Source organism: Cyprinodon tularosa, unplaced genomic scaffold (assembly GCF_016077235.1).
Source record: "Cyprinodon tularosa strain WSP-4 unplaced genomic scaffold, ASM1607723v1 ctg124, whole genome shotgun sequence".
Classification (NCBI taxonomy): domain Eukaryota; kingdom Metazoa; phylum Chordata; class Actinopteri; order Cyprinodontiformes; family Cyprinodontidae; genus Cyprinodon; species Cyprinodon tularosa.
The window spans coordinates 1,560,461-1,704,639 of NW_024038048.1; the positions used below are offsets into that span (position 1 = coordinate 1,560,461).

General features: G+C 37.7%; 6 protein-coding genes across 7 annotated transcripts; 5 read left to right on the forward strand and 1 right to left on the reverse strand.

The window, feature by feature from the left end:
- Positions 1 to 1,808: 1,808 nt before the first annotated feature.
- Positions 1,809 to 10,598, forward strand: cnr2 (cannabinoid receptor 2). The gene is made up of 4 exons (XM_038276423.1): positions 1,809 to 1,915; positions 8,411 to 8,450; positions 8,550 to 8,606; positions 9,364 to 10,598. The coding sequence occupies exons 3-4, from the start codon at positions 8,570 to 8,572 to the stop codon at positions 10,431 to 10,433; spliced, it is 1,107 nt and encodes a 368-aa protein (XP_038132351.1). The 5' UTR covers positions 1,809 to 1,915; positions 8,411 to 8,450; positions 8,550 to 8,569; the 3' UTR covers positions 10,434 to 10,598.
- A 3,913-nt stretch (positions 10,599 to 14,511) lies between these two features.
- akirin1 (akirin 1) lies at positions 14,512 to 25,261 on the forward strand. The gene is made up of 5 exons (XM_038276351.1): positions 14,512 to 14,896; positions 21,920 to 22,066; positions 22,624 to 22,752; positions 24,566 to 24,637; positions 24,724 to 25,261. The coding sequence occupies exons 1-5, from the start codon at positions 14,692 to 14,694 to the stop codon at positions 24,732 to 24,734; spliced, it is 564 nt and encodes a 187-aa protein (XP_038132279.1). The 5' UTR covers positions 14,512 to 14,691; the 3' UTR covers positions 24,735 to 25,261.
- Positions 25,262 to 29,281: 4,020 nt separating this feature from the next.
- On the forward strand, positions 29,282 to 41,757 carry rhbdl2 (rhomboid, veinlet-like 2 (Drosophila)). Of its 2 annotated transcripts, XM_038276352.1 has the most exons (9): positions 29,282 to 29,423; positions 29,572 to 29,622; positions 32,918 to 33,163; positions 35,187 to 35,335; positions 36,720 to 36,832; positions 37,013 to 37,113; positions 39,529 to 39,589; positions 39,675 to 39,736; positions 41,006 to 41,757. In XM_038276352.1, exons 3-9 carry the CDS (start codon positions 32,945 to 32,947, stop codon positions 41,183 to 41,185), a joined length of 885 nt encoding a protein of 294 aa, XP_038132280.1. In that variant the 5' UTR covers positions 29,282 to 29,423; positions 29,572 to 29,622; positions 32,918 to 32,944; the 3' UTR covers positions 41,186 to 41,757. The 2 variants fall into 2 exon arrangements, with proteins under 2 accessions (XP_038132280.1, XP_038132281.1); XM_038276353.1 differs by lacking the exon at positions 29,572 to 29,622.
- Positions 41,758 to 48,692: 6,935 nt separating this feature from the next.
- gja9a (gap junction protein alpha 9a) lies at positions 48,693 to 50,386 on the forward strand. The gene is made up of 2 exons (XM_038276428.1): positions 48,693 to 48,868; positions 49,005 to 50,386. Exons 1-2 carry the CDS (start codon positions 48,816 to 48,818, stop codon positions 50,029 to 50,031), a joined length of 1,080 nt encoding a protein of 359 aa, XP_038132356.1. The 5' UTR covers positions 48,693 to 48,815; the 3' UTR covers positions 50,032 to 50,386.
- A 1,828-nt stretch (positions 50,387 to 52,214) lies between these two features.
- LOC119777519 (c-Myc-binding protein-like) lies at positions 52,215 to 56,380 on the reverse strand. The gene is made up of 5 exons (XM_038276424.1): positions 56,225 to 56,380; positions 55,879 to 55,951; positions 53,318 to 53,366; positions 53,069 to 53,198; positions 52,215 to 52,578 (listed from the first exon to the last, which is right to left on the reverse strand). The coding sequence occupies exons 1-5, from the start codon at positions 56,237 to 56,239 to the stop codon at positions 52,531 to 52,533; spliced, it is 315 nt and encodes a 104-aa protein (XP_038132352.1). The 5' UTR covers positions 56,240 to 56,380; the 3' UTR covers positions 52,215 to 52,530.
- A 706-nt stretch (positions 56,381 to 57,086) lies between these two features.
- rragca (Ras-related GTP binding Ca) lies at positions 57,087 to 73,500 on the forward strand. The gene is made up of 7 exons (XM_038276354.1): positions 57,087 to 57,468; positions 61,274 to 61,477; positions 62,086 to 62,285; positions 66,801 to 66,915; positions 68,855 to 68,997; positions 69,112 to 69,260; positions 72,136 to 73,500. Exons 1-7 carry the CDS (start codon positions 57,286 to 57,288, stop codon positions 72,288 to 72,290), a joined length of 1,149 nt encoding a protein of 382 aa, XP_038132282.1. The 5' UTR covers positions 57,087 to 57,285; the 3' UTR covers positions 72,291 to 73,500.
- The last annotated feature ends 70,679 nt before the right edge of the window (positions 73,501 to 144,179 follow it).

Genomic DNA, 144,179 nt, shown 5'->3' on the forward strand with positions numbered 1-144,179 from the left:
TTACGTCATGGATGTGCAGCCTTATGGCATAGTGCTACCATGCCAGATGTATCTCTAGTAAAACTAATAAGCGTCTTTTGGACTGTGGTGGGAAACTCAGCAACTATAGAAATAACCCCACTGGAAAGTACAAAATAGAGACTTTGAGTATGCAAATAACAAATAAAAGCTCCTTTAAGTCTTAATTGGATCAAGTTTTAAAAGAAAACATTGGATTTTATGATACTTTATTTGTTGGATGCATAAACCTAAAAAAATTATTGTTTTTCATGCTCTGTATCCACAAAATATAAAAACAACACAAAACGGAGAATAATCCAGCACAGTTGCAGTCTTTACCAGTTCATAATCACATTTTGTCTCTGATGTGTCATTTGATTTCCTCTGTTTTCACATCATTGATCTGATAGTGTCGCTCTAAGGTCTGGCTATCTGGAAATGAGGAGAGGAAATCTGATTAATGGATTCAAGCTGAATCAATCTGAAGTTGTAAGGCTGGTCCCCGATGCCAGTGTCCAGAGATTTCTAAAAGTGGGGTTATGTAACATCATGATGTAATCTAACAAATAATTGAACATTACTGGCTTTAGTCTGCCCTGTTGTCTGTTGTGTTTACGCTCCACCTGGATGGACAGCGACAAAGAGGAAATCTTATTGCAGCTCCTAATTGCATTTTCTGTCTTCTGGTCTGCTTCATCTCTTGAGTCACTGAAGAAGGCCAAGCTTTGAGCTCCACGTTATTAGTCTAATATTTTGTTGTTTTTTTTAAAAAAGCAACCCCCCCCCCCCCCCCCCCCCCCGATGTATATATATATTTCTTTTTGATAAATCTATCATCAGATTTATACTTTTGACCCATTTTTTTTGCTGTATTTGCTGGTTTAATGAGAACTGAGCTATTTAACATTCTTCCCACTAACCTGACAGGCAAAAATTAGGTTTGTAATTTATCTGGATTGCCTCAGGTTTGTGATTAATTTGTTATAGAAATAATGATCTTTCCTTATTATTTATTTATTTTTTTTTTACCCAAGAGACCAAATCTAGATTAAAAGACCTAAATTCTAAGCAAAACAGCTTACATCTAAAGATGGACAAAGCAAACGTCCAATTTCTTTATTAAGGCAGCATTTAAATAAATTAGGGGTTGTGTATTGTTTCCCCCTATTGAAATTTTCTTTGTATTATACCGTTTCTTAATTTAAAATATCACATTTACTTTTGGAATGCAATATATTGTATTTCATTACATATCAATCTACTTTCGATTTAAGAATCTGTGCCGATTTAAAAAAAGAAAAAAAAGTCCAATTCCCGTTCTTAAGAATAAAAATGTTTCCAAATACTTTCTACGGTAGAACATACAACTTTGCAAATATTGGTGCTTTGAAGTTACAAGTTAAAATACCCAAAAGATGATGTTACCTGAAATGCATTTTTGCTGCCTATAGTAGATGCAAAGTATTGCATGATTCAAATATGCATGACTAACTTTAGTTAGTTTACACTACCTTAAGTCCATCTTGCTTAATTGTTAATTTGCAAACCAACAAACAAGCTTTTGTTTGCCTTCCTGGCTGTATTTCTAAAAATTCTATAAATATGATAATCATTAGAGAAATGTGATGATTTTAGTAAGCATAGTATAGTAATTCAATAGTGAATTATGTTGATATCCTTTATTTTAGTTTAATAACCAGAATCCAACTGCAGACTCTTTACATCTGAATGTCTTGTCTTTCATCTCTCTCTCTCTCTTCGTACCTCCCTTCTTTCACTTCTGTCACCACAGCCACCCCCCTTATCATCTCCACTCTCACACGCCACTGTCATGTTTGTTTAGTCCTGTTGCTAGTGTCACCGGGAACATCAAATAGAACCATTTTCAGGTTTTCAAAAGGGAAAAAATATTAAGGTAAGCATCTTAAAGGCTCTGTTTTACAGTGTTTAGGTTTTGCCTGACACCGATTGAAAAGTAATATTGTCTGATTTTTATTGTTCTTTCTAAATACTTTAATGCTGCCTTAATGTTTCTTTATTATTATAGTCCTGTTTACTGTTGATAACAGTTATTCGTAGTTCTATCCCCCTTAAGTAACAATAAAATGTGAATTCTTCTATGTGTTCTTGATTACATTAGAATAGCTAAAACTGTCTATGTAAATGTCCTTCTAGAAATAGTCGTAAATGCTAAAGTATCTTTTGAAAGAATTAGTGCTTCTTACAAGAACCTCATATTAGTCAATAATGTCCTTTAAAGGAACATAGCTTGTGTAACATGAGCATTTTGAGGTTTAAGAAAGTAATTTCTGCTTTTTATAATGTATTACTCTACAAGAGCATCTGTAAAGTCCTTTGAGATGGTGTGTGTGATGAATTGGCGCAGCATAAATAAAATTGAACTGAAATGTATAAAGCATGAACTTCACGGATAATGTTTTATCTACTGATAGTATTCCTGCAAACCACCTATAAACTTTATCTATATATTTGGTAGCAGGATGCATGAAAGATGTTTCATTTATTTACTTTACGGTAACTTGACGTTTTGAACCTAATACATTTCGTAGCACTTTGCACCCATAGGTCCTTTTGGTCAAATCTAAGACATAAAGGAAGAAAAAAAAATTCTTTAATGCATGCAAAAACCATCCGGAACAGTATGGCGATAGCTATACACTATGGGTCAAAGGTTTTATAGAACATGTTAACATTTTTCTTGCAAATAATTCAGTGAAGTAGGCCATTGCATAAAAGCATAGTTAAAGAAATGTAAGTTAAAACAGAAATAATGGAATAATTATATATACCTTAGAGTTTTCGTAAATCTGTTGCAAAAGTTTTTTTTTTTTATGGGAGTTAAATGTCAGTGTGTCATGGCCCAGGCAAGCCTCTTAGTCATGTTTTGACATTTTAGCAAAGATTTGAACCCGCAACTCTTCCTGTCAAACCTGCAGCTCAAAATCTTTCTTCACATTAGAACTTGAGACTTTCTTACCCTAACTAATATTAAAGCTTTGATTGGAGCTGTCAGCTCAGAGTTGTGGCATTTGGTCTGCCAGCCTCTTCCTGTCACTCTTTCCCCTAGTTTCTGCGTGCCATTTGTTCTGAAGAAAACTGTAGTTTCAACGCCTTGCTTCTCTTTGTAATTTTAAAAAGGATAAAACAAAATCTCTTCCATATTTAATTATCTTTGCAGATAGTTTACAGCACACCGTTTTCTTCCTTATGATACTATTTAAATGATGCACAAGAGAGAATGGTACCACGTGTTTTTACACTGCATTTATGCAGAAAGAGGGAGTTGTACGCAATAAAGAAATTCAATTCAATTCAATTCAGTTTATTTATATAGCGCCAAATTCACAACACATGTCATCTCAAGGCACTTTACAATGTTGGAACACCTGTAGGAATTAATAGCACCAGCTTTTATGAGTTAATCTGGCTTTATTAATGCAGCACGGCTTGGAATTGAAAACAAATTTTTATGTACAATTAAAAAGTAATCTTTGTGCAAATCTTTCAGTTTGTGGTAACTTTACCAGATACATTTCTTCCATTTCAAGATTTTTATTGGATTTGAAAAACTACAGAACCTGAAACTTGGTGGGTTGATGTCTCAAAACGTTTGACAGTTAGCTTAAACCTAATTAGAAACAAAACTCTACTTAGCTATACTTACTTTTTTATTGCAAAATTTGACCAGGACTTAAAAAACTCCTGGCCAAAAAAAGTGTGCTGTGACAAATCACACGTGAATGTATGAGACTGATAATTGTTACCACAGAACCACATATTCGATTATATCTCGTCCAGTCAGCTCCTATGCATTGAAAACATCCTGCACATTTTCTGCCTAAGTCACCAAGCACACCGGATGTGGCCCAAATTACATGGTCTGGTATACAGTTGGCCTCTCTAAAGCAGACGCCTGGAATCCCTGCTCTACAGATGGTCCTTCATGATAGTTTATTGAGCAAGCAGAGGTTTTTTTTTTTTTTTTGTGGTCTAATATTTAACAATGAGTCCGGCTTTGATAGGTATAATTAATAATTCGTCTTTATCATTCTCAGTAGATTTAGAATGACTAAACTAGAAGTTAATAGTTTGGTCTGATGATGGTGCTAGAGGTCAGGCCAAGATTCATTATTACTGTTTTATTTAAAGAAAAAATAGACAAAGAGCCTGTCTAAACAAATAGATCAACCTTTGTAAATATTTTTTTCAAACCAAATATCCCTACGGTAAGAGACTAACAAGAAGGGTAAAATGTGCAAGTAAAAACTAAAAATAAATGGAAGGGAATTTTAGGGGTGTCCCAATCCAGTATTACTTTCGCTCAGATACCAGCCCTGCATCTAAGATTTCCATTATAAGTATGCTGATAGATGCATTTTAATCCAATTCTGCTTTAAATTTATAACCCATAGGTTAATAACTAATGTTCACTATTGTTCTTTGTTTAAGTAACATAATTTGATCAAGCTTTTTCTAACACACCACAAATACATTAAAAGCTGTATGTATAATCTGTGATGATATTGTATCATATTGTACTCAAAGCTGGAATATCTGTATCATACCAGAAATGAATAAGTTGTATAAGGACGAACAAGAAGTAATCGAGTCACCAGATGAAAGACTTAAGTTACTCATCATTCATGAAAGTCTTTCTTAGCTGTATGAACAACTATAGAGCATATCCACACCTTCAACAGTTATTTTAAACCGTACATCAAAAATATCAACTTCATTAAAGTGTTTCCCCTTCTTCTCCTTTCTAGCTCACATCTGAACAGTTTGGACATGTTTAACCTTCACCACCCTGACCACAACCTCTGTTTGATTTGAGGAAATTTTTCTTCAGTGTGGTGTTTTAGTGATGTGAAATATGTCATTACGCCAGATGTAACTGTAACACAATCTCCTTAGAGGTTACAGAAAATGTCTTTAGTAGAGCCATCATGAGAATACAGTGAGTTTTCCACCACAAGTCCTTGCTTTGAAATTTGTATATTTTGGGGACTTTCAGTGGTTTTATCAACACTGCAGGCTTGTCTTAAAAATGAGCAATTGATTAATTTCCAAATTTCCTCATGTTACTTTCCAATAAGACATTAAGGTACTGGCTGAACGTCCTTACAATTGGAAAGGGGCTTTTATAATCACATGTATAACACTACCAGTACTTGGAAATGTCTGGAGCTCTTTCAGTGTTGGTTTTTAACCCGAGTCAGTTTTTCTAAATAGTTTACATCTTATCAAATTTAGAGAAATAACCTGTTTTTATAATGGGCATTTTTCCCTTAAATTAGGGAGCACAGTTGCCTTGCAGAGAGGAAGTTCGATTCCCGGCCTGGGGTATTTCTGCATGGAGTCTCCATGTTCGCCCCATGCATGCATGGGTTCTCTCTGGGTACTCTGGCTTCCTCCCAGAGTCCAAAAACACGACTATTACAATACTATTATACAATTGGCTTTTCTAAATTGTTCTTAGGTGTCAGTGTGTGCATAGTTGTGTGTCTTTGTGTGCCTCTGTGTTGTCCTGCGACAGACTGGTGAATTGTCCAGGGTGTATCCTGCCTCTTGCTCATAAACTGCCAGCAATAGGCACCATCGTGCCCCTGGTCCCTCCATCCATCGCGGAGACGATGGATGGAGGGACCAGGATGGAGGGATTTTTTTTAACCTCATCTAACAGATGTCTCCCACTGAACCTTTGCAATCTGAAAATGGATCAAATAGTGCTAGAAAAGGTATTTGTTGAAAGGGTTTAACACTTTCTCAACCATCTCATTGTAGACATTTAGGTGTATTTAGGTGTTTTTGCTTGTTTTCTGTTTTGTCAGAAAAGTGATAATAGTTTGAAGTTTCTATCACTAAAGGATGGGAGATTTAAGAGGGCTTTATTTGAACTTAGTTATTATCAAACTTTTCTCATAGAAGACAGAAAAAAAGCTGTGTTTTTTGTAGACATGCATCGATCAGTGTAGACATGCATCGATCAGTGTCTAACATAATCAGACAAGGAATGGTGGTCATGATACACATGTGTGTTTAGGTCCAATTCAGCGGTTGAATTTTAAACTGCTGATGAAGTTAAGCTGAGAGAAAAAGAATAAGTGCATCTCATTTGGAGAGTACTTAGCAGCTGACCAGTCATAGTGGCAATCCAGTTTTGGATCAGATAAATGGTCAAGTGTATCTAACAGATGAGGCAGTGGGATGTTCTGTTGGGAAACCGTGAGTCCTGTTTTTTAGAATTTCCTGTGACACATTTTGGAAGCCTAAGCACTGACCATGTACACCCTTTCATGGATGCATCCTACCAGGAAGTGCAATTCATTCAAGAAATGCTTGTAGGGCACAACAGTGAAATAATTTAAAGTCTGAAGTCTCATCCTGTGTAAGAAAGTCAAAGTCATACATCCCTCACCTTGAAACTTGTAGGATCTAAAGTATCTACTGCTAACATTAAGCCTTTCACTCCATGGCACCGCTGTGAACAGTCTACACCAGCTGCTATGCTTAGTTGACTGTGTGGACTCTTTTAAGAAGCATTTCAAAGCTTTCTTTTTTAAACAGGCCGTTTATATATCCCAAATTTGAACTATATATTGTTATAATTGTGTGTCTTTTTTTCAACATGTTTTTTGCAGGACTGCTCAGTTGCGCAGTGGCTAGCACTGCTGCCTTGCAGGTTCAATTCCCGGCCCGGGATCTTTCTGCATGGAGAGAACCCACGCATGTTCTCCCTGAGCATGCGTGGGTTCTCTCCGGGTACTCTGGCTTCCTCCCACAGTCCAAAAACATGGCTTTTAGGTTAATTGGCTTCTCTAAATTCTCCTAAGGTGTGAGTGTGAATGGTTGTTATTCCTGTTTGTCTCTGTGTTGCCCTGCGAAGGACTGGCGACCTGTCCAGGGTGTCTCTCGCCTGTAGACAGCTGGAAGTAGGCACCTGCACCCCACTCGGTATAAAGAGTGTCAGAAAATGGATGGATGTTTTTTCCAGATGATCCTTTAGACAAGGATCTCCTGTGGCAGAAGTTCTGGAGAAGCCTCTGACTGAATACATTCTGTTGTATAACAGTCTGATGAAGAGGTTGGTCAGGGTTTGTCCATCATTTTATGAATAATTATTTTTCTTAAGATCGTCTACAGAGATTCTAGAGGAAATGTAGAATAATCCATACCTCATTGGGTCAGGGCTATTTTGGCAACACAATATATGGCACATGGTCATAATGGCAAATTGGTTGAATTGAGATTCCTGGAGGGTGTTACTTAGTTTCAATTTGAATTTTTAAAAGAACTAAAGCCGCTCCTAAAGGTTTGACCAGCTTGTTCTAACATATAATTTTGAAACAGACAAAATTACAACAGTGTAAGCTAAAACAATTAGACATGATAATAATAAAAAAGTTACAGTTTTGAATATAAAATCTGCAAAGCTGAAATTGTGCCATCAATCCAGAAAACAAAGCTCTGCTCTTCAGCAGATATAAATTTGTATTTTAACTATTTAGGCAACCAACTACTGTATCTTATGAGAGATATTTAAATGGGACAAACTGTAATATTTATTATTATCTGATTCAAAGCTTTGCAGCAATATTCTGTTAAAATGGAGGACATGACAGTCACAGTATTTTCTGAAATACTTGTATATTCCAAGATAAAAACAGAGAAGACAGAAGTTGAAAACCTTTATTTGGAGTCTTGTTCTTATCTCAGTCATTTACAATATGAAAGCAGTGTTCCTATTATTTTACAGTGGCTGAGCTATTTCATTGTAAATAAAGAAAATTCAAGGACAGAAAAAAACTAAGGGACTCATATTATGTTTAAATTTGATAGATCCATATGAATTCATTGATAACATAGTGGAAATTTTGGCTATCAGGACACAAAGAGATGTAAACTATAATCAAGATTATCCCACTATTCTGTGGGATACTCCAGCTCATTATTATTTTTGTCACTAAACTGTCACAAGTAAAGAGCAACAAAATTCACTCTCTGCATTTAACCCATCCTCTTGGGGTGCATAGGGCTGACATTGACACTGTGGAATTAAGAGTCTTGCTCAGGGACCTAGGGTGGCAGTCTGTGAGAGTGGGGCTCAAACTCAGAACCTCAGGATTCAAAGCTCTCCCTAACCACTGGGCCACCACTCCCAAGAGCCACATTGAGAGGGCATTTAAGTTATTCGGAAAAACAAAAGCAAGGTATGAAGCCTGGACATCTGACAATGTGATGAGCCGTGTCTGTATGCCATTGCCTCTAAATGAATCTTCACTCCACTCTCATATTATGCCTCATACTGTATAAGCTCCTGAATCTAGAATAAATATTGAACATGAAGGAATGAGCAACCACATTCTCATTTTTATTTATTTTCCCACAGGATGTTCCTGTTGTGGTCAGCCTGATGTAAAATTCTTAAGGTAAATATTTTTAATCTGCTCAAAATGCTATTTAGAAATATAAAGATATGTAAGGACTTCTTGCTTTAGATAATCATCAGTGTCTTGAATATGTTATAGATCAGAGCCTGACATATAAAATGGGGAACACAGAAGGATTGACCACATCACCAAAAGGTATGTTAATTTAAGTGAACTTAAAGTTAATGGAATGGCTCCACATTTACTATGAATCAGGGATTATTCAACTACTAATAAGTTCTTCTCAGTGACAAAGCCATTTTCATTTAAATAATTCAGTATGAAAAGTGGTTCTTTAATATATTACATATATTTATCCCATACTGTTACATATTTAAGTGTATTCTGTTTGTGTTTACTGTTTTGGCTTACACTTTCATAAACTTCAAAATTTGGTATTGGAATAACTGGAATATTAACTAAGATCAGTTCAAATAGAGTAGAAATATCTGATTCAAAGGGATGTTTTTTGTCATCTAGGGTGTATGTACTCAATACTTGGTTGGGTCTCTTACTACATCATAGTATGAAGGTAATCCGCCTGTGGCATTGCTGTGTAATGGAAGTCAGGGGTTGCTTTGGTATCAAGTTATCTCTGATGCTGAGATTGCGTGTCTCTAATCTTCCCAGACTCAGGGACCATTAGTGGCTAAGGAAACCTTTGCAGTTGTTTTTGGTTAATTAGCTACAGTGACACCATATTCAACAGTTTAACAAGATTCAATTTTATCGGGATGATGAAATTCGTGTTTCATTTTTTGTAAGCCATAATTATCCAAACTGCAAGAAATAAATCCTTAAAAGAATAAATCCAGTCGGTCAAGTACTTCCTGTTTTGAAGGTATTTCATTTTTCTTAAGATTTACATTTTCCAATTTTATGAGAAGCTGTTGTGTTATTTTTTCTCTTCCAGACAACACGTCTTGTAAAATTCTGGAGGACTACATGGTGCTGACAGAGCCGGAGAAGAAAGCCATTGGCACCATTTGTTTGCTGGCTGGCCCAGCAACACTGATGGAGAACGTTCTTGTGCTTGGGCTTATTGCCACCTCAGTGACGCTGAGAAAGAGGCCCTCCTACCTGTTCATTGGCAGCCTTGCTCTGGCAGATGTTTTCGCCAGCTGCTTCTTCACCATCAGTTTCCTGGACTTTCATCTGTTCCAACGCTGTGACGGTCCGACTGCATATCTGTTTAAGTTGGGAGGCGTTACCATGGCTTTCACTTGCTCAGTTGGGAGCTTACTGCTGACTGCTCTGGACCGATACCTCTGCATCCACCAAGCATCTAGCTACAAGGTCCTGCTGACCCGACGAAGGGCCCTGCTGAGTCTCCTGGTTCTCTGGAGCATCACTATCTTCATCTCTTTCTTACCACTCATGGGCTGGAGGTGCCCAGAAGTAAGAACACCCTGCTCAAGCTTGTTCCCCTACATCAGCAAGGGCTACCTGACCTGTTGGACTAGCTTTATTCTGGTGCTGCTTGCACTAATTTTGGTGGCCTACGCTCTGATCCTCTGGAAAGCCCATCGTCACGCATCCTCCATGAACAACCTCCAGGGGGCAGCAGGTAAAGGTCAGGCCCGGATGAGGATGGATATCAGGCTGGCTCGTACTTTTGGGTTAATTCTCCTCATACTGGTGGGAAGCTGGCTCCCTGTACTCTCCTTCATGCTGGTTGATGTCTCTATGATCCTGAATCATACCCAAAAGAGGGCTTTTGCCTTTTGCGGCACCCTCTGCTTGGTCAACTCTGCAGTCAACCCGTTGCTTTATGCCCTGCGGTGCAGAGAGTTAAGACTGGCTCTGCTGCAGTCTCTACAAAGGCTGTGTGGCTTTGGCAAGTGTCTGAAATCTACCAAAGCCTTAAATCCCACACTGCAGACGACAGAAGACAACTGTCCTGCAGAATCTGACGACGATGCGCTGGCAATGACAACTCGACTTGACTCCATCTCTGAGATAGTGAACAATCAGCAGGGTTAAAAAACAAAAGGGACCACTAAAATGAAAAAAAGAAACTCAGATGGATTAAAAGTTTAATGGCAATGGGCTGTTGGTGGAGAATGTCTGTAAAACCTTTATAATGACATCATGATTTCTGTGTCTTTGATATATAAATGACAAGTATAATAAAAAAAGAAACTTTTACCTTTTTTCTTATAAAATACTTAAAGTCATTCTGGTTTAAGCATGTATATAAATGTATTCTTTATCAGACCATACTGTCCCAAAAGTTAGAAGATTTATATTTAAAAAAATCCTGTTTTAAAATCTGTATTTTTTTTGTTTTGTTATTTTATGCAGGCCAGTTAGTTATATGTCAGCTTGAACACCTAAATTCAGCGAATCATATATTAACAGTCATCTGTCAATCATATTTTTTTTGGTCATAGCATCTTGATTCATATGTCGCAGCTAATATACGCAACGGTTGAAATAATAAATAAGAATAATTTACTTTGCCATCGAGTTCCGTCCCAGTGTTCACAGGGATGGACATCTGTATCTTCAGCAGGTGTAGAGCTAACAGAACTGGTGGGGTTGTGAGGCAAGGGGTCAAACATACGGCTGTAAGCCTTCGACACCAAATGAAGCTTCTGCTGCCCTGGCATCCTCTTCCACAACATCTTTGTCCGCACTTTCCTCTTCTAAATAAAAAATGTATGACGGAGGAGACTCATCCACGACCTCCGACCTCAAACTGTCCTCTTGCATGTTTCCGCTGTCCATAGCATTCCTTAGTATTAGCATTACTAAGTGCTACTTGGTCCCAATTTAATTTTCCATCACTAGCACTAAGTTGCTAACTGGTTAGCAAGATGCTTCCGAGACATCGGCCACAACCAAACGTGCTTGCGAACCTTCTGCCACAACAATCCCGCCCCCTTGATAATCGACCAATCACATTCACTTTATTCACTCGTGTAAAGTAAGGCACCACTCGGGAGAATTTGGAACTGCAACCATTGGAACGGCGGCTTCCCTACGACTTTAAGAACTGTATGGGACATTTAATTGTTCTTGTTTTATTAATATTGGATATATGGGAATGCGAACCATGCTTATGAGGGAATAAACATTATTTTGCCTTGATTACCTAAGAAAAAGTCCAGTACAAACAACTGCCTTTAACCATCACAAAATCTAGTAAATGAAGATGATGGGTGCATAGTTCAATCTTAGTGTATAGTCAGCAGTTGTGTGGATGGTTCTGAGGCAAGCATCATGAAGGTCTACAAACACACCAAACAAGTCTGGTACGAAGTTATACTAAAGTTTAAAGTTGTAACAGGTTGTCTTTATTAGATTTCCACACTGAAAAGAATATGGAACAACTGTAAACAGCTACCAACATCTGGTATACTGTCCACTAAAACTGATGTGTGTAAATAAGTGAATTCGAGATATCCATTGTAACTTTGGATGAGCTGCAGAGTTCTTCACTTCAAAGATAAAGATATTTTGTGCAATCAAATCTAACCACAATGGAAACAAAGCAGAAGCATACTGTTATTGACGAGAGTTAATATTAATTTTTGTATAAGCCAGAGATGTTCAAAGCTGATTGAAATAAACGCTTTTCTTCTTTCTATTTTTTGTAAGGGTAATATTAGACATAGAACAATTATTCTTAATGTGGTGGCTTTTTGTTAGAAAATAAATATCTTCTAGCTATGTAATTTCACTGAGAGTACATCTACAAACCTCCAGTGACAGAAATGTAATTCTTGCTGATGAAAATTGAGCAAAACCTTCTTGCAGAATCAAAACAATAAACCTATGTCATAGAAAAATGTTTTAGTAGGCATTTTTTTTAAAGAGGGAACAGTTTTAGATCAATTTTTGGTTTTCTTTTTTGGACATTAGTAAATCAAAATCTGTTTACTTGAAAATCTGATTGCATTGTTTCATTTTAATACATATTCTGTATCTCACTAAATTATTTTTTGACATTTTAAGTTGGATTCCCATACAGGGAAGAGACAAATATGTTGTTCTCTCCATCTCTCAAACTGAATGTATTTAGTTACTTTACGCGGAAAGTAGGACTTTCTGGATTGCCTGTTATATCTGCACATGAGTGCAACTTCCTCACAAAAGGTTAAGGCACATAACAGTTTTTTTAATAAAATGCTCACCAAATTTATCTCACCAAAGTGCTACATCAAATGGGGCACATGTATGCAAGCACAGACATGAGAACCTTTACAGAAAAACTGTTTTTTAAGAGTTACAATATCCACAAAGCATGTTGTATCTGAATAATAATAAAGTTTGTTTATTTTGGATTATTGGCTACAGTTAAAATACAGCCGGTTCAAAACATCTGTTTAACATCCCTTAGTTTCAAATCCACATGGCTTGTGAACAGAACTGTTTTAGCCTTTCTGCTTTCAGAAATTATCTAACATATCGATACAAATTTGTGCAATATTGTGTTTGCATTATTACATATTCTATATACTCTCAAAGAGTTGTTTTCACAAAGTAATTAAGTGAACCATTCAAAAACAGTTCTGATATTTAGTATTTTTAAGCTCCAGCTATCGACAGGCGAGAGGCTGGGTACACCATTGCAGGGCTACACAGAGATAAACAACCATTCATGCACACACTCACATTTAGAGAAGCCAGTTAACCTAACAGCCATGCTTTTGGACTGTGGGAGTAAGCTGGAGTTTGCATGCTCAGGGAGAACATGCAAACACCATAAAGAAAGACCCCCGGCCGGAAATCGAACCCCAAACCTTCTTGCTACCCATTTTGCTTTCCTTTTTACTAAAGTATAGCATAATAATATGTTCGGAATCAGAAACATAAAATACACCATTTATTTCTTCACAGATGGTCAAGAGGTAGTAAAATCAGCGTTTTCCTTAAAGGGAGTGAAGTATTATATTGGAAATACTTGGATAATCAAAAACAGTGCAGATATAACAATGTGGCAAGAATCTTCCTATTATGGAAAAAGGCACCTACACCGCACTTATCATTTTTGCCAATTTTCACAACTGAAAGTCTTGTTTTTAATAAAATCTAATCTCTTTATGGTAATTCTTCTTAACCTTTTTGATTCTTTTGTCTAATTTTAGCCTGTGTGATCTTGTTAATTTGCATTTTTTGAGGGGTTTTTTTTATCTGTAGGCTCAATGTCCCTTAAGCTGGGGAGATAGAATGTCTAATTTTAAAACCTAATTTCAGCTCATTCCAGTTTTTAGGCCAAAACATAAAACGTGTTATGGTGTCAAGTTAACTTCCTGATATAATGATACCCATTTTAGATAGAGAAAACACCTAAACAATATAGCGGATTGGATTTTGCCAAAGTAAGTTATATGGCGTCCACCCAAGAAGCCGAAGATCAGGCTTATTTTACGTAGACTTCTCAATTATCCTGTGCAAAATCCTAAATAGTAAAACGGAATGACAGAGATACATTTATTTAATCAAAAAATAGTTCACATTCTATTTTCTAACTGAATCCTTAATCAAGATTCACACGATAATTTGTACTCGTTTTTAAAAAGTGGTTAGAATGATATTTCCTATTTTGTAAATTTTTTTCTAATGCTTCTAATAAATCAGTGACATCAAGTAATTTAAAAATCATACATTTAAGCTTTTCCCAGTTTCCTTATTCAGCCCAACTCAGTCTAACTCTGTTGTAATGCTTGCGCATTATATATTTTCCACCAACAAATTCGGCTCTTTCCGATTATGATCCTTTAATTTCCAATATAATACGTAGGTATTTAATTGATCTTTTTCTTTTTTTCCCTACTTCATCGCATCCACCAGACGTCTCATGAACCCTGCATTTAAGTTCAACTGGAAGAGTAAACAACATTACCGGGGACCAAAGGACCGGAAGTGAAATTATAAAATGCGATATAAAAAAGGAGAGGCGGTTTTATTGATGGGGGGCTATTTTACAATATCTTTTAGGCGTGTATATACAATTTTTATAAGTAAGAATGCTATGTAATATACATTAAAATTATAACAATTTCAAATACACCCTCTTTTCGTGCAGTGGTACGACCCACCATTGTGACGATTTAAAAATTCAGTAGGCAGGCAGCGTCGGCTGTTACTACTCCGAGCCGAAAGTGCGTGTTGTGGAGGAGAAGAAACGCAAACGAGTAATTCAAGGAAACATTTTTAAAGGCAGCGATAAACCCCATAACTGCGGGTGTTTTTTCTCTCTCTACTGCTACCTTCTCGGTTTGTTTTAGCCAACATGGCTTGCGGCGCGACGTTAAAGCGGTCGATGGAGTTTGAGGCCCTCCTCAGTCCCCAGTCTCCCAAGCGGAGAAGGTGCAACCCACTACCGGGGACTCCGACCACTCCGTCCCCGCAAAGATGCAACCTCCGTACTCCAGTGGATAGCCCGGGTCACTCGGTTTCTCCTCAGCCCATCGGAGGCGAACACAGGCTTACTCCAGGTATGCAGCTGTATCAAACGTATTTTCTCCGGTTCAGGGTGGGTGTCATGGGGGGAGGGGGTTTGGGTGGAGAGGAAGAATCAGAATGGGGGTTGGAGGCTAAACGTTAGCCGGCCTCGGCTAATGTCAAGAATGGGAATCTCGTTAAGGGATGTTCGCTCGCATGTGGTCGCATTTATTGTTAACACCTTGCATTTTAGAATAAAAGTAAAAGTAAGTTCATAGCGTTTGGTTAGTGGCGTTTTGCCAGCTTCTAATACTCTGCTGTGTTAGCTTACCCTGGCTAATGTTGATTTGTTAGGGTAATTATTGCCTTTGCTTGATATTTAAAATCCTGTGTTATGACTGTTTTATAAACACAACTTTTATCAGCTTTGCTGCATCCTTTCCAGTGGTACCAGACAACTGAATGTTTCGTCTTTACAATTTAAAGTTTTTTTGTTGTTTTTTTTAAACGGCCTATGCTTTATCACCAACTGTTTGGGCACGAAACAAGCCTTGAAACCTTTTCAACAGGGCTTGAATGTGAGGAAATCTGCCCCCAAAAAGTAATCACAACAGTCCTTGATTTTATTTTAAATTGTTTGACCTTTTGTTTTATGTTTTGTTTTTTAACCTAAAAAGGTTTATTGTTGGATTGAAAAAAAAAAAAAAAATACTGTTCCACGTGCCAGCTTCATAAACAGATCATGCATAGCAGGTTTTTAAATTCATATGTATCATGTCAAAGATCAATTTATTGATTTATTTATTTTTTGGTAATTAGCATAAGCCCAATATAATGAAAGATATTATACTCCGATAAACTTGCAGCAACAAATAATTTAAAAATAATATAAAATTGTAGTTATTCTATTTATAGTGGTCATAATCTAGAGCAGAGTTCCTCAACCTTTTCCAGGCCAAGGACCCCCAAACTGATGGCGAGATGAGCGGGGACCCCCTAATTAAATATTGTATGAAATTGTGTTATATCAAACTGCCCCTATAGTAACTATTTTACAGATGGAATCATGTAACAAAAGTAATTTTGCCCTGGGATTATTAATGTATTTCTGATTCCGATTCCTCGTTGATGGGACAGGTGTTGTGAATGAGCTTGAAAGAGCTTCTGTGTCTCATTGAATGTGTACATTGATGACAGAAAAATATCTTCTGCCTCCACTTATGTTTACCACAGTGTGTTGAATTCATGTTAATGTGTATTTAAAGACATCTCAATTAGTGGAAAAAAATTGCAGTTCCTCTCTTGACCCCCTGTTGAAGATCTCCGATCTAGAGTTAACATTGAAATTCGGAAATGTTTATTTCTCTCGAGAATACGTCAAAGCTTTTTATAAAGAGTTCAGTGAAAGCGTTATACCGTAGAAGTTTGCAAAGCTGCAACATCATCAAATAAAACACACAGTTGAATAACCTAACTGTGTATGTATCGGGTCAGAAAAAAATAAAAAGAAATGTTACCCAGCATGTCATTAAACTTTAATTTGAATCCGCATGAATAATGTTCCTTGGCTCCAGCATTATGCTACTGTTATGAACCACAGTCATTTCTTTCTTTCCATAGAGCTGGAATGCATTATTTGGTCCCTTTGTTTGTCACTCATTGTGTAAGTCTTGGATGGGTGCATAGTGCACAAGTGAACACCAGCCAATTAGTGGGAGCTCTCTATTGCAGTTCAGCTGGATCATTTGTGCCCTTTTTTTTTAATTTCCAATAGGTTATTACTGGGTGACCTTGGGACCCTCTTCATCTAGCAATTTATAGCAATTTAATGCTACTTCGTCTTTTATAAAAAAAACAATCAACCCTTGTTCCATAAAGTAAGGGGGAGCATGTGTATATCTGATAGAATTTCACATTAGTCATCATTTTGCATTTGCTGGTTTAAGTAGTGATGGGGTGATCTATACCAATACATTATAATTTTTTGTCCCTCTAAGCATATCATTTGTACTAGTCAGGCTTATTATTTTATATTCAACTTACTCATATTATGGTAATGATAAAAAAAAAACCATTAGCAAACCTCTTTAGCTGATGAAAGCAGAATCTTTGTTTAAAGGTACTTTCCTTAAAAGCAATTTGAGAGGAAAAAAAGGCTGCTCGTGTTAGCCACAGTTTTACGCAACTCTTAAAGTTAACTTTTCGTTTTTTCAAATTGTTGTTTGTAAAGATAATGTTGACTAACAATTTGGTCAACATAAAGTTCTTTATTTGAAGCACAATCGTTATTATTATTATTATTATTATTATTGTTGCCTAACATTTAAGTATCCACTTGTTTTTCCAAATTAATTGTTGTTGCCCTAATGCTCAAATACAGAGAGACAAAAACAAGCAAAGAAAGTAAGCACTATTCTTTCAGGGAGTGATGAAGAAATCCTCCAGGCTTCCTACATTTAATCTTTGGGTCTTTAACTGCAGCTTTCTCAAAAAACGCCCCATGTTGAGAACCTCTGTTATTCTCCAGTTGCATACGTTTCCTTGTTTCCATTACTGCTTCAAATGTTTATATTTTTTCATCCTTAGTAGTTGGTCTATTTTGTCACCAGTAGTTTCACCACCTTGAGCTCACCCTTATGAGTTTTAGATTTCATTGCACCTGTTGGAATTAAAATAAAGTACAAAATCTGCCTGGATGAAGTCATGTTTGTAGATGCCTGGTACTATGCTTCAGTTTAGTGCATTGCAGCATAGAAGTTCTGGTGTAAACCTACCTTTGTGATGTGAATTTTGTCTAATGAGGGCAGTTTCACATTTGGGAAAAGGTCAGCAGTCTTTCTTTCCAGCCTAGTGTGCTCACAAAAACTTTGAAGATAGGTTTACTCGTTAAAGAAATGTTTATGTGGGGGAGGCTTGTAGAGGATCTTGAAACTCAAAAGAGGGATGTTTCAACATATAAACGAATCTTCTCCATTCTACTTTTTAAACTACAACTCTTTACTTTTATAGATGGAGTTGGATCCCCATAAGAGGTTAACTTTTCTGGGAAAAATGTTTCCTGCTCTTCTGTTTAAGAAAGGAAAAAAAATTTGAAGTTTTTATTTAGTTATCTCTGTACTGATTTTTTTACAGAGCTGGTTTAACTACAGTTTAACAAAACACTGTTAGAAGGCTACTAAACCTGAAACCTTTCATCAAAATGCACAAACCCTTAGGAGTGAGATGATAGTAAAATGACCAAGCTTTGTTTTCTCACTGTCCTGCCCATAAGGCCCTGCTTTGGTTAGCTTAACAATTTTGCTGAGGCCCACTTTGTTGCTTCTCCTGTTACAACATGCCTCAGAGAGCTTCATCTGGTTGTATTATTGTTATTTCTGTCAACCGGTGCTAGTTGTAAAGCAGTTGGTAGTCAGCATTGAATTCAACATGATATGCAATTGAAGAAACAGTGATTTTTTTTTTTCCTCTCAGATGGACCAGCAGTAAGGAAAAGGACTGAAAATGTATCACAAATATGGCTTTTCACAGTGTCTATCTGTGCAATGAATCATACCCTGCTTTAAGTGCATTCTAGTTGAATTATGTATTCCAGATTCTCACACCCAGACACCGGTTGGTTATGGCATTCAAGGTATACCCATTGTAAAATAGCTGTGGTTTAAAAATTACTGAAGTGATTTTTTTGATCATGCCGGTTTGGGAGTATAAACATTTTAATTTTAAGTCTCACCAGAGTTTTCAGGTTGTGAGCAGCTGCAGCAGCACTACCCCTCCCCCGTGCTCACCTGTTGCTCTACAGGTTCAGGTTGTAAGATGGAGGAATGAGGGGAGCATCTCAAACAGCATATTTTCTGTCTCTGGTCAGTCAAGCGTTTTCTGTATGTAAAGCAGTCCTAAAAGAAAATGGGGAAGATAATTAAGACCAAGGAACCTTTCTGAACAGGTTTTTATTTAAAAGAAAGACGTTTTGCTAGCACGTGCTAAAAACATTGACAGGCGCTTGAAATCTGTGGTTTTCATTATGACCAGCTGGCCTCGACTGATTTCCGAGCATTGCTGATTGTCTAAAAAAATAGATCAATTTAATATCTCAGTGATGAAATTGATAACAAATTTCCAAAACAAATCTGGAATTTGTTATAAACTATACCATTCAGTTTTTAGTACATCGGCTGAGAAATTTAGCAGGCATTCCTTTCTCTTTTTCAAGGCATTTCAGAAACTGAGCTGTAATCACGATACTGTGATATTTTTGATTTCAGTAATCGTACCATCAGGATTTTATACTGTCAGATGTCTACTTACACATGGTAACATTTACCTACCTAACTTTTTATTGGTTATGTAGTGTAGGTAGCACAGATTAGAAATGGAAAAAGAAGCAAATAGACATATGTCATGTAGGTCTGGGTGAACATTCATATTTTAATCTTGATTATGATTTGGGTTTTTAACAGTTATAAAAATGAAATTATCTGATTATCTTTTGCTCCTTCAGTTTACTCACACTGCTTTCTTTTGCAGATCAAACAGCCCTTGCATCACAGTGCTCTGTTGTAGAGGTTATTTTCCTCTTTATTACCATCTGAGAGGCTAACCCTGGCAGAAATGTTGCACAGATATCAGATGTAATGTGACTGAGCTTTGCCAGTAGCAGCAGCAGCTGAAGATGTCCCGATACCGTTTTTTCAGTTCTGATAATATGCTGATACTTGTGTTGTATCAGCCAATATGGAGTACCAATACTAGTGTATTACAGAAAAATATGAAGAATCTTACTGCCCCAGCATGACTGGGACATTGGCTGGCTGAGGTTAAACCCTTGAATGTAAATATGAATGAATACAGCAAATTTAAGCATTTTTTTTTATAGAACAGTATAAAAATAACTAGCATTATTAGCAAAAGATATTTCCATTTTTAAATAAGATTTAAAGATATATTTTTAAAATCCACTATCTAATAATAGATTATTAAATCAAATAGGGATGCATGATATTGGGATTTTGGCTGATATCGATACTGATGTTAAAGCTGGACAAAAATCAGTAGTCATTGAAAATAGCAGTTTTGTTATCCATTTCTGACACTTTGAAAAATAATATACTCAAATATATTTTCATATGCTGATATCAAATAGATTTTTAAAAACGCAGTATCGATCTATTTTACTTTCAAAATCTCATGAAATTTCATCGTTCTGTTACAAACTCTCGTGATATTTTGCAAATTCTTGTGAGATTTTGTTAGTAAAATAGATCAATACCGCGTCAATATATCAACATAAAAAATTTGGCAACATTTCGTGAATTTTTGGGGGATTTTGTAGCATAACGATGACATATAGCAATATTTTATTAGCAAAAGAGATTGATATGGTGTTTTTAAATGGCAATATATCAGCATATGAAGATATTGTGATATTTTAATGTATCAATATTTTTTCCCTCATCTTTAGAAGTTTTTAAGTCTGTAAAAAAGAAGTTTTTGAGGAAAAAGAAGAAATAGTATTTTTTTTTTTTTTTTTTAGACTTTAGAAACTCAGAAGCTGATCATATATCGGGTTAAATATCGGTGGGGTGGCCGATGTCCGATATTCAGTTTTAAGGTCGATACAGGCCGATGCCGATAAGGGGCCGATTATATCATGCATCCCTAAAATCAAATGTACATTATATCATGCATCCCTAAAATCAAATGTACAAACATAATTCAATTAGTCATAAATTTTCAAATTGGATTTCAAATTGCCTGATTTTAAATCTTACATTTGAAATGGCTGGTTTTCTTTTTTCAGTGACCTAGGTCCTCCAGACCCATGGAGGCATCATGGCCACTGCAGCAGTTAAGAAAATAATTTCCCATTCCCCTTGTATTTATAATTAAACATTACCTCCTCCCACCACCCTTATAAAAAATTCTAGGGGATATGTTGTGAAGACAAAAAGTGAGTTAATTTGTCTCCCACTGGAGAAACTAGTTTGTTTTCTAAAATGTTTGTCATCCAAAAGATAACACTGTTTAAAAAAACGTGTTAGTGTTCAGTAATTTCATGTTACGTTTATGAATAATTGTTAAATACCTGAGATCTTAATTTCTGTGTAAAATATTAATGATCATCATTTTTTGCATAATCTAGCATCCCTATTGTGGCGTATCTTCATCCCATGATTCTCTAAAACTGTTCAGCCCTAAAGGGTGGAAGATAAAACATGTCTTTCCATCTAGGTGTGTACTCCCTCAGTAATTTTGGAGCTAAAGACTTTTCTTATCCTAGAAAAGTCACTTTAATTGATCAGGTTGCATCTCCCCATGTAACAGCTTTACCCAAATGAGAAAAGTATTTGTTAATGAAGCCTCTACTGAAAAAAAGATGGTGATTTAATACCCTGTTACTATTAATGCAGCTTTTGAACAGGTTGCAGCAATGACATGATGGCTCCCTCTGTTTGTCTCTCCACCCAAGATAAATGAGGCACAGTCCTCAAGATAGAGTTGCACCATGTACACAAACTACTGAGAAAGATAAAGTTCGCCTTCTGCATTTGGGTTATCGGCTGTGTTTTTCCCACACTGCTGTGTTAGCTGAACCAGTCACTGCTTGTTTAAAGAATAATAATTGCATTCAAACAGCTACCAAAGAACTAAAATAGGAGTTGATGAAAGCCTTCCAGCCAACTTTAAGTCTGAATGTCAAGTTGAATAAAGAAGTGAAAATGAAACATTCACCAGTTCATAAAATGTGTTTCAGGTCAGCTGTTTGTTTTGGTTACAGCTGTCAAACCATCAGTGTTTATTCTACAGCTCTGCTTCCTGTCTGTAAATGTTTTGTTTTTTGAGAGAATGCAGGAAGTTGGCAGTGTTGTAGTTTGTCATAAGTAGGTCTGAGGATTGGGCTTTCCTGTAACAGTCTCGTTTAATCTGGAAGACCTTCGGCGTTGTTTAAACATGCCTCATGTTACGATAAAAAGAATATGCGTCAAAGATTGTAACTAATGGTTAAATTCCTAGTTTCCATGTATGTTTTTCTTCCTTTTTTTTTTCTTCTTTTGACTGTCTCTGTTCTCCTTTTCCAGAGCAAATCTTCCAGAACCTCCGCCAGGGGTACAACCGAATTCAGAGGCGACGGCAGCTGGAGGGGGCCTTTAACCAGTCTGAGGCCTGCAGCTCCACCGACACCCCCAGCCCCAGTACCCCCCTCAACGCTCCTAGCTCCCCACCTGGTACGACTTTCTGCTAATACCTGACCTAACTGATCAACAGGAAGTAGTCGTAGTTATTACTTGTACACAAGTATTAATGTTGGTATTATTGAAGGAATCGTCAACCTTAAAGGAGAGCGGTAGTTTAGAGGATATATCGTAGGACTGTGTGCTACATTTGGGCAATTAAAAAAGTTAAAATGTTGGCCAGATAATTGTAGATGTAATTTAAGCCTCTTTGCTTGGCAGCCTTGTTTTCTATCATGACAGAGCTGTTTTTACCCCATCCGAGATGCTGCCACCCACCATGTTGATTTTACCTACAATTTATTGTACCCGACTTGCTGCACACCTCAGAGATCGCAAAGTGATAAATCACTAAGGGAAACCTAGCTCCATTTCAGATTTACAGAGTTACTGGAGGTGCTGAGATGGTTCCAGCATCTGCACCACATGTCTCTGTTCATCAGAAAGGAAAGCTATAAACTTGCACCTGGCTTGACACTAATCCTGTCCTTGACTTGGCAGCTTTTAAAGGCTCTATCCCTGTTTTGGCTGATATCTTTTTTCCTTCACAGGTGCCTCAAGAAAGGACCAACCCTCGTTCACACTGAGGCAGGTCAGCTACCTGTGTGAGCGCCTGCTTAAAGACCATGAGGAGAAGATCCGGGAGGAGTACGAACAGATCCTTAACACAAAACTCGCAGGTAAACCATGAATCATGTCTGAAAGAGTATGATCAATGATACATTTTTTTTTTTAACTAACATTAGAGTGAACAACAAAGTTGTGAATCACTGGGTAATGGAAGGAAAATTATAGATTATTTTTTTTAAGTCGAAAATGAATTAAACATGTGGGCATGGGTCCAAATTTGCCTGTTTAGGAAGGTGTGTGTAAGGCGTAGTTCAGTTCATAACAATTTGGCAGGTATACATTTTGTGTCTAAATGTCAGAAGCTGGCAGAGATGCAGCCTCTTAGGTTTACTGGTGGTCTTGCTGCAAAAGGCACTTGATCTAAGCATTTACTTTGGATTTTAACAATGATCCTATAATGACAATTTATTGCATACATGAATGTTTATGGTAGTAATGCTAAAATAAGATTCCAGGAGCATGACCATTTTTCTAGGCACTGTAGTCTTTTTGTGCTGCTGGTTTTAGAGACTTTTTCAATTGAGTTATAGCCTGTTAAATGTATTTAAATTGTTAATAGTAATTTTCTTTTTCTTTTCTGTTGAAAAAGATGTTATGAACATCACATCTTGGCTTAAGGCAGTGGTTCCCAAAGATTTTCTTCTGGGCCCCCCTTTGGATTACAATAACATCTCCGCGCCCCCCCATCACGCACCCCCACCCCCCTCCCCCCTAAACAACCCCCCCCCCCCCCCCCCCCCCAAAAAAAAAAAAAAAAAAAGAATAAACTGGGCACACACATCGTTCAACCTGATATAATAAATATATACACATATTTTGTTTTCAAACTCCACTGAAGTTTATTTCACACTTCAGGTTGCAACAAAACAAACTACACCATCTTTACAGTGGAACACTTTTGTGTAACTGTATTTTTTTCATAGTTCTATAATGTAGATTAGAAGAGGATTCTTTGTTGTCTGTGTTATTTTAAACATATTTCTTTTTTTTTATTTGTAACAATATTTAACTTTGCTATAATCTATACATTAAAAAAGCCTCTGTGCAAAATGGAGTGAAAACATTGAACAGCTCCCTGAGAGTTTTTACTTTGTACTTTAATCCTCCCATCTTTTCAGTGGCTGTAGTAAGCCTGCTTTTTGCTGTAGATCTTCTCAAATCTGGGTTGCAGTGCCACAACTGTCCATTATGCTCAGTCAAGCAAGCGCTGTTTTTTTTTTTTTTTTTTTTTTTTTTTTTTTTTCTTCATTCATCCATACCGCTTCCCGCGCCCCCCCTGCAATGGCATTGCGCCCCCCCTAGGGGGCGCGCCCCCCACTTTGGGAACCACTGGCTTAAGGCAACTTTTAGCCAGATTCAGTTCCAAAAACACTTTATTGATCCCATATGAAATGATACAACACAAGATTTTTGTGTTAATTGTTATAAATGAAAAGATTTATTAAAATAATGGATACAAAATACTTTCATATGAATGCTATTGCAAGGGCTGAAACAATCGGATTAATCTTGATGAATCAATTAATGAAACAATCGTCAGTTAAGTAATCGATTACTTAATTAGAGCATTAATTACACCAATTATACTATATATATATATATATATATATATATATATATATATATATATATATATATATATATATATATATATATATATATATATGAAAAGTTTTGAGTTTCATCTGGTTTAATTTTGTAAAAATTCTTTGAAGAATCTTTGGCTATCCAATTATTAATTAATTATTCAAAAAATAATCGATTTGCCAAATAATCGCTAGTTGCAGCCCTAGCTATGCCTTAAATCAAGTTTGTACTTTTGAGGTCTTAAACTTAAATGAACTTCTTTCTCTCTATTTTCAGAACAATATGAATCTTTTGTGAAATTCACGCAAGACCAGATCATGCGAAGATACGGAGCCCGGCCTGCAAGTTGTAAGGAGCATTTCCTTGACAGAGTTTGCAGTGCATCAATTTTCTTGAAGCTGGTGATCTAATGTGATTAATTTGATCTGTTTCAGATGTCTCCTGAGCTCACATCAATGTGATCCTGGCTTCCTCTCACATGATGGCTGCTCTTCTTCTGCCTCCTTCCTGTTGATTTCAATTTTATTTCCCTAGCCTCTCCCTCCCTTTCCCCTCTTCACGCTCATTTTGGGTGCCATTGTTTATCCAGTTTTTAATCCAAAATTAGTTTCTTACTTTAAAAACTATTGCTGCTGGCCAAATAATTAGAACTCTGTACGATGCCCGCTTTTATTTTCTTCTTCTTTTTGCTGTTAACATCCTTCCACCAGACATCCTGAAAAAGCAGATGTTTGTTTCAAAATAAAACATAACGATCTCTTGATGGCGCTGTAGAAAACGCTTATTGGCTTGTGTGATTATGCTGTATAACCTCCCAGCAGCTGTATTCAAAGGCTCCTGCTTTCTTACCATGTTTCACTTTTCTCTCCCTCTTTGACCTGCCTCACCTCAAAACACTTTTCCTGAGAATGTGGATTTTTCTCCCTTTTAAAGAAAAACAATAAAAGTTCGGTGATTAAAATTGGTCTAAATGGATTCTTTCTCTTATAATTACAAATTTTCTTTTAAACATTTTCATGTAAACTTGTTTAATTCTGCAATATTTTGCCTAAAAATTGTCTGAATGGATCTACAGGTAGGTTGTGCAGTAAATGTTCCCATTTGTTAAATCAGTTCAGCTTGATACAGGTCTGAGTTCAGAAGTTTCTAGTTTCTTTATTGTGGATGCTACATTTGAAATGTAGTCATTTTAAATTGACTGACACTTTCCTCCAGCCTAACCAAACCCAACTGAACCCCTTCACTTGTCCTCCAGTGGCAGTGCCCCTCTGTGTTTACTTTCATAGCCCACTTTGGAGGTTTTAAAAATTGGTCTGGAGTGGTCTAATCTCAGTGAAACGTAAAGATGGCAGCATAATGCTGTGGGGACATTTTTTTTATTTTGCAGCAGGAAACTCATCTGAATCGTCATAAAGGTTGTTGGTGCTGCATACAGGGGTATTCTTTAGCAAAACCTGTCAGTCTGCCTGCCTGTGAGTTGAAAATAAGGCGGAGATTTACCAACTAGAACAATCAGCGGAAACTTACTGCTACCAAAACACTTGAGGGTTGAAGAGGAAACAAATGTGAGTGGTACAGTCAAAGTCCAGACTTCCAGCCAAGAGAATCTGGTCAGACTTGAAGGGTGCCGTTTACAGGTTAAAACAAAAAAACATCTACGGTAATGTGAATAAAGGAGCTTATGGGGAAGTTTTGTCTTCAGGAATGGATCAACAATCCCACTGTCGGTATGTGATGAGCTCACTGAAGCCTACCTAAGTCTCTTACGGCTCTACAAGTAATGATGGGGTGGAACAGCTATGTCTACTAATTTATTTGTTCCTAAACACAATTGTATCATTTTAAAGTCATGGAATGTCCTCTATATTTGTATCGCTCAACTGATCAATTTTTATTCCATGTTGTTTCGAACAAGACGTCAATAATCCCAGGGGAAGGGCACTGTCTAAAGATATATAGAATAGGCTATGCATTAAAATATAAACTGGAGGATGACCTCAAGTGTTGTCTTTATGATTTGGTATAGTTTCGATAAATGACTGAAAAAACAAAATAAGGAATTGATGGGCCATGATATTGTTTCACCTGTGAATATAAAATTCCTGGCTGTCGGGACAATATGCTTTAAACTATGACTATTGCAGTTATTTTATCTCTCACATAGATTGGGCTTTTTAATGGCAACCAGGGGGATTCTTCAGTGTTGTGATTTGATAGAAATGTCCCCAGAGAAAAATGCTCCCCATGGAAACCTTGACTCTTGTTATTTTGCTTAGTTAAAAAAGGCTTAAAATATGACAACAAAACTAAACACTCTTGCAGTGACCCAAAGATTATTTTCTAGGTACATAACTTTACAGCCAGTGACTGCAGACAATGACATGGTATACAGTAAGAATTCAATGAAACCCTCCTGTAATATCCAAACGTTAACACCAAGTGGTTTTTTTTAATTGTTCATTCTTTCTGAAAACTATAAGCCCTCTTGGCGTTTTCAAATACCAACACTTCCTCTACAGAAGCACCATAGAGAGCGTTCTGACCAGCTGTCTCACTGTGTGGTGTGGAGGCTGCAGCGCCTCAGACTGGAAGAAGGTGAGAAGAGTAGTAAGAACAGCAGAGAAGATAATTGGAGCTTCTCTTCCCTCCATTAAAGACATTTCATCCCAGCCTTGCATCTCCTGAGCCCGTAACATCATCAATGACCCCTCACAACCCACCATGGACTGTTCTCCCTGCTGCTGTCTGGGAACAGGCTTTGCAGTATTGAATGCAGGTCCAGCAGATTCTGCAATAGGTTCTTCTCCCCACTGCCTTCAGAAACTGGAACTGTTGAAAAAAAAAAACTCTAAATCAAGTCACAAAACCTGCATCACACTGATGACACCAAACCAAAAATATTTGCATAGTTGCGACATATATTATCAATGCTCTGATCTTCAATATAAATTTGTTTTTTTGCACCATGTTTTTTCTCCCACACTGTACATTTTAACACTGCTGCATTGTATGGAATAGAAATTTTGATTTCTCTGCTAAGCTGCTGCTTATTTACCATTAAAAGCTGCACAAGACAAAATTTAGTTTTGTATAAGCTTTGTATACAAAATGATAAAAAAGCTGTCTAAGTCTTCTCTGCAGAGCTGTTTTTCCCCTTCAACCTTTTCAATGGGAAAACATTTAACAAATATTAAAACATGCGCAGAATAGATATTTTAATTATTTTCCTCATCTTTTCTAACTCGAAATATCATCTGTAAAGTTAAATTATTAAATGTTCACCATTTTGCCTTTGATTTTTCTTCAGTTTTCTAAAAGCAATTTTCTATCCCTAATTTATCAAAAACACCTTGTAAAAATACCTAGTGTTTAAAATATATAAATATTAAGCTTTTAAAAGTCATTCAGAAAGAATGCATAAAAGCCTAAGCAGCCATTTTTCATTTGCTCTTTAGTGCACCCATGTGGTCAATTTTGGTAGTTGCTGCACATTTAATACAATTAGTTATTTTTAATTATCAGTCTGCATGAGGGTCCGTAAACATAAAATGTACGAAAGTTTCAAAACACGGCACGGTCTATACCTGTGCACAAAGGCTACTTGTATTTACGCCCATGTTTTGTTCAGGGGCTGAACTAGATGTGTGGCCAGGGGTGGCCATGGCCACACTTACCCAATCTGTGGCCGCTCCGACCATTTTATCTCTATAATACCGATGGTGACAGCAGTAATGTTCTAACTTATTTAACGTTTAAATTTCATTTCTGTAAACAATTACCCAACAACAAAAACCATGTGGTTAATTATGCACACCAATATACTAACATTAAAGATAAATACAGAATTCATGCTCTTTTCAGAACTAGATTTTGTCTTTTATGGGGTAAAGAGGAAACTATGTCTCTGCAAGTCATCTAGGAATCTTCACTGAAATCAGAGATAAATAACTTCTTTATTAATAACTAATCCATTCAATGTAGATATTTGTAAATGTAAATAGAAATTTTATGCTGAATGATTATTAATAAAAGTAGGTTAGTAATGACAATGAATAAGATGTTCACGTCAGAACTCAAAACTGAAAAAATTGTATCCACTACACCTTTAATTTAGACAGCATGGATGTTTAAATCAGAGGCGTAACCAGAATATTTTTATAAGGGTGGCCAGGCACTAACCAATGTACACTGAGGAGTGGCCAAAAGTGGATAGGCATCAGAACATCAGGGTCAATCTACGCTGTTCCAACAGGAACAAGCACAACGTCCACATCTTTAAATAAAGACAAACTATAGTTTCCTACAGCCTTTGCTAACAAACAGATGCATGTATTTAAACATCCGTCTAGATAAAAGCTATATAGGGTAAAATTCTTTCAAGTATGAGTTTTGGAGCAAACATCTTTTCCATCGTCATTACTCACCTACTTTTATCAATATCATTCTGCATTAAATTGATATTTACAAGTACTAATATCTACATAAATAGATCATTTAATAGGTTTTTATTAGAATAGTTATTTACAGTATCTATGATTTCACTGAAGACTTATATGACTTGCAGAGTCACATAATTTTCTCTTTACGGCATATAACACAAAATCTAGCTCTGAAAGAGCACGACTTCTGTACTAATATCTCTAATGTTGGTATATTGATGTGCATAATTAGCCATTGTGTTATTGTTGTCAAGTGATTGTTAATATTTATAAAATTAAAATGTTTTGAATATTCTACTTGAGATGTTTTTATTTGTTAGCAAAAGCTGTAGGAAAGTATAGTTTGTCTTTATTTAGAAAATATGCATGTTGTGATTGCTCCTGTTGAAACAGTGTAGATTGACCCTGAGGTTTTTATTGGCCAACACTCAATGTACATTGGTTATTGCCTGGCCACCCTTTTTAAAATTTTATGGCTACGCCTCTGGTTTTGGACGGCCGCAAGTGACGTCACTGTACAGGTGTGGCAGTTGGTAACAGGTAAGCTGTAAGGTAAGCTGTCGTCGTCTGCTCAGCTCGGGTTAGTAAAGTCCTTTGACGATCTGCAAGCAGTGTGAGTCAAAGAGGAAGCAGACACCCGGCCGGCCATCACTGCTGAGTTGTTTGTTTTCAGGAAGGAAGAAAAAAAAAAAACAGTAAGCTGTAATTATCTCTGAGTGCTTTTTTTTTTTTTTTTAAATCAAGGGTAGTTTGAGGAAGACTATCGCTCCGTGGGGCGTCAAAGAGGTTTGTGGTTGTGTTTTTATTTCCAACCTGTGGATTAATGTGTTATTATTGTAACAGAGACCTTTCCTGTTCTCTTTTGGAGCCTCCTGTTCCCGCTCAAAGCTTCAGGTGAGCGGCTCCCTATTCTCCCTCTGAAGGCGCTTTAAACAAAATACTTTATATTCGGTTTAAAAAGCATTCGATTATCTTTTAATAACAACAACATAAGCGGAAGACCTCAGAAACAGGAAATGCCTCAATATGGTTGAAGCGACTGTGGGAAGCAGCTGTGACGACACAGTTTCACGTGCAGTAATGTATAAAACAGGATGTTTATCGTTTTTCCACTGCCTTTCTTTTTCACATGATTTACCATGGTGTTATTTGTTTACACTGAAATTCGTTTATTAATTTATTTCTAATTAAAGTTATGGTTAACCTTCTAATCTAATAGAATAATTAAATTTATTGCAATCTTTGTTTACTTTATGATTTTCCTAAATGAATTCAGGCCCTGAAAAGCTCACTAAAAGTTAATTGATCTTTATTATTTCACATTAAATGCTTTAAAGACCTCGTTTCTTATCTTGATGTAAAGTTTGTTACACTTAGCTGATTATTGATCCAAATAAATCTTGGTTTAGACACAAGAAATAAATAAATAGTACATTTTATATATATATATATATATATATATATATATATATATATATATATATATATATATATATATATATATATATATATATATATATATATTATTATTATTTATTTTTTTTTTTATTTTAGAGCTGTAAATTTACAGTCATTTTTACTATTTTTTTTCAAGGCTGCACTTTTAAAAAAGATGAAATTGTCCAGAGAGCTGTTCCAAACGAAATTTTTTTTTTTTTACACTTGTGTAAACAAAATGACAAACAAAATCGGTCTAATTCTGTAAGTCTAACTGTTTTATAATATATGTATATGATATCCTATTTTAGTTGAATTCTGTGAAACAGTGCTAAACCCTTCCAATGATATGGCTAGACTTAAAAAACTATCCCTCACAACATATTTGATCTAGTGTTATAACTTAAATGTAAAGGGATTCGTTGAAAATGAAAGAAGATATCTACTATAGCGGTGTTGTTTTGAAATGTATGTAAACATAACTGAAAAATGCTGCTGGCCACTTCCTCATGATGATGATTCTTAGCAGAGGAATCCTTGTTTACTTTATGATTATCCTAAAAGAATCCAGGCCTTGAAAAGCTTACTAAAAGTTAATTTATCTATATTATTTCACATTAGAAGCTTTAAAGATCTTGTTTTTTATTTTGATGTAGAGTTTGTTTCACTTTTCTGATTTTTGATGCAAATCAATCTTAGTTTAGACACAAGCAATTTTTAAAAAATGTATATTTGATTTCCAATTCCACTTATAATTCTGTGAAAAGGTGCCAAACCCTCCCACTGATATTGCAAGACTAAAAAAAACTATCCCTCAAAACGTATTTCATCTACTGTTACAACTAACTGTAAAGGGTTTTGTTGAAAATGAAAGAAGATATCTACTACAGCGTAGTTGTTTTGAAATGTATGTAAACATAGCTGAAAAATGCTGCTTCCCCACTTCCACATTCAATTCAATTTACTTTATTTATATAGCGCCAATTCAGAACACACGTCATCTCAAGGCACTTTACAGTTCACCAGATCATACAGTCAAATTGATTCAAAATTTTCTATTAGGAAAACCAGCTGATTGCATGCACTCATTGACTCGGATGCAATCCCTCACAATAAGCATGCTTGTAGCGACAGTGGAGAGGAAACACTACCTTTTAACAGGAGGAAACCTCCAGCAGAACCAGGCTCAGTGTGAGCGGCCATCTCCCGAAGCCGACTGGGGTTCAAGGAGACAGAAGCAGAGACACAAAAAGCAGCAGTAAAAGGTGGCCCCGTCAAGGGTTTCCTTGACACAGCCAGGCAGATGAGCTCTGAGCCAGCTCCCATGTCAGAGAAGGAAGAGAGCACATCCAGTCAGAGTCAGAGAAACAACATCTATAAACAAAGGTGTTGATGTTATTGTTGAATTATGACAATGATTCTTAGCAGAGATAGTCATGTTCCATTGTCTGTAGAAGGCTACTTTTATCCATAATTGGTTAATTTTTATAGCCTTTTCCACATCGACCTGTCAGCCACTATGTAAAAGCATATTAAGGTCTAGAATCTAGACCTTACTAAGCTAGACCCTAATAAATGAATCTAATGTGTACTGCAGTACATGTTAGATTTAATTTATTAGTCTGACGTCACATCCAGTAACTCCTGTCATCTCGAAACTGTGACAGTATAGAAAGTAAAAGAAAAAGTAAAAGAACTAGCATTGATTTATAGATAATTGTCAGGAATTGTTCAAAATACTCTTAAAGAAATAGGATCTGATATTTAGTTTTCAGCCTGGAGATGATTAACTGCTGTAATACCAGGGACACTAATTAATGTTTTTGCTTTTCCCATCCAAACTTATGGAACAGGCAATAATAAATAAATAAAAAAATGCTGGTAGAGTGAAGGAAAAAACTCAAATGAAATCTTTGTAGGAGACAACTTAAATGTGAAGTGAGTAACTTTTTTTAAAGATGTATGTTTTACACATTTGCCAAGACTGTTACTATGTAGACCTGGTGCTGCTGACCACCTGTAGAGGCACCAAATGCCTGTAAAATGATGCCACGTTTGTAAATAGAACTGCCAATATAACATTTAGAAACATTTACCTTAAAACACAAAACCTGGAATGCCAGTAAGCAACAAATGCTGTATTAATAAATTGTAACTTTTGAAATATCAGAAGTGTGTTTAAAAGTCTTATCACTTTAGTGAATACAATTCTATAGTGGTGTATATTAGTACTGACTTATTGCACATCCCTACTTCAGATTCAGTTTAGCTTTTCTTTCAAGTCTGACCAACTCTTTCCAAATTTAACCAAGCCCTATTTATTTAGTTATAACTACTGTATCCCATTAAACCAAGAAAACATGTGCTGCCAGATATTTGTTGGAGGTAGCAGTTGTTGAGAATCCAGCAGAAATGAACTCAATAAAAAACACACATCCCTAATGTTTTATCATCAAAATTTTTTTAAAGTGCATAAAAATACATGCTGTCAGTTGATGTTCTTTCCATTTATTTCTAAATAGGGGAATAACATTTTATTATGACATGTTAAAAAACAAGGGAAGGGCCTGTTTTATATCTGACTGATTGGTTGGTGTGTTAAGGTTTTTTTCTCCCCCACATTCCTTTTAGGTACCTGTAAAGTTAAAATGCCAATCTTTGTGTGCAAGCTACAATGTACTGAGGAAGCTCATTGGCTCCCACCCCTTGTTTAATGACCATGTATTAATAACATTTGCAACATGCCTTTCAGATCTTTGCAATAACAACTGCCGTTGTGATGGCGGACGAAGAACAAGGGGAGTCGCTGACCAGTGCGGAGAAGGAGCAGAAAAGGGAAACAAATTACAATCGTAATAGAAAAGAGATGGGATGCTTTGAGAAGTTCCAGGATACGATCTCCAGGTGGATGCTCCCAGAAGATCTTCAGAGCCAATACCTTAGCCAAGCCAACTGCTGTCCACCGCCGATATTCATCATTGCCGTCAGTATAGCAGAGGTAGGCTGTGTACAAATCTCCAACCTGGGAGATTCTTATGCAACTTCTGAATGTTAACATCTGTGCTGCTTCCCTACCAACCTTAGTTTGTCAACAAAAACAGTTTTCTTGTTAGATGATTATCAGGCATGAGTTTTTTGCATGAGTTCATAAACAGATTTCCTTTCTTTAAAGCTTTATATGCAGGAATTTAAGCCCTGTAGGTAAATAGTGTAAAACACTTATTTATTTATTAAAGTAGCAGAGCAGTGCAGCTCTGTGGTTTTGTTTTATTCTAGAAACCAATGTATTAAATGTTGAAAGGTAGATTTAATTTTCAGGGCCTCCTGGCCCGTCAGGGCCTTGGATACCTGGGATCTCTCCCAGGTCTTTCTAGGGGTGACTGGTTGCCGGCAGAGCCCATGAGCTTGCTGCTGCAGCCCTGTGGGGCCTCAGCACCATAAGATCTGTGGTCGGGCCCAGGGGCTCTCGTCTGCCCACAGACATAGGGACGGGTGCAGCCATCCCTATAGCCCCATTTACAGTACCATTTTGAAACCATGCCGCGATCAGTCCAAGCATAGTTACCGAGATAACTGTTGAGTGTAAATGGCACGCACAACTGAACCAGACCGCGCCAGACACAACTGAACCGGTAAACTGGTACTAGTTCATTAGTAGGGCTCGGCATGATTCAGTTTAGGCTCTGCTACTAACGCCTGTATAACACAGGTACCTGGTTCCAGGTAGCCATTGATACACAATAATACTAAATACAAAGCTGTAGCTTCAGATACACTGAGAAATAACATCCTGATATTTTTCAAGTTCTCCCAATTAGAAATCATAGAGGGCCTGAAAAGATCATCGTAGGTGCATATCCTCTTTGAGAGACGTAATGTAGGGGGGGAAAATTCAATTTTAAAAATAAAAAACTATTTGCATGATACAGCTGTAAATAAGTATTTGAACACCTGAGAAAATCAATGTCAATATTTGTTACAGTAGCCTTTGTTTGTTATTGTAGAGGTCAAACGTTTCCTGTAGTTTTTCACCAGGTTTGCACACACTGCAGGAGGGATTTTGGCCCACTCCTCCACAGAAATCTCTAGATCAGACAGGTTTCTGGACTGTCACTGAGAAACACAGAATTTGAGCTCCCTCCAAAGAATCTCTGTGCGGTTTAGGTCTAGAGACTGGCTAGGCAATGCCAGAACCTTGATATGATTCTTCCAGAGCCACTCCTTGGTTATCCTGGCTGTGTGCCCTGGGTCATTGTCATGATGGAAGACCAAGCCTTGACCCTTCTTCAATGCTCTGCATGAGGGTAGGAGGTTATTCCCCAAAATTTTGCAACGTCCGGCCTCGGTCATCTTCTCCTTAATACACTGGAGTCACCCTGTTCCAATGTGCAGAAAAGGAGGCGTACAATTTTGTCTCTAGTTTTATGTTTTAAGTTTTATGTTTTCTCTATGTAATTTTAAGTAAGAGTACTGCTACTTTAATATAGTATCACTCAAGCAAATTTAATTTATATGGTTTAAAACTACTCATCTTACACTTTTGTACTAAAGTAAAGGTAACTGAATAAATGCACAATGTTATTACCCATCAGTATTATTTCTGATTATGTGCATTATGTCTATAGATATAAATCTTGGCTTATTACACCATGTATTTGCTACATTTTCTAGAGCATTTGGTCTTAAAGTCACATATGATCTTATTTGAAACATCTCAGGAAATCTTCTGGAAGGTGATTCACAGATAATTAATATCCAGCCTCTAATGCTGTGTTTGCAATATGTCAAACTGGCTGTCTCTCAGCTTCTTTGCAAGCATTTAGATGTCCTTGAACACAGCATGGAGGTTTTTGGAATACCTTCAAAGGATGCCTATCTCAGCTAAGCAAACATCACCATCTCCCTCTATTTCCCTCTTGCTGCTGTGGTTTATGCAGCTGTTTTGCATTCAGTTTTGAACCTATTACATATTTTGGATTATTTTACAAGTAAATATTGAATGTCCACTTCTTCTTCTCTAGTTGGCAGTGTTTATCTACTATGCCGTGTGGAAGCCTCAAAAGCAGTGGGTGACCCTGGATGAAGGCATCTGGAAAAGTCCTCTCACCTACGATCCTGACAAAAGAGAGGAAGCATGGCGCTTCATTTCTTACATGTTCGTTCACGCTGGGTGAGGACAGACACAAGCTTCAGTCATGAGAGAGAAAGTGGAAAATAACACTGAATGTTTTAGCTTTGGAATAAAGCTGAATATGTTTTTTTTAACCGTCAAAGCTTCTGTTTAATCTCTCTAATACCTATTCAGATTCAACTAGCTAAATTAGAACTGTAGAACTGGTGCTTGTGCACATCAGATAAAGTGGCCTCCCACATAGATGTATAGAAACCAGAGTTTCACATCCAGAGAGCCCAAGCAACACAGAAAAACCAAACACCATGCACAAACAGGAAAATGCATTAGTGAAGAAAGAACAGGAGTGACATTTATTCCCAGAAAAACATTAGTAACATGTTTTATTTAAGGATATCCGTACTATTGATAAGCGGGTGATTTTTACTTAGCAGAAGACTGCTAATGATACCAAAAGCAAGATAGTTTTTTATGTTTTATTTTGACATTACAGCATAAGCTTTTTGTTTTAAATATACATTTAAAGTGCAAAAAAAACTACAAAAATAAAAGCTAAAAGCAAAATATATCACCAAATACAGAAGGGGAAATTCAACATAAACTTTTACGTAGTTATACAAGAGGGAGAAACAAATACAATGCAAAAGTTTAAACTGGCAGCTTCTGACGCCACCTTTATTAATAGCTGAGTATTAAATTATTTCAGTACGCTGTTATACAAACTGCAAACTGACCACTTAAAAAATGTCAAACGTCATTGATGTTCCATAAAAAGACATAAGGAAATATTTATATAAGAGGTTCGCTATTTTTAAGAGTGCAAAAAATGGATCCAGTCATGTTCATCACAAGTCTATTTGTTTTTAACTGTTTGACTATTGCAGTGACTATAAATATGGGCCAGTTTAGTTTAGGTGCTAAGGTCCAACTTTTGAAGATCATCGAAGATCTACTGTAGTACTATGGGATGTTGGTTAGTCCTTTTCAAGACTGCATAACATAACATCACCTATGTTTGATATCAGAATTGTATCCTGGGGAAAAAGGAAGTAAAATTTGACTAAATAGTTGTTCCCTGATTTTAGGATCAGCTTGAATAGAAAAGTATAAATTCTGAGTTAAGTATAAGTTCCTCAGATGCGTTTTATTTTCAGGAATTGTTAAGGAGGACATTAATTGTGATGCCATGTTCTCTTTTCAAGTTAAAGGTTTATTTATTAGCGTTTTTTCCCAATGGGAGATTAGAATACAATAAAAAAAAAAAAAAGGAATTTATTTTGTGATTTTGTACACATTTTAACAGTATTATCCAAAAATCTAGGAAGCTTTAATTCTTAAATTCAGAATATGCCAAAATTCAGTGTTTAATCCGGATGGAGATTATTTGTTCAGCGTTAATTTAACCCCACATTTGTTTTTCCAGTGTGGAGCACATTGTGGGTAACCTACTGATGCAGCTTCTACTGGGTATCCCACTGGAATTGGTCCATAAAGGAATTGAAGTGGGTGTAGTTTACATGGCTGGTGTCGTTGCTGGTGAGCATAGCCTTTCTCTAACCTCTCTTCACAAACAATAGAAGGAGAAACCAAACTGAATTAAACCATTTAGTGTTTTTGATAAACACCTGACCTGAACTTGCCTCGAAGTCTGTTTTTCCTGTTTGTGTTGGAGCCATACTTCCTGCAGATAATTTATCTGTCTGTGTTTCACCTCAGGCTCTTTGGCTAGCTCCATCTTTGATCCTCTCAGTGCCTTGGTTGGGGCTTCCGGAGGCGTCTATGCCCTAATCGGAGGTTATTTCATGAATGCTGTAGTGGTAAGCTGAGAAACCACCTGACAATAAAAAAATTAGTTTGCATTTTTTTGATGAGGAAATTGTTAAAGGCTGTGGGGAATATATTTGAATCTGCTTTTTGTAAAATGTCCATATAGTAATTCATTGGAGTGTCAACAAATGCAAGTTACAACTGTAAGACTGTAAAATCAAAACAAGATGTAATGTTCTGACTGATCTGTTATTTACTGAAGCAGACTTATGTCTGCTGACATATGATACAGGAACAGAATAGAAAATGTTTATTTTGGCCTTATTCCAGAGCCTCTATATTCAATAAAGTAAAAAAAGGGATGATGGCTACATTTATCTCATATCATCTCCAATCAGTGTGCATACATTGCCTTGCTGAAGTATTCATCCCCCTTGAACTTGTCAACCTTTTGCCACAAGTGGTTGTCCATAGGCCAACAACAAATGGGACACAATCATCAAGTGGAATGAAATTTATTGCACATTTTAAAATTTTTGACAAATAAAAAAACTGAAAAATTGGGTGTGCAAAAATTATTCAGTCCCCTTGAGGCCACCTTTTGCTGTGATTACAGCTGCAAGTTATTTGGGGTATCTCTCTCAGTTTCACACATGAAGGAACTGAAATATTTGCCCATTCTTCCTGCAAAACGGCTGGAGCTCAGGGAGGTTGGATGGAGAGCGTTTGTGTACAGCAGCTTTTAGTTCTTTCCAAAGATTCTCGATTGGATTCAGGTCTGGACTTTGACTTTGCTATTCAACACCTGGATATGTTAAGTTATGAACCGTTCCATTGTAGATTTAGCTTAATATTTTGGGTCATTGCCTTGTTGGAAGATAAATCTTTGTCCCCATCAGGCTCGGACTGGTAATCTGTGATCCCAGGCATTTGCCTGGTGGGCTGGTCCTAATTTCAGCGTGCGAGGGCCGGCCCTCCTTTAATCATACCGGCCCCAATGCTTACTCTCCAGCCTACGCTCCTACCTGTGACAGTAAATAACTCAAGGAGCTCAAGAAGTAATACAAAGTTAGCTTGCCAAATGATGCATGCAGTATATTTAGCCTTTCCTTGTCATGCAAATCCTTGTGACAGTTGGCATATGGTGTCATTTTCTGTTTAACTGTAAAATCCTATTTCTTCAAACTGTAAAATCCTTGCTACCACCTAAAGTATAATAAAACTAAAATGCTTTCTTTAAACCAAACTACGATGTTTCTCTTATATTTGGCAAATTTATTTTAGAATATTTTGCCAAAATATGTTGCGGTGCAGGATGCATCTAAAGGCTAATGTTTCCGGTCTTACGCGCATTGTTGATAGGTTGGGATGTTTCCCAATCTGGCAGTTTAGGATATCTGGCAGTTTAGGATGGCTCTTTTTCTTTAGGTTTATGGCTTAAGAGATGAATAGACTTTTGTTCAAATTGGGCGAGATTTTTTAAATCCAGGCAGTTTATGAACATTTTATGGGCTGGAAAACATGAGTCAGTGACATCTGAGACCCTTCTTCACAACAAATTGAAATATTCTCTCTTTATATTTGAAGCCTGGCCAGCTCCCTCTGGCATGGGAGCTGGCTCGGAGCTCGTCTGCCTGGCTGTGTGTTTCCTGGACGGGGCCGCCTTTTACAGCTGCTTTTTGTGTCTCTGCTTCTGTCTCCTTGAACCCCAGTCGGCCTCGGCAGATGGCCGCTCACACTGAGCCTGGTTCTGCTGGAGGTTTCTTCCTGTTAAAAGCGAGTTTTTCCTTTCCACTGTCGCTACAAGCATGCTTAGTGTGAGGGATTGCATTCGAATCAATGAGTCAATGCAATCAACTGGTTTTCCTTAGATAGAAAACTTTGTATCAATTTGACTGTATGATCTGGTTGAACTGTAAAGTGCCTTGGGATGACATGTGTTGTGAATTTGGCGCTATATAAACTGAATTGAATTGAAATGTGGCAAAAGGTCAAAAGGTTCAACGGGGCTAAATACTTCTGCAATGCACTATACAATCGAAAGAATGCAGACTGTTGTCATCCAGCAGTACGGGGATCCTAAACATACAGCCAGAGTCGCAATAAAATGGCTTATTTTGAAGTATATCAATGCGTTAGAATGACCTAGTCCAAATCCAGATATAAATCCAATGCGGAATCAAAGGCAGGTTTAAGAAAAGTGGCGTTATCAGACACTCTGCATTCAGTTTATCTGAGCTTAAGATGATTGGGCAATGCTGGTAGAGCTATACTCTGACACTAACAGTAAAGCTGTGATTACAGAAAATGGTGGTTTTACTTACGGTAATATTCACTCATGGGGGCTGAAGACACACGCAGGCCCCCCATTGGTGATTAATGTAAAAAAGTCCAAGTTATGTGACTTTTTTTTAAAGGTACTGTATATTTTACTAACAAAAAACCGGATCTGTTCTATTCCACAGAATTTCCGAAAGATGATTCCTCTTCTAGGAGTGTTTCGAATCCTAGTCATCGTTCTAATTGGTGGGTCCCTATGAGTGTTTTTCCTTAATCTCTGTAAGTGGAAATTATTTCTTGCAAAACTCTTAACACAGATTTTTGTGTTTAGTTGGCACAGATTTTGGCTTTGCCTTTTACAGAAGATTCGTCAGTCATGAGGGAGGTTTACAGGTAGGAGGTCCACAGTGTAAAGAACAACAAACTGCATTTATCGGTGCTTCCTTAAGGTGCATTAATTTTGAACGAGGTGTAGGAAGTATTTTCCCAGAGGATTTCAACGCTATGCATTTCAGATGCACTATTTTTCACTTCCAGCCGCATCATCAAATCGTAGGAGCTTGCTTTGATGTCAATTTTTCATCCCCAACCCTGGTCAAAACACTGAGCAGTTAGACTAATTGGTTAGTGCTTCGTTAGTGCACGTTTTTGCAGTTAAACTGATAATTTTGCTACTTTTATCGCATAAATATGAAAGATAAATTTTTAGGTGATCCATTGGTCAACTGCACCTCCATTGAGCTGTGGGTTGAACCAAAGTGGGCTACTTCTTTCCTGCTTCTTTATGCATATTTGTACAGTTGAAACTGTTGTTTGCGCTGCTCTGAGCAGAGAGCACTAGTGCTGGGAAGAGGCAGCGGCTGGCTGGGGTCTGCAATGGAGGTAAGGGAGGGCGAAGGGCTTAATCAAAATTGTTTTCTTGAAAGCCTCCTAAAAATCTCTTAATTCCTTATTTTATCCTTTGTTAGAATTATATTCTCTATATTCTATTCTGACTGTAAAAAAAAAAAAAAAAAAAAAAAAAGATTGTCTTGGCTGCACTTCTTTAACGTACATCACAATCAAAACTAGTCCCCAATTGTATGCCTTGACAGGATTTCACAGAAAAGTTCAGAGTTTTCCAATTCAACAGTCACTATCCCGATGCAAACCATGCAGGTGAAAGCGGGTAAGCAGCCAGCAGAAAATTTCATGTATTGCGAGCGGTCACCGTTCCACTCATGTGCTGCTTGAGAGAACAGAACAAATAGCAGCACCAGGTGGAGAGAGTAGAGTGGTGACCGCTCTCAACATGTGCAATTCACCACTGGCTGCTTACCTGCTTTTACCTGCATGGTTTGCTTTGGGATATTCTGTTAATCTACCAACCTCCCTGCAGACTCTTTGTTCAATGTGAATGCACCTTTTAAAACAAATTTAATCATGTATGATTCTGAATGTTTTCATGACAGTCTGTCTGTTTAAACAGCCTTTGATAGTTTGAACTTAGTTATTCCACATATGGCTGTCCATACAGTCCCATTCTTAGAATAATTAAGTGTCCTTCTTGGTTTTCTTTCTTCTTCTTTAGCCAACCCAGCAAATGTTTGTTAAAGTTGATTGGATTCAGATAACAGCTGGTAAATCAGAAGGTAAAACCTGATTTCAACATGTCCTTTTCAGGTGTCGTTTGTGGCTCATTTTGGAGGTATTGTTGCTGGGATGACCATCGGGTACGTTTTCTTCAGCGATTACGGCAAGGAGCTGCTACGGGACCCACGTTTCTGGATTTGTATAGTGGGATATGCTGTCTTCTTCATCTTTGCTGTGCTCTTCAATATCTTCATTTCTCCTGCATCATAAGACGGGAAATGATTTCAAAGTTTTGCTCAGGAAGGTTTTTGAGCAAAGTCTTAGTAAATGTTAAACAAAGTCTTTGTACTCATATGTTTTCTAGTTTTAAAACATGTTTTAACTTGTTTTTCTCTGTTGATTGTTTTCTGGATCCTACCCTCTAAGAGAAGAAAACCCATCTTGAACATATTCAACTTTTTAATCATTTATTTCAATACAAAACACTTTTAAAGACGTGATTTTCATTTTCAAACGGTTGTTTCTTCGATAGCAAATAATGTTAATTTTATCAACATCGACTCTCACATCCAGTATTACGACAACATCAGTAAATGTGATTTATTCCATACACAAGTCCATTTTTTTAGACGTTTTTTAATCAAACACTAAGAACAGGTAATTAAGGATGAAGAAAGAAATTGTTTTACCTGTATTTACCTTGTATTTTTTTGTTTTGTTTACATGTTATTGTTTTATCATGAAGCCTAAGCTCTGCCTCATTTCTTCTGTTGCATCCTGTTAAAGGAACAATTAAATGTTCAGTAAGACATAAAACAGATGTTTAACACCAGCTTTTTTAACCTCTGTCATTATGATTCTTATTTTTACCCAAAGGCAGCTGTATGAACACACCTCAAGGTTAATTTCTGCTCTTTATTGAAATGTTTCCTGTGAAGATAATGATTGAATATGGCTTAAGCACAGAGGGGAATGCTTGTAGTTTGTTTTTTTAATTACCGTTTTAGAAGACGTACCTATGATCTAGCTCACACAAAGGTTGCAAATATAGACCAAATATGACTTCCTGTATAGTTTTAAATTTTCATAAGATATTTAAAGACATACTGTTTTGTGGAGTGTGTTCTGCCAAGATAACAGCACCTCTTAAAGAAATAAGGCAAGGCAAGGCAAATTTATTTGTATAGCACAATTCAGTAAAAAGACAATGCAAAGTGCTTTACATGATTAAAATATAGGAAAATAAAACAGAATCAAAGCAAGTAGGAAAAAAATGCAGAAACAAAAAAGAATATTAAAAAGAGAAAATAAAAAAGTTGAACTAATGATGTTTCAGTTGAACTATTTAACTAGAACAGTCGAAGGCAATCCTAAAACAAGGGAAGTATTACATAGTTTTTCCTTTGATGTTGAGATTTATCTGATTAATGTATAGACAGGAAGTAATGCAAGCAGGTTTTTTTTCACAGAATATTCATTAAGTTATCAGTTATTAAAAACTGGCAAAATTAGACTGAATAAAAGTTCGATTTAGGAGACTAAAGAAAGTAGAGAAGGGTATAAAAATAGACCATTTTGATCATCATGTCATTCTGCAAATGATCAGGAAGTGAGATGACAAGATACAAATTGCATTGTATTTTTCAGAATAGTTTATTAGGGGTCACAAAATGTAGGTTTGGAGTAATAGTTTGATGATTTAAATGAAACTGATAGAAACAGGTTTTTCATATACAGCTATTGAGCTCAGGAAACCTGACTTAAATCATTTTTGTTCTGTGACATGATGATTTATTCAAACTGGAAGTAGCCATTGTCCTCACACATCTACTAGACATTTTTATCCACACTGCTGCTACTCGGAATGTTCTAATGGCCAGACATGTCCTTTTCAGGCCTTTATTTCTGTTTTTAAATGTCAATCTATTTAATTCTAACATTCTGACTGCTGTCTTTATATTTTAAAAATTAGAAATTACTCCTTGTGAAATCCAAGAGATGATTTTGTGCAAGAAACCCAGCAGATAATATTTCTTCAGTGTGTAGACAATCCCATCCGATGCAAACTACCAAGCTCACATTAAACAAAAACTAAATCTCGTTTCTTCCAGATCAGGGTGAATTAAAACATTTCCAATCATTTTGAATAATCTCAAGGAGCCACATTCTCAAAGTATGTCATCTTCAAGAAAAAGTGTGCATGTGCATACATGCAGTATGCTGTTCTTGGTTGTTTTTGATTTCGGTTTCTGTTTTTACATTGTTGGTTGGAGCAATGTCTCCTAAAGTCCTTCTGCTTTTTTAAGGAGATAAATGGAGTAAAGTATAGGGACTCAACCATGAAAGGAGAAAACAGGGTGATTTTCTGTAATAATTGTGTTGATGCAGCTCCAGTGGCCTGTTTCCTGAATTCTCCTCAATTTGAGATTTTGCGGATATCCTGGCCTAATTAGGCCTCAACTAGGTTCCAGGAAACAGTAACTGAGTAACACAACTTACTCTGGTCATGTATTCTGGGCAGCTAGCCTGCTCCCAACCAGGCTTACTGCCAGGTTTATTCCATCCTTGTGTCTTATCTGCTCAATCAGCAATGGCACCAACCAGAAACCATAGTTTTTTGTCAGTTATTCCGTAACCTTATCTGTATGATGTGATTTTTTTTATTATTAGCCTACAATAACAACCACTATATACAGTATATATAGTAACTTGTGATTTTCTGTGAGTGTGGAAAAGTTTCAGCAAACCAGCAGAACTTGCATTTGAATTCAGGTGTTTCTGTCTTCACTACTTCGCAGTTACACCTGCTGCCAAATCCCAGCAAGTCTGCACTGATGCAGACTCGCTGTTTAAGGGCTGAATGGTCATTCGCCCTACTGAGGACGTGGTTTGGAATGACCCTTAATGTGGTGCACCCTCCGCAAGAATGTGCAAATGGAGGTGTAGTGTTTTTAGGGCCGATTTAGGATGCAGCCAAAGTCACCATTTGCATCAAAAGGATAATAAAAACATCTTCATAACCTTCCACAGCCACAGAAGACCGAGCTACATGAAGGAGAGATTCTACAATATAGCATCAATTAGGCCAATGATTCCAAAGTTAAGGTTGTAATTCTATTTGGGGTCCTTGATAAACCAGGATGGGGTATTGGAGAGCCACCATAAAATTAAACTAAACAATAAATATCTATCTTAAAGTTTTTAAAAATGTAAAAGTTTAATTGATTGTTCAAACATTTGTACTGTCAACCAGTTATTTTGGTCACAAGTCAACTCTGATACCATATGAGGCTTAAAAGCTGGGGAACCACTTAACTAGGCCAAGCATCACAAAAGAAACTTTGAAACAGGTGGGTTAGGTTTTTTTTTATTTTTTTTTTTATTTCTTGTGATAAAGGAATTCTCTAAGGTTATAGGTATGCTGGACTGCAAACTCGTGAATGTATAAAGCTGTTCTGGAGCACATGAAGTGGATTTTGTTAACAGAAAATCTCAGTGTTCAGCTAAGAGTAAGTTTTGGTTAGACATGTGATACTCATTGTATTTATTATGTGAATTACATGGTCTAAACACATTCTACTGCATATGAACCTTCTTCTCCCCGGATCCCTTCCAGAAGAGAGCTCTTTAGCATGTTTTTTTTTTCTTTGTTAAAGTTAAGAACCATGTTTTCTGCTGGCATGAATTCTGGGAATAACAGAATGTTGAAACAAAAAAAATGAATAGATCACATATGCTGTTTAATAAAGTTTTAATGCTAGATGGAGAATTGAGCCTCCTGGATTGAAGGCAAAGACCTGAGCCACTACATAACAGAGAGACCCAAACTATGGTGTTTTCAGTTCAGAGGATTTGTTTGGACATTTTTCTTTTAAGTATTCACTATAGTTTGCTAAATCAATCTGTGATCGCCTTCATTGTCTCTTAAAGGAAGCTGAAGAACTGCATTTAGATAACTTACTTAAAACTGGCATGATGTAGTCTCACTAATTAGCCTGACTTGGCCTCTGTGGAACGGATGAAGCCAGGATGCCCTGATGACATCAGGTCCCGCTTTATCTCTTATCCTGGAAATTTACTTATGGGAAGTTGCCATCAGGATGGTATCACAGATAAATACAGGTACCTGGCCGGGTGTGAAATCCATCAGCTATTCTGCAGCAAAGGGTTCAGTCAAATAGTTCCTGATAATGTTTTTAACAAGACTACGCCCAAAGGCTCTAGCTTGGCAAAAAAAAGCTCCTTTCATGTATTCTTCTCTCCGGCTTCGGCCCGCTACTACAGGTAGAGTGAGGGCAAAAAGATAAGGGCCATACCCGGCTGACGATGTTTGTTGAACAACTACTCATCTAAATCACCGCTAAGCCTAGTAGCTGAGTTTTAATAATTCCCCAAAACACAACTTGAAAGTTAATTCCTCAGTGGATACGATGGTTTTGAAATTCGTCTTACATCTAACTTGCCATCAAAATTAACTTAAGTTGTTCATTTTTAATAAAAACCAAAAAAAGATCAGAAACAAAATCGTTGACATCTACAGTATTAGTCTGAAAGGATAAAGCAGGGTTTGGGACCTCCATGGAAAAACATACTGTAGAGCCATTGTGACACATGTGTCTGGAAGTCCTTCATACATCAGGTAAGGTCAGTGGCATGATTTAACAAAAAGGAAGACTTGTCAAATATGCTTTCCAGGGAGGTTTCCAAGAACAAAAGTTCCCGTAGTAACTGCGATGACCCTAACCCTCCCAGGAGCTGTTGACAATAATTATGTTGAATGTCAAAAGTTTCATTTTCCAGAAGGTGTGTGTCCTTTTACAGCAACAGGAAAACTAACAGCATATTGGAAAAACATGTACATAGGAACTATTGTAACGGTCTGGATCTGCTCTTCTTTCTCAGGACCTGGACAGCTTGCTTTAACTGGGACGAGTGAATTCTCTCAGCGCAATAAAAAGCATAATATCTGGTTACCATGTTTGCAGTTAAGATAATTTCATTTGGATAATGGGGTTTGTGACATATTAGTGCATCAAGAAATCTTCCTTTGAAAAGCTGACATATATAAAATAAAGTCATAGTAATGGCCTAATCCATATGAAGTAAAAGGCTAACTCTGATTTGTGCAAATTTTAGGTTCTACCTCCTGATCCTTCCCTTTAAATCGGGTGAAGAGTAAGAACTCTATCTTGGGTGAAAAAGGCACACAGATAATGTGAATCAAAACCAGGACTGCAGCTTTCCAAAGAAAGCTGGGGGAAATAAGAAAACTACACAAATTTAGCGAACAGCTGAAGCTCTCCATTCTTAAACCCAAAGCATATGAAAGTGAAGACAATTACATGAGTCATACACGGTATATGAGACGAAATTGCCTGACAGACCTATGCTAAATGGAGTCTAGGTGGATGTTCAACTGAAGAAACTCATTGTTTTTTCATACATCCATCTGCGATACAGCCAATCAGCTTTTAACCACACCTCTACGAAAGCCAATCGGCATCCAAAGTTCATCTTAAAAGGCCTCAATTATGCATCTGTCTAGTCCTGTGCGTGGACGGCGGATGCGCTGTGTGACTTAATTCAGATAACACCGTTTCAACCCACCTCCAGCCCTTCCGCCACCTTTCTTCCCAACAGGGAGTTTTTCCTCTCCACTCTCGCTTCATGCTTGCTCATCATGGACAGGTTCTCTCAACCTGTGTTATCCAAACTGGACTGCCACCTTCCAGGTACCTGAGTTAAGCTCTAGTATCAGCTCATGCAATCCACTGGATCTCCCCATAAAGCTCAGCAGACCGTCTTGCTAATCAGCAGTCTACAGACTGACCAACTTCATCTATCTCCACTCCACCACCAGATTCAGGCCTGGGGGGGAAACAGCCCTATTCTTTGATCCTGTTCATGCATATCTACCAAAATTAAGTGCTATGTTTCCTGCTGAGCTCTGAGAGCCAACGACAAAGTAATTGTATCAAAACATTTCTCCTAATTGTCTTTTCTCTTCGTGTGAGTTTTTCAGATTGAAATGAGTTATGATAGGAAGCATCCTGCTTCCTTTCCCTACCTCCTTCCAGCACTATTTGGACTGACGACTGCTGGCAAACTTCCACTTCAGTGTTCTTGTTGATTTGGCCTATTAGGATTAAGCCAAAGACTTGAGAAACCAAATGGGTTAGTGTGGAGTTTGCATTAACAGTGAGTTAAAGACTGAAAACCATCCAGTGTGGCCAAATTACACCAATTCATCAAAGAGCAGCATTTAATTGCAGCCATTGCTTCTAAGGATGGCCACAAAAAATTAGTAGGTTTGGAAGGCAATTACAGTATCACTGCACATTTGTCCAAGGGTTGGATGAGTTTTCAGTTAGTAACTGAAACCGTTATTTAAAAACTTTGTGTCATATTGATGTATTTATGGAAAAAATGTAAAAACAAAAAGACGTTTATTTTAGATCTGTATGGGGACAAACAGCTTTGTAAAGAAATAAATAAAGTATATGCACAGGCATATGGAGCTCTGAAGCCAAAAGTTGAAGGTCCATTGTAACAGATTTCTCCTTAATGGGAAAATATATTTTGCTCTGGAGGTTAATTATTCTCGGAAAGATTCACCCGAGCATGAAATCAGACATGATGACTCATTGATTACTTCTCCACAGTTGAAAGCTATTGACTGAACGTGTGCTGTGCAGATTACTGATCTGTATTGATCATGTGAGAACTTTATGTAGACACAATTTTTTTTCTTTTTGATGTAAAACAAACAGAGGAAAGAAATTCTCCAATAGTACAACTGTTAATAAAAATGTGACATAAAATCTTTGGTTAGATCGTTTTCTCACTTACTATCCTTTAAAAAGCCAAATACACTGGAAAAACTATCTAGAAATAAGTAAAAATCCCTTAAATAAGTGTATTTACCCTTAATTTGAGTAGGTAAATGTGACGGTTTGCCAATGGAATTAGTATTTTTACTCTTAAAATAAGATAATTAGATAAAATCCACATGAAATGAGACAATGCAATTGTGTTTTCTTATTTTAAATGTAAATTGTCTTGTTCCACAGGCAAAATGTATGTTTTACCTCCTCAATCCAAGAACAAATGCACTTATTTTAAGAAAAAAAAATTCAAAATTTTTTTTTCCAGTTGTAGATTTGGAATAAATTTAAGCATATTTTGAGATTATAAAAATGTGCATTATCATTCATATATTAAATAAAGATAAGAGTATTTTATTTTCTTGTAAAATAACTGTTAGGTCACATTATGTTCCTTGTCTCACAACCTTTATACTTTACTCAATAATACTATGTTTTTATTATAGGTTGTATTGTAAACATATAGCTGCAGTTTTATTTGATTTAAACTTGGTGTTTAGAGATTGAAAAATGCTAACATGTAAAATATGCTCCCAATAAAAAAAAATAAAAAAATCCTATTCAGTTAATTATGTACCAGTTAGAAAAAGGCTTTCATTAAATAGAGGCCTTATTACAATTAAACATGTACCCTTATATAAAACCATATATTTATAGTAATTTTTGCATTTACTTTCTGGGGTTATTTTTATAAAATACTGTTAGTAGGAACAACCTAAAATACACATCAGTGATTTTGCATCCAGGTTCATATAGAAGTAGTGGTGAATGGATAGCTATATTTATATATAATACCCAACCACTGTACAGCTAGACCAATGTAAGGTCAAGACCTAAATGCATTAGTGAAGCTGGGAGTATTGAAGTTGATTGGTTGTGTGAACAGTGTCCTTTCACAGCTCTGCTGTGTTCGTGTCTTTCTTTACTGGAGCAAGTAACAGTTTTGTTAATGTTCAGGCGTTGTGAAGAACACTAAAGATTTTTTAAAACCTTTTTACCGGTTAATTTGGAGCTACATGACAAGGGAGGGTCTAAATCACCATCGGCAGGCCTTCCATGCTGCTCTAAGGTATAGAACACTGCTAAGCTGTTACTCTTATTGGGAAGTTTATTTTATTTTAAAAGACAAAAATTAACCAATGCATGACAACTCCCTCTACCATGCTTAACATATGTCTGCTCTCTTTTTGGGACTTTCTTTTTAGTCATAATGGCAGAGTGAAGATGGTAAACTTGAATATCCTTGGAGGAATTTTGGAGGAGATCAATATCCATTCCACTCCGGTGGGTAAAATCTGGCTCACTATCCTTTTCATCTGCCGCATGCTGGTTATCGGAGTGGCGGCAGAAGATGTTTGGATTGATGAACAGGCTGAGTTCATCTGCAACACTCATCAGCCTGGATGCAGGAATGTGTGTTATGACCTTGCTTTTCCAATCTCCCCAATCCGTTACTGGGTACTGCAGGTCATCTCTGTGTCTTCCCCTTCCCTGGTTTACATGGGCCATGCTCTATATAGGCTGCGGGCCCTGGAGAAGGTCCGACAGAAGAGGAAAGCTCTGCTGTGGAGAGAGCTGGAGGCTGCTGATGTGGAGCCAGCAGTAGCCAGGAAGAGAATAGAGATGGATATGAAACCATTTTATCAGGAACAGCTTGATAAATCTCCCCTGAGGGGGTCTCTAATGCGTACTTATGTGGCTCACATCATCATACGCTCTGTTGTTGAAGTGGCTTTCATGACAGGTCAGTACCTGCTTTATGGTTTTCATCTCCTCACACTCTTTAAATGTGAGCAGGATCCTTGTCCCAACACAGTAGACTGTTTTGTTTCCAGACCAACAGAAAAAAATGTCTACATGGTGTTCATGCAGAGCATTGCAGTTCTCTCTTTATTCCTAAGCATCATGGAGGTGATACATTTAACCTGCAAAAAGCTTAAAGTCTGTGCTCGAGTGAAACAAGACAAGGATGAACCGACTACGAATGAGAGCAGAAAACAATCTGTTAAGCAAATAAGCAATAAATCCCTGAATGTATCACCTGCCCTAGGACCTTGTGACTGTGAGCTTAAAGGTGATGCAAATATGCTCCAAAACATGAAACCCTCAATTCGTATCACTTTTGATGATCAATGGGCAACTCAAGAGGAAATCAGCGATTATAGTTACTCTGCTCAAACTGTGTCTCAACAAACAACAAACCAAAATTACTGGGAATCAACTCGATGCTAAATTAAAATTAGAAGCCAAACAAGAAAAAACAAAAAGATGACAGCAGCCCAAGACGGAGGTTAAGGCTTCTAAACTGCCAAAAGGATTATAATCATCTTAACTTTCTTTGCATAAGGAGGTGAAGGAATCAGCTATCCAATGAAAAATATGTCTAACTACAACTCCTGCAGATTTCAGGTCAGCATCAGTGTTCAATAAATGACCTTTACTCTTCAAACTGAGGCATCAAGATGCAGCTGGAGCCCGAGCTTGCAGATACAAACTTTTTAGTTCAGCTGTGAATTGTTGACACACTATCAAATATCATTTAAGAAACTGTATAAATGCATTTAGCCACATTTTAGGCAAGAAACAAATCAGGTGGGTATGAATTTATTGTGTTTTCAATTTCATCTGTGCTTACAGCAAATGGTGGAAAAAAGACGCTGAACTACATATAAATCTAAGTTCACTGCAATGTATTAAGATCATAAAATATTCAACAAGGAAACCTAGTGTATGTATATATATATATATATATACACTACTCAAAGAAAATAAAGGAAACCTTTGTAATCAGAGTATAGCATCAAGTTAATTAAACTTCTGGGATATTGATTTGGTCAGGAAAGTAGCAGAGGGGGTTGTTAATCAGTTTCAACTGCTTTGGTGTAAATGAAATTTTTTAACAGGTGCACTAGAGGGGCAACAACGAGGCAGCCATCAAAACAGGAATGGTTTTACAGGTGGAGGCCACTGACATTTTTTCTGACTCTTTTTCACCAGTTTATCATTTGGCTAGGGTCACTACTACTATGTCACTACTGTTAGCACGAGGTGCTACCTGTACCCTACAGAGGTTGCACAGGCAGTCCAACTGCTCTAGGATGGCACATCAATACGTGCCATTGCCATAAGGTTTGCTGTGTCTCCCAGCACAATCTCAAGAGCATGGAGGAGATTCCAGGAGAAAGGCAGTTACTCCAGGAGAGCTGGACAGGGCCGTAGAAGGTCTACAACCCATCAGCAGGACCGGTAGCTGCTACTTTGTGCAAGGAGAACTGCCAGAGCCCTACAAAATGACCTCCAGCAGGCCACTGGTGTGAATGTCTCTGACCAAACAATCAGAAACAGACTTCAGGAGGGTGGCCTGACGTCCTCTAGTGGGCCCTGTGCTCACCGCCCGGCACCGTGGAGCTCGATTGGCATTTGCCACAGAACACTGGAATTGGCAAGTCCGCCACTGGCGCCCTGTTCTTTTCACAGATGAGAACAGGTTCACCCTGAGCAAATGTGACAAACATGAAAGGGTCTGGAGAAGCTGTGGAGAACATTATGCTGCCTGTAACATTGTTCAGCATGACAGGTTTGGTGGTGGGTCAGTGGTGGTCTGTCTATCCATGGAAGGATGCATAAACCCCTACAGGCTAGACAACGGCACCCTGACTGCTATTGGGTATCGGGATGAATTTCTTGCATCCATTGTCAGACCCTATGCTGGTGCAGTGGGTCCTGGGTTCCTCCTGGTGCACGACAATGCCTCATGTGGCAAGAGTATGCAGGCAGTTCCTGGAGGATGAAGCAACTGATACCATTGATTGGCCCCGACGCTCGCCATGTTGCACCTCAGACTGTCCATGCCCTGGTCCAGATCTGGGAGGAGATACCCCAAGACGCCATCCGTCGTCTCATTAGGAGCATGCCCCGACGGTGTAAGGTGTGCAAACACGCACGTGGGGGCCATAAAAATTAGTGAATATCATTCTGAGTTGCTGCAATAAAATTTCAGCAAAATGGACTTACCTGCTGCATCATTCTTTCACTGTAATTTTTGGGGTGTCTTTGAGCCCTCTGTAAGTTGATCATTTTCCTTTCCATCAAATGATGTGGTATCCTTTTGTTCCTAACACTTCACCCAGTCCATATCAGTTTAAATAAACAGCATGATTTTCTGCCCCATTGATATCTGATAAGTTCAAAGTGTTCCTTTAATTTTTTGAGCAGTGTGTATACTGCTCAAAAGCTTCATTCAATCTTTGCAGAAAAGATGGCGAAAGGTAAATATTTAAATCACTGCTTCACGTATAAGGCCTATGGACAACCAGCTAATTTGTCCACTTCAACTCAAAAATGCTCAATGCATTAAAACAAACAACTCTCTTGTTTTGATATGAACAAGAAAAACTCATTTTATGTACCTGCAGTTTAGAAAAAAAAGTTTAATGTTGGGGAAACAACATGATTTCCCATTTTGAGAAGAAACATTTTCCTTCAAGTAGATCATAAAAAAAGTGCAGAATTTGAACCAAGTTACTTTACTAAAGAATAAACAGTCCAGAAAACTATATACAGACATATACAGAATAAGTTATATTATAAGAAAGAGACTTACAGATCAGCCACATAAAACAATTCAGCTTCACCTTTTACAGAGTTGTTCTATCTTTAAATCAACAGCAGCGTAAACAAATATGTTTATCAAAAAAAACAAAAAACAACAGACTGGTTTGTTCTTGATGTCTAGTTGGCAGCGCCTCCATCCTTTGAAGCCGGCTCATATTTCTGGAGCTAGAAATGAATCCAAATAAAACACATTAGCTTTGATTTTGACAGCTCGTGCAGATGTGTGCATGAGAGTCATTATTAGAAAATAAAATTCCCTCTTAAAGAGACAGACATCAAAATAGCACAAAGGCAACATCATGTAAACAACCCTGAAACTCCATCTTTATGTTAACTGGTCCATTACAAGGGGGAAGTTCTGAGTTTATTCTTCTTGACCGCAGCATTGTTAATGTCATGATCCATTTTCATTCACTTTTTAGTTCATGTTTTAAAAATAAGAAAATAAACTAAAAGCAATTTCTGATGGACAAAGAAAAATATTATCTGCACATAAATGCAAAGTATGGATGAAATGTATAATCTCATGTAAAATGTATAAGAATACAGTGCTCTCTTGTGGACTGTTCTGGTATTAAAAAAAATACTGCTCAGACACACAAACAGAAGCTCAGATCATTTTCTGAATGTTATTTGAATAAAGTAAAAAGAAGACCTTAGCTTTGAGGTCTTCGTTTTCGTCCTCCAAACGTGCACATCTCTGTCTGAGGTCGTTCACTTCCTGCTGCAGAGCCTCAGTGTCTGTTGACATCAGGCTAACAGCTCCAAGCTGCTGCTTTACAAATCTGAATGCAGCTGGTTAAAGAATGGGCAGTAAGAAAGTTCTCAGCAACTTTAGAAAACACGCTGGAGTAATAAATTAAACATGCTGGAGCAAGGTCAGAGGTGTATATAAGAAGGATACTCAAGAGCGTTGGCAGGCTTATCTTGTTGCTCATACAGAGTCACGAGAACTAAAAAAAAAAAAAAAAAAAGTAGAAAAAGAGGTTAGTTTGTGACCAATACATACAGAGAGGACTGCAGGAATCAAATCTTTACATTAGTAACGATCAAGGATTTTAAAATTATAAACTGCAAAAAAAAAACAAAAAACACTTTCACTGTAAATTTATTACTTTCTATTTAGGTGAAAGACTAAGAAAAAATTTGCTTGCTGAAATCCAGTATTTAGGAGCTTTGGCAAATATTACCCCACTCCCTCAGCAGAGACATGAAACAAAAAAAAAAAACAATTAATGACAGCAGAGGAAAGACGCAACAAATCAACCATTGAAAACTTTAGCTTTCCTTTTTTATCTTAAAGGAATAAATAAATGTAGACTAATGGTTGTAATAGCAAATCTGATTTAAGAGATTTTTTTAACAACTTAGACTACTTTATTGTCATTTTGTACACACAGTATATACAAAATGAAATTTGGTTTATACAGCTTTCAGACAGGGAATGAGCAGCAGCTTAGCTGTGAAAAGGAACATTTGCTTTTCATAAAGTGCAGCAGTTATCAAATAAATAAGGAAACTTTAAAAAATGGAATACATAAAAACAACAAAATAATTCCTATTACCAGATGATAACTCAATGCTTGAAACGAAGGGCCGGTTATAAGTATCATTGTATACCAACATTTTATACATTAAGCTGTTAAAAGTGTCTATATTTTCTGTCACACAGTTTATGAGATGTAAAGAAGTTAAAATAAATGTTGGAGCGTCCTGACTTTTATCCAGCTTTAAGGATCAGCTGGCTGAGGGAGGGCTACAACACATCACCCAAAAAACAAACAAAAAAACAAAAAGCTTGAAATGCTTTTAGTAACAAAAGGATAAAGTTTTAAACCCCCTAATCAAAACGGGTTTCAAAACTGCATTTGGTTGACAATAAGCAGCCGACTGTTCTGTAAAAGCAGTCGTTCCAAGTAATCACTGTTGTACCTGTGTTACTGTAAAAAAGAGCAAAATAGGGAAAAAAGGGGGGAATCTAATCAGTAATCTCAAAAAAATTAAAAAACAATCCACTGGACTTGGTTTCCGAGTTTCAAGACGTTTTGCTTCCCATCCAGGAAGCTTTTTCAATTCAAAATGTCAAGGAATAGCTTTGAGTTTTGGGTTTTATACAGTAGCCCAAGGCTTGTTTTGCTTTTAATAACATGCAAATTGGAGCAGACGAAGGGGTCCACCCCTTTGGAATGGCTTCTGTTGTTAGACTGCAATACCCAGTACCTGTCTAAGTGTCTGAAAGGCAGTTGTGTCAAAAGTACACACATTTGTTACTAAAGTAGAAGTATAGATACTGCAGTTTAAAAACACTCTGGTAAAAGTTGAAGTATCAACTTGACCTCTTTACTAAAGGAAAAGTGAAACAGTATGTGCTCCAAAAACTACTTAAAGTATAAAAGTATAAAGTAACCTTTAAAAAAACAGCCAGATGCCACTATATGAATTGAAAGCTCAATTTTTTTCTTTGAGATAGGGCCAAGGATGAGGGAGGTCTTGTTAGACTCCATCTCCATGTCCCCGATACGCTCTCACCTGTGTCCGACCTTTCAGACATTTCAACATCTTTTTCTGAATCCGACATTGTAGCATGGCATAGATAATTCACGTTTGCAGTTTGAAGAACACCTGCTTGATTCTGATGATTTCCTTTAGAAAACCAATGAGTTATATGACTCATCTAATTACACTAGTTTTCACTAGATGTGGATGGGGCCAATGATCTGCATTGGATGGCGCACATGACATGAAATAAATATGTATAAGCATTAAACAGAAGCCAAGAGTAACGAGTAACGTTTGTTTTTAAAATGTAAGGAATAGAAAGTACAGATACTTGTGTGATAATGTAATGAGTAGAAGTCTGAAGTAGGAAGAAAAATAAGTAATGGAGTAAAGTATAGATACCTAAAGAGTGTACTTAAGTACAGTAACAAAGTATTTGTACTAATTACTCGACACCTCTGCTGAAGGGTCGGTCATTTTTAATTGCTTGAATACTTTATTTTTATTTAGTTTCACAAACAATCTGTTAAAAATATTTTAAAAGCAGTAGGAATTACATACTTTTCTGGTTTAATTATGAAAATTATATTTTTCTAAGTTATTCACTGTGAAACACCTAAATTGTACAGAAAGACTGCTCTGGTTTGAATGAATATCTGCAAACACACCTGATTCCAATAATTGGGTTAATTGGGTGAAGTCAACCCCTCCTGCGGGGAGCTGTGGAGTGTTAAAAACTCAATTTCTCTTTGTAAGTTTGTAACAAGATTTACTGAAGTCAAATGTGTTGAATTTAAAAATAAAATGGCAAGTATTTATTTGCATCAAGCAAAAAAAAAAAAAAGATTTTGGATGAATTGAATGAACATTTTGCAATAATAAAAAGACTGCAGAAGGAAATATAAAAACCTTAACTTCAGAAACGTCAGGTTTTATAGAACTAAAAATAAAAATAAAGCTTCCTACCACTGGTGAGACTGTCAGTGACTCCAGTTTTCTCTAAATATCTTCTGAAACTCTCTCTCTTGGGGTCAGAAGCCTGAGGGAAGAAAACATTTACAAGAATTAAACTTTTCAAACCATAGTTCAACTTACTGCAATCGTTTCTTTAGATGCAGTAACCTTATGTATTTTATTTACCCATAGCTCTTAATAGCATTCTGTCAATTTTAAACTAGTATTTGGGAGTATAATTATTTTATCATGATTTCAATGGAGCCTCATTGCGTGCTAACGTCTGTGCTAGCTTTTATAACTTTTAACTGTGCTTTTATAACATCAACGAATAAAAAGGAATATTAAAGACACTTACTCTATATTGCGCCATTGTGATCTCGGCTATAAAGCTCACTGTTAATCTTTTATATCTGCTGTAATGCTTTATATTAGAGCGAATGAAAATGAGGTAAAGTAGCAGCGTGTCGGTAAAGTTAACTTTCGTTTTATGGGTTCATCTGGAGATAGGGCTGCGCTCAACTCAATGATGCCTTCCCGTGTCTCACGTAAATATCGGAACATTGCCGACATAATGCCAATTTGTCGAGAATTAAAATCTTCTCCAGTTATTTAAACGCAAGAAACCAAGTACATATAATTATATAAGTATTTTAACGTTGCATTAAGATTTACAGTTTCAGAGCATGTTTTAAAAGTTAAAACCAGAAAACCTAAATAAAATGTTCACACAAAATGTATTTTTATTAATGGGGTAAATAATCACAACAATAATAATTGAAATAGTTCAAATTAATTAAGTGTGTATTATTTTCTTTCTAATTTTAAACTATATATAAACTGGATTAAATGAGAAGTGTACTGATTCTAATATTTCCTACATGTTAGATAGACAACTAAACTGTTGGATTTACTGTTGTGTGTGATTGTCGCCATCTGTTGGTAAGCGCGTTAACAACCTCCAATAAATATTTACTTTTCCTGGCTAAAAAAATTAAAACAACGGAGCATCACGCGGCTCTGTTTGAAAAACAAAGTGTGTTTCAAATAGATTATCGCCGAAAAAACAACTATACCATGTGGATATACCGTTTAGTTCACAAAACAAGTCTGAGCACTAGTCAGGTGACAGTGAGAAACCTCAAAAGACTGACAGAAACTCTAGCCAATTGAAACTTGAGATTTATTCCATGTAGCCAATCAGAATCAAGGGGCGGGAGGATAAGCTTTTTTTCAGCTGAGAGGAAATCCTTAGGAAATGTGAGGCATCATCATGCAGTGTGATTTCAAGAGGCTAATACGGTATTGACAAACTGTTTTAGTAACGAGGCGATTTTATTGTGTTTGGTAACAAACATAGTAGGGGTTGGATACATTAAGAGCGGGACATAGAGCGTAAGCGGCCTTTGTTAGGTCAAAATGTCGATTCAGTACGAGGTGGAACAGCTGGCTGACAGCTACGGGGTTTCGGACTCGTTTCCCAAAGATTTCGGTTACGGTGAAGAGGAGCCCGACATCGAGGACAGCTCGGCCCCGTCGGACAGCAAACCAAGGATCCTGCTCATGGGTCTACGGCGAAGCGGTAAATCATCCATACAGAAGGTGGGGAGATATCTATGTTTTTAAAGTGTTAGCATTGCGAGGCTAGGGGCCGCTTTCATCTACTCCTCTCAGTTAAAATAGCTAGCAACTTTGTTTAGCATGATGCTAATGATAATTGTTATCAATCAACGTGTGCAGCTGCAAGGACTGTTATAACAAGCTGATAAGCAGTAAGCTGCGCTGGTAATTATTAACCAAGTGGACAGAGACGGTTGATAATATGGGGGAAAAAACATAATGTGATATGGCAAGGACACAGTAGCAAACTGACCACACCTTACCTTTAGTTTTTAATAAGTGCATCAAGATTAGAAGTTTGCAGACAGGAGGTGAAATGACTTTCCTTTCAGTATTATTCGCACCCAGTGACCAGTTTTACTTTTGTCATAATATAACCACGAACTACCCAGTATTTTATTTTTATTTAGAGTAATAGACTAATACAAACTCGCCTATAAAGATTACATGAAAATGAAAGTGTATTTATTTATTTATTTTTTTTACAGATACAAGTTTAATATGTGTGACATGCATATTTTTTCAGTATTACATGTTAACAAACCGTGAAAATAAGGGGTGACCTGAAACAACTTTTTCATTTCCATTATAGTACTGATATTTCAGCTTTGAGTACGGGGCAATACCGATATTGTAGCTTTGAGTATGAGGCGGTACCGATATTTCAGCTTTGATTATGGAGCAGTACCGATATTGCAGCTTTTAGGTTTGGGGCGGTACCGATATTGTAGCTTTGAATACGGGGCGGTACCGATATTGTAGCTTTGAATACGGGGCGGTACCGATATTGTAGCTTTGTTAATGGAGCAGTACCGATATTGCAGCTTTTGAGGTTTAGGGCTGTACCTATATTGTAGCTTAGAGTACGGGGCGGTACCGATATTTCAGCTTTGATTATGGAGCAGTACCGATATTGCAGCTTTGAGGTTTGGGCGGTTCGGATATTGCAGCTTTGAGTACCGGGCGGTACCGGTATTGTAGCTTTGAGTATGGGACAATACAGATATTTCAGCTTTGAGCACGGGGCAGTAGGGTTGTCACGATACTAAACTTTTCAACTCGATACCGATACTAAGGAAAATATTCGATACCCGATACCATTTTCGATACCACAAGGATAAAATTTCAACAGAAATATTTTGATTAATAATTAAAATACAATAAATAAATACAATAAACAATAAGAACAACATTTTGATGTTGTTTGCTGTGCACAGTATTTAGCAAGCCTGATAAAAAAAATTACAAAATTAAAATTAAGTTTTCCTTACTTGGCTATGCTTTGCACACATAACAATGACACTAGCCAAACCGGTTAAGAAACAAAAATAATTTTCAGCAGCTGCAACTGTTACAAAAAAAGTCTGAAACTGAAAAGTGCACAGAATTATTCAATCACAGTGTTCAGAAAGTGCATTTTCCTCTATTCTGCAGTTTAGATGAATGACTGTTTAGGTGCGACTGGTACTCGATACTTTTGAAAATGAGTATTGTATCCGGATACAACATTTCAGTATCGATACTTTTTTGAGTATTGATACTTTTGACAACCCTACGGGGCAGTACCGATATTGTAGCTTTGAGGTTTAGGGTGGTACCGATATTTCAGCTTTGATTATGGAGCAGTACCGATATTGTAGCTTTGAGTGCTGGGTGGTACCGATATTTCAGCTTTGAGTACGGGGCAAAACCGATATTGTAGCTTTGAGTATAGGGCAATACTGATATTGCCCTGATACGATATTAGTATTAATCATACATACTAATTAATTATTTTACTGTGTGGAATGATAGACAAGCTTTGATCAAGTGATTTTTCTCTGAGGAAAAATATGTTTTTATTTTAAGGTTTGGGAAAAATTGTCTAGATTTAGCTCTTGGCTAAGGCTAGATCAATCTAAGTCATACTTTAGACCTTGAAATTTGTAGTATTCCACCTGGATAGTAAACCTGGGCTCCAATCTGAAGTTTTGCAGCCATTACAGGTTTTCCTCCAGGACTGCAAATGTTTTAAGCTCTCTTCATCTTCCCAATAACTTTGAGCTTCCCTGTTCAAGTAAAGCATCACAACGAAGTTCTGTCACATCTATGCTTCACAAAGGGATAATTATTCTTAAAATGATTATTGTTATTCTGTAAGTTGATAAAAAGAATAGGTCAGCTGGATCATATCTGAGCAAACCAACATCTTCTGCTCATTGCATTGATCTTATTCTTCCAACAATGGCTTTCTGCTTGCTAATTCTAGTCTAGGCCAGTTTGAGTTTGTGCATTACATAAAAAAATAACACATGAAAAAGTGCAAGGCACAATAAACTTATTGGATAATCTCTTTGTGGACCAGTCTCTAGTCATTATTTTCAATGTTTCCTGTTTTCAGAATACAGAATCTGTATTTACTTCCTGTATGATATACAGGCAATTATGCCTACATGAGTCAGAGATTCAAAAATAAAAATGTTATTTTTTTTATCTTATATTTTAAATTTTTAACCCTAACCCTTCACAGCTGAAAGTTTTGCACAAAAAAAAAAACAGGAGTTTGTCACATTGTGATTTACTAAGTCCTATTTCAAACTGATGCTGTGGTTAAATAATAGATAGGAAGTTGTGTTTCCATCTGTGATATTTCATTATTTATGTCAAAATTCAATGTTAAGTAAGAGGGCAAAAAATAGAAGTAAAGAGTGGCACTTTTCTGTCCCAAGCTCTGTATGTTACAGTTCACACCACCTCCAGTCTGAGATTAATGTTCTCTTCTGTAAGCCTTTAGTTTGGAAAGCATGTGATACGGCTTTTTGCTGGCCTTTGATTTAAAATGGCAGCCGTGAAGCAAAAATAATAACCCATCAACCATTTTTTTTTTATTTTGCTTTCAAGCATTTATTTGATATTTTATTAACAGTTGACAGGTGCTGTTTTATAAACTGCCACTAAAGCTTGTAGATGAAAAATGCTGAGTGCAGCGGCATCGTGCGTCAGATGAGCATCGGCGAGTCTGCAGTTTTTTTGCCCTTTTCCCTTTTTGTTTGACATGTGACGCTCAAATGATAGGCTTGTGCTGGAATCAAGTCGTGTAAAGCAAATAGCTCAATGCTTAAAACTGTGCAAGTTTTACCTTTGCTGAAATCATTTAGGAGGTTCCTGTCAGAGTGTTAGAATAAACTGCTCAGTCATTCCATTGAGACAAAAGTCTGTCTTCTAAAGCAATCCAAAACTTGAGCGTTGTTAAGAAATGGCTGCTGGACAGTTCTTAAACATGGGAAAGGTAAAAATGTCTGTTTTTTTTTTTGTTAAAATTTAAAATTCTGTTATTTACCTTTGATGAAGGAGCATTAGGCAACCAAACAGCTGAGGAAAACCAATATTGAAACTTTGATCAGAACCCCATGATCTTTTAATCAGTACAGCAAGTCATGTATCAATACTCCCTCTTTGTTTCTGTTTGGAGATCTATTGAAGTTTGAACTCTCCTGTATTTATGGTATTTTTAACTCGGGGGAGGGGGGGTGTATCGTTGCTCTTTAAAAGTGCCAAAAAAGCCAAAAGGAGTCCATATATTTTCTGACTTAATAATTATCCGTAGCCATCCCTCTTATCTTGGCTGTATTTGACTAATTTGTTACTCTCTGTTTGGTTAAGTGTAACTCATCAAACTGTCAACAATAAATAGAAGTTATGCTTTTTTTTTTTTTTTTTTCCATAAGCATCAAGGATTCGATGAAAACAAGTGAAACAAGCTTCTTACATTCGTTCTGCTGAATCATAAACACAAGTCTCGTTTCAGGTGGTGTTTCACAAAATGTCCCCAAACGAGACATTGTTTTTGGAAAGCACCAACAAGATCTACAAGGATGACATCTCCAGCAGCTCCTTCGTTAACTTCCAGATCTGGGACTTCCCCGGCCAGGTGGACTTTCTAGACCCCACCTTTGACTATGAGAGGATCTTCAGGGGAACCGGAGCTCTGATATTTGTGATTGATGCTCAGGTGAAGATATTACATTTTTAGATTTATTTTCTTTAGGGAGGTTCAGAATTGAGCAAGCATTTCCTTTAAGAAATTTGACATAAAAAACCTGACTTATTGCTATACTTTCTTAGCTTTTTTCCAACTTAATAAGGATTAAAACCACCCTGTCTTCCTTGTTTTTAATGTATAATGGAAGCTTAATGCTGATAAATGGACTCTATGATGAACCTGCCATCCAAATGCTTTTAAGAACTGATCTCAGCTCCATAAAAGCAGCAGCTGAACTGATTGCAGAGTTTGTTTGCGGTTGAGATGCTGCCAGATGAATTGATTCTAGCCGTTTGTACTGGAGCAGCTCAGTTTTCCCCTTGCTGTTTAGAAAAGAATGTGCTTTGAAAAAAACTCAACTCACTGTAAAAGAAGGTGAATTATACCATTTAGAACGAGTTCTACTTTTACGACAGAACCTGCAAGTAGCAAACCCATAGAGTCATGCATGCCTGTTTGTTTTTAAGATGATGAAAAATATATTGAATTTAACATTTTAAAGCTGTTCTTATGCTTTGCTATGGCTGACATTCTATTTGTGCAAACCGACTTTTAAAACCACAAATCCTTTGCTTCAGGATGACTACATGGAGGCTCTGGGACGGCTCCATCTCACGGTGTCACGGGCCTACAGGGTCAATCCAGAGATCAATTTTGAGGTGTTCATCCATAAAGTTGACGGCCTTTCAGACGATCACAAGATTGAAACACAGAGAGATATTCATCAGAGAGCCAATGATGATCTGGCAGATGCAAGTTTAGAGAAGCTACATCTCAGGTAAATTTTCTTTGATTGCTGTTACTAGGGATTGATGTACTGTAACTTTCCTAACTTTCCTCATTATATTAGTTTAAGCTATATTTAAAATAATATATTTATTAGGTTTACAGTCATCAAATCAATTGTAATTAACCTTACTTTGGCTGGGAAACTCTTCAACTTGTGAAATCAGCTTTTGAAATAATCCTTAAAAATTGCACCAAAGCACTCTGTTGTGATTGCATTATTGCACACATTGATATTGCACCAGAGTTTGAAAGTCGGTATATCACAATAATTTCAGAGGCTTTTTTCTGGCCACAATAGACTTTATTGCTGCTATAGAGAGCTGGTTAAAAGAAGCATTTCAATATCAGACAAAGAGACAGTTTTTAGTTTTTATAGACAGTTTTTGAGTCTTTTCTCTTTTTTAAGGCACTGTAGAACATCAGCCCTTACCTTAAGTGTTAAACCTGCAGTCCCTAAGCCTTTGTTATTTGACTCTTTCTGGAGCTTAAAAATGTTTTTGCCAAATTTAGTACGCTGATTTGAATTTTGCTGTTTCTATCAAAGCAATAGGAATACTTCTTTATTTTCTCATTGATAGAAGCATGTTGGTAGCTTTTTCAGATGGTTTAGGCTACTTAAACTTGTTTGGCAGGTTCTCTCTGAATGCCTCCTTGATTCTACAGGACTGGCTGTAATGAAGTTAGGTTATGATTATTGTTGCAGGTAATAGTTTGTGTCAAAGGGAGTAATTACTTTTTCACATTTATTCTCCTAGCACCATTCCTATTCAAGGCCATCCAAAAAAGCTTTGCAGAAGCTAAGAGAAGGACGGGACAATATAAACAATGTAGGGCTGAACGATTTGGCCCAAAATCAAAATTGCGATTATTTTCAACCAATACTGCAATTTTATTGCAATGACCAACAATCATAATGGAAGCTTATATCGTTTGGCAGTTTTACTACTTCACTTTTGCAGATACTGGAGCTTTTCTCACCTTTTTGATGTTGTTCTAGCTTTGTATTGATTGTAACACAAAGGTGTACCTATGAGTAAATAATTTCTTAATTGATGATTCTAGCATCCTTAATCTGGTCAAACATCTAAAATTAACTGTTGCTAATAATAAGTTATTTGTAAACTTAACATCAAACCCAAAGCTAAGCATATCTGCCTTATTTGTAGTTATTATTCTGGAAGAACAGATATACCTAAGATCTTTAACTCAACACTTACAAAACTACAAAAACTGTCTTTGAGTCTTAAATAAAGATGTGTTATTTAAGGCTGTACTTTCCTTTTTTCTTTCTATTTATTTCTTAAATTTGTTGATAAAAGTTGGTCACAACACAGACAAGCAAACAACAAATACAAAATAAAGGAAAATATGACATACTGTAAAATGAATTCTGAAATAAAGTATTTAACACAAGAAAACTATTTGGGTGTCATTCTGAACAAATAAGGGGATGAAACTACTTCATGAATCAAAATGAGAGGAATAAAAACTTAAAAACCAATACCAAAACAAATAGGGAAGTATTAGAGAGATAGTAGAAACAAATCGTGTTACTGTTTTTTTTAGCATCAGTTCAAAGAAGAGCTGCAGCATTTTGGACAATTTTTAAACCCTTCAGGGAAGCTTGATTTAGACCAGCGTGCAAACCATTACAGTAATCTAAATTAAGGGTTATAAAAAGCATGAATGGCCTTCAGATGTTTTGAAAGATGAGGCTTGATCTTAAATTATATCTGTTGGTCAGGTAAAATCTGGATCCAATCACAGCATCACACTTAGGACAGCTGTCCAGTATTTACCTTCATTTCTCAATGGTTATTTTAGAGGTAGAGAAGAGAACCAGAACCATCAACTAAACATTTCCCAAAACAACAACTTGCTGCCATTTAATTTTATCCAGGTCTTGATTTCATTCAGGTTGTTCAGTACTTGGGAAATGCGATTACTGTTATTTGATTTAACTGACATGTAGGCCTTGATGTAACCAGCTGAACAATAAAAAGGGACATTGTGTTTCCTAAAAATAGATGCCAGTGTCAGCAGATAAAAGTCGAGCGGTAGGGGAAATAGTATGGACGTTTGAGGGACCCCAAAGCAGAGAGGAACCCCAGTACACAGATCTACACTCTATGCTATAAACATGTTCCACTTCGGATACCAGAATATAACCATTCACAGTATAAAGAACCACAGATAAATCTAAAGTTACTCGAAAAGGGCTGTGGTGTGATGTACAACCTGAGTAAATTTCCTTCAAACGGAGCCTGGATCTAAAAACTTTACCTGAAACCTTTGAAATGAATGAAAGTTTGCATGCAGACCTGTAGTCCGTTCAACAACACGCTGAAAGCAACTGAAACAAAGCTTGAAGACTGAGAACTGTTAGTCACAGTGAAAACACTCAGAACAACAGTTTCAAACGCTTCTTTGAACAGAGCTGGGATCTAGTCTAAAGGTGGTGCTGTGATGTATATGTGAAATTCCTCCATAGTCTTCTAATGAAGGGACACTGACCCACGTGTGAGATACTGCAGCAGGCTAACAGTAAAAAACTAACAAACAAAAAAAGGCTGTATGTTTGTCCAAAAGAATAGTTTTGATATTAGAACCTCGTGAAAAGAGAAATCTCTCAGCTGTGTGTGTTCTCCTTTTATCTTTGTCTTTTTAGGATCTAGATATGTGTCTCTACAAATTTTAAACTAATTAAGTCCATGAAGACTAATAGTAACACATCAAACCTTTTAATTTTATATTAGTCTGAATTTATTGTTTTGGCTTTAGAAATTAAAATAGGACAGAATGTATCTTTTATTTAAATGCCTTTGTGTTCAAGTTGATTTGGTAGCAGCTTTCAAAAAATAAAGGAACCTGTTGGCACAGCAGTATGTTTTCAGTTTGGTAAAATTGTCTATTTCTGTTAGACAGCCAGGGCCTTCCTGGAAATATGATGGAGCAAAAAAGATCTATCTTTTTGCAGAATCAGATTTGCAGCCCTGTCACTTCAGACAACTCTTTCTGGTTAAACAGGCTCTCGCTAATAGGATTTTCTTTTTTTTTTACGTACATACACTATATTGCCAAAAGTATTTGCTCACCTGCCTTGACTCACATATGAGCTTAAGTGACATCCCGTTCCTAATCCATAGGGTTCAATATGACGTCGGTCCACCCTTTGCAGCTAGAACAGCTTCAACTCTTCTGGGAAGGCTGTCCACAAGGTTTAGGAGTGTGTTTATGGGAATTTTTGACCATTCTTCCAGAAGCGCATTTGTGAGGTCGCACACTGATGTTGGACGAGAAGGCCTGGCTCTCAGTCTCCGCTCTAATTCATCCCAAAGGTGTTCTATCGGGTTGAGGTCAGGACTCTGTGCAGGCCAGTCAAGTTCATCCACACCAGACTCTGTCATCCATGTCTTTATGGACCTTGCTTTGTGCACTGGTGCACAGTCATGTTGGAAGAGGAAGGGGCCAGCTCCAAACTGTTCCCACAAAGTTGGGAGCATGGAATTGTCCAAAATGTCTTGGTATGCTGAAGCATTCAGAGTTCCTTTCACTGGAACTAAGGGGCCAAGCCCAGCTCCTGAAAAACAACCTCACACCATAATCCCCCCTCCACCAAACTTTACACTTGGCACAATGCAGTCAGACAAGTACCGTTCTCCTGGCAACCGCCAAACCCAGACCCGTCCATCAGATTGCCAGATGGAGAAGCGCGATTCGTCACTCCAGAGAATGCGTCTCCACTGCTCTAGAGTCCAGTGGCGGCGTGCTTTACACCACCGCATCCGACGCTTTGCATTGCACTTGGTGATGTATGGCTTGGATGCAGCTGCTCGACCATGGAAACCCATTCCATGAAGCTCTCTGCGCACTGTTCTTGAGCTAATCTGAAGGCCACATGAAGTTTGGAGGTCTGTAGTGATTGACTCTGCAGAAAGTTGGCGACCTCTTCGCACTATGCGCGTCAGCATCCGCTGACCCCGCTCCGTCAGTTTACGTGGCCTACCACTTCGTGGCTGAGTTGCTGTCGTTCCCAAACACTTCCATTTTCTTATAATACAGCTGACAGTTGACTGTGGAATATTTAGGAGCGAGGAAATTTCACGACTGGATTTGTTGCACAGGTGGCATCCTATCACAGTTCCACGCTGGAATTCACTGAGCTCCTGAGAGCGACCCATTCTTTCACAAATGTTTGTAAAAACAGTCTGCATGCCTAGGTGCTTGAATTTATACACCTGTGGCCATGAAAGTGATTGGAACACCTGATTCCAATAATTTGGATGGGTGAGCAAATACTTTTGGCAATATAGTGTATCTGTATCCAAGGCCCATTCATTGTGCAGATTTCTGCTGCTGGTAAAAATATTCAGTTTTTGGCAGTTTTATTTTTTTCTCCTATTAGCTAGAAATCAGATCATCCATCTGTTTTCTCGTGTAATCTTGTATTTTAACCGTTTTGGTGATCATTTTAAGAAAGTGTCTTTATTTCCCTCTCATTTAGCTTCTATTTGACAAGTATTTATGACCACTCCATCTTTGAGGCCTTCAGCAAAGTGGTGCAGAAGCTCATCCCCCAGCTCCCCACTTTGGAGAACCTTCTAAATATCTTCATTTCTGTAAGTAAAAAAACTCTGCAGCTTTCCTCTGTGTTCCTGGTTGGGATTTAAACGTGGTATTCTTTATGATTGAAGTCTCTGCTGAATGCCAGGATATGATTGTGTATGCTTTTTTTTTTGATTCTTCTGAAACAATGACCTAATGATGACATACAATTATAAAACTTTTAATTTGGTTTAGTTGATCAGAGAAGTAACTTCTCAAACTTCTTTTTATCACCTTAGCTAATCTCTAGGATCTCACATTAGCACACTATGAGTTCTGCAAAAGGTTAAGAATCTCAGCAAATCCAATTTAAGCTTGTTCCACATCAGAGAAAGGTAATCAGCTCTTAAAGGAATAGTACACCCAAAACATGATTAGCCTTCATTTTCTACTCACCCCCATGCTGAACAACACTCTGGAGTACTTTTTTGATATCTCAAATGCATCTGGAGATCTGGGAGGCTTCTTGCTGTCTGCTGACATTCAAATAATGGAGGTCTATGGTGCCCGAGGCAGAAAGGTCCATAAAAGTCCACAAAAAACGTGTCAATATTCCTCCATACTGCTCATCCAATGTATTCCAAGTGTCCTGAGTGGGTAGCGTCCATAATTTACTCGAAACGAAGTCATTTAGAATGTTTTTAGAGCATAAACAGTAGTGTATAGGATTTCCTGAAAGCTCGGGCCGGCGCGTTCATGACGCTACGGAAGCCGGCAGACCAAACCAGATGAAAGTGTGCATTCAGCGTCTGCTCTGCCAATAATGCAAGTGTAGAAGAAGAAATGTGCTGTTTACCTGTGCAAAGAAAGAAACAACGAAAGAAAAATGTCTGAGGACTATAGTGTTGAGGAAGAGCATGAGTTCTTTGCCGAGCTGAATGCGCTGGTTTGGTCTGCCGGCTTCCGTAGCGTCGGGATACACTACTGTTTATGCTCTAAAAACATTCTAAATAACTTCGTTTCGAGTAAATTCTGGATGCTACCCACTCAGGACACTTGGAATACATTGGACGAGCAGTATGGAGGAATATTGAAACGTTTTTTGTTGACTTTTATGGACCTTTCTGTCTCGGGCACCATAGACCTCCATTATTTGAATGTCAGCAGACAGCAAGAAGCCTCCCAGATCTCCAGATGCATTTGAGATATCAAAAAAGTACTCCAGAGTGTTGTTCAGCATGGGGGTGAGTAGAAAATGAAGGCTAATCATGTTTTGGGTGTACTATTCCTTTAAGGATAAAACAGATCAACTTTGCTATACTTCATTCAGTCTTTCCGCTGTTTGCTTCAAGTTTGCATCTGTGTCGGTTTCCTGTAGCCTGAATTAACTTAAAACATGCTGCTACATGTGTTAGAGGACTGTTGTTTTTTGATTACGTTTTTAAAATCTTCGCTATATACTTTCAGCCTTCTTCACTCAGTAAGCAACAAACACTGACAAGATCATTGCTCTATGATTGATTGAAAAAAAATCAGCTGATTCCTGCTGATAGCTGATCTCTCTGTGCATGCTGACTAACATGTATAGAAAAACAATGTGAATAAGATTTTTTTTTTCTCCTGCTTGTGAGGAGGAACAGTGTTTCTTTATCATAGTCAGCTGATTGTAAAGATTTAGCTTATCTCCTACCAAAGCATTTGTCCCTGGAAAAACATATGACCTTCTTTATGTGACGGTAGAATTCAATGAGCTTCATCAGTAAAGCTTTTATAGTTTGTAAATTCCCAAATCTAATTTTGAAAACCTCTGTTGTGAAAACTTTCTATTTTCCTTGGTCCTTTGTTTTTAAAACCGATAGACTACTTGAAGAATACATGTATTTTATGTAGGATAATTTGCTATAGATCCTTTAGTTAACATTATTTGGCACTTTCCACTGCTAGTGATGCCATTCTGCTGCTTTGGGTCTCATTTTTAAACCATTCATTGTTTTTCCTATTTGCTCCTTCCAGAATTCAGGGATTGAAAAAGCCTTTCTGTTTGACGTGGTCAGTAAGATCTACATCGCCACAGACAGCTCGCCTGTAGATATGCAGTCCTATGAACTGTGCTGTGATATGATCGATGTGGTGATTGATGTCTCCTGTATATATGGGTGAGTATGTTTCCCTTGCATTGAAGACATTAAGATACATAGTAGAGTGAATCCATATTTTGTGTACTTAAGCTCAGCTCAGTAATTTACGTGACTGTTTTTGTCTTATGATAGTTTGAGGGAAGATGGCAGTGGCAGCGCCTATGACAAGGAGTCCATGGCAATCATCAAGCTCAACAACACCACTGTGCTGTACCTCAAAGAGGTCACAAAGTTCCTCGCTCTGGTCTGCATCCTGAGAGAGGAGAGCTTTGAGCGTAAAGGTAAACAGGCAGCAGACAGATTTCAAAACCAAAGCACTTCCACATATTAATAAGGTTCAAGAGAGCATGGCCGCTGAAAAGGGGGACAACCGGATCAGTTGTAGCGGGCCAAAGGTAAAGGAGGGGCCCCTGAACCAGGCCCCTCCATATATGGCCAGGAAGATTTTATTTTATTTTTGCAAAGAAATAGGACATGCAAACCTTTCCTATTATTACCTTCTTTTTATCCACTGCAGTACTGGGGAAGTACCCCACCTGCCATTCCTTGTAAATGGTTATGCCGCTGGCGCATCAGTAAAGTTTGTCAAGCTGCTCTGCTAAAATACACAAGGTTGCTGCACTGCAGCTGGAGACCACTAACAATATGATAAGGCATTAACTCCAATGGTAAATGGCATGTACTTATATAATACCTTTATTCAAGTCAGGAGACTTGACCAAAGCGCTTTACACTACATTCATTCACCCATTCACGCACACACTCACACACTGATGGTGGCAAGCTACATTGTAGCCAAAACTGCCCTGGGGCTTACTGACAGAAGCGGGGCTGCCGGGCCCTCTGACCACCATCAGTAGACGATGCAGGTTAAGTGTCTTGCCCAAGGACACAACGACACTGAAAGTCAGAGCCGGGGATTGAACCGTCAATCCTTCAATTTCAGGGCAAACTCTTACATCCAAAGCCACTGTCGCCCTATGGAGAGTAGGGGTGTAAATCACATCCATCATGGCGATTCGATTCAGTATCGATTTCCTGACCCAACGATTCGATTATTTTCGATACTTAAGAATACACCACGATTCGATTCGATTCGATTCGATTAATCGATTAATCGGTTAATTTTTTTTTATTATTATTATTTTTTTTTTTTTACACCTTACAGGCTAAACAAAGTTTCAAGTTTGAAATAAATCAATGAAAGCTGTAATATCATTATGCATTTTCTTTAGAAACAACAGCAAATAACAGAAGTAGAAAAGTTGCATCAAAAAATACTGCAAAAATACTGCACAATATCAGTGTAATGAGTTCAATGCAATACCTCGGCTCCAGAGAAACTGTCCAACATATTTTTTTTAGAATGTAATAAATATATTCAGGAAAGAGAGATGTTGTGTAGAGAGTTAGACAGGAATAAAAATAAACTAGATATAAGGGAATTGTTTCAAAGGTCATCTGGGGATGTAGTTTTTGGGGGTATTTTTAATTTTCTAAGAAGAACGGGTATTTTAGGGAGAATATAATAGTTTGTCTGGTCCATACTCCATTCTGGAAGGTGGTGGTAATGCACCTATAAGTTGTTTGCCAACCGCCATTAAAAAAAAGAAGAAGAAGAAGGCTCCAGAGTGTTGACGTCACCGCCCCTTGAGAGACGCTCCGCTGCACCTCTCCCAGATTGTAGCTGACCGCAAACAGTGCAGCAGACAGGAGGCCGGCTAGTTTTCTTTTTATGACCGAAATTGCGGAAAACAACTCGTGAAGTTTGACCCGCTAGAAGAGCGAGGTGCGCGAGAACGCTGGGAGCCTTTTTCCAGCTGAATCTCCGCTCTTTTTGCCCCATTGTCCCTCCGTCGTCGGACTAAACTCGCCCCCACTTCCTCATCGCCTCGGCCGTATCTAGACCCACAGCGTGTAGCTCAGACCACGCTTCAATACTGAGCATAATTTAAAAATATCTGTGTGAAGCTTGCTGCAACAAACTGCTGTAAGAGTATAACCAGGAAGCGCGGTAGGAGGGCAAAATAGGTTTAGCGGCACCGAAGCACGGGAGGAAGAATTACGCCCAGGAGCAAATGGATAAAAATAGACCGGAGGGAAAAAAAAAAAACATTAATCGATTATCTTGCGGACGTGTCGATGCATCGGATCGTCGGCTTTTGGATCGATGCATCGATACAAAACGATTATTATTTACACCCCTAATGGAGAGTTAGCAGTTATCCACTTCAATAATAGAAGTCTATATGCAAATTTCTTTAATATCAAAGGTTATTTGAATCAGTTTAAACAACCATTCAGTAAAATTGCTATATCCGAATCCTGGATTTAAAGGAGAAAGGGTTGGATTTTCAACTTGATGGGTATGAATTGATATACATGAATAGGTAAAATAAAAATGGAAAAGGAGTTGCTATATATTTGAAGAATAATATATAATATGTCCGTGGACTACAAAGGGGTTACATTAATTAAATTGAGAACTAATGTGGGCTGCTCAGTGGCGCAGTGGGTAGCACTGCTGCCTTTTGGGTTCGATTCCTGGCCCGGGGTCTTTCTGCATGGAGTTTGCGTGTTCTCCCTGAGCATGCATGGGTTCTCTCTGGGTACTCCGGCTTCCTCCAAAAGTCCAAAAACATGACTGTTAGGTTGATTGTCATTAGGTGTGAGTGTGTGCATGAATGGTTGTTAGTCCTGTGTGTCTCTGTGTTGCCCTGCGATGGACTGGCGACCTGTCCAGGGTGTACCCCGCCTCTTGACCATTGACTGCTGGAGATAGGCACCAGCACCCCTCGCTACCCCACTCAGGACAAGCGTGTAAGAAGATGGATGGATGTGGCAGATAGCAGATACAAAAACTATAAAAAAGTAACAAATATTCTAAGATCAAGCAGAAAAGAATATAAGAAAATATTGGATGAAAAGAGAGCAAATATCAAGGGGGCATGGGGCATTCTAAATAGTCTTTAAAAAGGTAATTGTAGTCATTTCTAAACCATTGATACACATTGATATCATTTATATCGTTGTGTAAAACTGGAAGCAAACACCATTTTATAAATTACAGGCCTATCTCTCTGTTGCCATAATACTCTAAAATATTTGAAAAACTATTTCCCCATATACTGAGAAGTGTTTTTTTCTTCTTCCCAGGATTAATAGACTACAACTTCCATTGTTTCCGGAAGGCCATCCACGAAGTATTTGAGGTTGGAGTTTCTGCTCAGCGTCCTTTAGGCTCACAGGCGGTGGGCTCACCCTGCAACAAGGCGGTGGCTTTGAACGGCACGCCGCGCAACACGGTGTAAACACTGCTGCAAGATAAATCAAGAATAAATAAAAACATGGAAAACGAAGGTTAAAGGAAGGAAAGATGGGGGTACGACACAGGGGCTCAGCAGCGCTCGAATCACGTCCCCTTGCTCCCTAAAACACTGATGGATGCCTTGTTGGAGGAATCAGCAGTGAAGCACAGACGGGGAGTTTGGGCATCTGTTTTTAGGTGAATGTTAACGCACTGTGTCGGCTGTGTGGAGGTTGAGAAACTGCACCTGGACAGCAACAGCTTCAGCATCTTTCCTCTAAATTTCCTAATGTGGCCATAGGCTGCGACACTGAGCTGCTGGTTCTTCTTACGTGGACAATGTGAAGAGGAAAGGGAAAAAAACACTGTCTGACCTCTGCTGGACAAACTGTGACGTCTCGATCCTGTGCAGTGATGACCCTGACCACTTCTGTGCTGAAAAAGACGGTGGATGAGAACTGCTAGACCTAACCCACACCGTTCAGAGATGGCCTTAGGTAGATGGAGCTTAGCGGCAGAGCAAGCTTCCTTCTACCACCACTCCCCACACATCACCTCACCCTAACCTAATGCTGCCCAAAACTCGCTTTTTGGTTTCACTTGTGAAGGGAAACGGGTGTTGTGAGCAGACTGAAAAGGGATTGCGCTGTCCATCCATCAATGTCATCTCTGTGTTTGAACATCAGTAAAAGGTTTTGATTTAGTCCCATTCTGGGCTTCCCACAGTGACAGATCGCAGAACGTTTACATCCTTCATCTCTAACAGCGGCTCAGCATAATTAAACATTTTTCAAATAGTTTAATAATCCTTTTTTTGTTATGCTCTTTTGAGAAATTTATACTTTTTATTTGGTTTTTTGATGCTTAGTATAATGAGTTTGGCTTTTGTTAAAAGCATTGCCAACAAAATGTTAGAAAGCAGACTATAAAAAAACTCCACCACAATTAAATCTGAAACAGATTTCCACATTATAAAATAAACTGGTTAACACTTGCATGTGTCTCAACCTGTAATTTCAAATGTGTCCAAATCTATTGATCTATATTTTTTGTTTAAAGCTGATCACAATGGTTCATCAGAACAAGTTCTCATTCCAAGCATGTGCTCATCTGTGTGTTAACTTGTATTGTTCTCAGCCATAACACTGCTCATTGTAATCAAAAGTGAAAATAAAAATGATCCAACAATAGAAAAACAATGTCTACATCTAAAAGGAGATTTAGGATTTTGACTTCGTCCTCATCCACTTATTCTTTCCTCTTTTTTGAACTGTTTAGATGTTTAACTCGGTATGGGTTTTTTGGATGATTTTATTTTCTTAAAGAAGTTAAATATTGTAGCTAAACAGAGAATGACTTAAATTAATCTTTATTTCTCCAATATATCATACCAAGAAAGTTGAAAGGTTGTAAATCAACCACAATTCATTAAACTTACCTAATTGTATTTTCTCATGGTTATTCATTTTCCATAGGTACAGCTTAGTAAAATAAAAAAAGAAATAAAAACATTTATCCCCTTACATATTTCTTCATGTTTATATATTTATGCCACATTCAGCCACCAGTTTCTGTATATTTAACACATTTTAGATCTGACTCATAACAATTTTTTTGCTAAAAATCAGTTTCAAATCAAACTGACCTAATCCTATGTGGAAAAGGATTGTACTGCCCTCAATGCATTTGTGATAAGACTTTTATATGACATTGAAGACTTTGTTCATTCTTTACAAATTGCTTTAATTTAGCAACAGCTGAGCATTTTCAAACATGAACTTTCAATTTAGGGAGATGACATTGTAGCAGGAAAAAAGTATTCAACTATTCACCCTTGTTAAATAAACGGAGATCGATGGATTTCACTTAGTCTCCACTTTATTAATCATATATCTTTGCAAAGAGAGAACAGTTCATCATGCAGCCCTTGTGGCACAGTATTCAGCCCTGTTCTGCCTGAGCAGCGTTTGTTCCCCCTTACAACAATGGAAAGAAGTCGGATTCAAAACAAATTGCAAACACTTTGGTTAACAGTAACATGTTATGAATGAACCTTGAGAAAGAATCTGGTTTGTTTTGGGAAGAAGCTATCTCTGGTCTACAAACATCACGCGGAAAATTGTTTGGCCTTGCGGGTGAAAGAGACTGAGTGAAAACTTATAGTGACTAAATAGGATAAATTAATATATGTACAGTAATAAGAGAAATCTAAATTTTCCGACAACAGTCATATATCTATTTTGGATTTGAATTCATATTTTGATTAGGCCACTGGAAACCATTTATTTGAATTTTTCTGAGCAATTCAGAGGTAGAATTGCTACAGTGCTTTGGATTGTTTTCTTGCAACTTAACCCAAGTGTGCTTGTGCTAAGGTCACAAAACCAAAGCTAGAACATTTTCCTTCAGGTTTTAGAGAGATTTCACGGATCTGTCAATTATTGTCCAGTGATGCCCTAAAGGTCAGACCATCTCTCTACCAAAACCATGTTTGGTCCTCAGCATCATGCTCTCTATTTGAAAAGTTGCCTGGTTTATGAAAGATGCAACAGGACGCACACATTCCACAAAGTTAATTTCTTTATCTCGTCAGTCCACAGACTCGTCAGAGCCTGGCAAATGTTTTTAGACAAACATGAGACAGGTTGAAATATGAGTAAGGCCTTAACCGTTCTGGGATCTCCCTTACAGTGGTCAAAGTGCTTTTGGATTCAGATTGAGATTATCTGAGTGGCCAACCTGTTCCATATTTTCTCCATTTTTGGTTGATGAATCTTTCTGTGATTTGATGAACTCCCAAAGCCTAATTTTTATTAAGACCCACATTTACATACAGTAGCTGCCAGCAGATTGTGTAAAGTAGTTAGTGAAATTTATTTGACTAAAATTATAGGGTTAATCAGAGTTAATCTGTGACTTAATCAATGAATTATCACTTTAAAGCATAAGAACTGATATGTTTGAGTAGTTTTATCCGTTATCACTGAAATCCACATTTATATGCTGCTATTTGTTGTCTGTACGTTTTTTAGGTACTTTGCTCAGGCGATTTGGTTTAATTTGAATAGATTGTCTAGATTTTCCAGCTAAATTACCAACTGGTCTCAAAGTGTTTTACCAACAGAGGGCAATACTGCAGAAACTCACAAGATGGCGATACAGGACTGCTAACACGCTCATGCTTTTTATTTTATTTTATTTTTTTGCTTTACATCCTTTGGGATAAGTAAAAGTGTTTGCAAGCATCCATCAGTTGGTGGACCTCTGCATATACAGTATAGCTTGGTCACAAAGGACCATCAACATTGGAAGTATCCAAGATGTCTCTGTGTTGTAAGTACATATATATTTTTTAATAGAAATAAATACTGTTTAATTCCCAAGATAGCATTAAGCTGGAATCCTTTTATGTAAATTTCTTAGTGATAATTGACATTATTCTAACCACATTTAAATTCCATCCTCCAAAAAAATCGTTTCAGTTTAATAAGTTTAAAACTAAAAAGGAAGAGGTAAATTACAAGTTTTCTTGAGTTGGCTGCTCTTCTGATGAGGTATCATAATAAACGATGAGGGGCACCCCCCCCCCTCCTCCCTGGTGTAGTGCATCTAAAAACAACCCTGTGAATAGCTTTTCCATGCAAGTTATTCAGCAGTTAAGTTAAATAAGCCTCACAGCTACTGTCACGACCCATTATGTGGGATGTAGGCGAGACAGCTAAACACCACTTCCACACAATTTAGATGCAATAAAACACTGACAGCTTTTTTATCCACTTCATTAAGCCAGTAATTTCTTATAAAAATCTCCTGCATTAATCCTGTCGATGGTTTCCCTGCGGTTCTTTAAGCTCTCCTCCAACCTTAGCTGCCTTGCTTTGATGCTTACTCAAATAGGCGCTAATTTGAGATAAATTATGCATCTGCATGTAGCCCAACCATGCCAGGGAATATAAAGTGTGACACTCTGAAAGATGGCGAATTAAAGCAAAGTGTGGTATCTCGACAGGCTAATGGCAGATAGGTTAGGGCTGTCAGCCTGATGGTTTGTTGATCTGCAAGTCACTTCATATTCAACTAGGCGGACGGGGTCGTGTTTATGATGATTTGAAGGTCAATGCAGGGCTGTTTTTTTCAAACCTCTGTGTTGACTGCAAGAGCAAGGATGCACCTTAATGAGGCAATTCAAAAGTTTAAATGGGAAATTAATTACAAATTATTATTTTCCTTCCTTCTATGATATTGGAGATTAATAGAATAAAATAAGTGGAATTTTACCACTAATAAATAAATCACTTTTGAAAACTCATTTCCTTTTTACAACCCGGTGAGCACTTCACTGCCATAATAAAGAAGCAAAGCACCTTTAAATATGAAAATAAACTTCAGGGAATAAATCGGTAAAGTAGTTAAACTGTCTTGTTTATGCAAAATGTAATGTTGATGGCTTTGATGGCAAAAAAACTAAGACTGTCTCATAAATCAAGAATTGCACTCTGAACTTGCTGTTTAGCTTGGCTATATACCCTGAAAAGTTTTTTTTTTTTTTATGATGAACACATTTTTTGAGAAGAATAGATTTGTGACATTTGGAAGTTTTTATTTAAAATGATTTTTCATAGTATTTCTAAGGACTCCAAACCTTTTCACTCTCCTTGTGCTTCTTCAGCCAAAATAGTTTGAAATGTATCAAGATTTCCAACATTTGCAGATGAAATAATATATTTTTGTATTGATTAAATTTGATAATCTTGTGGTTAGCAGATATTAAATGATGTATTTCATCACATTTTTTGAACCCCATAGCTTTTGAAATGTAACTGTTTATCTTTAAAGAGAAAATTTGAAAAAATCACAGTCAATGATAAGTCAAAAAAATGCTAACCATATACAATGGGCTTGAAGTGATATAAAAGCATTTAGTTATTTGAAACCGAACAATTTAAAGGATTCTAAAAGTATTTTTGTTAAAAAAAAAATCAGTTTATAAAATGTGCCAAAAAATTGTAGTTTTTACAAACTGCAAGGGTTTGACCAGGTGTTAGTAAAAACTCCATGGGTATATGTTATTTTATGTAGATGGATGTGAGGCAGAACTTTGCAATATGTTAACTTTTTGTCTTTCTTTCAGTTAATAATAACTTTTATATGCAGTTGCAATTCTTTTTTTTTGAAACCAACACAAAAAGTGAATTATTGTGAAGAGCAGAAACTGATGATGATAGTAAGATCTAATTAAATGTTAAATAATAGTAATGTTTAATAATGACTTTTAAAAAGTTTGACAAATCAAAATTCGATATATGTGGTGTGCATATGTATTCAGCACTCATAGATAAAAAAAAACAACTTTCAGTGCAGCTGTAAGTGTCTTAAGGTATGCTTCCTCCAGCTTTTATACTGTAGAGAGATAAGAAAGCTAAGTCAGACTGGTTGGAGAGAGTCTTTAAATTGAAACCTTCAAGTCTTGCCAAAGAATATCAATTAGAACTGGGATATTGTAATACATTCATATTCTCTGATCTAAACCATTTCATAGTAATTTGGCATTTTTTTGCTGCCTGCAGGAAGATTTCCTCCAATCCAGTGCTGTATTTAGCCCAATCCTTCATTCCATCAGCTCAGATCGCCTTACCTATCCTTGCAGAAGAAAAGCATCCCCACAGCATCATGCTGCCACCACCAAGTTGCAAACCAAGTTTACAGTGTCTCCTCCATGATTTGCAGCATGCTGCAAAGGGAACCTTGTAGGGAGCAGAACCAACAGCTGTTCTACTGACAGGTTCTCCTGACCAAACAGTGGATCTCTGCGGTGTTATTGACAGGCTTCCAATGTGCATTTCTCATTCATACAACTGCCAGTCAGTTTAGGTGGATAGCCATATCATGTTATATTTGCAGTTGTGAGATCCTCTTTTCATTGTCAGAGCATCGAATGAAAGAACATTTTCAAAAACTAAAAAAAACCCAGCCCCATCTCTTTTTCAATTCTTGCTTTTATGCATCACATTTTGTTTATATCTGTATGTATTTCAATTCAATCCAATATACTTCATTTTTGTTTAATCAAATTTAGTTTAATTCAGTCAAATTCAAACCACTTCAATTCAATTCAAGCAGTGTGTCTTGCACAGGAGAGAAGCCTCTTAATCTAAACACTTACACACTAAACACTGTTATTCAACTATCTTCTGAAGAGGATGCTCACTGTTGTCCATGGTCTTCTTCACTTTATCCAAAACACATTTGTGTGAAATCATCTCCAGAGGTTCTAGATGAGTTCCTAGAACAGAGAGAACAGAGCCAGGCTCTTTATAAGCTTGTTTTGCTTTTTTAAATCATTTGCCCTGATGCTGCTACCCAAGCAGAGGATGGAAGAAGAGATCACACTCTCCCCAACAGACTTATAAGAGGTTTGTAGCATCTCTCTGCAAGCACTGAAGTACCTAAGCTTCATCAGAAAGTCCAATATGCTGTGTCCCTGCTTGTAGACGGCTTCACTGTTACATCTCTTTCCCATTATGTTAATAAGGTCTGTCTTGTTCCTGTTTCTTCTGAAATCTACAATCATCTCAATTGTTTTGTTCACATTCAGGATCAGATGAAGATTTTCATGTGCTTGTCTAAATGTATGCATATACATAGGTGCATAGGTGTTAAAGTGAGGATCTTATATGTTGTTGTCAGTTTTATTATGAAGCTGAGGATGTACTATATAAACTGATGAAAAAATTAATTAAACAAGAAATACAAAAAAACAGACAAACGTCGAAGAGAGATAAATAGGTAAGAGACAATGGGCTGGAATGTAAGCTCTTGTTTATTTATACATGTCAATATGTCAACTTTTTATATTTCAATGTTTTTATCGTCTAATTATTCTGATGGCTAAACTGAAACATCTGATAAAATCTAAACAGATTTTTTTCTGCAGCTGAAGTAAAATTATTACTTTTTAAATATATCTGAACTGCATATTAAGAAGATGCCATCAAGATAAATCCCAGATATAACAAATATATATTATCTCTGATGACACTTGGCCTCCCAGTATCTGTAGATGGTGCTGTTGTCTGCAGTTCCAACTACAGTCTCTCATGTTTCTGCCAGTGTTTCTGCTTCACAGTGCAGGCGACAGGAAGATAAACATCAACACAGAGGACTTTTCACATGCAGAGACCTGGAGAAGAAAGAGACATAAGATAAGTTTAGGAAGTTAAAAAGGAGAGAGAGCTGCATGATGTACAACTGTAATTTGCAGCTGTAACAGCAGCTGAAATTGCTTTGCTTTATCAAAGGCAGAGCAGCTTTGTCCCCCCTTCATCCCTAATAAGGAAGCTCAACCAATATAATGAAATAAAGCAAGCCGAACAGACTTTTTTCCCTGTGATGTCAGGCACACTTCCTTCGGACGACCTGCTCTGCGTCTTGGATCATTACAGCAGGGATATTGCCATTGTGTTCTTAATAAAACTCAGTCAGCGCTGCTCTATCTCCCATCTTTACATTTTATTAGCCCTGCTTATGAGAGATGAGGGGAGAATGATGAGACTAAGTGAGACGTCCCAAGGAAATGACAGATGCAACAGAAGCTAAGTTATATTCTGTGCAGATTTAGCTCTGGTGAGTCCAGATATGCAATAAATACAAGGTGAGTTGAAGCTGAGATTAATGATACTGAGGTGTACTGATGTTACTGTATAACAGACAGCATGTCTGTGACAAGTTTGGTACATATTGATGGTTTCTGTTAAAATGAAAAGGGTGCCTCTTCTAGAAATGTATAAAACATGTCATTTTTTGGAACAGGATGACAGAAATTGTGAAAAATTTCAAAGTCAGAAAAATCAGATTCCTTCCTGTAGTTATAAAAGCATTTATCTAGCCTGGACCCTTTATGACACACTTTAACTTTAATTCGATATTGTGTACAGCGGGTTAAATAAAACAAAACATTAATTAAAACAAAAAGAAAAGTATAAATGTAACAACTAATATATAGAAGTTTGCTATTTGTTTTTTGAAAGCAGAATTGTTGCCTCACTTCTTGGACTTCTACAGCAGTAAGACTATCATTAAAGAGTGAATGTATTACAAAAGTTATATTCTAGAAGTTAAGTATCTTATTGTTATATATAAATACACTCAGCTCTCATTTGGAGCCCATTTAATTTAATCTACCTATGGATCAGCTGAGGTGTTAAGAAGTTCAGGTTGTGATTTGGTTTGGTGTCTTTCTTAGTCACCTTGATTGCAATTCCTTAATTCCTCCATTGGACACATCTGCTATTGACAGGGATCAATTCTTTTTAGCAAATTAATTCATCATCTCCATAAAGCTTGTTAAAAGAGGGAAACATGAAGAAGACAGACTAAAATGAATAAAACACAATGGACTAACAACAGAGGATACCAAATTATCACCATGGAAACTTTTGACTAGACCTCAGGCACCTTGGTTGTTCCTTTTCGAACTTCCCTCAAACTCAGGGGCATTTGTTTTTAAATGAAGAGCAAAAGTTTTTTTTTTTTGTCTGAAAGGAGTAACTTGGAGCAGTATTGGGTCAAGAAGAGAGCTGGATCCATAGCGATGGATTCCAGCCACCCGGGTCACAGACTGTTTGTGCCGCTGCCATCAGGCAAGCGGTACAGGAATATACGGACTACAACAAATAGACTGAGAAACAGTTTTTTCCCCACAGCCGTCAGAGCCATTACTCCTTGCCGTCTCCCCCTCCCACACATATCATAACCTCGCAGACACACATACATATCCCCCCCCCCTCCCCACACACACACACAGCCATACTGTTCTGCACCTTGCACTGTCACATTTTCTGTGTTTTGCCATGATTGGACCTGCTGCTGCTTCTTTGGCATGGCTGAGTGCCTTTAGTTGATTTAGTTGTGTATGTTGTTATTATTATTGTTGTGTGTTTGCTTGTCTGTACTGTATATATTTGACCTTTTGCACGGGAGCTGCAATGGAAATTTCGTTGAATTTTGTTCAGTGACAATAAATGCTATCTATCTATCTATCTATCTATCTATCTATCTATCTATCTATCTGTCTGTCTGTCTGTCTGTCTGTCTGTCTGTCTGTCTGTCTGTCTGTCTGTCTGTCTGTCTGTCTGTCTGTCTGTCTGTCTGTCTATCTATCTATCTATCTATCTATCTATCTATCTATCTATCTATCTATCTATCTATCTATCTATCTATCTATCTATCTATCTATCTATCTATCTATCTATTGTGCTGGTTCTAGAAGTGCAAACTTCCACCTATGCCTTGTGAATCCTCCAGACTCACTGAGGGGCCTTTGCTTTACTATCCTCTTTAGGCTGTGGCTGTGATGTGTTTATTGTGCACCTTTTACTCTCACCAGAGCTGGCACAAGTTTATTTGGGGCCTTACGCAGAATTTGATTTGGGGCCCCACATCCTTTTAAGAGTTGATAGATTAGCAAAGGCTTAGTGGCGGAGATCACAGATTTAGTGGAATCAAGGAGAGGGGCCAAGTTTAATTGGATGATCTTAAAAACAAGCATAGGTCATATTTGCTGAGATGTTTTTTGTAAAGCAATGAAGCTTAAACTCAAAGAAAAGGCTAAACTTACAGCATCCAATCAGAACAATGAAAACACAATATAGATTGTCCTTTGCCATTTTAGAAACACAACTGACAAATTCCTTTAAATCTTATCAGTTTTAAACAATTTAAATGCAAGCATTTATGGGATGCCCTTGATTGTTTGTGGGCCCGAATCGCTCATGTCTTTGTTCAGCTATGACCACAACATTTTTCCTTACACTTAACTTTCCATTAATTGCTTGCATACAGCAATATAAGATCAGCTATGATTTTTAGCAATGACCTTTTGGGACTCACCTATTTATTGTAAAGAGAGTCAATCAAATTGTCTGCAGGACAAATGTCAGGTCAGTCATCTTCCCAATGAAAGTGCAGTAATACAATTTGTATATTAAATCCTTTTTGTTTTTCATCTGTTGTTGTATCAGATGAATCAGTTTTTATGTTTTCATCAGAGGTGATCACTCTGTTTTTGATCTAAATAAGATACAGATTTCTTGTTTTCATTTGATTGAATTGCTGCAATAAATACAGTTTGTAATGTTTCACTATTCATGTAGATTCTGTGTACCCAGAATGTCCTCTAATGGAAGAAGGTGCAGTGTATATTGTATTTGCAAGGTAGTGAACCATACAAAAAATAATTATCGTAAAAATTTATTCTTTTAAAATATTCCCATCTACAGAAAAGAAGACCAGAGGGAAACGTATGATCCACTTTCTTCTGGCATTTTTCTTCTTATCTGTACAGCTTAGAGCTCTCCTCTAAGCTGAACTATTTTGTTCTTCTGCATTTATCTGCAACAACAAGAGGAGTTGCATGAGTACAAAAATAAAAAAAATAAAAAAAGAAACAATGACAGCAGGAGTTAGAGGAAAGGACAGGCGTCTCCTGTATTTTCTGGTCAGGCAGCAGAGCGTGGAGCACAGAGGCCAGCGGGCCAGCAGCCAGCTAATGGGGACCAGCAGCGAGCAGGGGCCGGGGCCGGCTCTGACAAAAGGAGCAGCGACAGATGCCATTATCTCAGCTTCATGCAGATACAATGGGGCTGGACAACCCAAGCTCTGATCCGAGGATGTGTGTATGTGGGAGGCTGGTGGAGATGTGTGTCTAACACTGTGAGGTTAATGGATCAGGATAGGGGAGAAGTGGATTATCGTGGAAACTGCGGCTCCTCTGTAACACTCTGAGCTCTGCTTCGCCCCATGCACGCATGTGTGTATGCATGCTTTTAACGCGTGCATCTGAGTATAGCCAACATGACCTCGTCTTGTTACAGGAAGAGAGCTGGATCAGTCACCCATCACTTGCTTAGAATTCAGGGGCATCACATTTGGTTCCAAATTTCACTTGGACTTAAATTATGCAGCATTCACTTGATCCAAGGATGTTCTGGTCATTTGGACAAGCCAAAATGTGTCAGGGTGGGGTTTTCTGAGGGAGGATGGGGAATGAAGCAGGAGGGTATGGCACTGCATTCAGCTTGCTTGGCAGAGGCGAGGAAAAGAGGCTGTTAAGCAGCAGTTTTTGGAAGGGATAAGAAATGTGAGCTTTAGCCAGTGTAGTGCGGTGACATGGGACAGCGTTATTGACTGTGGCGGCGCATGCTGACAGTGGATTGTCAGCCCCTGCAGTCATTTGCCAGACTGAGCGAATGGAAGGATCAGAGTTCCTGGAGCTTGGAAAACAAGAGTAAAGATGAAGAAAGCAAGAAAGAAAGGCATGGTTTAAAAAAATAAGGAAGGCAGAATGCCAGTCATGTAAATGCTTGAATGCAGCACACACGCACTCAGAGGCATGGACGTCCCACTGAGTGTCTGACACTGATGCTGCCAGGCTAATCAGGGTACACACTCCCACTCACACTTGCTCATTAGTGTTAGAGGAGAAAGCAGGCAGTTGTGACGTTGTAATGACGATTTGAGCTTTGAGGTTTTCATCGTAGTTGTTCTTTTTTTCTGTTAAACTGGTCGGTAAGTTATCAGGAAAGTATTGGTTCTGTTAAAAATGTCCACAAAAGACGAATCAAACTCTTCTTAGTGTTTTATTTCCTCTGAAAGTAAACATGGGCTTCATATAAGTTTGAGTGAGAAACTATATCATTATTTTATAAAGATCAACACACACCCTGTCTGTTTGGAATTGCACATTTTTGAATCTTTACTTCTTTATCATCATATACTTATAGCCTCTTGGAAACAACACGTCATTTATTGCCATTTAAGAAAAGTGGTGATTTTTCTCTCAACAGATAAACATATATTATAATAAAAACTTCAATTTGACTAATTCTCCAATGTAAGATTATGATAAAAGAGCAAATCTTTTGTTTATTTAAAAGCTTTTCATCAGTGATGGCAGATACAATGGAATACCCAGCAGGAATTTAAACCTATTTCCTCAAATTTGAAATTGTAAATCTGAGGTTAGAAGATTTAAAAACTAGATAGAAAAAAATCTTAAAATGTGGGAAACGATATGAACACATCTCTATCTTCAGTAATCATTGGTCGGAGGCAGCGTACACTCTGAAAAGGCTGCCTATCCATCACAGGAGATTGTGGTAAATTAGTGAAAGATGAATATATTTAAAAGTTGGATTGCAAGAAATTGTAAATTAAGCTTCATCATTTAATGTTATTTTTACAAATACCGCTACTTTATCTTAAAAAATAGACAATATATTTTCATTGCTTCTATGCAGTTATAAACCAGTGCAATTATGCGTACATACATCTAAAAATACATACATAGAAAATGCATAAATTACAGCATACATATTACATTTTTCAATTGAAAAAACAGAAATAATGCTAAAATTATTTTAATCGTTTTTGTTAGATATTTTAGCATGATATTAAGTATGTTGCTGCAATGCAATTTTTTAAAACTGATTAAGGTAAACAGATTTTATCTGCTTAATTACAACCAAAAAGTGCTTTGAAAATGTCATTTGATTCTTTATTGAAAACAGCTGAAGATAGTGACAACAATAATCACTAATATACAATATTTATATCTCTTTTCAGTAAATTAAATGCATTTTATTGATCTAATTTAAGACAGTTGATTTTCAATGTTATAACTGTCACCGTTTTATACTCTGCTATATTATTTACTTTGTGCATATTTCATACATGTGTTTGCAATTTGAACAATACTAATCTTTACAAGTTATCTTAGTTGTAAAGAACACAAGTTGAAAAAGACTTCTACCATGGCTTATTATTTACTTCAAATTACCAAGTGAGATAACAGCAAATAGCTGACAACTGATACATTCTCTAATACATTTTTTATACAATGAAAATTGCAATTGATACAATGTTAATAAAACATACAAAAAAGAAACTTCCCATCAAAGTTTCCTGCTCTGTCATTTTTCTTCCTATCTGTACTGAAGACATGCCCCAGGTATGCATATAATAAAAAAGTGATAATAAAAAATGATGATGTTGTATTCTGTTTAAATAGGTCTACATTATGGTGTGTTCCCTTCTATCATCATTGCAATGTTTTATCACTCATTTATCCGTGCTGGGTTCTGTCATCTAAAAGAAGACGGCTATGAACTTGAAAAACAATAAAATATATGTAAAAGTTAAATTAACGTAAAGCAGGAATAACGGCTTCAATTAGTAAAAATGTCATTTATAATTTAATTAAACTGTAATTTAATTTAAATTTATAAGTAAAGAACAGTAGGGTTAGAAAAAGCAGTCTTAATTTGATTGGTGTAGGTTTATCAAGGTTTTACAACTAAGTGTACAATAATGTAATTAATTGAAAAACAAAAGCAATTTACTGAGTCCTATAGTCTTCTCCTGATGTTCTATTATTCTGAATGAATCTTGAAATGTTTTTCAGGGGTTTATTTGTTGAACTTTATAGAAAATTTTCAGCTGGTTTGGTGAACAGCAGTAAAAATGGACCCAACCACAGAGGCTGTCGTATCATTATCAGCATGCAAGCATCCGTGGAGATAAGAGACGATCAATAATATACAAATAGCAATAGTCATGTGTAGAAGTGTCAGAGAGGGGCAGACGGGTTAGAGGTTAATTTTGTTTTGGGATGTAAAAGTATTCAAATGCAGAGTTGATTGGATGCTACTTATTCTCCTAAAAAAACCTGGATGTACTTTCTGACTTTTCCCACCTTCCGTTTCCTTATCCCCCTCCCCCAACTCTCAATCTTGGAGTCATGCTAATGACTCTGCTGCCTGCTCTGAAAGTTTTTGTGACAAAACTTATTACTGCCGGACACGAGAATTATTATTTTTTGGCTCTCCAGCTCTCTCACACACAAGCCTCCCTGCCGCTCCTTCAGTTACTATTCAACAGCCCTGCTGAGAACCAATGCTGGGGTCTAGATTTAAAATGCATTCAGAGCAGAGGTGAGGCTCGTCCTTTCCTTTTTCTCTCTGAACACCACCCAATACGGTGAGGTAGAAAGAACAGCATGTTATGGTGACTGAGTAATGAGAACCGAGAAGCTAAAAGTTACTCCCCAACACACACACCGAAAAGGCTTTTCTCTTTAACGTTAGAGACACTTTTAGAAAGCCCACTTTTGTCTAAGAAATTGATTTTTACTGGTCTTTTGTGATTAACATATTTTAATAAACCAAGCCATAATAATCGTTGTTACCAGAAATAAACACACCAATATACCGGCCTTATTAATCTATATAAAATGTCCCATTTAAGCTTGATCAATAAAGTTAATTCACTTTTTGGATTTATTCTTGCTTCCTAAGATGTACATGTACATTTTTTTTCTTAAACAATCTTTGAATTTTTTCTGAAAGAATCTTTTTTAAAAATACAAGAATGTTCAAGTTTAGTTCAAATCTGAAGTAAAAAAGTATAATTAAAAATTGCTAAACAATTTTTGTTTTCACGTATGAGAGGGCTTTCTAGGACAGCAGACCTTTTAAAAAGGTATCAAGATAGTTTTAAGTTGTCAGCTCTGTAGTTTATGAAGGCTTTTCCATAAGTTAATATTTCTTGAATACACTATCACTTTACATTATCACGCACCCTCTGGACCACATAAACAATAAGTGAGCCATATACGCACACAATGCTTGTGGGGCATTGGTTAAAGGTCAGGCACACTATGTTTATTATTTAGAGCTAATGTAAAATGGATGAGGAATGATTTAAAAGCCATTTTCTGTGGTACAAAAGTAGGCTGTTGAGACCCCTTTATGGCATTTCTAGGTTATAGTCTGTTATTATAAATGCACAAAGCAGTGTCAAACTTCCTTTATGTTAAATTCTATCTAGAAAATTATTAAAAAATGAGTTAAGTTGGATGTTTTACTAATTTTTAACTAAAAATGGTTGATTGAGGATACAAAAACTATATAATAAATGGGCTTAATTTTAGACCCTATGAGGTCAAAGCCTATATGTACATAAATGGGATTTATTTTAGATTTATGCAGAATAATAAAAAACTCACAAATTTCTTTTTCATGATTTATAAAGCTGTTTTCATTTTAGCACACACTGCTTTCAAAGACACTGATACTTCGAACATTTGTTTTTAAATGGTATGTTTTCTTTTTTGGAAAATAAAAGATTCTGAATCTACAGAAGTCATTGGACCCCACAAAGAAAAAATATACTCCACAACGTTCTACAAGTACAGCCAAAAACAGCCGATACACCAAAAGTGTTAATATGACAGTCAGAAAGATAAACAAACAGGAGCCATCAACCTCTATTATTCCCCTTTGACAAACGTGAAATAACTGTCACACCTGTTCACCACAACATCTGTTGCTGCAAATGTGCCTGGTGCTTAACCACCTCTGCTTTCATCCAAGCCACTGAACAAAGCCTGAAGATCTCTGACCATAAAATAACTCCAGCACTTCAGTGAAACTGAGGATAAAAGGTTTGGATCTCTGCTCAAAAACTTGCTCTGGTAATGATGTCTAGAAAAGGCTCTCTCCTTTCGTAGGCCCAGTCCCGCAGCCGTCCAGCACCACCTTCCTGACACCCTCAGGGTTCATCCTACTTTTTGGATAGGGTGATATTGTGTTTGTTGAAGTGTCCTTCCTGATGACATCTTCATTCTTTGTAACAGTGGGATGATATAATTGATTATATTATATGTCCTTATCATGTTAATAACTGGAATCTTTCCTCTGGTCTCCTGAGATTCGTGGAGTGTATGGGTGAGAAGCTATAAGTTTCATTTATACTAGCCTTTGGAAACTTTGCCAAGAACGGTCCAAGAACGGTAATCAAGATAACTGTTGAGTATAAATGGAAAACAAATTAACTGGACCATGCCAGACACAACCAAACCACACCAAACTGGTACTAGTTCAGCAGTAGGGCTTGTCCTGGTTCAGTTCTGGCTTGGTTCTCTGATAACCTGATAAATCTGATAATAAGAGTGCATGAGCAGACCGAGTCATCTCCTATTTACAGTCAGCTGACTCATGTAATGGGTTTTCTGGGGTGTCCGGCTTTGCAATTCACAGATCTCTGCACCTGTTCACAACAGAACCTTCTTCTCAGTCTATTAAAAGGTAAATGGCATCAAAAGAGTGTCCTGTGACCTGGGATGATGCTGAGACAGAGGCTCTCATTGAAATTTGGGCGGAGGGCGCTATCCAGAGACATAAGGTCCTGAACGTTATGAGTGCCGCCATTTTTGTTTATGTACTTCTCTTCCAAAGTTTCTAAGAACCCTGTTTAAGTGCATTGCATCATAAACTTTTAAAAATGCCAGGACATGTGAAAAGATGGAGAAAGGGTCAACACAAAAATATTTTGCCAAAATAACTTGGTGATGCTTCACAGGACAGGAAATCAAACTTCTTTTATGTTCATCTCAGTCCTCAGACCTACAAATAAGATTAAAAAAAAACAACAACAAAAGAGTGAATGTGAGAAAATCCTCTGCTAGCGCAATACAGTGGTCTCTCTGTATGCCACAACTCGAGGAAATGCTATGGGGGATGATATGCTAATCTAATGCTAACACTGATTTACAAAATAAATAAATAAATAAACATAAAATAAATTTTTTTTTTAATCCTAATGTGTTTTATTCTACGCTAAACAAAGATTGCATTTTTTAGATGTCATGACAAGACTTGGCTACGAGATTAAAATGCACCAATTCTAAATATGGAATTAATTGATTCAATTTAAGGCTTTTTGCACATATAATCAGGAAAGCTAGTACGTGTTGAGGCGCTAAAAATAAACTGTACAATAAATGGCCTTGTATATTCTGGATTCAGCAGCTGAAAGCTCTTTTTTATGCCATTTTTTTATTTTTTTTTTGCTCTTATTCGTTTTTTTATCTTTGCTCACACTCAAATTGTTTAACCATAAGAAAATTCATTTAGACTCGCAGATGCACACCGCACTGGGGCTGGCCTGCGGCTTCTAGTGGAGGGCTGGATACACATCAACGCTTTCTCTGACTGCACCATTGTTATTTAAATGCTTCAGAGCGATCAGCAGTGAGCATTAATGGCATCCTCAGCACTGCAGATGCAGCATCACCCAGGCTCACTTAAGCAAGCAGAAGCAAGCAAATAGACATGCATGCGTGCACATATAGGATACACACTTTCGCACAAGTCTTGAGGATGCACCTTGAGGGCCATATGAATAACAAATACTGTTCCTCTCTGATCTGAAGTATCATAGTGTATTTTCAACCATTTCAGCTCATTAGTCAGCAGTCCTTTAACTTAGGCTTCTTGGTGAATTAGCCACTCCTTCCATTGCAGTGGAACAATATACACATGTTTGTTTTCTGAAATCCAACTTTATGTCTCCAAGGATCTAACCTCATCCTTCTTGACTTTGATGCAGTGAGAGACACTAAAGTCTTCTAGAGGGGCAGTGTTTTGTCCTGTCAAGGCCAATCTGAGCCTTGCTGGAATACCTGTGGTGATGGTATAGTTTTAAACTGCTGAAGACCTTCCCCATCTCACCAACAGAACAAATGAGATTAGACAGGCACCCCTGGCCATTAACACTTGATCCCAACCTGATTTCTTTCTCCAGATGAAGCCTCAGCTGAAACGGTTGGACATGTTTCTATTTTACTTTAGGCCTACACTAAATTGAAATAAAATGATTTTATTGTGTCTATATTAGGTATGGTAAAGCTTAATTGTTTCAAATCTAGTAATAAATCATTAATCTCAAGCAATGTTGATTATTATTTTTTTTTTAATTGACAAAATAAGCAACATCTCAGGTTTAGGTCACGTAGTTGATTGATTAATTGGCAAATTATTAAAGGGAAAATAGAATCACTGCTATTTGAGCTATAAATGTTCTTTACTGTTTTTAGAGGTTTTAGATCTAGAAACAGGGTCTAATCTACTGCAGGTGTTCATAGAACTCAGTCTGTTTAAAGTATAAAAAAAACATATTTTTAACGCAAATATGTTCAGCAGATTTGTATTTTTAATTACTGTATCTCATAGAAAAAGAATAAATACCTTTGTACCAGTTGTCATCCATGCACAAAAGACAATGTTGAAATAAAAGAAACAAAAAAAAAGGATGATAAGGACTTCATTAACATCAAAATAGTTGTAATTTGTCTTTAAATTTTTTACTTTTTGTTTGTGAAGATAATAACAACCAAACAAACAGATTAGAGAAAGACAAAGCGGTTTTAACAATAGTAAATGTCATGATCACAGTCCCGGTAGCTGATCAGATTGCTCACTTCACTCTCCTGCCGAACCCTCCCCGCTCACTAATTATCATTAATCCTGTCCACTTGTTCCTTCTGCTTTATCAGGGCCAGATCATTGATGTATTTTTGTTCATTAATTTCAGTTTTAGTTGTGTTTGTGGTTCATGGAGCTAGTGTCCTGGCTCTTCTTTGCTAAGCCTGCTCTGTTCCAGTTTAGCTCGGTGTGCAGGGGAAGCTAGTTTTAAGTCCCTTAGGCCTGGCTCTTAGTTTGAGCCAGTTTAAAGTTCCGGAGTTCTTCAGGTATCATGTCTTGTCTCTGTTCCTCTCTAACACTGAGTCTGCCTATCTGCGTCTGAGCCTGTCTGTCTGAGACCTGCCTGAACGCTCTCTGGATTCCTGGATCTGTCTGTTCCTGTTCAGACTGGAGCTCCCGACCGGGCTACAGACCCCTGATCTCAGAACCGTCCGGTTCTGAATTGTTTCCATGACCTGGCTTTGACTTCTGAATGCTCACTGGGGCTGCTGCATAGGGGACACTCTGGGCGGCTCAGCGCCGCATCTCGTTTGGCAGTCCATCGGCTGCATCCTGCTTACCAGAGAGGATGGACTGAACTGTTAAACCAAATAAATGACTCACATTTATATGCAGCCCGAGTTCTGTCTTCTTTCGGCATTCAGTTTTTTTTTTGTCATTAAACCTTTGAAACTTCCTGAGTACTGGGTCCATCTGCCCCTATCATGTTAGTAAAGGGCTAAAGGGTATGACATTTCATGGCTGCAGGGCTTCAGGGCAAAGTACATAACATTTTGCATCATTTCAAAATTTCATTTGAATCATTTTTCCAACATTCAAGGATTAACTACCCCTAACGCCTGTTGATGAGGTAATTAGTAGCCAAATAATCACATTCAGATAGAAGGCAATGAATTTACCTTCACTGTCAGTATCAAGTTCCCTGACATAACAATGATTTTGCGGATCATTGCTGTATTATTTGAGTGGAAGCTGTTGGTGAACATATATAATATGTAAGAACTACAGCCCCTTGCAGCTAAGATAACTGCTACTATTTATAAAAAGTCCATGGAGGGTTAGTTTAGCTGGTGAACATATTGTCTGTATTTCAGTGTTAAACTTGTAAGACAGCTACACCACTTTCAAATATCTAAAGATGAAAAAAATGATTTTCATAACCATGTATTATTCATAAAAAGTTGTGTTTTTTGGCTAAACAAGTTATAGGAAGAAACACACTGATTAGTGCATATGCACATCAGAGTTTCAGTGTTGAACCAATTGTAAAATAAAACACAAAAGAATAATAACATAACATCAGTGTTTTCCTTCTGTTTTATTATTGCAGGTTATTCAACACCATAGTTAGTAACAGGCAGACTAGTATGCAACAGAGTGCTTTCAAATCCCTGCACAGAGTGCCGGTCTTCCAGGTCTCCAAGCCGTACTTTGACATCTTTCTAACCTTCTTCTCCTCACAGGACAAATCGCCAAATAAAGCTTCCCTATAAGAACTCAGATGTGAGATGGAGACTTTGCTAGTAGTTTTGTTTTGGGAGGATGATGAGTGATGTATTGATGCCCCAGTTTGCCATTGCTTGCTTATCATCTTCACTTTTGCCTGTTATCTGCTGCATTGGGCATGAGTTTCTTCTTTCTCAGTTTTTTTTCTCTCTTTTTTCAGATTTCTCATTTTTATAGTGGGAATAAAAAGGAGCTATCATAAACTTCAAACCTAAAACAGTTAAGAAGGGAAAAAGTATATAATAAATTATGGGTTCAAAGTAATTTCATTTGTTAGACTGCAATTTTTTTCCGCCTCTAAAGAGGAATTGTAGATTCAGTTCTGAAACTCAGACAACAGTGTAACTCAGGGGGGGATTTTAAAACATTTTGATATATTCCATGAATTGTTCTATTCATTTCACTGTAATTAGATAAACGCTGTTAATAACTGCCTGCAGTAAAATGGGAAACTAAATTTCCCAATACAATTTGTAAAATATGGCCAACAAAAGGCTAGGTTTTCTTAAAATTATGCTGGAGACATCGGTGTGGTTAGAGGACACAAGTATCACTTTTAATTTTAAAACTTTCATGTTGCATTAGTGCCTATTACCACAAGTCCTTAAATGAATGTACTTTTTCTAGGCACAAATATGCAGTTTGTTGATTTGAGTGTTTGCAGGACTGCATTTGGGTGGCTAGACGTGTGTAAATGTGTGTGTGTGTTGCAGTGTTGTCAGAAGTGATCCTATTTTCATTACTCACTGGCTCAAAGAAGGAGGTAAGGCTCTGGCTTGCAGCAGTGATAAATGCATTACTCCAATAAACCCTGTCTCCTCTGAGGTGCTGAATGCTGACATTCCCGTAAAGAAACAGACACACACACTCTCACAGAGGAAGAAAGAGACGAGGTGATGACAGAGAGAGAGGGGATGAGTTTAGAGACAACATGATGGAGAGAGAAAGAATGACTGGCAAGAAGAGAAGAGAAATGGAAGAACAAAAAGAATGAAAGACAACCAATGGGGATAAAGTTAAAAGGAAGTCAGATTCTTCAGAAAAAAAAAAAAACTTAACTAGGGTTATCTATCTATCTATCTATCTATCTATCTATCTATCTATCTATCTATCTATCTATCTATCTATCTATCTATCTATCTATCTATCTATCTATCTATCTATCTATCTATCTATCTATCTATCTATCTATCTATCTATCTATCTATCTATCTATCTATCTATCTATCTATCTATCTATCTATCTATCTATCTATCTATCTATCTATCTATCTATCTATCTATCTATCTATCTATCTATCTATCTATCTATCTATCTATCTATCTATCTATCTATCTATCTATCTATCTATCTATCTATCTATCTATCTATCTATCTATCCATCTATCCATCTATGCAATACAATCTTGCATTGTTTAATTTTCTGTGACTGCAGTGTTTCTCTTTCAGCGTTTATTTTTTGTAGCAGTTTTCTTTATGGGTATTTTGGAGTAACCGTAATATAGAAAACCAAATTTCTCCAAAGATATGAAGGTACTGGCTTTGAAAAAATTATTAGAACATAAAAACCTTTAATATAACCTGTGGAAATATTGTTTAGGACCACATTCGTTAACTAAAAGAAAAAGTCAATCCTTTTGGAGCAAAACTAAAAAAAATCTGTGAGGAAAACTTTTGTATGAAAGGATCCATTTCAACAGACAGTCAAATAAATATTTTAGTAACTTGGTGGAAAATTCACTTGTCACATAATATTTCCTTGGGTATGCTGTCAAGCTTAGGAAGGCTATAGATTTTTATTTTGCAGATTAGTTTTACTTATAAGAAGCACAGTATAGGTTATTTATTGTGTTACATAGGAACAACCTCTGGTCCACTTTATAGATATAAGTTGATATACCAAAAAAACTCAATATATTCTGTTGTTAATTCATGAGCTTATAAGAGGTATAAACTGAAAGTCTTTCTCCAAGGAGTAGGAAGTATCCTGATTCTGCTTCACAGGTTTAAGATTCCCAAATCAATAACTCATAAGTAAAACTTTGTTAAAATACAAATAATATCTACTTTAACTGTATTACACTTGAAAAGTTGAACTTTAGTTTTCATCACAATCCATACCCTTTCCCTGGCAAATAACAGATATCGAATCACAGCTTTCTTTTGGAATTGCAAATAAATAGGTACCTTACAGATTTAAGGAAAAACAGATATCTCAATGTGTCTAATTTACGATGAAGGTGGAAATGTAAAATTTTTTATTTATTATTTTTTGTGTAAAAAATGATCTGTTTGGTTTTTCAAAGGTATGTTAGAATCAAGTAGAACTTTTTTTTTACTTTCAATAGCTAAATAGTTTTCAAAGTTTCTATTTATTTTTTTTATTGTTTTCAAGCTAGTCTTTTCCTTTGCTAATGTTTACTCCCAACCACTGAGTGTTATGCACCTTGCTAGTAATGGGTTCGACCATCGAAGCACTTTAAAAGGTAATGTTTTAAAAATTTTCAGAAACATTTATTTTGTTGAACCACCCTTTTCATTTTGATTCATTATCTTAAGAAATTAAATATCATTGGTGTAGATTCAGCAAAGTGTCCCCATTTTTTCTTATTCTGATGTTTTGATGAAATTTAAACTTCAGTGTCATCTGGATACAAATAGCTTCCATGCGATTGATTAGTTTGCTTTTTGAATTAACAGGAAATGGAACATGCATACCCACACTCACCGCCTATTAATATATTTACTGGGACTTTATACTTAACATGGAATTGCAGAATTTTATTTTGAGTAAATTTTAAACCCATATCGGCATTTGAATGTAAATGGTAAATGGCATGTACTTATAAAGCACCTTTATTCAAGTCAAGAGACTTGACCAAAGCGCTTTACATTACATTCATTCACCCATTCACACACACACTCACACACTGATGGTGGCAAGCTACATTGTAGCCACAGCTGCCCTGGGGCTCACTGACAGAAGCGGGGCTGCCGTACACTGGTGCCACCAGGCCCTCTGACCACCATCAGTAGACAATGCAGGTGAAATGTCTTGCCCAAGGACACAACGACACTGAAAGTCGGAGTTGGGTCTTGAACTGTCAATCCTTTAATTTCAGGGCAAACTCCTACAGCCAACGCCACTGTCGCCCTGTCGAATGTGCTCTTCAAAGTTAGGGTTCTCCTGATGGATATGATTTTAACAAGGATCTGGATTCTGGATTTTCTGTTGGATAAACAGATAAAGTCATTTGGGTGTGTTAACTAGTGCATGTCGCTCACCATGCTTGGTAACAATCATTTTGTTTATGATAAATGTCTTTTTGTTCACTTTATTTTGGTTGCTTGACAATTTGCCTTTACCTCTCAAACTATTTGCTTGGATAACGGAGAGAAATTTTGCCCAGCTCGCTTCACTGCATCATTAAATTGGAGAAGCCTCCATCATCTTGTCGGTTCTTCTTGTCTGTTCAAAATAACATGGCAGACCTCGGTTTTTACGGCACGTCACAGTGCAAACAATGGCTTTGCCTTCCCTGAGTCCATCCTCATGAGAAACTCCCATTTAGGTGAGAACCACCACCTGCTCCAGGAGAGTTTAAGGTCTCTTCCAGCAGTAGTTCCCTCCGTCCAGAACCCAGTATCAGGACACGGATCACCCACTGGTCAGTTTTTGAATTAAAAAAAAAGAAGCTTTTTAATTGCCCTCCACAATCACATCTAGCCCTTAACTTGTAAATCTACAGCAACTTCATAGAATGTTCAGATTATTGAATTGAAGCAAGATTTCGCTTTGCGAAACCTTTTCGATTTGCAGGTCCACCATGCATTTGACTTTGTTCTATTTGCCCAATTTATGTAATTTGCATTGCTTGAAATGTGTCCTTCATGTTCCTACAACATTCTGCAAAGCCACTACATGAGGGTCAGGTCTACCTCATTAAGCCAAATCATAGTAATGTTACAGGTGAAATCAGCTTTGATCAGAAACACCTAAATTCATTGAACTACACCGGAACATCAGCACTACCTAAAAGAGAAACAGTTTGGCAATGCTGAAGCTGAATATAGTGTAATGTAGGGAGGAGGTTCAGATGGAAAAAAAAATGATAGTAAGCGAGGTGGAAGGCAGAATACAATTAAAAGGGAGCAGAGAGTCAAGGGGACTGACCTGGTGATGGGAGAGGAGAAGAGGGTAGAGGGCAGTTCTGAGTGCACGTGTACCACATAATGAAAGGTTGAACTTTTGTGGCCAGGGTGGCATACAAAATCAGCTCACCCTGGGACTGTGGAGAGAGAGAGAGAAAAAGAGGGAATGCAAGAGTGCAATAAGAGAAATTGAGAGGAGGAAAGAACGGAGGCATCACTTGACCCGAATGAAAGAGGCAAAGGCGAAGGGGTGGCAGAGACTTTAACGAGGGACCAGGGAGGTAGTGGAGAGGGATAGCATTTGGAGGGACAGACCAGCTCTGTGAATGAGTGAAATGAGGAGTAAGGAGAAGGAAAAGAAGCAGGGATGGAGAGTGTGAGGCCCTCACTTTGTGGCTGCCACAGGGGCCTGAGTGACAGAAATTAATAATTAGTGACAATGATTGACAGCGCTCCCTCCATCTGCGGCTCTTCGCCGCCTCGCAACGCCTGCCTCCGCTAGCGACCGCGGGCACAATGAGCTCCAGAGGGATTGTGGGAGACGCACTTGATTGACAACTGCCTCCTGGAGAGACAAGGGGGAGGCGGAGGGTTTGGGTAGGGCAGAGGAGAGAAAGCAAAGAGTGAAAAAAGGAATGGAGGATAGAGGAGAGAGGTGGGTGACAGGGGCCAAAGAGGGACGGAACAAGAGGGGGTAGGGACTTAAGGGAGATGGACAGAGATTGAGGAAAGGAATTGCTGCTATCAGCTTCTCTCTGTCTTGTCTTCCATTACTATGCCCACTTTTCCCATCACACATTTAGCCTACTCATCTAGTCCCACCTCCACGGACACCATTCATCCTTCCTCGCTAACAGCAGATAGCAACATTATGCAAAAGGGACAAATTTACCAGAGAACGAAGGAAAGGGATAAATAAGAGAAGAAAATGAGAAAAGGGGGCTGAGGCCTGAGGTTTTGCCATGTGGGGGAATTGCCTGTAAATAGTCATCAGCAGGAAATTTGTCACTCTCTCTGGCCCTGTCCCATGTCTGTTTTCCTCTTCATCCTTCATTTCCAAACCGTCCCTTCTGCTAACAGTTCCTTCTGTGGTTCTGTTTAATGTCGCCAGTGAAACAGTCCAGTGTATCGAACTTCCTATACTCCTTGTTTTTCTGTTTATGTGAAAGTGTATCTGTAGTGGGGAACCCATCTAAGACATTACATCTTTTACTCCTTCTCCCTTTTGTTTTCCTTTCATTTGTTCTCATCCGACCTTTCCTTTATCCACTTCCCTTTGATGCACCCCTCTCTTTATCCTTTCCCCCCTCCATGCCAACCTTGGTTCAGCCTGCACTGACATGGCCAGAGCTAATTTGCTCCAGTGCAGCTTAATCACTGCACACGTCTCCAAGGCTTACTGCTGTACACTGTAACAAAGTACACTATTTACCTCAGGGCCACACAGAGAACAGGCTTGCTCGGAACACAGCTAAACCCAGTGGGAATCAGTTTCACATCACAACACATTATTGATTTTTTTCCCTCCTCCTTCCAAAATAGACATGTTTTTCATTGTTGTCTGAACCCGCCTTCCAATCTTGCTGTCCCTTACAGAGGTGGAGAAGGGTTTTAGGATTAAGGTCATGCCCTGAAGGTAAACTCTATAATGTGTCTCATTTTTACACCAAATCTATCCATTTTGCTAGGTAATGGTGGCACCTGCTGTTACTTGGGAGACCCAAGATTTCAATCTACTTCGTAAGAACGATCAGCAAAACAGATCAGCAAAGTAAATGAGCAAGACCTCACATAAAAAAGGGCAATTTCCAGCACGCTTGCCTATTAACTAAATCTGCAATTACTTGATTTAATAGTTAAAATAGTAAAATATTTTGCTTGGGTCTTTAGTGGTAGTCAAGTAAGAGAGCAGTTATGTAAATTCATTTTATCTAATTAGAGTTTTGAAAAAAAAAAGGCTGTGTAATGCGTAGAAAAATGCAACTATTTTACCAAAATTAAATAGAATGTATATTCAGTTTAAGCAGAAATTAAGCAAATTTCAAAATCAAATCAGGAACAAATTAAATAATAATAATAAAAAATATATATATAGTTTTAACTCATTGAGTTACTTTCATGCAAGTGATGTTTCTTCAAGTCACTAACTTGCACATCAAAATTAGAGGCTCATCTCATCCCTATGAATATTCCTCCCAAAATACTGCACCATAGCTCTTATTATTGTGTCATTTATCGCAGGTATTTTACTGCATGTTTCTGGCTGATTTAGCTGTCAGAAAACGTGAACCTGGAGCATTGTAGAGCAATATTAAATCTTAAAATTTTAGTGTTAGAGATAATTGCAGCAAAAGGAACTCATCCCTTTTTCATTAAAAACACAATTTTTGGTAAAAGTCAGCATGTATTACTCTGAATTAACTCATTTAAACATTTATCTGGGTATGAAATAACATTCCAAAAGCAGCTGATTGTTGAAGATCCAAATAAGTGTTTTATTGAATCTCTTAGCTGCTTTTGAAACTGTTGACTGCTATATTTTGATCTATTTTGATCAAAGATATAGTCTGACTCTGTGCTTGGATTTTACAGTGTAGTGGCTAACTTTATACCTTTCTATCTCTGTTTCACTTTTCTTATCAATCAAATTATGTTTGAATCTGGCCATTTGACCAGTGGGGTACCACAAGGTTCTAATTTGGGGCCTATACTCTTTGCATATATTCCATTGGTTCAAATAATTGACATACAGGGTGATATTTTATATAATCTCAATGCCAGTGATATCTATCTGTATTACTCCTTTACGCCTAAATAAACTGGTTGCAGCAACCTCATAACCTCTGCATTTATATGTGTTCCATATATATAAATGGTTCAGCTAAATATCTTCAGTCATTAAATATCATTTATCATTGTGCTTTGAGGTTTATAACATTCTGTAGGCAATTTTAAGCATCATTGTAATTTGTACACCCAAGATGACTGGCCTCCAGTGAGTCAAAGGAGATATAGTCACTTAAAGCTACAGTGTGTAATTTTCAGCGACATCTAGCGGTCAGACTGCAGACCGCAGCAACATGAACATCTCCCCCCCACCGCTTCTCCCCCCCAACAGTACGGCGAGCGTTACGGGACAAAATTTCTTCCACGACGTCCACATCACCTACCCTCTCAAGTGATGAGGTTTGTTTACATAGATAATTTTACAGATAGTATTTCATTAGTCTGTGTAGGGTATAGATTTCATGTAGACTTAAGATAATAAATATACCCGTTATTTTTTCTACATCGTTGTGACGTTTTGGTGAGCTGCTTTGCATGGTGATATAAACAGACGAAGTAATGGTAGTCATTAGTTTAACAGCGAGATTGTGTTCGCTGGAAGAATATATATTCCCCGTTTACAGAGTCCAAGTCATTTTGGTGGCACGGGGGTTACAACGCGAGGAAGAGGGAGAGGACGAGGGCGAAGGCAGGGAGGCCGTGCAGCTAGGGCCAGGCGAGAGAGGGGAGCCAGCGGGGTGAGAGCAGAGGAGGAAAGGCTTGAAGATCTCCAAAGGAGCCGGAGAGAAGTAACCGAGGTATATATCCAGAAAATTATTTTACAGAAAATTACTGAATCATTACCTGTGAAACGTCAGGGACGTTGCTGAATAAGTATACTGGAGAGGAACAGCATCATCACGCCGCAGCATGTTATTGTTTTAGACAGGTCTGAGCATCCTGTACTCCAAAAACTGCAGTGATATTAGACAATTGTGTGTATAGGATTAATTACCTGTCCAAGAGAAAACTGGCAACTTGAGCGTCACTTTGAAAACCTTTTTCCTCCATCAGTGACTTCCATCGTGTAAATGCCGTGCCAATGTTGATCCGTGTTTTTTGTCGTTTCTTGTCACGCTTGCGTTTATTCTCGTCGTGTTTCCGCTTCTTAGATGACGGGGGTTCGGTGTCCGCCGTTTTTCGTTGTGATACAGAGTAGGCATGATCCTCCATTCGTCTGATGTTTGGCCAAACAGTTTGCAAAGTCACTCACGCCTGCCGCCTTGTTCACCTTTGTTGTTACTGATGCGCAGTATACCTGCTTCTTCTTCTTCTTTGGTTTCAGGCAGACTAAACGCTTCTCAGGCATAATACTGCCATCTACTGTTCAGTACCGTCTCAGTTCATCTCTCTCAACTTGCCGTAGTTATTTTTGAGCGACATGGGAGATCTCGCAATCGCTAGTTTGTTGCCTCTGCGCTTGCCGTAGCGCAAAGATGTCAGCCTCCATGGCTGCGAGACCCGCTCCTATGTAATTATAAATAACGAATTCTAAGGCAACGCAAATATTATGGTTAAAAGGCTGAGCTCATTGGTGATGATAAATAACATAGTTATGTATAATATATTAAATTTCTGACTTTATATGCCTGTAATTATTACACACTGTAGCTTTAATGAGATCGATCTACGTATAAATATGCGTGGCCTCACTCCCACTTAGATTATCTCCTGCAAGGATCTAATACTGTCTTTTCCCTTTTCTCAAAAATTTTTCTTTTGTATGTTCCTTTCACTCAGATAGAGAAAAGGGAAACACGCATTCGGTATAAAGGCTCCTGCAGCATGGAATCATCTCCAGTATGAACTCAAGATATTGGATCTCATTCCTTTGACTTTATTTCCTTAATTATAACAACATTCTTAAAGCTACAGTGTGTAATAATTACAGGCATATAAATTCAGAAATTTAATATATTATACATAACTATGTTATTTATCATCACCTATGAGCTCAGCCTTTTAACCATAACATTTGCGTTGCCTTAGAATTCGTTATTTATAATTACATAGGAGCGGGTCTCACAGCCATGGAGGCTGACATCTTTGCGCTACGGCAGCGCAGAGGCAACAAACTAGCGATTGCGAGATCTCCCATGACGCTCGAAAATAACTACGGCAAGTTGAGAGAGATGAACTGAGACGGTACTGAACAGTAGATGGCAGTATTATGCCTGAGAAGCGTTTAGTCTGCCTGAAACCAAAGAAGAAGAAGAAGCAGGTATACTGCGCCTCGGTAACAAGAAAGGTGAACAAGGCGGCAGGCGTGAGTGACTTTGCAAACTGTATGGCACTGTGTGGCCAAACATCAGACGAATGGAGGATCATGCCTACTCTGTATCACAACGAAAAGCGGCGGACACCGAACCCCCGTCATCTAAGAAGCGGAAACACGACGAGAATAAACGCAAGAGTGACAAGAAACGACAAAAAACACGGATCAATATTGGCACGGCATTTACACGATGGAAGTCACTGATGGAGGAAAAAGGTTTTCAAAGTGACGCTCAAGTTGCCAGTTTTCTCTTGGACAGGTAATTAATCCTATACACACAATTGTCTAATATCACTGCAGTTTTTGGAGTACAGGATGCTCAGACCTGTCTAAAACAATAACATGCTGCGTGATGATGCTGTTACTCTCCAGTATACTTATTCAGCAACGTCCCTGACGTTTCACAGGTAATGATTCAGTAATTTTCTGTAAAATAATTTTCTGGATATATACCTCGGTTACTTCTCTCCGGCTCCTTTGGAGATCTTCAAGCCTTTCCTCCTCTGCTCTCACCCCGCTGGCTCCCCTCTCTCGCCTGGCCCCAGCTGCACGCTCACCCCGGCCTCTCTGCCCTCTTCCTTTCCCTCTTCCTTGCCTTGTAACCCCCGTGCCACAAACAAGACTTGGACTCTGTAAACGGGGAATATATATTCTTCCAGCGAACACAATCTCGCTGTTAAACTAATGACTACAATTACTTCGTCTGTTTATATCACCATGCAAAGCAGCTCACCAAAACGTCACAACGACGTAGAAAAAATAACGGGTATATTTATTATCTTAAGTCTACATGAAATCTATACCCTACACAGACTAATGAAATACTATCTGTAAAATTATCTATGTAAACAAACCTCATCACTTGAGAAGGTAGGTGATGCGGACGTCGTGGAAGACATTTTGTCCCGTAACGCTCGCCGTACTGTTGGGGGGGGAGAAGCGGTGGGGGGGAGACGTTCATGTTGCTGCAGTCTGCAGTCTGACCGCTAGATGTCGCTGAAAATTACACACTGTAGCTTTAAGAACAAGTACAGTGATTCTATTAATCAGTGCTGTTGTCTTTAAATTGGTTTAAGTATTTTTATATTTTCTTTTGAATGTGCTTGACTGTGTAATTATTTCCAAGTGTGCCTGGGTCCCCCTGTAAATGAGATTTAGATCTTAATGGGGTTTTATTTTGGTTATCTAAAGGAAATGAAAATTAAATGAAGCCTGTTATCTTGGACACAATTTTCTTTAATCAGCTGGCTGTCGTACAATAAATGGATGTTGTTAATATCTTATACTAAAGCAGCCTTTAGATCTTGTAATCTCTTCCATATATTTGTTGGACTTTACAGTTATTTTTGACCCAGCCAGGTCCATTAGTTACCACTTTAAACTATAAATAAAGACTGCTTTACTGATTACTATAATACATCAAACTTGTAATCTCTGGTGTTAAAATTTGAATTTGAGATCATTATTGCATCACTGCTTTTTTTGGCACGTTTTACCTTTACAGATTAGAGTAGATCTGTAGTTCCCAAACTGGTTCTTGGTCAAATTTCAAAGGTATTCCGAGGTAGATTCCGGCCGGTTCGACTGCTGACAAGATGCGACGAACACTGCCCAGAGAGTCCCAGACGTTGAAGCCCTGAAGACTGAAGAACAAGCAGGAGATCAGATCCAAGCAGACAAAGTAAAGCAGGACAATCCAAAGGGAAATCCAGGTCAGTGTAAGAAAGCAGTTCCAGGTTCAGTAAACAGGCAGAATCCAACAGGATTCCGAAGACAGGTCAAACAGATCAGCACGGGAACAGGCAGGCTCAGAGGACCACAGGCAGAACGTGTCAGGATCAGGCAATCAGAAACAATAATACCTGCTAGAAGACTCTCAACAAAGGCTCGAATAATCTGGCATCGATGACTGGAAGAAGGCAGGTTAAATCGAGACTGGAGCAGGTGAAGCAGATGAGCGGAAATGAGAAACTGGACAGAGCTAGGCAGGTGAATGGAATGAGCAATCAAGCCAATCATCAGCGCCAAGATCATAACAATCACAGCAGTAGAATGGAGAATCCTTCTGGGCGGAAAGAGGTGGCAGAGAGTCTGGGACTGGCTGACAGCAGAACAGCAGTACATTGGAGAAGTTCACCAGGGAGTTAGAGGTGTCTAGGCTGGAGGTGGGATGACAAAACAGTTGTTTTATGGCTAAATTAAAACAGTTTTTTTTTTTTTTAAAGCCACCTGCGAACCTCATCACTTCCTTCTTTCAGCATAAAATAGTAAAACAATTCTTCTTTCAACAGTGTTTTCTTTATCTTCCATTTTAATTTAAAAAAAAGCTTATCTCTACTATAAATCACACCCACATCTAGTACCTGATTAGATTTTGTGATGTGCATGTAAACAAAAGTCAGATTTTTCAACTCCTGCATCAATACGATGAAAAAAACAATATGGCAAAAAGATCTGTCATATCAGACAAGTATCTGTACCCAATTCTGGAATCAGGATCAGATTGGAAGTGAAAGAATGTGGGTCAGTGCATTATGGATTTTTAGTGAATAGTAACCTAGTTCTTGATTTTAATAAAAAAAAGTAGTCTAAATTTGTCCAAATGCTAAGAAACCATGAAATAGTCCAATTGGACACCTACAAGTGTCATTGTGCTATATAAGTGTATAATGCAGACAATAACTACTAGATGTGTTGGTGTTCAAATGTCAGGAATGTTATAAAACTGTTGGACAAATTTAGAAAAATAAGGTTGTCAAAGTATGGATGTTGAATTAAAAAAACATTAGTAAGTACTCATAAGTGTGTTTTTGTATTTTTTCCCCTGCAAACAAGCTTTGATTTCCTGTTAATTTGGTTTACTGTAAACATCCACTGAAAGAAAGTAAATGCCCTTGAAGGGCCAGATGATTTTCTTTCTCTGTGCCAGTTTTGGTTTTTAACTTTGCTGCAGCTCTTTACTCTTCGTACACACTAACACAAACACACTAGACAGACGGCACTGGCCACGTGGAGCTGACAGCTGGTAACTGCAGGGCCCAGCAGGTGCAGTGTGTGCTTATGTGTGTGTTTGCCCCAGAGGGCCCCTGACTCATGGCCAGAGAGGTTGACAGAGGTGTGTGTATGTATAGGTAGCTGTAATGGGGGCCTGCCTGACTGACTAGCCTGGAGCTGACTTCACTTCAGCTCCAGTGATTGATGTCAATGGGCCTGGACATGGGGAGAAGTATTGCCTGTGGTCTCCTCCTTTGACTACCTTCATTACATCAATATCTCTTCTCTTTCCTTTTTTTTGTTTTTTTTTGTGTGGTATCTTTGTCTTTTAGCAAACTTTAATAAGGACACTTTGTAATAATTATCATGAAATGAACTTCCCAAGTTCCTTAACATTTATAATTGCTTATACGGAGTGATTCAACCTTCTGTCTTTGACCTTCTGTCTCCAAAACTCTCTTCTCTGGGACTCTTTAAACTTACAAGCTGAACCATTAGTTCAAGCAAAATAACATCAACAACTATCTCAAACAATAAGCTTGACCTCTTTTGTTAATAGTTACCAACATTTTGACCCTATATGGTGTCATTATGTTTATATTAAATCGTTCTTCGCCTACACTGCATTGGAGTCTATTCCTTTATTTGTTTAATACTAGACAATAAAACACTTTGAATTAATCATTGTAAAATTCAGCAATCACTGTCTCAAAATATTGAATATGAGACTGCATTTATTCAAAATAATGATTTTATATTGTGGAAAACACATTGAATGTGCAAATTACATTGACAGTCTTTCCTTACTTTCAGCGGAAGAACTTCAGACTCCCTTTAACTCACTGCCTGATAGATATTATATAACTCACATTTTGGCAGCCTCTAACACATGGTTCCATCTGAAATTTGTGTTTCTTTTCTGAGTATAAGTGCAGGACCAGGGCTTCTCAGTGTCGCAGTGGGTAGCACTGCTGCCTTGCAGAAAGAAGGTCCCGGGTTTGATTCCCAGCCTGGGGTCTTTCTGCATGGAGTTTGCATGTTATCCCTGAGCATGCGTGCGTTCTCTTCGGGTACTCTGGCTTCCTCCCACAGTCCAAAAAAGATTATTTTAAGATTAATTGGCTTCTCTAAATTCTCCTTAGGTGTGAGCATGTGAATGGTTGTTTGTCCAGCTGTCTCCGCCTCTTGCGCGTAGACAGCTGGAGATGGGCACCAGCACCTCTTGCGACCCCGCTTATGATAAGCAAGACCAAAAATGGATGGAGTGCAGGACCAGGCCAGTAGCTCAGGTTTTTTGTCAATGTTTATCTTTGGATTTTATGTCAAAATAACTTTACGGATGTTTTAGGGCAAAGTATAACCATCTTTTTATTGTTGTGCATATTTAATAGTCTTGTTTATGTACATTTTTTAAGTATTGGATATTTGCATCAACCAACAATTTCTAAGTGAAAAACCACCGGACATCCGAACCTGGAGCAAAATCATTACTTGCTCAAGTAATCAGTGGTGTGACAGCATCAGAGGTGTGTTTTGTGTCCAGATGTGACACTTAGAAAAAGGGACATCTCTTCTTGTCTAATAAATAGAACTGATATATGACTGATTTGAGGCTATTATTGAGTAATAAAATTCGTTTTTTCAGAAAATGTTTTGACACCCATCCAGAATTCTTTATCAGTTCTGTCAGAACACGATAAATTAAACTGTAGTTTGAGGGCTGATGTTTTTAAAAACTTTTAGGCAAATCATCCAAAGCATATTCCAAATTAGATGCAAATTAATGACCCACCAGTTGCTCTAGATAGGTGTGAGGTGTTTCAGAAAAATCTGCCAAAGTCCAGTTGCTTCTGAGTTTAGGCCTGTTTTGTAATTTCCACTAATCTGGTGACTGAGAATTTTCAGAGGAAAATAAAAAATTGGTTTCTAAATGTGCAGTTAAACCTTAATTATTAACTAAGAAATCAACAAACAAATAAAAAGAATGGGAAAGCGATGCAAAATAGTAACATAATTGGTCATGATGAAATAGAATAGAATAATTACACAACACTAATCTTAATCTGCCACATTTTTCAGATATCAGCACATCAGGAGAAACACATACTTGACATTATTTGACATGATATTCAACAAAATCTCTTTTAGTTCTTTATGTTATAAAACCAGGATACAGTACATGGCCAGGGAGAAAACTCTATCACAGCTGTTTACAATATTGGCTTTCAGTTAATTTAAGATGAAATGTCCCTTTTTTAAGTGCATTTTTATTTCATTTCGAAAGATAAGATTTAGTCTACAGGTTAACTTATTTGATTAAATTAGTAATGATAGTAGTTAATGTCTGACAATTTAAAATAAAGCAGCTCCAAGTTTGTACCCTTACTGGCAGATTTATCAGAATAGAGAGATTTCTGGAAAGGTTGGAGGCTGTAAACTACCTGGCTGTGTTTCTGTTTTCTTTTCCTCTTTCTATAGCCAGTTTATTTTTGGTCAGTATACTGTTTGATGGAGTGTACATGCCTGCCTGCCTGCCTCTGGCTATGGTGAGGTCTTGAAAAGCGCCGCGGCACACACACCTGGCCTGCCGGCTGCCTCTTTGGTCTCCCTCACCTTTTGTCAGGATCATGTTAATGAAGGCCCTGTCAGTGTCCACTACTCGCACACTTGGGTGCTTTTCAATGAGTTCGCTATTTGATCACTATAGACAACGGACATGAACCATGTTCCATTTTTTTTTTTTATCCCTCATAGAAAATGCTATCCATACTCACAAAAGTGTGTAGAGCTGAAGAGGATGAGGAGAAGAAGGAGGGGGCTGGTCAGTTGATTAGAGCTAGTTTATTATAAAAAGAGAGAGGGTGGATGCCTTTTAAAAAACGGCTAGCGAAAAGAAAATTATTATTTTTACCCCCCTTTATCAACCCCCCGCCCCTGTACCCATGTGAGTCTTTCCTCTCCCTTTTCAGGGGTAGATGAAAGCAGCTGGGCGCAGGGCTTCCAACAAAAAGTGCCAAGCGATCACAAACAAACCTTCAGATGAATCACATCAAAGGCGATGCCCCAATTGTTAGCCCTCTCGTATCTGCGCAAAATTGGCTCATTAAGGGCAAAAAATGACATTGTTTACATTAGCCAGGGTCCTGATTAGTGCCAGCCATGTTTGTTGTGTCGCCCCACCGTCCGCCTACCAACAGACCACTTCAGCTGTTCTGCACAATCGTGCCTTTGAAGGCTTTCTTTCTGTGGAAAAAAAGGATATAGAAAACATGAAAACAACAACAACAAAAAACAGCAATATATACACGTACACACGCAAACACTTACAACTGCAGTTTCAAACCCACACAAATGGACATGATAGCTGGTCCTTTCTCTTGCTGCCTCTCCACTCTCTGCTTATTGGCTTTTCTCTCTTTAGGACTAATTAGGTTGCTTGTGGAAATAAAGGTGATAGGAGAGGACAGTTGGGCCGATGATGAGTCGGTTTGTGCTGTAATTGCACTGATAAAGAGGGCGTTGTTGTCAGTGGCAAAGAAGAGAAAAGAAAGCTTAACAATGAAAGTGCTGGGGGCTCCTCTTTGTGCAACTGGGTTTATGTTTGAAAAAAAAACACCTTTAGCAGCGCAAAGGTTTTGTAAATAGGAAGCATTTCTAATCTAAGGTAAGGGCCACAGGTTTTGCACAGGCAAATGTTTATTTTTGATCTCCTAGATTTGAGGACCAAGGGTCCTTCCTCCATCTAATCTCCCACTTGAACTTATTTTTTCACATTTTTTGTTCTTTTTAACATATGACAGCAGTAGATGGAGTTCTTTATGTGGACGTAATCTATGATAAGGTTTATTTTCAGTTGTTACTTACATTTCTGAAGCATCCCAGAACAATTCTGATGTTTAGAGTATTTGTGCCTATAAGGTATTGTATAAAGCTGTTATTAGGTGTACCAAATGGTTTAATTTTGAGATTTCTGCTATGTTAAAATGAGGAGGATTCGTCCCCTTGGAAGGAAGGCTGTAGCGCCCCGGGGGCCTCCTCACCGGTTCTTTTCCTGGGAGCAAGTTATATACTACTCTTAACTCAAACTGGGTTATTTATCAATATTTTCTCCACGGGACACATAATGTAAAATATCAACCAATTTGCTGTGAATTGTCAATTCTACTCCTCAGCAGTGACTACCATAGACAGCCAGCATCAAACAGTAGGTATGTCATAACTCATGCTTGGCTCTGAAGGGTAATTTATTTTCATGAATGCATTCTGTGAAAATAACCTTAAAGGTATTACTGGACCTCAGTGCAACTTTTAACACTGTTGTTCACTTGATTTTATTAGTGTCTAAAAATTGTTTTGGCCTTTCCGGTATAGCACATGACTGGTTTAAATCTTACATGAAGGACAGAGATGACTTTATAAGTCAGTAAGGTACTTTAAATCAGAGACTAAAAGAAATCACATGTGGGGTCCCTTTAAGGCTCTATTTTGGGGCCTGTCCTATTCAATATGTACATGCTCTCCTTAGCCCAGATGACATATCCAGAGTTAGCTTACAGCTTCAGCTACTATGGCTATAAACCGTGATTAATGCCGTAATATTGGTGTCATGATGGACTCAGACCTGAACCTTCAGAGGCAGATAAAGGCAGTTACTAATTCAGCCTTTTATCACCTGAAGAATATCTCCAGGATGAAAGGACTAATGTCCAAGCAGGATCTATAACAACTTGTTAATTCTTTATTCATCTTTAGTAGAATTGAATGCTGCAATTGTGTCTTTTGTAGGTTTGCATAAAAAGTCCGCCAGGCAGCTGCAGCTGATCCAGAATGCTGCTGCCCATGTTCTCCCAAGAACTAAGAAAGTAGAACAAATCAGCCCAGTTCTGAAGTCCTTCCACTAGCTCCCTTATCTGGAAAAAACTTCCAGAAGACTGTAAACATGCTGAAAACCTGAGTTCTTTTCAGTCAAAGTTAAAAACCCATTTGTTTAGAACTAACTTTGACTGTTGAAGTTAAACTGCTAATTGAGGTATTTTCAGTTTAAGTTTGTGCTGCAACTGTTTTGTTCACTTTACTACCTACATATCATGGTTTTATCTTTACTTGCTTTCATTCTTCTTTTATTTTCCTTGTATTCCAGCATTTAATGTATGTAAAGCACTTTGAATTGAATTGTCTTTGTACAAATAAACTTGCCTTGTCTTGCCTTACTTTAAGCACTTTAAGTGACATATAGTCTGCTCACTCAGGAGGATACACAGTTTGGTCTTAGTTCATATAATGCATTTAAAACAGTTGATCACAAAACCATATGACAGACCTCATGTTCATTTCTAGGAATTACTCTATTGATTTATATTTGTTCTTGATAAAGGATTTATACCTAAAAGTACTTTCATGTATTATACTATTTTTATGCTGATAATACCTGAACATCGTCAGTATGTTCGGTAAGCCTTAAATGCTTACTATTTTCCCTGCAAATCAACCACTAAGCAATAAATGAGTGCATTTAATGCTCTGCTTACTCTTTTAAAACCTTTGAGGTATTTTTCATTCTGCTGATAAACAACTGCTTATTCCAACCTAGAAACATGTTGAAGATGAATTAGACTGAAGATTATGAGTTGTGCTTCAGTCTCTTCATGTCTAGAATATTATGTTTATTTGTTTACATAAGAAACAAACTGCCATTACCACTCAGCCCAGAATGTGGCTGCAAGGCTTTTAATGAAAACAAGAAACAGACAACATATTAGATTAACAAATACTTTTTTACTTTTCTGCTTATTTGATCTATGCTTTCTTTCTCTGTTTAATATTTTTACCTTTGTTCCTGTGAGTTTAGTTGCTTTGATCAAAGATGTAATTTTCTGGCCTTTTGTGTTTTCAATACTTTTGGCAAACTTCCTCTTGCCAGTGCTTTTAATGCATTCTATTAACATGCAGCATGGACTGTCAGAGCTGAAAGAGCAAGGCGATGTATGAGAAAAAGGAAAGGAAAAAAGACTCGAGCAGTAAAACTTGGAGTTATGGGTGAGCAGGTCAAGTTGCCTCGCTAACGACAGCCACCGACCCAGCGATTGCCCCATGTTACCCTTCACCTTCCTTGGCTCCCCAGGCCACCTCACCTTTGCCCTGTGAGAGAAATGGAGTCTGAGGTAGAAGTGGGGGAAGGATCAAAGGAAGGATGGAAAGACCTCTCCCTAAAAATAATGATAACCGCAGAGATCTGGCCACCGTCCCCAAATGGCCCCCGGACACACAGCCCCATGGCCCCTAGGTCAGCTCAGCACATTATACCTTTTCTCTCCATCTGAACTCTCTGACTTCACATTTACATACATCTTCTTTTCCTGTACTTTCCCTTTTCCCTGGTTCGCTTCATTCTCCCGATTTTTTCACACCACACCTCATTTTCTTTTCCGACTTTCCCAGAACCCCTCCCTTTCTCCTTTTGTCTTTTGCATTTCATTTAAGGGGTCCAGGTGCTGTGTATGCATGTGTGTTTGTGTGCAATAATTACCATTTAGAATACTTGCAGATCTCTGAGGGAGTGAGTCCAAATTTGCCAACTCTAAAGCATTATGGGAGCTGTTGGGTTTGTGTTAGGCGCCCTTGGTGTACTGTGCAGGGGAATCAGAATTTCCTTGACTTCTGACCATCTCTGTCCCCAGGGGTGGAAACGAGAAGCCATAAAAGGGCAAAAACTGACTTTTATTTGCCATTTAAGGACTCATATAGAACATATAAATTGGTAGCAGCAGGAAGGAATGAAACTTTTGGTATTCCGGGCATCTCACATTTTGAATTCATGAGGTTTTGTTTAGTCTCTGCCCAACCTTCAGCTGAAATATGAATGTGCCACAGAAGAAAAGATGGATAGAATTGTCGACTTCGCCAGTGTCTGTCATTATTTCAGGTTTGAGTGTCTTTGTGGATTTTTGTTCAATTTTCTACAAACATCTGATAAATACATATAAAATCTGTAAGGAGTTTTTAATTAATTTTTCAATGTGTACAGCATTTTGCTGCCTGAACAATACAACACAAATGCTCAATGTTTGAGATAACTTACACAGGGCATCTTTGATCAAACACTGAAGATGTCTTTTTCTTAGCCTTAGGACAAGTGAAAATATGTTTTGGTTCTCTTTTTGAATTTCTTTTTTTCCCCCAGTTATTTATGTCATTCTGTTTTGTTGGTCATTGGTTTGTGTTATATTTACTCTCTGTTACCCCCTTGTGCCAGTCTCCTTTCCCCTAGCTCCCTTCTAGTTACTTCTATCCACACATGCTCCATATCAGCTGATTATCCCATTCTTTGTTCTGTCTCCCATATATACACCTCCTGTGCCGTTCCTCCTTGCTGGTTTCTTGTGCTTACTGTACTTTGCTCCTCATGTGTGTTTTTCCTGATGTCTCCTTGTTTTTGGTTTTCTGTATTTTAATTTGGATCTTTATTAAATCAGCAAAAACTCACATCAGCCTCCTTCTACTCTGCATTTATGTATAAAATCACATCCATCCCGTTGACAGAATAATAATCAAACGAGTGCCCAAGGGGGTCATGTCTTTATAGAAAAATTAGGAAGCAATAAATAGTTTGGATTTGCATTCGGGGTCTCATTGATCAAGCTTAGGTATCCACACCACTTTCCATACAAAGGATGGGATTTATCAATAACAAACCAGGCATGAACATTTTTATTGTGCTCACAAAAACTCTGACCCAAAGTCTGCAACTATTTAAACCTTTCATTCCCTTTCCTTTCCAACAGAGTGTGAGGAGTTCACATGAATTGCTGTAAACATGTTAAAACTGCCAAACCACCTGTGTAATAGTGAGGGATGAAGGATTGTTGTGGAGGCTTTGGAAATGGCATAATCAGGAGTGAACGCATTTTCAGGTTTTTCCTGACCCAGGATGATGACCAGTAATCAGCTAATCAGGCTTCATGGAGCAATGCTTGTGGACCTGCTGAGTTGAGAAATGATGTCCATTTATTTATATTTTCTTTGTTCTGCCCAATTTCACCTTCTCTCATAGGGAGTTTCCAAAAAAGCACCAACTATGACCTTTTGGGTGATAGCTACTGAGGGCCACGACAAGCTAAGAAGGTAGACACACACACAAACAATGTTTCTCTCTATCCTTGTGGGGATTTTCCATTAAATTACATTCATTACCAACTCACTTCTATGGCCTAACCAAGAACTTTACCTTAACCCTAAACAATACCATAACATTTCTGACCCTGCACCTAACCTTATACTAAACTCAGTTCACACCTTAGTCCTAACCCCCACCCCAAGAAGATCATCTTTCTTTATGAATAGTCTTTGGTCCCCACAAGCCCCCAAAATGTAGCCTAGTTCTGGGAAATTGTGCCCACCGGGTAACAAAAACATGGCCACACATGAAATACACATATACTATATAGTATACACAGATACAGACTGACCGAATGGTGATTGCAAACCATTGTGGTGGGGGATAAAAAGCAGAGGAAAGCTGTTGTGGTTGACATAGCAATACTAAGTGACTGCAACATCAGGAAAAGGAACATGAGAAACTAGAGATATACCAGGGGCTCAGAGAAGGGCTGGAGAAAACCTGGAAGGTCATGTCATCAGTGGTGCCAGTGGTCATTGGGGGACTCTGGGCAGTGACCCACAAACTTGAGGAGTGGTTACAGCAGATCCCTGGAAATACATCGGACCACTCGGTTCAGAAACGTGCAGTTTTAGGAACAGCAGAGACACTTCATAGAACCCTTACCCCCGGCTCACACCGACTCCGATCTTACCGTTGCGGTGCGGTGGGTGCGGCGCCGCAGGGATTCCAAGTCATTAAAAAGACTTAAACCTCTCTCACCGGCTGCTGAGCTGTCCGGCTGCGGTTACCGAGACACTCCGGCGCTGCAGAAAATTCAGCAAGAAAGCTATCCTTGCGGCGTGCCGGAGCCCTCCGCAACAAGCTCTCGCAAATATCACAGCACAAACAGGAAGTTTTCCAATGAGAATAAAAGACTTCCTGTTTTTTTCAAAATAAAACACGTTCGTTTGCCTGTATTGTCTGTCCTTTCTCTCCGCCTTCCGTCTGTACAACCCATATGATGTCACTGCCGCCTGCTGGTAAGACGGGGTCAAAACTTTGTGGCCCCATCACTTGATTCATTTACATTTGGGCCGTGTTATCGCGTGAAGTTACATGAACTCAAGTGAACTTCTGTTCTCGCGAGTTAAATCTCCGGACCTGTTGCCGGAGCCGCAGAACCGCAGAACAGCACCGCACCATAGTCAAAAGGGCAGTGTGAGAGGGGGTGTGCGGGAGTTGCGGTCTCCGTCGGCTCGGTAACCGTACCGGAGCCAGTGTGAGCAAGGGGTTAAGCTCCCAGGACTCTGATAGAGGACCCAGGCTTGGAGGGAAAGGGGAGACGACCCGTGGTGGGTAAGGAAGAGTTTTTTATTTTTATTTTATATATATATATATATATATATATATATATATATATATATATATATATATATATATATATATATATATATATATATATATATATATATATATATATTTATATCTATGTGTGTGTGTGTGTGTGTGGGGGGGGGGTATTTATGCATACCTGAAGAAAAAGAGAGATGGAAAGAGAGAGAGAGAGAGAGAGAGAGAGAGAGAGAGAGAGAGGACAAAGCTTCATCACACCCTCGTTCGCTACATCTCACTCTGTTCATGTCACTGCTATCTGTTTAAATGGAGCATTATGCAAAATAGGGATGATTTTTGCTTCAGGGGCTGCGATAGAGAGAATTGTAGGTTAATGTAGGAGACAAAAGAAAAGCAACACAGGGATTTTGTTGAGCAGGAAGACAGGGTTCAAGCGGTTGTATGAGGTTATGGGGGTTATGGGGGGTTGAGGAATTGGTGTGGGGGTCTAAGAGGGTTAATAAAAGTGACAAGCGAGTGTTTCATTCTATCTAAGCCACCCTCCTAGACAGGTAACTCACTTAGAGGATTCGCTGAATGAGGAAGTCAGGCTATTGGGAAAGATCGTCACTCCGGTGTCTTTCTCAATATAAGCCAGAGGCGACACAGGACCCCAGGGTCCGGCCTCACTATATAAAAGCCCACCTGAGAGCCAGCACAATAAAGTCCACTCAGCCAGATGCAATATACCACAAAGAGATTTCCTTGAAAAAATTGATTTAAAGCGGAAAGAAATTGAAAGTTATTTGCAAATCATGATTTCCTAAATTCATATACCCAAAATGGACTTAGGAGAGTGATTCATATAAGATTGACTTTTATCTACAAGCTAAATGGATTTGGTTTTACCTGACTCCAAAGAAAAAGTTATTGAAAAACACTCTTTCCTGAGTGTCTTGTCTGTTCCTGTGAACTGGTGTGAGGAAGTGCAGTGGGTTTCCAATTTCCATATTTTTTCAAAAACAAATCTTTTCTGAGGCTGCCATTTCTCCACTGACCTAATTATTCAAATCTATTTTACTGAGTCAGATATATATTGTATTACATACTTTGTTAATTAGATTTAGGTAAATTATTTTTTTCTCTTCAAGATGCTGCCTGTTTTTTTTTTTTGTGTTGCCAGATTCTATGTTACACTGTATCAGATCGAAACAAAATTTTCAATGCTTTTTTCACCTGGATGTAACTTTTTTCCTTTTGTCTTGTTTTACCTTTTATAGGGTAATTTCCTGAAATGACTGCAGAGTCAGGAACTTTATTTCTTTATGGGTCTAAAATATTATGAGTCTAGAAATTAAGATATTAAAAGTATTTCTATTCTAATATTTTGTCCTTTGTTCCATTGTAACTCTCATGAAATCTGAAGTGCCCTTTAAATATCTAATGTTTTGTTTCTAAAATCTAGTAATTTTTTTCAATGTTCATTGTTGTACAAAGTTCATGAAGCCTTTAACTTAACAAGATGCATTATCATATCGTTATTATGTACCTGTTAGTTATGTTTAGGTATTCAACATAGAAGAAAATCAGTACACAACTCACATCTTTGTGAATATTTATGATGCTTCTTGAGTGTCATATCTTGTTCTTTGAACAATTGGCCGACTGTTTTTAATAGCTCCTTTTTTAATTCCATGAAATTCACCTAATACTTTTGCATATTTTTCCTTTACTCTTAAAGAACTGCATTCAAAAAGCCTTTGACAAATGCCCTCTTGCTCTGTACAGGATCGTTATTGAAGAGCTCTGCTCCTTACTGTTATTGAGAGTAAGTAGATGCAACTGTCACTGTCATAGTCAGCCTCTTCCCTCCCATTTGTCACTCTGCCTATTATTACCAGCCTCTTTGTTAGTCTATGCCAGATTGTCTATTTGCCTGAACAAGTTTCGTTAAAGTGCTTATGTGAATCACCTGCCTTCTTGTGTTTATGCTCATTCATCCCTAACTTGGTTCTCATCTAGCTTCTTTTACTCTGGTCTCCACCCGATTTCAGCCTCCAGCCTATTCAACTTCTCACAATTTTATTTTCAGCTGTGATCTTCCTTCTCAAGCCTGCTGCCAGCCTTTTCATCCATTCTCCACCTTTTCAGCCTGCCAAAAGTCGGTTCCACCTATCAACAGATTCGCTTGGCCACAGCACCAGTTCAGTCTATCGTTCTGACAAATGTTCAATAAACCTTATAGGTGCAACACTCAATGTGGCTGAATATTGGGTTCTATGATGCTTCCCATAGTTAAAGTGTTTAAAAAGTCATATATATAAATTGCTAGTCTTATAGCGGTATGCTGTGCAATGTCCAGGTCTCTTCAATACATCTTCCCGTCCATTCAAAGAAGGGCAGGGAAACAACTAAGTAGGTTATAAGACACTCATTTTACTGTCATTTACTGGGAATAGTATAAAAGATACAATTAAATTATCCAGCTCTAAAATTTTTTTCTCTCCTCTCTGCTCTACAGGGTGATTTGCTTTTCAATCTGGATCTACGCATAAGTCTCTGAAAAACGCTGATCTAAAATATTGTGGAAACATATTACTTAAGTAATGTAACTGTTTTCTTTTAAAAACTATCTTTACATGTATGAAAGTTCATGATCAGATTAAAATGTAGGAAACTTAGATTAAAAACAGCTGCTCTGACTTACAATGACTCATGTAGACATGCCGATTACAATGTTCCCGAATGCACATGTGCACTCAGATCTGCTTGGCTCATTCAAAATAACTTAAACCTGAAAAGGGTTTACATGCATGCCTGTCAGATTGTTAACTGATAAGACTCATAAGTCTCAACTCATAAACCACTTTTCTCAGTTGGTTTATAATTTTGATTTCTATCTTGCTGAATCCAATCAAAACATACAGACTGAAATGCTTTTATTACATTTATTTTTCAGTTGGCTGTTTATTCTGAATACCTATGTCCTTTAAATGTAGCTAGTCTTTCATCCATCTATTGTTTATTGAGTGATTTGTGGAGACTCTAAATTTAAAGTCTAGACACTATTAAACTAATTAAAACTCATAAGGAGACTCAAGTTTAAGCATTAGTCTAGAGAAGTCCAACATTTCAAAATGAAAAATGTGAAAGAAGAGTGTAAATTTCCAGCCCAGCCTCCGGCACAGTTTGTTTATCAGGGTTCAGAGGACCCCCCTTGGGTGTGTTAAATACATTGCATATTGCCATTACAGAGGTTAACAATTATTTTCTTCCATCAAATAAGGGGCGCTGACCCTAATATGAGCCCACTTTACATTCCTAATAAGATGATAATTGGCCAATGATTATAGTCTCAGCCTCCCCATCAAACTGCCTGTAATTGTAATAGATTACCTAAGTGTTAGTTACATTTATCATTTCAAAGATTAAGCACATCTGAAAGTGTATGGGAGCAATTATCTATGAGGATGGTTCTGGTGCATCTTCAGATGATAACACCTCATGTAATTTCCTTCCTCTCTTTCGTATCATATTTTCTTTTACGGTAAATGCTCCAGTTCCTCACTCGCGGTTCACTGATGACTGTCGTAATTGCGTGTTCATAGGCCAAATCTCCCTTGAGGGGTTCCCTAAATTAAAAGAAGTCATCCCATTCTTCCGTCATCCCTCTTTCCTCCATACACCTGTTTTCTCTCTAGCACACACACTTTTTCTTTTCGGCTTTCTTTCTCTCTCTGCTCCAGGCATGCCATGATTATTTGAATGGAACTTGGTTGTCTTTCTTCATTCTTACTTTTTAAGCCAGTTGTCACTAATGAATACATAAAACACACACAAGCAGTAGATTGTCTTTCATGGGTGGATGCTCTGGTCTTGATGAGAGCACCACATTCACTTTCAATCTGATAGACAAGTAGCTCAGGACAGTCATTTTCTGTGAGCCTCATCTCATAAAAGATTGTTTTTTGCTTACAAGTGATCTTCGAAAAAAGACTGTAAATCAGATAAAGTAAATAGAAATAATCTTTATTTATACAATGTTGAAAGATATTTTTTTACTTTATTTACAGTAATAAAGGTTAAAATTCTCTTGAGCATTTATCAATGTAGTGCTACAAACAGAATACTTTAGAAATGTATTTCAATTGTCTTTTCTGTTAGAGACCAACACAAGATAGTATATACTGATAAGACGGAGATTTGTGCAATATTTTTAAACTTTTTTATGCCTCGGTAGACTTAGGCTTAGACACTTTATTTATCACTTGGGATTACTCCTTCAGGGAAATTCTGGTTCCAATAGCTCATATAGAGTACAAAGAGTTAAAGGAAGATGCCATTAAAGATAAAAACACAACATACAATATAAAAAGAGTGTATAAATTACCAAAAAAGCATAAAAAAAAGAAAAAGTTGTAATATCCTGCAATGTGTTTCCCTTATGAAAACATCTGCACAGTAGAGAGCTAAGGGAAGCCAACATAGTAGCTGACTTGGGTTGTTGCACATGCACTGCAGAAATGTACTGACCATATAAATAAGTGAAAGTTAAACAGACTACACACTAGTTGACTTGGATTATTGCACTTGTACAGCAGATATGTGCTGACCTTATAAATAAGTAAAAAAAATACACAGGCTACACAGTAGTTGGCATGTGTTATTGCACAGTGAAAGAAAAGAGCTGGCTCTGTGATTGGCAGTACATGGACCTTTTAAATAAGCATGACTCAACCAGTTGGTATGCAAATCTACAAACCAAATTGTTCATTTGTTCGTTGTGGGGTAGCATGGATTGTCAAAATCAGCTCCAAAACTAACTCTTCTCTCCTTCCTACGGCTCAAGCCACACGGTCAATGAGCTCCAAAGCATAATCAATGGGATTTAGACATTCTAATGTGCTTTCAGCTTCATCTTCCTTCATACTGTATCAAATGTTTTAAGTGTTTTAAGGTTGTGAAGTATTACCTGCTGCTAGCTGAAACACTGACCAACCCTGTGATGTCACTGTTTGAGGTACTGCAACATGATTATAAAACAAAGCTTTTCTTTTACTTATAATTATTGATAAAAGTGAGAAATAATCTCTTACATTAAGTTAGTTTGTTTGTCCACTTCACTTCCTCTTTAAAGGTCTGCCTCCCATTCTAATTTTAGGAACTCTAGAAACCACCAGAAAGCCTGCAGTCTGGGAGCTAAGAGTTTTGTTAGGAACAAGTGAAACCATAAGATCCTTGATGGATGATGAAACTGGATCATTAAAGCTTTATAAGTGTGAAGAAGAATGTTGTACTATTGTTGATTAAACGGGGGGCCAAAAAAGGGAAGTTCAAATAATAATAACATTAGCTATGTTTTAATTTTTATCAGATTTTTGCTGTAGGGTTTTGGATTAGCCAAAGGCTTAGTTTTGAGAATTGCCTTTAATTCAAGAGTTAAATTCTAGAGATAATTTAAAATGGATTTCAATGCATATCCAAGTCAAAATAACACCAAGGTTTCTTTTTTAAAACCAGTTTATTTCTATATAAACTAAGTTACTGTCCAAGATTCAGTTTCCAAGATGAAATATTCTTACCTTTCAAGCAAGATCGTTATATTTCTGAATTCAAAAACTCTCAAAAATACTACTTGCCAGAAGCCATTAGATGCATTTTCCTCTAATACAGAAATGTTTCGAACCAGTAAAATGCAGTGACAAGTATGACATTAAATAGAAGCAGCAAGCTGTAGCAAAACAAACATGGCTATGCCAGTTTTAGCTGGAACGCCATTCTTTTTTCTGTTAAAAAATTAGCTAAAGGACGAAATTTGTGCCTTTTTGGATGGGAAAGATGTTTGAACAATTTTAAGCGGTGGCTTGCAATTTCTCAGCTTGGAATAAATAAAGTATATCTATCTATCTACATCCCTGTCTCTGATCACTGACCACTCCCCTCAAGTCTCAGCACTTCGGATCTGTATGTCTGAATCCTCCTCCATGGTTCTGACTCTGCTCTTTCTGACCATTGATTCAAGCCTCATCCTTAGAGCTGTTTGCTCATTCTGTCAGTGGCTTTTGCTGTGAAGAGAGCCAGTCTGTCTTGCTTCCTCTTCACCTGCGATGAGGTCAGCTCTCATTGAGGAACCAAGACAAAGGATTCACATCTCCACCAGAGTCCTGAGAGTGCTAGTAGCTTTTTCTCAGTGTTCTTGAAATCATTCAACTCATCCCAGGCACTTACCTTTCTGTTTGCTGACATGTTTTCTGGAGGATTTTATTTTTTGTATGAATTATTCAAAAATGTATATTTATGTCTGGTTGAATTCTCAGGTCCTAGGTCTGTCTGATCATTAAAGAAATGGTAAAGTCATGCAAACACCCAAACACTGTCAGCTGATAATTTCTTTTAAAGAAACTGTTTCACAGACAGGTGGTAGAATATTAAATAAGTAATGGAAAAAGGACCAGAGGTAGTCAAGTTGAATATGCAGGTTTAAGCAGCAAATCCTTTTTTATTTTCTACAAAAAAATCACTCACAATGCCATTGCTGTCAAACTAAAAGCTTCAGCATGTAGTTGCTCCAGTTGATGCGTGAAGTCAAATCCTGATGTTAGAAATGTTTAGGGAAGCCTTGGCAGGTAGTTGTGAAACTCATGCCAGCAGTTTATGCCCTCTCTCAACTGCAAGGCTGAATCTCATGAAGCTAATTAGTTTGTAATGGCACCATAAATTATGGACAAATCAAGATGCTGTATCAAACAGACGTTTTAATGAAAAGTTGTAATGGGTCACTCCCCACATGCCTCAGGGCTTAGGCTATCTAAAGGGCCAGGGTTATCCATCACAATACAGCCAACAACAGGACAGAATCAACAGACAGGGGAATCACCAGCTTTACCAGTTTGTATTTCTACTGTGTTTGACATGATCAACCTGGTATAATATACACCAATGTATGTCATGTACTTCATTGTAACACTTCATAGCATACTTTTTTGTATTATGTATTGAGCTTCATACCAATTCCCACACATCACGCTTGCATGTTTTGCATAAAAAAACGGGAGCACCTGTTTCTATCAGTAATTTTTAAAGAGTTGAAGATCAAAATCTGGAAATGATAATTAAAAGGAATCGTTCAAGGGTTTACATTTTTTTTTGTCCTCCTTTACAGGATGCAAAAATGTTCTGGTCACATCTGCCAGACAAGCGTTTTAGAATCATTAGCAAAGCTGATTTGATTTACGTCCTGCGTAGAAGGGGCCACCCAAATGATCTGCCTCACCATGGTCATCATCAATCACCGCCAACCAGAGGGCACAGCAAGCCCAGCGTAGAGAGGAATGTGGGGTGGCACATCAAATAACCCACAGGCTTCTGTGCAAATATGGGCATGTGTTTGCCCTCTGCACAAATTTACTTGAAATGTCTGCATATTTTGTGAATGTGTGTATGGTTGTTCACACGGTGTGTTAATATACCCTTATGCTTTCTTCAGTGTTTCTTAGAAAAATGGTATTTAGTGTGCAGACATACATACCCCATTGGACCGCTGTTCACGAAATTAGCAGTGTCATTTGATAAAATTACTTAAACTTTTCCCATTGAGAACAATACGCCACAAACTGTGTCGGGCCGGTTGGATTTTGGCCAAATCGGTAGACGCATGGAGGTGGCAATGGGCAGCTTTCGCGGTTGCAATACACTGAGCAGTGCTGAAGTGTTGGGATAACCCAATGCCGTTTGCGGCTATTGTTTTATTTTTTTTTTCAGGAAGTCAAAATATATTTCAACAAGGTTATTTGTGATCCAAGGTTAATGTCTAATGAGTAATATGCTGATGAAGGTTCTCAGTCATCCAGGTCATAGTCATTCTGTAAAAATTCAAAAAATATCCACTGGACTTGGTTTTCAAGATTTGAAGAGGTGGCGAAACGTCTTCAAATCTTGAAAACCAAGTCCAGTGGATATTTTTTAAATTTTTACGGAATGACTAATAAGTAACTTTCCCATGCTGCTGCTTTGCAGCTGGCCAGGATTATTTAAGATTCCCAATGACTAATAAAACTGATTTTATTTCTCCTAAGTTTTCACCCTTACTTCCTTTGCCTTTTTTATTTTTATTTGTTTGTTAACTTGTGCATTATCATACAAGAGTCTGGAAAAATTAAGCAGGAACCCAGTGAGGATGGGCTGCATTTCCATTTTGGGGTTAATGATTGACAGCCAACTTCAGCTTTCCCAGGAGTAGGTTGTAGCTGGCAGGATTCCATGGTGCCTTGTTTGCTTGCAGAGCATTGGCAGTGGTTCCACTCCACAGTGGCGCATAATTCACATGCCATTGCACTGTTGCATCAGCAATAATCTCTGACAGCCAACAGAGACACAGGAATGGATCAACATTTTGTAAAATCGAAAATGCCTTTATCCATGCCTCCTCCCATTGTAAACACCTCCATGCATAAACACCTTTATTGGAACACGCATTCCGAAACATTTTCCCTGTGATATGCTAATAAAATCCGTATCCTTTATGCTGTAGGTTTATTTGCACTTTTATAGCATTCCGAATACAGAAATTCCATTTGATTCAGGTTAAAGGAATATCATATTAGATATGCAGTCTCAAATCCCAAATTTATGAAACAAATATTTTTTTTCTAATTCATTGGATCCAGAAGGAAGATTTTCATTGAATACTCCAAGATACCAGCCAACAGAGTACACACATGTTGTGGATTATAGTGCAGATGCATATAGCACACTGGGGAGAGGAGGTTAAGCATGTGCATGCACATACTTGTGCATGTGTGTGCATGCAAAGGGTGAAGGCCAAATTAGCCAGGTTGTATAAGCAATTATTGGGGCACAGTCTGTACCTAAGCACCCTAATAGGTATGTAGAGAAGGCATTATTCAATTAGAGTGGTGGTTTGCTGTAGTGAGAAGCAGAGCAGTGATGACAGCACTGGTGTCTTCTCCTTATGAAACAACCTATTTAAGCTAAATCAACTCCCACTTAAGAGCCGCGGTAATAAGCGTGCAGCGACGCTCGCCGGCCCGCGGGGGCCCATCCGTCATGCTGTAATACAGAATCAAAATGAGTGATAACACCTAGTGCTGCTGAAGCGCCTTAGCGGCTGCTGCTGTTGTTGAAATGACTCTCAGACACACACATAAGACATCGCAGACACCTGCACATACACACACATGCACACATTGCTAGAAGCAGCAATACTGCAGGATGGCTCTGCTCATTTCCTTCTCACTCCCACCTTCTTTACCAGCAACTCCAGCACATATGGAGAGAAATCATGTTTCTATGGATTTAAGAAGTTAAAGTTTCTTTTTTTGGGGGGGATGATTTAGATATAGTTATTTTTTGTTAATTTTTGTTGATGTCAAAAGAAAATAAAGATGTAATTATTCGTTTAACACATGATTACATACAGACTGTAGGATTGGATGAATATCTATATGTTTAAATTGAGTTGTCAAAATGTAAATGTCTTAGAAAGAAAACACAAGCTACAATTATGTTTGATATTTCATCCTATCTATTTTATTCATTAAGTTATTATTTTTGTTTTATAGTATTTAAAGAATTCATGCAGCCCATTGTGGTAGCACCAGAAATCACTCAAAAAAATTAGTAAGTTTGTTAGTTTAGGTTTTAGATAAAACTTTTTGTGACAGCTTAAACTTCTTTCATAATCAGAGAAAATCTGATGGTGAAGACACTAGTCAGTTAAGGGTCCATAAATATCACACATTGTATGAATGTAATAAACTTTTAAAATATAGTTCCAGTATAAAAATCTATGAAGTGCTTTATCTCCAAATGGAAGGAGCATGGCAAAACTGCCAAAATTCCAAGATGTAACTCACTGGGTAATGAAAGCATAAAATGTACTTACATGGTGAATAAAAATGCCTGTGACAGAAATTAAACACTGAACACATTGTCCACATCATTGCTTCAATACCTTGAAATATGGGGTTGAGGGCATCATGCTGGGGGAATAATTTGTTTTAAACATAGATAATAAAGGTTATTAAGGTTGATGGACAATATTGAATGAGTGAAATACAGGTAAGTCGTGGGGAAACTATGATACTGGAACAAGAAAAGCTGTGGCTAAAATGCTATTTTCCAGTTTATGATGTACTAATCTGATCAGATCATATTCATGCTCTGCTTTGGTTTATGAAGTAATAATATAACACATTAACTACCGCATCATTAAGGTTCTTTGTTTATATCAGTACAACAGAGTATGTGTGGTTTTAAAGTTCTAAATGCTTCTATTACTTACAGCTTTTCTGTAAGCAATAGAAGCATTTAGAAAGAAAAAGAAAAACATACAGATGAATTCTATGAAAAATGTTTTCCATTGTTAAATTATGAATTGATGTAAACAACATCATCGAGAGTTATGAAAACAGAGTCAATGAGCACTCGAAATATTTTGGAAGGCTGATTTCTTTTTTTTTCAGTATCTTGTTTGTTTTTCTTCATTCATTCTTCATCTGTTTCCTCTCGATCTCTCTCCTATACTTCTCTCACTCTGTGGCTCATCAGTGTGGTTGTTCATCAGTAATGACTCCCACTGTGGCAGGGCCCCTTTAAGGTTGAGCCCCCCCCACTACCACCAACACTACACACACACACACACACACGCACACACACACACACCCTCTATCCTTCCCCCTCCTCCAGTCCCATCCGCTATGCATTATTCATGGGTTCACAATCAAATGAGGGAACAACGGTTTGTAGCAGGAGACATGGTGCATGGTTCTTCCTCCCAAAAAGTCCCCCGAGGTGCCCCAGTCTGGTACCCACCATCACCCACTCCACTTAACCCCCACCTCAACCCAGCTCGACACTTCACCCTCACCCCTTTCGATTTAGTGACAGATTTTTTTTATTTGAGCAGGGGTCCAGACACTTTGACTCCATCCTATCCTTCCCTGGAGTTTTTGGCAGCCACACCGGTCACTAGTGACCTCTGTTGCCCTTTGGGTTACTCATGACTTCCTCTTCTTCTCCATGGGGCTGCACCTAGAGTGTCTGGCACCTTTTTTGAGGGGTGGGCAAAGATGGATCACTTCAACTGGGAATACTTGGCTCTTTCAAGTCTTTTCTTTAAAAAAATCCACAATATCTGACAAACTGTTAAACTCAAGAACTATTACTAGCCTTCTTTTTGTGTCTCTCTTTGATTTGTGAGCCCCTTATTTGCCCTAACATCCTCATCAGGATGAATCTTAAGATTTTCAGTTTAACTCACATAATCATCTAATATGACCTTTTCTTTAATCAGCTAAGATGATTATAGGAGCAGTTTTGCACACCTCACTAAGAATGTAGTGACTGAAATAATTTCACATAAAAGCAAGAAAAAATACACAAAAATATGATTACTTAGAAAAAAGAAATTTTCACACCCTTAGAAAGTTTTTACAGTTTTTAAAGGTATAACCACAAAGCTCCAATGTCTTCCATTTGGTTTTTATGTTGCAGAGTGTTTAAACCTATTGCAAAACAAATGATATTAAAAGACATTACCTATTATCATAATAACTATCATACTGAAATAAACAAAATGTAAAATTGTCGGGCCCGTTTTCCTCTGGGAAAAAGTACATCGGAAATAGGGTAGAATCAGGAGTCTGCAAGCTTTAAAATAAATTAAATTACACTTAAATAACACAGATTTTTTAGAGCCACACATATTGATTGACCTTTTGAAAAAAATAGACCAAACGCGCTGCTATTTTTAGAGAATCGCATTTTCATTAGATGTTTGAAATGAAGAAATATATATATATATATATATATATATATATATATATATATACATATACATATACATACACTCACCGGCCACTTTATTAGGTACACCTGTCCAACTGTTCGTTAACACTTAATTTCTAAGCAGCCAATCACATGGCGGCAACTCAGTGCATTTAGGCATGTAGACATGGTCAAGACAATCTCCTGCAGTTCAAACCGAGCTCCAGTATGGGGAAGAAAGGTGATTTGAGTGACTTTGAACGTGGCATGATTGTTGGTGCCAGAAGGGCTGGTCTAAGTATTTCAGAAACTGCTGATCTACTGGGATTTTCACGCTCAACCATCTCTAGGGTTTACAGAGAATGGTCCGAAAAAGAAAAAACATCCAGTGAGCGGCAGTTCTGTGGGCGGAAATGCCTTGTTGATGCCAGAGGTCAGAGGAGAATGGCCAGACTGGTTCGAGCTGATAGAAGGGCAACAGTGACTCAAATAACCACCGGTTACAACCAAGGTGGGCAGAAGAGCATCTCTGAACGCACAGTACGTCGAACTTTGAGGCAGATGGGCTACAGCAGCAGAAGACCACACCGGGTGCCACTCCTTTCAGCTAAGAACAGGAAACTGAGGCTACAATTTGCACAAGCTCATCGAAATTGAACAATAGAAGATTGGAAAAACGTTGCCTTGTCTGATGAGTCTCGATTTCTGCTGCGACATTCGGATGGTAGGGTCAGAATTTGGCGTCTACAACATGAAAGCATGGATCCATCCTGCCTTGTATCAACGGTTCAGGCTGGTGGTGGTGGTGTCATGGTGTGGGGAATATTTTCTGGGCACTCTTTGGGCACCTTGGTACCAATTGAGCATCGTTGCAACGCCACAGCCTACCTGAGTATTGTTGCTGACCATGTCCATCCCTTTATGACCACAATTAACCCAACTTCTGATGGCTACTTTCAGCAGGATAATGCGCCATGTCATAAAGCTGGAATCATCTCAGACTGGTTTCTTGAAAATGACAATGAGTTCACTGTACTCAAATGGCCTCCACAGTCACCAGATCTCAATCCAATAGAGCATCTTTGGGATGTGGTGGAACGGGAGATTCGCATCATGGATGTGCAGCCGACAAATCTGCGGCAACTGTGTGATGCCATCATGTCAATATTGACCAAACTCCCTGAGGAATGTTTCCAGCACCTTGTTGAATCTATGCCACGAAGAATTGAGGCAGTTCTGAAGGCAAAAGGGGGTCCAGCCCGTTACTAGCATGGGGGTACCTAATAAAGTGGCCGGTAAGTGTATATATATATATATATATATATATATATATATATATATATATATATATATATATATATATATATATATATATATATATATATATATATATATATATATATATATATATATATATATATATATATAAAGATCAGTACATGCTTTTTATAGGGTGCTGATATATGTGGAAAATTATGCAAACAGAAAAGCACATAGTTCTAAATATAAAAATATTTTTGGCACTTTGTTATTTTGTTGAGAAAATCCAATATAACCATTCCATAAAAAAAATTAAAAGCTGCTAAAATCTAAATCATTTCATTGCTCGGTCCTTTATTGTTTTTTAACCAAAGTTATTATGACTCGTTGTAAAATGTTAAACTCCTCTTTTTAGCTGTATCTATCTTTCCATCACTGTATGCCATTGCTGTTTTCTCTCCTCAGAAGTGTGCTACCCATGCATTTTATAAATGTTCAAAGGTGACAGGAGTCCCTCATCCTGGACGGTGCTGCCTGTGGAGCTGGTTGACAGTTACCTTTTGTATCTCTGCTTCTTTTTCTATGTCTGCTTCTTTCTCCTTGAACCCCAGTCGGCCTCGGCAGATGGCCGCTGACACGTCTGGTTGTTTTGAAGATTTCTTCCTGTTAAAAGGGAGTTTTTCCTCTCCACTGTCGCGACAAGCATGCTTAGTGTGAGGGATTGCCTTTAAGTCAATGAGTCGATGCAATCAACTGATTTTCCTTAGATTGAAAACTTCAATTTCACTGTATGATCTGGTTGAATTGTAAAGTGCCTTTAGATGATGTGTTGTGATTTGGCGCTATGTAGATAAACTGAATTGAATTTAGGCCAGACCTGTGGACATACAGCAGTTCTGGTTACACATAGCTTAACCTGAGCCCAGGCAGTTGCATCTCTTTACTGATGAATGCTTTGCAGGCTTGGGTTAAAACCTGCTTTCGGCAGATATGTTTTTTTTCCATATTGTTTAGATTATGAACATAACAGAACTCTGTGTTTAAATAACCCAATGCAAAAAACATTTAAATAATTTTGCAAGGCACTGTTGTGTTTAACCAGTCTATTTTCCGCTGTTATGCATGGCTTTGAAATTATTTAAGTTTGGTTCACGGTAGCTGGAAGCAAAGAAAATTTTAAATAAGGGGGAAAACAGAAAAAAACTCTTCTAAGCATAATATAAAATTTTTAGATACAAAATCCATAACCTAACCCTTCAAAACAAAAACAAAACTTTCCTTAAGCCCAAAACTATCAAAAGTCAATCATGATTTTTAAAGGACCTCACAGCTCGACATTTCAATTCTTACTATTCATCATTGCATTGACACAGCAACAGGTCTAGACATGCAGAAAAAGATTTTCCTTGTGTTCTCCCTGTAGTGGAATAATGAGGAAGATTAAAGATTAACATATGAAATGCTAAGATAAGCCCACCTGGTGTGTGACAGATCTCCCATGCAGCACAGCCAGTAGAAATGGAAATGTGTCATAAATAGATCACTTGTAAGTCATTTTATTCTGATCACTCCCTGCATGGTCATGTTTATGATTATTTTAATAGACACATTGAACTTGAAGTCCTTTAATGATGTTAATTAAAACAGCAGACTCTGATATGAAGCGTTTACTGAAGCCATATTCTCTACTTTCACCTGTCTACTATAACTTCTCCTCTTTCATTCTCTGCCATTCAGAATAACCCAAAACGCTAAACTCCTCTTTCAATGCTAGCCCCATAAATATGCCATTATGGTACTCTTATTATCCTCATTACTGGGGTGGCTGGAGAGACGCTCCCGTCTATCAAGGTCCTCTAATGTGGGTCTAATGGTTCTGACCTGTGTGGGACACAGGTGGTCCCCAGAACGGCCTTGATTGGGCCCATTTATTAAGGCACTCTGGCGCCGGCGATGGTCTGACTAGTCATTTTGCGTGTGGAGCAGCTTCCATTCCCAGCTCTGCAACCCCACCCCCTCATCCCTCACAGTCTGGACCCCAACTCACCCTGCAACCCTAGCTTTGTTCTTTACTAATGGCTCAATTAAAAGGGTTAATTCGAACTGAGGACCCAGTTTGAATCTGTGATTATCACCCAAAACCAATTTGCTGGAATTGAACCTCTACCACATATGGATGCACACACTGCTGCTCCTGCTTCACTGCCTTAACCCTCCTGTTAAAAGGCAGGCCCACACATTTATTATTCATCGCAATCAAATAAGTAAGATGGTGGGAAAAAGTTGCTTTTCTCTCTCTCTCTCTGCACTACTTTCTTACCTTTCTCTCGTTCTCTCCACCTCTGCTCCCTCCCTGCACCTCTTCTCCTCTCCTCTCCCTTCGTCACCTCACTTCTCCCATCGAAGAATTGCTTTTATTGCAACAAACACTCTGTAGAGCCCTTGGCTTTTAGCAGCCCCTGCTCTAGTCATTGACACGCAGGCAGTCATAGGGAAGCAGGCAGGCAACCAAGGCAGCCAGGCAGCCCTCCCCGTCAGGAAAATGAGCAATTCTCTCATTGTAATAATGTGCCTCTGTCATCTTCCCATTATCGGCATGATAAAAGATGAAATATTCAGGGAGGCTGGCCTCCTAACCTGATCTGGGCGCGATATTGGGCCTGTGGAAAATGAGTTTTATCAGCTTTAATATACTCCTTGGCAGACTGACCCTTGAAATTAAACATTATTACAGAGCGGATATTTAAAAAACCGAGGCCACAAATTACATCAAAATGAAAATATTAAGGAACATTACGAATATATCAAGTGGCGCTCCTCTCCCTCTCTTTCTCACACTCACATGCTGGTGCTCCTCATTCTGACACCCCGTTTTCTCATCCAGGCTCACCCACCTCCCTCCCAGCCATCTTCGATGAGCGTGGTCGGGGATGCGGCAAGCAACGTTGTTTAAGTGTCACTTGTTGTGTGAGTGCATGTGTGTGTATACAGTGGGCTGGCAGAGAAATAATAACAATGCTGCCTGTCCCACCAGCTTCATACGTCTGCATAAACTAATTAGACCTCAATGCTCCCATCACCTGCTTTATTGAGAATGGAGGGGAGAACAGTGGCAGGCAGTATGTGGCTAGAGCAGCAGAGGGGATGTGTGTGTGCATGTTTGAGAAGTTGTGTGCAATGAAATTAGTGTTTGACGCGCATTTGGAGGGAGTCTAAGTGCGCAAGCTACTTCAACAGTTTTGCAGGAACTTAAAATACCACATTTTCTGGACATCCAAGAGTCTGTCTACTGTAGTCGGGGAAAAATTTGTTAGATAAATAATCCCTCCTACACAAAAATAACTCCAGGTGTGTTTCGGCTGGATCTTTCAGCTTCGCTAAAGGTATCTCTGGACTATCTAGTGTACTGTAATGCTCATGGAAATAAATGGAAATTCCAGTGGGAATGGAGTTTCTCTAATCAGTTTAAAAGTAAAAATCCCCCCCAAATCTGTCCTCCAAAATGGAGAGAAAGTGATGTTGGTTCTATGAAGTGTGTGGTGATTTGTCACTTTGTGATGGGGGGATATGAGAAATGCAATAAAAGGCGGTGGAGAGATGTGATTTGAATAGATTTCAGAGGAAGTCGGTCCTTGGGGGAGTTGGATGAGTAAGCAGTGTCCCCGAGGACCGAATTAAAACTTTACTTTTGGTCACGGCACCCACCCCCACCCCAATCCCTCCTCTCTCCTTCCCCCCAGTGCTCCTTTTGCTTATCGTCTGCTTTAGCGAATATGTGTGAAAGCATGGACTGTTATGTGTGTGAGTGGTGGTGCATGGGCTTGTATGTGTCTGACTTCTCTGTTTGTGTATACCGATGAGTTTTCGAAATGTGTGTATGTGTGTCCCGTGCAAATTGAGAGCCCTCCCTTACCCCTTGCCTCGAGGTTATGGGGGGATACACACAGCTCCCTCTGCACGCCTCAGATGAGTATTCACAGCAGCATGCCCCACTCCCTTAACCCAGCACAGGAGAGCTTTGCATACTGAGGCCATGTATGTATCCAAATGTGTGTGTGCACAGACGCTCCAGATGATTCCATGCACTTGCATTATTATCATTCCATTGGTGATTTGGTTTGCTTGGTCGGTGCCAAACTCACTGTGCTGCATGCATACATGCAAGGTCAGTTAATATGATCTAGTGCATACTTGCAGCTTATGTTTTTTTTGTGTTTCTCCCTTTCTTACCAGAAGGGTTGATTTTATACATTGAGGCTGCAGGGTCACAATGTTTTGATGGTCTGTGTTAATACTGTAGCAATCTGATCAAATCAGGCAAAGGGAAAACAGAAAATAGGGGTGGCAAAGGGGGATAAGGTGAATAGAGGGAGAAGACACCACAGGGGTTGGTTGCCGTGAGTGGAGAAACAGTGGAGGGGAAATGGCTTTCTCCATCCACACCCCCATTCCAGCCTCCCCTCTGTATTTCCCCCGCTCTCTCCCTGCCACTTGATTCATTATGCTGATATACACAGTATTTGCTCCCTGCACTCCCACCCCCTACTGAATACACACACCGGTAAATGTACATGCTCACACATAAGCACACAGCAAGGTGGTGTTGCCGCCGTAAATATAGCGAACGACACAGCCTCAGCAGCAGAGCAAGGTCAGCCACAGCCCAGGATGACAGTGCCGTGGGCGCTGCAGTGAGCTGTTGTTAGAAATCCACACAGATAGCTCATTAGGATGGGCCCCTGAGGCCCCCAAACACACACTTTACCCACAAACATATAGAAACATTGATTCATTTACTATTTAATTGTAAAGTTACACCACATGCTCTGTTGGCAAGCATAGATTCGAATTTGATAAGATTTAATCTACTCTTCTTAAGGCATGGGCTGGAAACTAGTATCAAAGTATACAAGAATGTTAAAAGTTGTGGATTCAAAACAGAGAAAAAAATTATTTTTGTTTCACCATTCTTACTGTGTCGACAAGGATACTGTCAAACAGTTATTTACTTCACCCTACTTGTTGCTGCACACATTCTCTCAGCTGAATAAAGAAGGCTCTTTTGTTTCCCCTTCACAAGATATATAAATGTGGATTTTTGCAACATTTCTCTTTGTAAGAACCACAGTCATAATGGAATTAAAACAGCGACCATCATCACCCTTTTTAATGAAACTATTGAAACTGTTCATGGCCATCCATATGTGACGTACATTTTCAAGAGTAAACTTTGGGCTTTAGTAAAGCAGATAGCCCAGCTCATTAACAATTTCATATCAGCTAGTTATACTTGTGTCACCCTTTAAAGTACATTACTCTCTTTAAAGGTCTTATATCATGTTTTTTAAGCCTTTCAAAATAACCTGTTGGCTAACATATGACAAAATAATGCCTTTAGAGCTAAACGGGTATTCATTTGTTTTAAAAATATAATTTTTTCTCCTATACCTGAAGAAAAACACTTGCGTTCAAAGTAAAGCCACCTCTTTTCCTCTGTGTGCGACCCGTTTCATGATGTCGCCATAATCAAGATCCAAGACCGACCTAAACAAATTATTTTCAAGACCTCGACATTAGCTTAAAAGAAAAGCTGCTGCAGATTAGCAGCTAAAACAGTCACTTGGTCTTAACTCACAAAACCCCTGTCAGGTGGGAGAAAGGGGCTTTTGTTTACTGGCACACCGCAGATAAGGTAGGTGTTTCCTGGAGGGAGCCTCCCTCTATAGAGATAGTCTCCAACTGTTGATTTTCGAAGGTGAGGGAGGGGCTGCCGCTCTGACAGAAAAACTCAACAATTATTCAGAGGTGCATCAATAAAAAACAAAAAAGAAACACTGTGTGCAAGATTCTGATGAAGGAACAGAAATATAACATATTTCAAAGCTCAAAGTAGTTGATTTTTCATCATACAGGCCCTTTAATTTGCATTTGAAACTGTTGCTTAATATTAATTCCATGTGTCATAGCTTATTTATAAAATAATTTTTCATGCCTTTTCATTTAATGTGAAAAATTATAATATATATTTTTTGATAAAACAGTCTGAATAAAGTAAAATAATTCATTCATCGTAATGTTTAGATTTACTAAAAGAATAAAAAACCTAATGTTAAAGGAAAACTTTCTTGGTGAAAGGATGGAATGATTTCCACCTATTGCTGTTGATCAACTGAACTACAACTTTAACAAAGCAGTTCAACAAAAAAAAAGTGAAATTGAAAAGTGAAATAGATGAATTTCTGTAGGAATTCAGTTGATAAATGACCTAAAAGTTATTTAAAGTATTCTTGGAAATTGCCAGAAGAACATGTTGTTGGCAATCCAGCTGATATTTACTACAGGGATTGAGCAATCAGCTCATGAGGGAACTAGTTTTTTTTCTGTGATGCCAATTAGTTGCAAAATGAGAAGCTTGCAAAAAAAAAAGATCTAACACAAATTATTCTGTAAATGTAAAGAATTTCACAAGACAACTGCAATAATTTAATACGATTTTTTCGTGATTTTTGTATTATTTAAAATAAGAAGAAATAAAATGGCTCATCTACATAATTTTTTGTTTTAGCAGAAATAAAAAAAAAAAAAATCCAATGTCTGTAAATGAATTTTCATACAAACAGAAAGGAAAATTAAATATCAGTTTGCAATGTTAAAGCAGCACTGATTATTTGGAAAGCCAAAATTCTTGTTTGTTTGTTGGAGTGAATTTTTAATAAATAGTAAAACCTATTCATTAAGCTTGAGTAGACAAAATACAAAAAGAAAAATCCCTCAACATGAAAGGCCAAGATCCAAAAGCTGGTTGAAGTGACATAATTTGCCCTAAATTACTGACTAAAAAACAGTAAGATTTGCTCTGGTTTCGTTACACTGTGTTGTTTCACATTTCACAAACAGTAAGCTTTAATTTATAGTTGATATTTTAATGGATCTCCGAAATATTTGGAGTTTTCAGTGATATATGCAAATGTACAGGCATGCACTATGATGCACTCATTCACATGTTGGCTGTTAAATCTGCTGATTTGTGATATTCTCAAAGCTTTTGTACATTAATGGCAGCACACCCTGCATGGTGTGTCACATGGGACAATTTTAGAAACAAAGGTAAACACACACAAATAAAAGCTGTGAGATGTTTTTCTCCAGCGAAGTTTGTCTTAAAAAGGAAAAATCTATTCAAGTAAAAAAAAAAAAAGAAAACTATGAAATATGCTGAAGTTCTGTTTTATGGGGTAAAAAGTTAGAGTCTCTCTGTGAGTTTTACCCAGTTGTCTGTATGTTGCTAAGTATTATCTGTGTGTCAGAATCTGCGTAGAACGAGTGCAGGTGTGCACGTCCAGGATAGTACACGGGTGTGTTTTTATTTGTGTGTACTTGAACATGGTAGAGCTACTTGGCTCATGCTCTGGATACGCCTGAGTGACTCTGTGAGTGTTGCCCTCCTCCCTCCTCTATGAGAGCCTCAGACACATGCTGTGACACACAACTAGTTTTTCTCTCTTTTATCCCTTTTTCTCCTCTTATTCTCTCATTTTTCCCCAGATAGCCCATGTCTTCTTTCATCAAGCAGTTTTTTTGACTCAGCTACAAATGTAATATTACTGATTATTTTATGTATTACCATCTATCATGTGCTGGAGTAACGCTTGTTCTTTTCCCTTACATACACCAGTAGCGAATGCAGTCTCTACACTACTATCACACCATATGAAATAGATAAATGCATTGGGTACTGATTGTCCGTTATGCCAACCTCCACCTCCATGTACCTCTTCCTTGCCCCCCCTCCCGCCTTGCCCCCGCTCTGCCTCCTGCCTGGCCGGGGCCAGTGTCAGTCTGGCAGGCCTTGGGGCCCGTCAGGCAACCAGTGGGCTGTGACGGGCAGCAGCTCTGCGTCCCTCTCCCTGCAGTCTGGCACCCGCTGGGGTCTTGTCCAGGAGCCCAGGCTGCCAAAGTGACCTCACTCCAACTGAGTTAGGAAAAAAAGAAAAACTCTCACAGGCCACAGTTTTAACCATTTTTTACTTTGCCTAAAGTAGTTAGTCCTGGTGCATTTTCAGAAAAAGAAATTATGTTTTTTTTTTTTTTTTTTTTTTTTTTTACATTTTACACAACCCTAAGATACTAAAACCTGTATTATATAAATAGAATATTCAAGCAAATGTTACCTCAAATCCCTATTTCAACTGCAATAACAAATTAGTTTGGTCAAATGCTAGAAATATGTATGTCAAGAAGTAGATTGGTATTAAAGAATAGATAATCTTGGAACTCAGAAATCAAGTACATTTATGTTAAGATATTTTCTAGAGATGTACGGATCAAATATTGTTTGTCTGATTTATGTTATCAGTTTTATAAAGCTCTGATTCACTGATGACAAGTATTACAGGCATTATTTCATTTTCTTTTTAAATTCTTTAAAAAACAAAAAATGTTTCTTCTTTCTTTCTGGATAAATTCAAACTTTAACCATTTCTATATGAATATAAAACTCTTATTCCTCAAAAAATGTCCGAAATGAGTTAGGCTATTGCCCTAAATTACTGAAAATCTACAAGCAAAATATAGTTTCTAATATTAAAAAACCCTTGAAAGTCATTTACAGACTAAATCCTAATAAATGATCATAACACAGACTAGAGTTAAATCGCCTGCTCATGTTTTATAGAGTTTTTTTTTACACATTTCAAAATGTAAAATGGCACCATTGAGAATATTACTATTTTTTTCCTCTGCAAGACCTATCCACTGTAAAAAAAAAAAAAAAAAAAAAAAAAAAAGCTGTGTCAAATCTCATTGAAAGGAAAAAAACATTTGATTAACTTTTGTGTTAGATTGTTACATCATTAATTAATTCAATGGAAAATGTAAACATTTCTATATACCTTTCTTTCCTGATAGATCATGAATTATTTATGACAGGGGTATTCAATACAAATTCAAAGAGAGTAGTTGAGTTTATACAGCTCTACAGCCAGACTGAATTTCATTATTATTTCATAACATTATACGGATTGATTACGGATTGAGATAAAGTTTAAACTCTCTTTTGCACCCTTCATTAGAGATTACCAAATTAGTGTTGTCAAATAAGAAAACTGTAAACATCGGCTCCTGTATTTTCTGTAGTTTGGAAACCTTAATCTTTACCTGGAATGTTGTGTATCCAATAATTGATAAAAATCATTTTATCATCAGCAAAATTAGCACAGCATTAGTATAATTAGTATGACTGAATTCTATTCTTAAATCCATGATTTTCCTTGTAGAGCAGATGGTTGGAAGCTCAAAATGATAATTTGTCCTGGAGAGGCTCACACGGAGAAAAGCTGCGATTAGAAAAGTTTTTTTGACGTTAATAAATTAATTTCTTTGGTGCTCAGGCCCCGGCAGAAGACTTTAAAACTTTGAATCAACATTTGCTTGGAAAAGTAACCTAAGAAAAGAATTAGAGCAGTCTTACCCTGGGGACGGGTCACTTGTGGTGGAATAAACCTGTGGATGAGTGGGACTAAGAATAGCCTAAGAGAGAGGAAGGAGACAGGGCGGAGGTAGATGAAAGTTTCCTGGCATGCAGGAGAGAAGCTTGGCCAGATGCTAAATGAAGGGGATTTTATTTAAGATAAAAAAAAAATAAAATAAAGTGAAGATTAAAAAAAAATAATAAATAAATAAATAAATAAATGAAGGGGATCTTGAAAGATGATTGGCTTTGGAGGAGATCCGTTCCTGCAGTTGATTTGCTTAGCTTGAACTGGGAACTTCGCAGGTGTTCCGGGTGAAGCTGATTAGAGGCTTTCAGACTGAATTTTTGCTTAATTGTCATAAAGCAATATTGATTTAAGACTTAATTTGCTGACTTTAAGTTTCAGAGTAGCATTTTTGAAACAACTTGCCCTCTTAGAAATTCTTTTTTTTGGAAAACACCTTTTGAGCTTCTAAATCTTCATTTTTTAAACACGTTATGTTACACTTTGAGTCCTCTTCTCCATCAGTAACCACTTCAACACAGAGTTATTTTAACCCACCAATGCTTAGGTGTGGTGCATTCTCTGGTTAAAGTTTTAGTTTTTAACAATAAGAAGAACCAATTAAGAGTGGTCAACTCAATATTCTTTTACAGCTTCTTTTTTGAAAGAATAAAATGTTCAACATTTATCATATTAAATACACATATAAACAAATCCTAATAAATCTTCTGATAATCTTATATTTTTAATGTCACCCCCTTTTTAGCATCATCCAAAATTAAAGTGTAGTTTTATAAATTTCAACATTCAGCATTAAGATGAACTTGCAGAAGATGACAAGTTTAATTACTAGCGTGCCAGAAAAATCCAGGTGAGTCATACAAACAATTTTCCTGCAACTATCTCTAGTGGCAAAAACATAGCATCGCAGGCTCTCCTGTGACCGAGTGTCGAGTTGTGCCTGCTGAGGTGAACCTCCCCCTGAATCCCTGTGCGGGTGATGCAGTGAGGTGACACTTTTTGGGAGGAGAAGTCTCGGTTGTGCAGTGTTTGTTTATAAGCCCTAAATGGGATGAGGTATGAGTGCTGCTGCTGCAGCAGTTTAGCGGGTTTATTTCCCTTAAAATCTACGTCAAGTACTTTTCCCTGTGTGTCTCTGGTACGGAGCAGGTCTAATCCCTCTGTATTCTTGGATCCAGCAGTGCGTTTAAGGCGTAATGTACTGCATGTTACTTCCAAGCCCTGCCTCCTCTCCTAGCGCCCCACCCTACCTCAGCCCCACAGAGATGCGTCAGGGTCAGGGAATATGGGGAGTGGAACATGGGGAGGCTGCACTCTGCAACTTGAAAGGAATTCTAATGAACCGGCACAGTCGCACTGCCTATTCCCACGACAACAGGCCCCAAACAAATAGCTGCATTTGAAGTCCCCTCGTTTCATGACTTTGAAAGTGCTGCCTGTTTGTGTGTGAGTGTGCGTGTGGTTGTTTTTGTTTTGGGGGGTGCCGGGAATGTTTGTTGTGTGCACAAGACTCTACCTACTTTTTTTCAAAACTGGGCTATCAGCCTGGGATCCGATTGACTTTAATGTCTGAACTAGACAACATAATTATAGTCTGACCAGAGATAGACTTCTTTAATTGTAATTAGCATACTTGTATTGCAGTGGTTTCTCCCTCGTGCTTCAAAACCAAACAGAAGAAAGGAAAACTTACAGTATGATGCACTTTAAGATTAAAATTGTGTCTGAAAAAACATTAGAACAGCAATATTCTTTATGTAATTAAGATAAGTATAAGTCCTTAAGGGGTTTGTAATAAAACAAACATTCAATAGAATGCTTTAACTAGTTTTAAAAATCTTATCTAGTATAAACTTCTCTAACACCACAAACCAAGACAAGAGTCTTTGCACTATAGAATTAGTCTGACTTAATATCTTGATTGTAATATGATTTTAGAAACATTGTGAATAAATTGTTCAAAAAGGAAAAGCAAAAAAGATAAAGAAATGTTGCTGCCTTTAGAGACTTTACATAAAAATCTATAAGGATCTGAAAACATTCAAGATTTATTTATTTATGTATTCATTTTGCAGAGGATTATTTCATTCGGAACAAGGAATATGCTCTATGTTCTTCAAAAAGGTAGAAGTCTGAATCCAACCTAGACTTTGCCAGTTACAAGACAATTACTTTTTATGCATCACATCTTTAGCAACCTTAAAAAAGTTGTAGTCTATTGAAGTAAAACCAGCTGATTGCATTAACTTTTTGACTTTGCAGGAAATGCTCCTCCTGAATCTGCATGTAGAGACAGTACATAATCACTTTTGTCATTGACTCTACAGCAATCCCTCACAGAGCATGCATAAAGTGACAGTGGAGAGAAAAAACATCCTTTTATCAGGAAGAAACTGAAGAAATCATGCAAATTGTAAAATTTCAATATTTAAGAAGAAAATAATACAATACAATAGAAAACAAATGTCTGTTAGTAGTTTAATTTAGATTAGAAATAAATCAAGATTTTGCTACAATTCCTGTCATCTCCAGTTTTTGTCTTATTTTATGATCATTTTCATTCTTTCTATCATCATAAAACGATGAAAAAGCTTAAAACCTTTTTTTTTTACTACTATAGAATAATTTTATAAAATAAAGTATTTTAAGTAAGGCTGTGTCAAATTTGTATTTCTTTTTTGTTTTTGCTCATAACCATCATAGCATCATAGCGATTATTAACATTTCTATCTGACTCTTTTCATAATTACATCTTTAAATGTGGAATTAGTTTGTATTTGGATATGTTGTAAGGCGATAAAACTACAAATAACAATTGTAAGAGGGTTTTTTAAAAACTTTTTTTTTAGTGTGTGATTAACTTAATCGTTAATTGGTTATTTTATCGCATTTTATCATACATGTGAAACATATTGAAGCTACTTTTTGTTATCTAAACATAACTATATAACAAGCAGATGTATAAGCGAGAAAAAAAATTAGACGCATATAATGCATCAACATCCAATGCAAGAAAGAACTTCTTGTTAATTTATTTCATAATAATTATCTAATTATTACGCCTATATCATGCATGAACATTACATCTATATAGAGTTTATATTTTGTTCTGCACTGATTTCCTATTGTTACACACAATCTCTGCCTCAAAGATAAAGAAATACAGGAAAGGCTTAGTGGCCAGTTAGATGTTTGCATAAATATTAATGTCCTACCCTCTCACTGTTACCCCCCTTACCCCCACCAATTTTCAAACCCCCTCTGCACGTGTGTGCATTTTTTTTTCTTTGACAACCTCAGGATGCATATACAACTGCTCCTATGAACCGAGATGTCCTTTATTTCTCACTTCAGTGCCTCTGCATCAAGTGAGTGTGGTGCGGAGCGGGCGGCTGCCCGGTTTGGTTGGCTGCATGCCTGCCGTGTTTTGGCAGCACAAGCTTGTCTGTCTGCGCTGTTTGCTCTGCTCTGCGCAGACGGCATTGGTGAGAGTGTCGCTCCACAAAAGCAGCATGACTTGAGCTGTGTAAACAGTAAATAATAAACAAGTGCTCTAATACATTATTGAGAGAATCACTTTAGGCAACTGGGACAGCATGAAACACACACATGCACCCCCCCAAACCCCCAGGAGCCCCTCCCTCCTGCTCTCACTCTTTTCAAACTCCTGTTTTGGATTGGTTATTCAAACAGCTCTGTGAGTTTGTGCTTTGATTCTTTGACAAGTGTTGTGCTCACTACTTTTACAGATCTAAACATTACTGAATTAGTACCAACACAGAGGGTGTTACCACTTATAGTATCTAATGTTAATAACTTACCTTATATAAATAAGAGATGCACAAATAAATCAGCAAATTATGCTTTGAATGATTCCTGTCAGTTATCAGCTCATTAAGTACAAAAAATAATCAAGTTTTTATTTATTAATGAAATAATTGAAAGCTAAGAACTTTGACCCTTTTTGGAATTTAAACATGTTAAGCAGCTTGTTCTTTCTACTGACTTTATATATATAAAAAAAAACACAAAAAAAAAACAAAAAAGCAAAAACAAAGTTCCGATGGTGAGTAAAGACCCATGGATACATTTATAGGCGATAAACTGAAATTTTCCATAATTTTATTTCAATATAAAGTTTTTTTTTTTGTCATAGCTCTTTAATCATGGGTTAGGATTTAGAAGAGATAAAGCAAATGGTGTTCATCTGATCAGTGCATCGTTATTAATAATGTCCAGCTTAACCAACAAGAATGACAACAAAAAGTAATAAACAAGGTAAGCAATTTGAGAAATACTTGCATACAGTTTGGTGAAATCAATATTAAAAAGCTTTAAACTTAATAAATGTTTCAACTTTTCAAAAAAATTAACTGAATTATTGCAGCGATCCTGTCCTTCTGAGACACATGCTGTGCTAGAAAAAACAAAACAAAAATTTTTTTTCCCAGAATTAAATCGCAATTAACAAACCTGTTTCTACTCTTTCATCTTCATTTTAAAAACAAGGTAACACAAATGTTTCAGCTTAGAGTTCAGAAATCAATATTTTGTGGAATAACTTGGAATAACTTTTACCCGTCTTTCACATTGCAGCTGTGCTGAGGCGAACATCTAATCAGAATTTCACATAGAAGTGTGGGCTTGTGTTGAAATGTAAACCAACAGTGGGATGAAATGGTTGTCATACTCAGAGTGAAAAATTCTGGATCACTAATGTATAATTTTGTAGTTTTTTGCTTCTGACTAACAACTCAAAAGAACATCATCTGTCAGTTTAAGCATTATTGTTTCCTGAAAAGAAAACAGTTTTCATAAGTATACAGTCTTCTCCCTCCTTTTTCACTCTAAGCAAGTTGGCTGATATTGCATGAACATACAACATCACCTGAATGTACCTGCTTTAGAGCTTGTTGTAAATGGAATATTCTCCTCCAGTGGCTTATTGAGCAGAATAATTACATTGCACATATTGAATTCCACTAATGCTCCAAATGTAGGTCTTATTTAATACCACAACTCCCTGAGGGTTCAGAGCATGATTTGGAGTAGACTTCTCTTCTCTCTCTATATGTAATCCTCAAGATAAATATTCACATAAAAAAAAAACACCTTTAGCACCATACCAGCAGTGAACCCAACTAAATTTGCCTGAAATTCACCTAAAAAAAATTGTTTGTGTGAAACCGGTTATTGTTCTGCTTTTATCATTGAACCGAGCTTTGTTGCGACGAATCACTCAGCGTTCACGCTTTCCAGGAAAATGATTAACATGTGTGCAAATCTGTAAAAAAAAAAAGAATCCAGCTGATGATGTGGATTTATGTAAACATCCACCACACTTAATGATTTTGAGTAATGTAGATCTTAGGGTTATGGCTCCTACAAATCCTTGAATGAAATTAAAAGAGATTAGGGGTGGGGATGTCTAATTTTCATGAAAGAACAAGCAGCATGCTTAGCTTTAGGGTTTTAAAATCATATCTATGGCCTCAAAGAATAATACTCACTGCGGCCTGAAGATGGCAGCCAAAACCTTGTTAGCTGTCATGTGCACTTACAGGCCTGTTTTCAAAAATATTACTTCATAGGTCAAATGTTTCTTCTGTGTGAGCATCATGTTTTACCTCCATGTGTTCATATAACTTAGAAATATAAGTCAGAGTAGCAGCAAGACAAATTCAGGGCTTGTTTCTTTGTAAGTGAGATGTATTGTCAGTGTATTGCAATAAAGGAAAGCTAAACATGATAGATGACACACAGAAAACATGGTATTGTAGTCGCCTCTAAGAAAACGGGAGAAAAATATTTTTATGATTTGGTGGAAAATGGATGAAGACTGCCTGCTTTTTATCAACTTTTCCACAGATAAAAATGCAGAGCTTGTTAAAAGGGAACGGCTTAAAAATTCAGAATCACTCAAGGTCTGTGTGCATTAAATAAAAAGGCAAAGAATTATGCTAATTCCAATTAAAGTATGAATTTGTTTTCAATTAAAAGATAAAAAAGGGGCATTGAAATCTGGCTTTCAAATGGATTTTAACATCTAACTTTTCTTAAGTGTTCACAAAAAAAAAAAACATATCAGCAAATGTATATTTTTTCTTTTTTTTTATAGGTTTTTGAAGAAGCAGTTTTCTGCATCAGCATCTACTGCCTGCTCATCCTTCTATTCTGAGTTGAGACAATGGATGGGAAGGAGGAAACAATGAGAGGTCTGGGTGGACCAGTAAGGGGAGCATCAGATACAAAGGGGGTAGCTGCCCTACACTCACACAGCCACACAGATAGACGAGGAGGGAAAAGGTCATGTAGGTTAGCGATCAGGGTCTCTTAATCTTATATGTGTGTCTTTTGGTGCTCTTGCATGGTCGTAGAGTGCCACACACATGTATGCGCTCCACAGCGTGGGCAGTCTGGGTCATGCCTGTCCCGTCACAGTCCACTGCACCATTATTGATGGCTCAAACTGATACCCCAACAATAAGAGTGTGCAGGGTCATAAGATGCATGTGTGTGTGAAAACACATGCTTTTGTATAGATTTAAACTCGAGGCTCCAGATTCTTCTCCTTTTCTCTTTCTGTCTACCAGTTTGTTTTCTTTCATTTACGCAGTCTCTGCCCGCTCAGATGCAGACTGCTGGTATTTTGCACACATGCACCCTCAGACACAATTGGGGAGGGGGACGTGGAGGTGAGGAATAGAGGGGCCCTCCTGGGAGGGGTCTCCTCCTGGTCCAAATCAATATATGAGAAGCCATGCAAGTATAACAGAATCATTACTCTCAGATGGCTTAGGAGGATATGTTACCCATTGTATATGCATCTATGGGATATCTGTGTGCAACTGTGACTCGACACCTGTTGTTTGCACCCATCTGTTGTAATTTCTGTTTGTCTGTAGACGTTGGAAAAAAAGTGGATATCAGCAGCTTAGAACATCTTTAAAAAGTTGATTCATTCCGACATATGTGGGGGAGTGTTGGCCTACTGGTTAGAGCAGTGCATTGTGCTCTGAGAAGGTTGCAAATACTCGTTCAATCCTCTGAGCAAGACCCTTAACCTCACACTGCTCCCCGAGCGCCACACTATGGCAGCCCACTGCTCCCCAAGGGGATCGGTTAAATGCAGAGAGTTAATTTCTAGATTGTAAGATCAATAAACTTCAATTTCTATTTATATTCTATTTCTATATTACTCTGAAAACTAAGGCTCAAATGTTATTTTTACACATTACAAAAGCAATGATTTATTTTAGTATTTGTCAGGAAATTTAGTGAATAAGACTTTAAGATTATGAAAAGATGGAGGTTTTTATCAAATTAGGATATAAAAAAATCAGAAAGATTATTTTATGGCCATATCAGTCCTACATAAAGGGCAAAAGTGTTGACTTGATACCCTCTGCAATGAAAGTAATAAAAAACGTCATGGTTACAGAAGCTTCCTGTTAACTGCAGGATTATCCTTGCATATTTGTGACCATAAAATAAGTTATAACTTATTAAGTTAAAATAAATGGGATAACTAACCCTAACCTTAAAGGAATAGTACACCCAAAACATGATTAGCCTTCATTTTCTACTCACCCCCATGCTGAACAAAACTCTGGAGTACTTTTTTGATATCTCAAATGCATCTGGAGATCTGGGAGGCTTCTTGCTGTCTGCTGACATTCAAATAATGGAGGTCTATGGCGCCCGAGACAGAAAGGTCCACAAAAGTCCACAAAAACGTGTCAATATTCCTCCATACTGCTCGTCCAATGTAATCCAAGTGTCCTGAGTGGGTAGCATCCAGAATTTACTCGAAACGAAGTCATTTAGAACGTTTTAGAGCCTAAA

Coding starts and splice junctions, on each gene's coding strand:
- cnr2 (XM_038276423.1), top strand. CDS start 8,570: ATGGGGAACACAGAAGGATTGACCACATCACCAAAAG. Junction 8,607..9,363: donor ATTGACCACATCACCAAAAG/GTATGTTAATTT, acceptor TTTCTCTTCCAG/ACAACACGTCTTGTAAAATT.
- akirin1 (XM_038276351.1), top strand. CDS start 14,692: ATGGCTTGCGGCGCGACGTTAAAGCGGTCGATGGAGTTTGAGGCCCTC. Junction 14,897..21,919: donor CGAACACAGGCTTACTCCAG/GTATGCAGCTGT, acceptor CTCCTTTTCCAG/AGCAAATCTTCCAGAACCTC. Junction 22,067..22,623: donor CGCTCCTAGCTCCCCACCTG/GTACGACTTTCT, acceptor TTTCCTTCACAG/GTGCCTCAAGAAAGGACCAA.
- rhbdl2 (XM_038276352.1), top strand. CDS start 32,945: ATGGCGGACGAAGAACAAGGGGAGTCGCTGACCAGTGCGGAGAAGGAG. Junction 35,336..36,719: donor TACATGTTCGTTCACGCTGG/GTGAGGACAGAC, acceptor TTGTTTTTCCAG/TGTGGAGCACATTGTGGGTA. Junction 36,833..37,012: donor CATGGCTGGTGTCGTTGCTG/GTGAGCATAGCC, acceptor GTTTCACCTCAG/GCTCTTTGGCTAGCTCCATC.
- gja9a (XM_038276428.1), top strand. CDS start 48,816: ATGACAAGGGAGGGTCTAAATCACCATCGGCAGGCCTTCCATGCTGCT. Junction 48,869..49,004: donor GCCTTCCATGCTGCTCTAAG/GTATAGAACACT, acceptor CTTTCTTTTTAG/TCATAATGGCAGAGTGAAGA.
- LOC119777519 (XM_038276424.1), bottom strand. Junction 53,367..55,878: donor CACTGACAGTCTCACCAGTG/GTAGGAAGCTTT, acceptor TTTTTTTTTTAG/TTCTCGTGACTCTGTATGAG. Junction 53,199..53,317: donor AAGCCTGCCAACGCTCTTGA/GTATCCTTCTTA, acceptor AGCTGCATTCAG/ATTTGTAAAGCAGCAGCTTG.
- rragca (XM_038276354.1), top strand. CDS start 57,286: ATGTCGATTCAGTACGAGGTGGAACAGCTGGCTGACAGCTACGGGGTT. Junction 66,916..68,854: donor TTCTAAATATCTTCATTTCT/GTAAGTAAAAAA, acceptor TGCTCCTTCCAG/AATTCAGGGATTGAAAAAGC. Junction 69,261..72,135: donor GGAGAGCTTTGAGCGTAAAG/GTAAACAGGCAG, acceptor TCTTCTTCCCAG/GATTAATAGACTACAACTTC.